The 110,960-nt window shown below is 39.9% G+C and overlaps 3 protein-coding genes and 1 long non-coding RNA gene across 12 annotated transcripts; 3 read left to right on the top strand and 1 right to left on the bottom strand.

Annotated features, from left to right (window-relative positions):
- The first annotated feature begins 1,019 nt into the window (after nt 1-1,019).
- On the top strand, nt 1,020-18,115 carry LOC109414482 (ubiquitin carboxyl-terminal hydrolase 38). Of its 3 annotated transcripts, XM_062851662.1 has the most exons (9): nt 1,020-1,292; nt 1,383-1,488; nt 3,250-3,376; nt 7,832-8,149; nt 8,229-8,437; nt 8,513-8,668; nt 8,742-8,891; nt 8,956-9,125; nt 16,707-18,115. In XM_062851662.1, exons 1-9 carry the CDS (start codon nt 1,186-1,188, stop codon nt 18,019-18,021), a joined length of 2,658 nt encoding a protein of 885 aa, XP_062707646.1. In that variant the 5' UTR covers nt 1,020-1,185; the 3' UTR covers nt 18,022-18,115. The 3 variants fall into 3 exon arrangements, with proteins under 3 accessions (XP_062707646.1, XP_019543871.2, XP_062707647.1); XM_019688326.3 differs by lacking the exon at nt 3,250-3,376 and having other exon boundaries at nt 1,135-1,292; XM_062851663.1 differs by lacking the exon at nt 1,383-1,488 and having other exon boundaries at nt 1,139-1,292.
- A 12,238-nt stretch (nt 18,116-30,353) lies between these two features.
- On the top strand, nt 30,354-43,083 carry LOC109414483 (uncharacterized). Of its 5 annotated transcripts, none has more exons than XM_062851682.1 (6): nt 30,354-30,467; nt 31,041-31,306; nt 38,083-38,139; nt 38,528-39,113; nt 40,772-41,036; nt 41,119-43,083. In XM_062851682.1, the coding sequence occupies exons 2-6, from the start codon at nt 31,228-31,230 to the stop codon at nt 41,272-41,274; spliced, it is 1,143 nt and encodes a 380-aa protein (XP_062707666.1). In that variant the 5' UTR covers nt 30,354-30,467; nt 31,041-31,227; the 3' UTR covers nt 41,275-43,083. The 5 variants fall into 5 exon arrangements, with proteins under 5 accessions (XP_062707666.1, XP_062707662.1, XP_062707664.1 ...); XM_062851678.1 differs by lacking the exon at nt 30,354-30,467 and adding an exon at nt 30,491-30,934; XM_062851680.1 differs by lacking the exon at nt 30,354-30,467 and adding an exon at nt 30,491-30,823.
- A 742-nt stretch (nt 43,084-43,825) lies between these two features.
- On the bottom strand, nt 43,826-45,420 carry LOC134288036 (uncharacterized). The gene is made up of 2 exons (XR_009997717.1): nt 44,970-45,420; nt 43,826-44,915 (listed from the first exon to the last, which is right to left on the bottom strand). It is a non-coding gene; the product is annotated as an uncharacterized LOC134288036 (long non-coding RNA).
- Nucleotides 45,421-49,799: 4,379 nt separating this feature from the next.
- Nucleotides 49,800-90,748, top strand: LOC109414485 (ras-specific guanine nucleotide-releasing factor RalGPS2). 3 transcript variants are annotated; one of them, XM_029872372.2, is made up of 10 exons: nt 49,800-49,988; nt 54,396-54,525; nt 54,595-54,815; nt 54,891-55,221; nt 55,280-55,505; nt 55,567-55,792; nt 79,129-79,380; nt 83,935-84,030; nt 89,989-90,321; nt 90,383-90,748. In XM_029872372.2, the coding sequence occupies exons 2-10, from the start codon at nt 54,466-54,468 to the stop codon at nt 90,633-90,635; spliced, it is 1,998 nt and encodes a 665-aa protein (XP_029728232.2). In that variant the 5' UTR covers nt 49,800-49,988; nt 54,396-54,465; the 3' UTR covers nt 90,636-90,748. The 3 variants fall into 3 exon arrangements, with proteins under 3 accessions (XP_029728232.2, XP_019543882.3, XP_029728233.2); XM_029872373.2 differs by lacking the exon at nt 49,800-49,988 and adding an exon at nt 50,053-50,076; XM_019688337.3 differs by lacking the exon at nt 83,935-84,030 and having other exon boundaries at nt 49,802-49,988.
- The last annotated feature ends 20,212 nt before the right edge of the window (nt 90,749-110,960 follow it).

Below are 110,960 nucleotides of genomic sequence, written 5' to 3' on the forward strand. Positions count from 1 at the left end.
ACTTGTAAAAATTTGGACAACATATTCGAAATCAGCGACCCCGAATTTAGTAAGTAAGGGTATTTTTAACACAAACGAACATTGATGACTGGCATGATCAATGTTACCCCAAATCCACAAAATCAAAAATTTGATTAAAAAGCTTATTTTAACATGATTTAAAGTTTCACAATACTTTTTCGGGTAGCTTAACACATACTCAGAGGGCCTGTACTTGTTTTAAAAATATAAATCATGTAACATTTGCTTTAACAAGAGAATTATTCAAGAAAGATCGAAAATTCTGATCAATGTTACCCCGGATTACGGTACACTTAAAAAAAAATTCGTAACAAATATTTAAATAACAATAAATATCATTGTTGCTTAGATCATGTTTGTATAATCAAATACAAAATCACTTGACATATTTTTTTAGGTTTCGTGATTTCGTTTTAAATTTGAGTACAGTAGATGTTTCGATTATCGAATGTTATCCGCTAAAACTTCAACGACTGACAGACGTGTTGGCAGAAGCTCTCAATGAATAACTGAGGAAGTACTTATATAGAAAACTAGCTGAAAAGAAGTTTTTAGCCAAGTGAGGACGTTACGACAAGAAAAAGATGAACAAAGATTTTTCTAATGTTTTCCAATAAATTAAAGGAATCTAGTAAATAGTAAACTACCATTGATAACAATACAAATACAATTAGTTTAATGGGGTCAATTGAACCGATGTTAAAATAAGCATGTAATAATATTTGTTGTTGTGTAAACAGATTTCATTGGGCATTTCAACTGACTGGAATCAAGTCACTAGCACTGTCTAAACCCATAGACACATCTCTGTTTGTTTTTGACAACATCGGTGGGGGAAAGAGGGAAAACAACCTAATTTTGGGTAACTAGTTTATTCGATATACTCAGCTTTGAGTAAAATCGACCCAAAAAATAGGCAGTTTGATTTCTCCGTGCACGGAGGCATTGAGCTTTTTTGCTCTGGCGTGTGAGCTTTTTTGCTCTTCAAAATTTTGCTGTACGCTTGATATGGCTGTCATACGAATGACAGTCAGCACAGCATCAGAGTTTCGTCAGCAACAGCGACAAACAAGGAAGAAGTGCACAAAAATTTCGGAATTTGTGCAATTTTATTTTGTTTTGTCGTGAAAATAGTGCCAAATCTTCAGAAAATGCCGTAAAAGCATGTTCCGATCGATCGCAGAGCTAATTGATACCAGTATCGAAGAGGGTTTTTTGTCCATTAACGCTGGGACAGCCTCAAATCGACAAAAATTGCAGCTAGGATTCAGGTGAGTAACTTTGATTTGTTGTGGAGCTCCATTCCCCTTATTAATTGTGTACTTTTTCGTTCGCTTTTCTTTACGATATAATTTTATTAGGTTGATTCTGTGTTTTGATGTATGTAAGAGTGAAGTTGAGCAATCTACACAGAATACATTGGAAAAAATTGGATGGGCCTTACTGGAAACGATCGAACCAAACACGGTAATATGAATTAGGATTATAGAGGTTAATCAATCACACTAATGGTAACTATGCTGAAGTACATAAATATTTTGTCCGGATCTAATGGCATCTACCGTGCGTGCCGTCTGGCATTGTAAATCTTTGAGCTTCAATGTCGATTTTTATAGGGTAAAAAGACCTACTAACAATCGTTATATTTCAGGACGGGGAAACACGACCCGAATAGAATTGAGATATAACAAATATGTAGGGTAAAACATATAACTTGGACGTGTATGTAATTTGGACATAGCACCGTACAATTCACAATCAGATTGGCCTAAAAATAATCAATGCAGAAGGTGCCGCTAAACCCCCTGAAAAAGAAGGGCAGATACATTAGGTATCTTCAATTTCCCGCAGAGAAATAAATTGTAAACACCATTTCTAATTCAAATCAACCGTTTTTTTAGTTTATTAGCGACAAACTAATTTCTGTATTATATTAAACTTCCATTCAGAGTTTGGAATTTTATCGCGAGCCACTGAACGGTCTATATTGTCTATCCGGTTGGAATCAAGACTGACATTCAATCAAAAATTGTCATTTTCTTGGTCCAACAACGGGAAGGATGCGCAATACTTTTGACATGATTCAAAAACGTCGCGAGATCGGTCGCGTCGCGACTTGATTGTGCGACGTCCGGTTTGGTGGCGGCCCGACAATATTCAGCTTGTGCTACACTCGCGAGTGTAGCAGTTCGTGAAGCAACTTGCTCGGGAACACTTCCCGAAATACTATGTACTCATTCTCGCGTCATATATCGCAATTCTTAGTACATTTTTGGCTCTTTAGGGTCCTAAAATCATCGGTTTTAGTAGAATAGCGTATTTTTATTTCTGTTGAAAAAAAAATCATGTTTTTTAGTCAAAAACAATTTTTGACAACTTTAGGCCGCTTGAGGGATTACTTAGCTTTAAGATACAGACTTCAAATTTTGACACGATCATTTTCTTAGCTAAAACAATAAGTTTCCAACAACGAACTTATTATAACATTCCCAATTTTTGCAAAATAAGGGACGGCCTATTCCTTAGGCTATCTTTCCCGGAATTCCCAAGTATATGTCGTGTTCAAAAACAAAAGAGTAAACTCCGGCAAGCAAACTTCCGAATCTTCCGCGCACATTGTTTACTTTTTGCGCCGACTAACTAACTCCCGGCAAATGCTTATTTAGCATTAGGTCTTTTCAAAAACATTTCTAAACTGTGGTCGTTTTTGTTGATTTAAAAATGATGGGATAATTGGGTTTTTTAATTTTTTGAAAAATGTAACGATTTTTCATTTTATACAAAAAAGTAACTTTTTCTGAGCCACTATGATTTTTTTCAGATTTTCAGAACTTTATTTTGATACCTAAAATTAATTCTGAAGAGATTTTTTTGCAATCACCTTTTGACAGCTGGACATCTCTTTGACAGCTCCGCCCAGTACAACATGCGGCGAGGGGTGATTCGACAAATCTCTCCATACAAACTTCAAAATGATTTTTAATTAGGTTCCCGGACACCAAATTTCATGAAAATGTAGATTTCGGCTCAGTTTTGCTTGCAGATTCAGAATATGGAATTATCTCAACACCGCTAAACAAGCCAATTGTACTTTTTTAAGCAGCTTTGTTGGATCCGTGCCTTTAAATTGTCTGAACTTTATAGATGTTTATTTTATAATTTAACCCCAGATTTAAAATAATAACATATATCGAAAACGATTGTATCTTTCATACTATTACTTTTCAGGTCAAGGAATTGATCAGTCCAAATATTGTACTGGATCTTATAACAAAAAATTACGGACCGGAAGTCAAAAACAACCAGACTGCACCGAAGTTACGTGTTTGGATTCTAGAGAAATATTTTAAAGCAAGTTAGTATAAACTTTTCAGTGTCATTGGCTTGGTCATTAATATTTGTGTGACAATTATTATATGAGCATTTATTGCGCATCAAGTTCACCACTGGACTGCGCACTTAATTTTCATCAGTGTAAACATGTATAAAAATGTGCGATTACAACAAATCGAGTTGGTGTTTTCAGCGCACTACTTCTTCGATCTACGGTGAATAAGTGCTCTGAAGACACATAGTTGATTTGATGCAATCGCGCATTTTTATTTGCGTTCTCGCACTTATGAAAACATACTTACTGCGATAGTCCAGTTGTGAACTAAATGTGCAATATTCATTTAACATTCCAATTAAGATTAGACATAATCATAATCAGTACTGGGTTTGCGGGTACCTTGATCACTTTCTTCCCGGTTCACCCATTATTCATTCTCCTTGATAAGCACGAGAAGGAGCGGGATAAAATAAGAAGCAAACACCCCCTCTTCCACTTTTCTTTTACTTGTTTTCATGGTAGTACACCATGAGACATGGTCATGGGCTGCAAAATCTCAATATTGCCAAAAATGCACATGTTACAATTATGCTTCCACCGGCAGTACAATCGAGAAAATCGCGTCCAAAGTTCGAGAAAAGTAAATTGTCTCAACTATGAAGTATAAGTGCTGAATCGTGTTCTAACATCTACCAATTTTCAATTTGAGCACTAATTTTTGTTTTAGAGCGATTTTAGTTCCATAGGATTTCCAATGAAACGTGACGCTTATGCGTCCACTTTTAAGAATGTTACAAATCGGCCTTGCATTTTTTCAACAATTTTCGGAACAAACTATTTATTTTTATTTCCCCATATGATAGTACCCCATGATACATGGTCATGGGCTGCAAAATCTCAATATTGCCAAAAATGCACATGGGACAATTATGCTTCCACCGGCAGTACAGGGGATGGCCAAAATGTTTGGGATAGCCACCTTTTTTTTCTCTCCCAAAAATATTCAACATGCTGTAACTTTTCATAGAGTGCATCAACAACTCTCAAATTTTGACTGTCAACCTATTATATGTATTACCATTTTCGCGAGAAAAATCCAAAACGTGTCAATCCATGATAACTTATTTAATGTTAAAAAAGTACCTATGTTTTAATAACTTGTAAAGCACTAATATATTGTTTATAAAGGTTTGAAATTTTATTCAATTCGGTTCACTGGTTTCTGAGATATGACAGTTCAAAAATAATCTGTCTGAAAATATTTTTTACGGAAATAATTCTAGCTTCACGAAAATCATGCCTAAGGGGGCGAAAATTTGAAAACCCAAAATTGGGGGACGAAAATACAAAAACGGGGGCGATTTTTAAATAGGTATATCAAAAGTATTTAAATACAAGTCCAGAATGTCAACTGAATCATTAAAACTCCCTGACATTTCAAGTTTTTTTGTTTCTAGGATTAAAATATGTGTGTTTCAAGATCCACTAAATTTTTAATTTTTTTATGTTTATGTGGTTTTTTTTGTCAAAATTCCATGAGAAAAAATAAGACTGATACACGAATTTCCGAAAGAATTCCTATGGTTCCTGGAGATCTTATAAAATATATATAAAAAAAATCTATGGCGAAAATTTATGATTGATTTTTATCCAAATTTTGAAAGGAAGATTTTCTTTACTTGATGAGAAAGTTTTGTTTTTAAATCATACGCGTTTTTTTTTTCATAGAATCAATCAAAAACATGAAGTTCATAAACAAGGTATTTAGAGTACATAGCTACAATTTTCTCGAGCACAAATCTACAGAAACGTCAAACGTATCTGACTGAAAATGTAACTTGATGCTTGCTTCCGCACAGTAAACATTGAGTCACATTTTTAACCAGATCCGTTTGACGTTTTTCTAAATTTGTGCACGAGAAAGTTTTAGCTGTGTACACCAAATATCTTGTCCTTAGGACGAATCTTAGAACACTTTTCGGATGAAAGTCGTCACACGTTGTTTGAAAATGTTTCAAAGAAATTTCCGGAAAGAATTTCAAACATTGCGTATTACTAGGAGCTGTTTTGAAAATTTTTCATAAATTCAGCGTTAAATTCCCTCAAAACCGATTAGTAAATTATGTACTTGATTAATTGAATTAATTATTTTATAATAAAAATGTATCTACACACTTAATTTTGATTACCGAGTTCGGTAATTTTTTGACGAGATTAAAACTGCTGAGCACCGAACTCGTTCAGCAAAAATGCATTGTTTACCTTTTCCATACGATTTTGACAGTTGTTTTACTGAGCCTCAGTAAAATCGATTACCGAAACTACCGAGATCGTACTGCTGTTATAATCTCGTCAAAAAAGTACCGAACAGGCAATTCAGAAATAAGTGTGTAATTCATACGAAGCTCGTTAATTCGAATCAAAGATGACTATATTTGAAAATACACCAATATATTCCTGAGTTGTACTTTTTGCATAAAAGATATTTTTGTAATTGTTTTTCAATTTCCCACCACTCTTATTTGAGGACGTGTGGCCAAAAATCTCTGGAGTTGAAGAACCGCAATTTAGAACACTGATAAAGCATCTGTTTGAAGATAACGAGTTTTCGTAAATGTTTACAGTCCAATCTGTTTTGCTCGATTTTGTTCAAGAATATATAGCACAAACACGATTTCAAAATGTATTGCAAAAATGCAATCAATCAATCAGACTCTATGAAAATGAGATCGATATTAATGTATATACATTAAATACCAGTTTTGCCTCAGTAGTGTCAAATAATGGAATTTCAAGTACTTCCGATAAGCAAGGTTTCAGCAATTTATCATAGAAAAAATAATTTTCACTTAGGGGGGCGAAAACGTTTATGTCACGCTCCAAGGAGGCGCTACCTCATAAAAGTTCAGGAAGCACTGGATTAACCAATCGGGCTCAAATGTGTACCAATGATGCACATATAATAGGTTGACATACAGTCAAATTTTGACAATTTTTGATGCACTCTATAAAAGTTACAGCATTTTGAACTTTTTTGTGAGAGAAAAAAAAAATGCCTATCCCAAACATTTTGGCCACCTCCTGTACGTAGACTCAATTTTGGCCACCTCAAAGCCCCTCTCCCTCCCCCTCGTAGACAAGACAATAAAGACAATTCACACCGTCTTCAGCCAGAGGCTGCACAGACTGAACACATTACTTACACTAGACAACGGACAACACAGAACACCCAGTGGCCCAGTGGTGAATTTTTCGTTTGACGAAAAGTTTCCACCGACTGGAACGGGAATCGAACCCACACTCCCTGGCTTACCATACGCCTAGACGACTGCCGCCGCTAACCGCACGGCCACGAAGCCACGAAGACTTTAGTTCATACAAAACTTTTCGACATTTGTATTGATCGTAGACTTTGGCTAGATTCCCCTCCCCCCTTTAAGTTTACGTAGTTTATGGACAGACCCTTATTCTAAATAATTATGATAATTATAGCTCTTTAGTTCATTAGGACACTATGTGAGCGAGTGGCAGATTGACTGCTGTGCTATTGCAAGTATAGAGTCTGAGAATAGTTTTTCCTACTACTATTGTACTTGCAGTTGAAACCCGGAATTTTCGACTAGCGAAGTTGGATTTTTCTCCAAATCCGTGCATCGGACTTAACTTCGGAAGTGGTGCGCTGTATAGCGGACCAGGTTTGCTATACAGCGCACCACTTCCGAAGTTAGGTTCGACGCACGGATTTGGAGAAAAATCCAACTTCGCTAGTCGAAAACTCCGATTTTCAACTAAATTGAGAATAGCATAATGCTGCTTTACCTTATACTTTTGATAGTATGTACCGTGACCGCGCCTGATTCCAATCAGCTCCTAATTCCGTTCACACGAATCAAAACACCGAGTATTTGCCGAAACTGTCGCAAATCTTTAGCAAATTGATTTTTGTAATTTTCAATAAGTATGTCCACGCCAGAATATAATCAAAAAGTTAAAGGGTTTCTTGTGTATTAATGTGAAAATACATTAAATGCCATTAATTATTCAATCGGCCGCCATTCTACTTTTTTTCTTTTGCGGACCTGTGAATTGCATCAATTTATACATTTAATTTATTTTCATTGAAATATTAACAAAATCAATCAAAATAGCACCAAAGCAGAACAAAGGCTACGCTCCACACAAATTTCGAAAATTTTGTATGGACAAAAGTCTACGAGAGGGAACGTTCAAAAACACCAAAAGCTTTCTCGTCCACTTCCTATAACTTCTAAGACTAATGATGATAAATAGCATCAGGGGAGACGACACAAGTTTTCATAACCCAAAAAAGTCGGAATATCCCACAAAAAGAAGGCATATCCACTGAAAAGACGACAAAGTTTTTTTTTGTGAAAACTAGTAATGCCCCCCCCCCCGCCCCCATAGCACATTATACATTCACATGTAATTAATATCATAAGTAATGAGTACTTTTTGTAGATCCAAATATGGCAGTCAAGTGTGTTGCAGAGGTACCCCACAATCAACCTAAATATGATATAAATCAAATGATCGAACGCATCGAAATGCTGCTAGCGAACCCGGAAGCTATTCGAGATGATATTGATGGGGTTAAAATGTTTTGCGAACAGATTGTTCTGTACCTTGCGCATGTTCCGTTAAGAAAAGACATCATAACCATGGAGCTGGAAAAGCTGCAACATTTCCTGCGGAAAGTATCCTACCATGTACCTAAACAGCATGCCGATGAAATCGTCGAGGTGTGTTTGAAAACTCTCTACAAGCATATGGTTTCTGGTAAGCTGAAAGAATATCTCATTTATTCTTCTTCCTGATGTAAATCAACCAAATTCTTCTGCTTTTTATTTGCTAATAGATGAAGAAACCTCCATGTATGCTTCCGTTGTATTGGACCTACTGGATAAGAAAGAATTAATTAAACAGGGCGTTCAGTGGATTCTCCAGCAGAACAATGATACGAAGGCTATCAAGAATGTATTCAAAACGTTAATGCACTGGTTAACGGCTCAAAATCAGGCAAACGACCTTGTTACGTGGATTTCTGAAATAATCACCGGGCTTCATGTATGTTTCATTAATTTAACTTGTATTCTAATAGTCCGTACAACGTTTTTTTTTTTTTTAATTTAACAACTGCAGGAACTTCAAAAACACGATGTGCTATTGGACCTGTCTTGTAGTTCTGTGAAATCGTGTTTTAACTATTTTCAAAAACATGGTTATCATGCGAGTATGTGTTCCATATTGTTCCATATAATGGTGACTGTTGAACACTCGCCTGATGTTTTCAACATGGTAAGCAATTGAATATTTTACATATAAGAAATGCTTGAGAAGCAGCCTTTACTTGCTTTTAATCCTTTTACAGATTCTTCCCAAGGCTCCTACAATATTGGCTGAATTGGGAAAGCTGAAGGAACAAAACGAGCCGGGAGATGACTGTCAGCAGCGATTTATTGTCATCCTTACAGGTTTGATGATACGTTTTCCGAATCCTGATTATCAATACAGGGAGCTGGTAAGCAAACCAATCATTACTTTGGTTGTGATTTTTTAATTATGCTTATCTTTCAAATCTACAGAAGGACTGTTTGAAGAAATACCCTCGGCCAACCAACTTCCGACATGCGTTCAACGGTAGCGAAATACCTAACTCCGTAATAGCCTCGGCCAATGCAAGGGTTGGACTTGTGAATCTGGGGAATACATGCTACATGAATAGTGTGCTACAAGCATTAGTGATGACGAAACAGTAAGTACATTTGATTATGTAATATGCGATTTATTAATAAATTCGGAGCTTTTCTCTAGTTTGTAAATTTTGATTCTGTAACATTTGCTTGAGAACCATTCGCTCAAATTCCAAGCGCCCGAAAAACGAAACATTTTCCTGTAAGACCATTCGCCCGCAAAAGATCAATAGCCCGAGAAAGTCGTCCTCTAGAATGATTCCATGCCATTTTTTTAGAACATGGTTTTCGTGGGCTTCGTGGCCGGGTGTCAGTCGTCTGGCCGTCTCATAGGCCTCGGAATGTAGGTTCGATTCTCGCTCTAGTTCACGGGTTCCCAACCGGTGGTCCGCGGCCCCCTGGGGGCCGTGAAGCCAGTCTAGGGGGGCCGGGATGTTACCAAAAAAATTGTTAAGTTTTTATTCTATTTTGTGCAAGTTATACCATTTCCAATTTTGTATACCAGCAGGGGGTGCTGCCACAATTTGAGGAACAAATTTTCAGTATAAAACGCCTTCAGAAAAAAAAAATTCGGCTGCGCCGCTATTTTTCAACTACGACTCAAATTGAATGTACATGACATCTTTTTTACGAAATGTTTGTGTCGAATAAAAAAAAATATTGATCGTCGAAAATCCCTCCAATAGTAAATTTCTGGCTACGTCACTGTACCCAAAAAAAACTAGGTTTCGTTCATTCAATTCATATTTTTTTTTCTAAAAAAAAATCCATTGGGCCGCAGATGTTTTGACAATTTTTATAGGGGGTCGCCACCTCAAAAAGGTTGGGAACCCCTGCTCTAGTCGGTGGCCCAACGGCATTTGGCCTAACGACCTATTCGGCCAAATGGCTCCTCCTCTCCTCTTCTTGGCGTAACGTCCTCACTGGGACAAAGCCTGCTTCTCAGCTTAGTGTTCTATGAGCACTTCCACAGTTATTAACTGACAGCTTCCTCTGCCAATGACCATTTTGCATGTGTATATCGTGTGACAGGCACGAAGATACTCTATGCCCAAGGAAGTCAAGGAAATTTCCTGTACGAAAAGATCCTGGACCGACCGGGAATCGAACCCGTCACCCTCAGCATGGTCATGCTGAATACCCATGCGTTTACCCGCCTCGGCTATATGGGCCAAATGGCGTTTATGATCAATGGGATGTTTTTGACATTCTGACTGCCGATATTTCCTTCCTTTGAGTGTAGAATTAGCATTTAAGTTAAAATACACACAAAAAAATCCGTCTTTTAATCATATGCTAGAGTTTTTGACCCCATTCCCGGCACTACAGGTAACCAAAATTGTGCATTGCCTAAATGCACAACAAAACGACCATTTTCGTCCACTTCTATATCTGAATCAAATACCTTATTGCTGGTTGAACTGGTTGTTAACAGTGATTGTTGTGAAGATTTTTTCCCGGAAAGTTTATTTTGAACCAGTTTACTGCACCTTCAGCGCTAATTTCCGGCACCAATGCCGAACTTCCAGCAATATCAAATGGGATATCACTTCGGCGCCCATCGTTGTGCTGACGAAGTGCACTCATCTGCGTGTAATAGTTGTTTTGAGCATTTGTGCGGCTTCAGGTAGCTTACTAGGGGAGACTGGGGAGACTTGATCCCTTTTTCTTAATTCACCTGAAACTTTAAGAAAAAACACAAAACTAGATCCGATTTCCATACAAAATGGCAGGTAAACATCTATCGCAAGTTAACATACAACAGAATGCCTTTAAATCATTGTGAATGTTTTCAAAACTGTGTTTTTGTTGGGAACTTCAGCGCAGTGGAAATTACCGACCCGGGATTCGTGATACGAGAAAGGTATTCAAACAACTCGGACTGCGTGTTTTAACAACTGTAGTCAACAAAGATCTAGTACGGACTAATAACAAACAAATATACATGAATACAATACATTAGCAATTATGCTTCGTCGTTTTTCTCATACGCATACTATTTCGTCACTACATAAACATCTGTCATCACAGGGGGTTGACTACTCTCATCTTTTACAAACTCGACCAGGGGGCTGACACTACTCTACTCCAACACTCCTCCTTAGTGCAGCCCACTGGACCTTACTGGTCTCCTACAACATCTAAAAACTTACTCCTCCTGAATTCAAGCCGACGCTCAAGAATCTCTTCTACCTTTATTGGTAATACAAACCACCGCTCTTCTTACCTACAGCAATCACATTCTCGCCTTCCATTATTCTACAATCGCTAGGTCCAAACACTACCGTATAACCTTCTTCTGCAATCCGGCTCACTGACAGCACATTTTTGGATAATCCAGGTACATACAAAAGATTCTTCAGTTTCACTTCAACTGGATCGCCATCTAGTCCAACTCCAACAATGATTCCTTGTCCATTTCCTTTAGCTTTCACCGTTTTTCCGTCCGCTAGCATGACCTCTTCAGCTTCTGGATTCCACCAACCGAGGCTCGCTGTCGAATTGGTCATATGCTTCGTACATCCGGTATCAAGGATCCACCTTTCAGCGATATCTGCATCTCTTCTGGTAGTCATACTGAAACACACTCCACGATTATCGCCGTTGCTATCCGAGTCCAGTTTCCGTACAGTTGTCGTTTTTGCTTGGTCCTGCTTTTTCAAATTAGCTTTCATCTCCTCCAATAAAACGGGGCAGTTCCTTTGAAAATGACCTTCACGCCCACAGTAATAACATTTTCTAACAAAACTTCTCGGTTTTTCACCCTGCACTGTGGACTTCATGACTTTCTCAGGAGCACTCTTCTCAACCCGGTCCTCGTTTCTTCTCCGCCAATCATCAAGAAGTTTTCCTTTAACGTACTCCAGTCTAAGGTCCTCCTCCGGACGTCCTTCCAAAGCGGTGACAAGCGGGTTGTATGACTCCGGTAAACTGGAAAGAAGAATCGCTACAACCAGATGATCCTTCAGCGCTTCTCCCAGCCTGGCCAGTCGGTGAACTAATTTCGTGGCCTCCACCAAATGATCCGACATGCTTCCACCTTCTTCCAGTCGCATCGAACAAAGTCGCCGCAGAACATGAATTTTGTTCGACAACGACCCTCGCTCATGGTAACTTTTGAGTTTCTCCCACATCTCCTTTGCCGTAGTCGCTTCCATAATGTGGATCAACTGGCTGTCTTCCAACGCCAATCCGATCACCGCACGAGCCTTCTCGTCTTTCCTGGTCCAAGCAGAAGTGACATCCGCCTGCTCTGGCTTGGGATCCTTCACCATCATCCACAGGTCTTCCCTCATCAGCATCAGCTCCATTCGGAACCGCCAGGTTGACCAGTTGTCATTATTCAACCGGTCGAATGTAACTTTTAATTCTGCCATTTCACAATATTATTTTGTATTCACAAATTCAACCTTTTGAACCACTGTGTAACGGTCTTCCAAAAATGCACTGTTCCTTTCCACACAAAAGCAATTTGAAGTCAACAACGTCCGTACAGTCTCACCACAAACTCACAGCGCTGATAGTCTACCACCACACCACAAAAATGTCCATATGATGGAAATAATGGAAACGTTTCGACTCATTTATCGGCGCAATCGCCGATCGCTCCTCCTCAATCACAAAAATACGCGCAGTTCACTTGTCCGTACACTTTTATTCCATCTCGTTGTTGGCCTATACCTTCTCACCAACGACACTTCTCCCGGCTTTCCCGCTACTGAACATTCGTGTGATTTCACCCGCCGGGGGAAAATTCAATTCAATTTACTCGAACGCAAATTAAACACCATTCACAGAATCTCTTCGATCGGACACTTGCATACACTTGTTACGGTTGAAATATGTATCATGGTAAAGCCGTGGTTTTGTTAATAAATGTAACGATTCGTGCACCGCGTGTAGAGCACCCCTGCAACGATCACCAGTTCCAGACATCAGTTACCAATGCCACACACCTCAGACGCAGACCAGTCGATGCATTCGGAGAATTCGACGACCGATCGGCGATCGGCAACGAGAGATTGTTCGGACAGCAAAAGCGTGATTGAAATGAATCCAGGCGGGAGGAGAGAGATATGAGATACGGTGGAGACCTCGGTGTAGACGTCGGCTCTCTGGCGCAAGCAGAATTCTCACCGTCTATCGTGAGAGGCTGCGGTTCGTTTGTCGGCGATCAGTGTGCGCTTCTTCAGTAGTTGTCAGCCCGGGAAGCAAGCCAGGTGTGCTCGGGCATGGAGTCCCCTCACTTGGAGCATGAGAAGTGGAGTACGGAGGAAACCCTCATCCCGATAGACAAAGAGCTCTGTGGACGAGATTTGGTGGCGTTCTCGACGACACCTAGGCGGCGTGCAGAAGGTCGTGGGCAGGAATGGAAACTCTGCTAGCCTCGTGGAGGCGAAGATGGTGCACGAATCGTGTTAGGGAAGATTGTGAAGGCGTTTTTTAGATCGAGAGCGGGCAGATGTAAAAGAAACAGAAAATGAATAAATGTATGAAAGGTGATGTTCGGTCTTCTGATTAGATGAAGAGAATGTGCAAAACCCAAAAATGTTACACACTTTCTCGCGAAATCTGAGCCCAAAACCTGTTGGGAACTTCAGCGCAGTGGAAATTACCGACCCGGGATTCGTGATACGAGAAAGGTATTCAAACAACTCGGACTGCGTGTTTTAACAACTGTAGTCAACAAAGATCTAGTACGGACTAATAACAAACAAATATACATGAATACAATACATTAGCAATTATGCTTCGTCGTTTTTCTCATACGCATACTATTTCGTCACTACATAAACATCTGTCATCACAGGGGGTTGACTACTCTCATCTTTTACAAACTCGACCAGGGGGCTGACACTACTCTACTCCAACAGTTTTTATGGAGGCATGTCTTATGATGTATTTTTCAAAAATGGGTGACACTTGATCCCCCTTTGAGCACATGGTTTATTTAAAGGGAAAATAATTCCAGAGTCTTCCTGTTCATTTTCTTTTCAAGTTGTCTTGTATTTTCGATTAATATGGAGTGTTTGAAATTGTAAGATTTCCTTAAATTTTTAAGGATATGCCGTATTTTCAAAATGGGGAGACTTGATCCCCCTTTTCTTGGTTTGTACTAAAGTAATAATTATCTGACACATTTTATTGTTAAATAGACTAGAATTCCAAGTAAATGGGGGCTTCCGAATAGAATTTTATTTTTCACATGTATAATGTGTGTGTAATCCTCGGAGGATCAAGTCTCCCCATGTCACAGTTGTGTATACTAAGCTGAATTAATAAAAATATGTTAACAACAGCCTTATTTGGATAAATAAGTCTGAAAGTATGTTATTCAAACTATGTGCTGTGAAATTTTGACACGATTTGGTTCAATTTTCACAAAGTTATTGAGATTTTTCGGCATCGCCTTAAAGATTTCTGAAGGACTGAAAACAAAGCATCAGCCGTTGAAAAATAATGCAGTGTACAATCAAAATCACTTGTAGCCAAAACATAGTCGTTTGTCCAGGAGTAGTTTTGGAAAAAATATGCTAGAAGAAAAATGTTTTTGATTCCGAGAAAATATGGGGGGAACAAGTCTCCCCAGGGATCAAGTCTCCTCAGTCTCCCCTACTATTACGGAAATGCTGCGGGAGATGATAAAGATGCAGCAGAGATGGAAAATATCCAGCAAATGATATTTTGATTTGTTTTGCTGTGAGGTGCCGGGAATTGACGCGGGTGCCCAAGTAGTTCGAAACCCTAAATGCTGCCTTGTGAAATATTTTACCCTGGATTTTTACTTGGATTTTTCTCCAAATCCGTGCGTCGGACCCAGGGGCGTACAATTTCGTTTCAATGATACACTTTCATGCAACATTTGAATGAGTCACTTCAAGTGTTTCATACATTTTTCTAATGACTCGGTCGTTAAAAAAAACTTTTCCACTCATCGTAGCACTCGGTAGTCTCCCACCCGGTCGCATTGCTTGTGCTTCACCCGTCAGAGCATTAGTGTCTCACTGGTGCGCGCTAGTCTCTCAATGGTTACGGGCGCCGGTTAATTGGATTTTAGTGGTCAAATTTGTTATCCTCTTTCATAAAACATAATTATCATTCTATTTGCGTGCACCACTATTTAAAAATGTGGTTTAAATAGTGTTTTTAGCATGTTGAAGTATTTCAATGACTCATAAATGAAACGAAAATCCAAGTGTATCATCCCATGCTTCATACACACTTGTTTCTGTAGCAGCAACGAACGAGTGTGTTGCTGGGTGAGAGATGAAGCATCACAGCAGTCCGTTCGCATGGGAAACGATTTGCTACAGTCGTCGTACGTCATGTTTTCCTTTCGAAATTGCACGACCCGACTCGGACCTAACTTTGGAAGTGGTGCGCTGTATAGCGAACCAGGTTTACTATACAGCGCACTACTTTCGAAGTTAGGTCCGACGCACGGATTTGGAGAAAAATCTAACTTCGCTAGTCGAAAACTCCGATTTTCAACTAAATTGAGAATACATATACAGGGTGTTAGGTTCGTGAGTGCAAACTTTTTAAAGGGTGATAGAGGACCATAAATGGTGAAAAGAAATTGTTCTACGCATACGGCCATGCCAAATCTCAACTGCTTCGTAGTTATTAAACATTCCATTTTTTGACTATTATTGCCTTAACTGGCTATAACTTGAAAATAGTCAATCTTATCGCAGTTTTTTTACAATTATTCCAAATATTATTGAATTTTCTATCAAATGGCATCTTTGAATCGATTGGTTTAGGTAAATAACTAAGTGTTTTAGAGCAAATAGTCCAAGAGTGATGTGTTTTAATCTGTTTTTGTCAATTATCTTTGAAAAATGCGTTATAAATTAAAATTCTTCCTTAGGCAAAATTGTGGCCCCTGTTCCACTCTACTATTCGTTCTTTGACACCAAACTTCTAACTTTTATCGTTTTCTTGCAATTTCGATTTAAAACAACAAAAATGCTGTAAACTAGTGTTATGGATAGAAAATTTCAGAACAAGCATTGATCAGTCGCTTTTCTGATTTTTGTCCGCCTGATATCTTATAGTACCATGGTCTTGCTGAATGAGCCATTTTACAAAGTGACAACAATGCTGATGATGATATTGATTTTCACGGGTTATTGGACGCTACCTCCTGTAAAAATTCATTCATAAAATCGTCTCGTAAAATGGACTATACCCGTGCGCTTTTCGCTTCAGCTATATCTTCTTTTTCTTTGTGGCTCTACGTACTCATTAAAACTTGGTCGGCCTAACTTCAACTTCGTATTCTTTTAGCACTTCCACAGTTATTGATTGGAGGGCTTTCTTTGCCTGCCATTGCATGAGTTCGTATATTATGAGGCAAGTACAATAACGCACTATGCCGAGGAAAACCTTACCCACAAGGCTAACTAGAGACCCCTTCGGCTGTATGGGCCCCATGACGTTTGTATGTGTAATCATAATCAACTACTACTCCTTATCATCGACTTTGAACTGACTTGCGCTTTCATCGCACCTCCTTTTAGGGGTGCAATAAAATTTATTTATTTATTTATTTAATATTAAATAATGTTGTAGAGTACCTTTATCTAAATTTATGTAGTAGTAATGGGAAACTTTTTTTCTCTTTATTCGTAAAATAGGTTCAGTCGTGAAATACTGCTGGCTAAAATCGACGCTCCGTTGTTTGATCAAATTCAAAAGTTATTAGCCCTGTTAATACACTCTCACCGTCAGGAACTCAATCCCCGAGCATTACTGGCCGCAGCTCGTCCTCCGGATTTCGTTCCCGGCTACCAACAGGATTCGTCCGAATTTTTGGGTTATCTGCTGGAAAAACTGCACGAACAGGAGAAACAATTGATTCGCGAGAAATGCGTCGAGAAACAAAGGCAGAACAAAAACCAGTGGACTGTATCGACTGAGCCACAATCTCAGTTGGTTAAATTGCCTTCAGAATGCTCGAATACGACGACAAGAGAACAAGGCAGTACGGACAGTGAAACCCCGGCTAATGCACAGGATGCGACTTTGAACGAAATTCAGCTTCCTCCAACGCTCATACAGAGAACGTTCGATGGCAAACTGTTCGTTACATACCAATGTGGAGTTTGCGACTCAAAAAGTACCAATCTCGATGCAATTCGATCATTTGAACTATCCTTCCCGGAATCTAATGGCATCAAGACGGAATACTCCGTGCAAAAGTTGCTCGATTTCTATTGTTCCTCAGAAAAGTTGATAGGCGATAATCAATATTACTGTGATAAGTGCAAGCAACTTTGCGATGGAGAGCGTTCCATAAAGATTACAAAATCGCCGAGAAATTTAATCCTTACGCTCAAGCATTTTCGATATGACTTGCACAGGCACACGAGGGCAAAACTAATGAACCAGGTGCTACACGATGAGACCATATCGCTATGGGTCACTCCAGAAGAAGGTCACCCTTTTACTGTACAGTACTCGTTGTACGCAGCAGTGGTTCATGCCGGAACTAGTATGGACTCCGGACACTATTACACTTACGCACAGGACGAGCCGGATCGCTGGTACAAGTTCAATGATAACTATGTAACCGGATGCACCGTGGATGAGTTGCACGCCCTATCTAGTCCCAATACACCGTATATTCTGTTCTATCAGATGTCCGCACCATCTACTGATTGCACGATGAGCTTATGCATAGACGAAGAAATGGAGCACAGCGCGTCAGCCAACCTGGCTTTGGTTTCTACTGACTCCGTTCCTGAATGTCAGCTTCCCCGGCTGGATGAACTTTCTCCCCGTTTGCGAGACTTAGTTCATGACCACAACCAATCGTACAAGGAGGAAACACGTACTACTACACAGAAACGCTTCGAAGTACTCCCCAGGAACCGCGACACAGACGATGACCCACCGCCGAATTCTTGCGGTAGTAATGCTATAAACTTCAATAGTCGATTCATCTTTTAACGTACTGTACGAAATGAGTGCTTAGAGGGTTCAAGTGTAAGCACTGATGTAATGCGAGATGTAAAATTAAAATGAATTAACGTTCAAGGATCAATAGTATCTCTGTTTGTTTCGAAAGAACTTTCCGGCTTTATGTGCCATTCTTGTATGTAGGAGAAATATTCACTTATATGTTGATGAGCTTGAAAGTGCAGACAAAAATACAGTTAAATAGAAGGTTTCATCTGGGTCTTGGTCATCCCAATACCTGACCCACAGAAGGATACTGGTTCGATAGAAGCAGAACCTGGCTGACTTAGCGAGCCATCCCAAACCAAGCAAGAAATTTTAACTTCAAACAAAAATGGCATGATCGATTAGAATGTACTTACATTTATTGTTGACGTTATCCTACTTATCCAAGAGTTGTTCTGTGGTGGCGTGGCAGTGTATCCCACGGCGGCAACACGACTTCCAGCCCTGTCCGGACTGTTAATCCTCGAGCAGTCGCGTCTCTGACCACCTGCAGCGACGCCACGCTCACGCTGTGTACCACAAGCGTGCATTTTTCATAGGGCGTGTGCTCAGTAGACGACGCGACCGCTCCCAGGTTAATGAGAAAAGACTATCGGCTCTCTAAAATAAAAACTCTCGTTTTTAGTAAACACTCATGCCGCACAGGGATTGTGTTGGAAACACAATTTTTTTAGAATTGCTCGTACGCTCACATTTTTGCAAAATATCAATTTTCTTCGGTATTTGAAGGTGGTTTATAAACCCAGCGAGGTTGCCATATCGAAATTATTGCAAAATACATGCTCATGTGAGTGCACGAGCTGATTAAAAAAATGTGTGTATTTATGTATCACATGCTCTGTGCGGCATGGATGTCTACTAAAAATGTGCAGGCCGAACACATTTTTTGAGTGTGGCCGTTTTTGCGTGGGCTCTTTACCGGCAACCCCGCTGCTTGGTACGCCAAAGTTAAACCATGTAAATAGTGTAAATAGAGTTTGAAATGTTAAGCCTGGTGTTTTAATTCCGGTTCTGGTTCCTTGGTTTAGTGGTCTATTCGGAAAGTCGTTGGTCCGCCTATGTCGAGAACTCTAAAATACAGTCCACTTGCGAACATAAATTTAGTTCAGTCGAACCGGATCGTGTGAAGTGAAGTGCCTTTCCGACTGTTCTGGAACCGGATGAAGAACCAGGAAGTGAATAAGTGAAGAAAATATCCGAAAAAGTCGGAAATCCATGGAAAAATTAAACGTTGTCGGTGTGAGCAAAATGGCCGCCGTCGAAGTACAGTGCTGGTGCGACGTCACCATTTTGTAAAGAAAATGTTAGTGCGCGGGCCCATTTTGGGAAAGTGCTGATGGTCTAGTGGTCCATCGAAGAAATTGATTGAAACGAGCAATTAAGTGCTCAATTTCCGGGGTTCGGAACCCTATCAAGTGAAGAAGGCTGTTGTGAAGCTTGTGTTTCGGTTCTACCACTGTGTCCGTTAGTAGAATCCGGTTGCGTGAGCATAGACTTGGCTGTGTTCCCAACCAACGTCGAGCTTTGGGCTTGATATGAAGTGGTGTCCACGGTGGCATGCCGGAAAAAAGTAATTTGCAGCAGCAGCAATCGGCGGCATCTGGAGCTAGTTCTGCACTTGGGCAGTCTACTCTGGATTCTTCCACACCGTTAAGCAAGAAGCAGAAGAAGAAGCTGAGGTTGAATGAAAAGTCGGCCACCATGGAAAACATCCAACGATGCGTCCGTAGCCGCGGCGCGGCTAAAGGTAAGCTCATTCGTATCCTTAATACTATTCGCCCAAATGAAGAGGAGGTGGTCCAGCTGACGGAAGCTGAGATCAAAGTCTACATGGCGAAGGTGGAAGCAGCCCATAAGGACTACGACGATGCTCACAACCAAATCGTGAACGAAGTTTCGGATGATGACTACGAGCAGCATGTGCAGCTGTACGAGGAGCTCGATATCCTTCACGACACCGTTTCTGTTGGAGGATTAGCTCAACAAGGTCAGAGCCACCGCGGCGGCCGCAGCAGCTGCCACAAATGTGACGCAACAAATTCAGCAAGCACCGGTTGTCATCCATCCACCGTGTTCAAGGATCTCGTGGATAAGGGTCCAAATCCGCCGGCAGTCAAGCTGTATCATCTGAACAAGGCTCTGGTCGGTAGTGCAGCCGGTCTCATCTATGCCAAAATGATCAACGAAGGCAACTACGCTCACGCGTGGCAAGAGATGTTCGAGAACACGCGTCACGCTATCGACTCTCATATTCATGGCCTTGTGAATCTCAAGCGCATGATGAAGAAGAGCCATTTGGAGCTGCGTAGTCTGGTCGACGAGTGTAGCAAGCATGTGGAAGGTCCCAAGTTCCTAGAGCAAGATTTCGATGGAGTAGGTGAGGATTTCGTGATCCGTCTACTGGCGGCAGCATTGCGCAACGACATACGCCATATGTGGGAGTCCACCATTAAGCACGGTGAGCTTCCCGATTACTACGAGATGCTGACGTTCCTAAAGGAGCAGACCTTCATCCTGGAGAGGGTCGAAGCCAGCAACCAGAAGTCATCCTCGGTTCCTGTTAAGTCCGTGTCTGCGCCCAACAAGTCTTCGGTGCAGAAAGCCCATGCAGTCGTTTCGTCAAGCGAGCAGGAAACAAAGTGATTTTTGCGGAAAGGCACACGCCAATCACCAGTGCGCTGATTTCAAAGCTTTTCCTGTTCCGCAAAGGTGCGAGAGCGTAACGTGTGCTTTAATGGACTACCCGCTTTGCGCTCAGCCACAGTTGATCAGCAGGAGTAAATCCATTTTATTTTGTACGGTGAAATGCATCTAAACTCAAATTACTTGAAATAGAAAGCTTTATGAACAGCCCTAATTAGTTTTTCTGTTTGAAAATTAAGGTACTAAATATGTATGGTAACGGCACAGACAAACAGACGTAACACTTCGAACATTTTCCGAATCAAATCATAGTCACGGAAACATGTTCGCCCAATGCTAAAAGGACTGAGTTTGGCCGACCATTAACTAGGTGGCGGTAGTGGGCAAACGTCAAACTCGAGCAAAAACGATGCGAGCGCCACGGGTGGTCAGTTGGCCAACTATCAAATTTTCAAATAGACCGTTAAATCGGTGTACGATGCAAAACATCAGAGTGTTACGTCTGTTTGTCTGTGGTAACGGCACAATAATCTTACGCTCCCAAATGCATCAAAACAAGCGATGAGTAGACTAAAAACGGTAGCATTCGCGGGACAGAATGTAACTAAATTTATGTATACCGCGTGTGCCAGTGAAACCTAACCTCCGAAATCCCCGAACACAATAAAAGTTGGCGACGAGGTTAAGTGGGAAAAAGCAGTGACGAGACGATCAAAAGTGTACCTGAACAGTGAAGACCGCGTGGCTCGTATAGTAACGGAGTGAGGTTAAGTGCTACCGTTTGTCCAGTGCGCGTGATTAATTGAATCAGCAGCCGGGGAGAGTCGATACAAAAGCGTATCTAGTTTTGAAGAGCACGTGTCGCGCAACGAAGTTTTTTTTACTATCGTTTGTTCAGTGCAGCTCGCCATGATGGCCGAAGAAGAACAGCCCAAACACGTGATGAGTGGATCGTCCGGTAACGCGAAGGTCGCGATGAATTTCGGTTCGTTTGAAAACTACGTCGCGGGTGATGACTTTGAAGTCTATGAAGAAAGAATGCTTCAGCATTTTCTTTTACATGACATTCCGGAAAATAGAAAAGTGGCGTTCCTTTTGACGCATCTTGGAATGGACACGTACGCCATTCTCAAGAAATTATTGCAACCGGTGAATCCAAGTACCAAAACATACGCGGAGTTAGTGGCAGCGCTGAAGAAACATTTCCGGCCGGATGAGAATAAGGTATCAGAGCGGTATAGGTTCCATCAAGCGAACCAAAAAGCGGGTCAGGTAGTGTCGGAATACGTGGTCGAATTGAAAGCTCCCGCGGAGAAATGTGAATTCGGTGATTTTTTAACTGAAGCGCTCCGAGATCGGTTCGTGTTCGGAATCTATGACAGCAGGCTTCGCACTCACCTGCTCAAGCAGAAAAATCTAACCTTCGACAAGGCAGTGGATGAAGCGCTTAATTGGGAATTAGCCGAGAAAGATAATAAAGTGCGGGAACACGTGTTCGGTGCGCACGTGGTGCGATCCGGTAAACAGAATCGGGGTCGTAGCAAAAGTCGTTCGAAGTTCGGAAACAGCAATGGCGGTCAGAAGAATCAATATGGCCGGCGCAAAGTGTGTGAAAAATGCGGTAGAGATCATGAATCGGGGAAGTGTCCAGCAAGAAACTGGAAGTGTTTCGCGTGTGGTAAGCAAGGTCATGGAGCAAATGTGTGTTATTCGAGAAGTGCAAGGCAGAATCGTAGTGGTAGCCAGGATTCGAGGAAGAACCAAACCGTAGGAACGGTTGGTGCTGGTGAAGATTTGGCGGCAGAAATCGCTAACCTTCGGATGCAGCTGAATTCGGTGAAGAACGATGCTCTATTAGTACGTAGCAAAGAAGCGACGGAAACGTTATTTGTGGATAACCGTCCGGTAGAATTCGAAATAGACAGTGGGGCATGTGCAACAGTGATCAGCGACAGTATGTATCGAAAGTGGTTCTCGAACCGACCGTTGTTCAGTGTAAACGATGATTTTTCAACTGTGACGGGACAAAATATCAAGGTGATCGGAGGATTTAGTGCAGATGTGTCCAGAAGTCAGCGTGGTCCGAGTGAGAGACTCGCGCTGGTGGTGATCGAAAGCAACAAGGGCTTCAGACCTCTTCTGGGGCGCACGTGGATGGACGTCCTCTGGCCAGGATGGAGGAGTAAGTTCAAGGAAAGTATCGTGAGTATGAACCGTGTTGAAAATACCCTCTTAGATTCGATTCGATTGAAATACCCCAATGTGATTTGTAACGATAACACTCCAATTTGCGATTTTGAAGCGGAGATTGTCATGGAAGATAACGTAACTCCGATTTTTCACGTTGCTTATTCACCCCCTTATCAGCAACGACCGGCTATTGAAGCTGAGTTGAATAGATTGTGTGAGGAGAATATTTTGAAGAAAGTCGCGTTTAGTAGATGGGCTTCTCCCATAGTTGTTGTACCCAAGTCCAATGGCAGCTTGAGACTGTGCATTGACTGCAAGGTGACCATAAACCCTCATTTGCGATCGGAATATTACCTGTTACCGAGAATCGACGACATTTTTGCCAATCTAGCAAATTGTAACTTTTTTTGCGTGATCGACCTACGAGGTGCGTATCAGCAGTTGAAAGTATCGGAAAACTCGCAGCAATACCTAACGATTAATACACACATAGGACTTTTTCAGTATGTTCGTTTGCCCTTCGGCGTGGCAACTGCTCCGTCGATCTTTCAAAGCATCATGGACCAGATTTTAGGAGACATTGAGGGATGTGTAACGTATTTGGATGACGCGTTGATAGGAGCAAGAACGTTAGGAGAGTGTAAGCAGATTTTGGACAGAGTGTTAGAGAGATTGAGTAGATTTAACGTGAAGATTAATACCGAAAAGAGCAAATTCTTTGTGACGTCAGTAGATTACCTGGGTCATACCGTTAGCCAGGACGGAATTCGTCCTAATCAGTCCAAAGTAACTGCAATAGTGAATGCGCCAGCTCCGAAGAATATCCAAGAATTACAGTCGTATCTGGGTCTGTTGAATTACTATTCCAAGTTCATTCCGAACATTTCTTCAGAGTTGAGAGTTCTGTACAGATTGCTTCGAAAAGATGTAGCGTTCATTTGGGACGGAGAATGCGAAAAGTGTTTTGCGAGGAGTAAGGAGTTAATTTTGAAAAATAATTTGTTGCAACTCTACGATCCTAATAAACCAATCGTGGTTGCAGCGGATGCCAGCCCTTATGGCGTAGGCGCTGTGTTGTCTCACATTGTAGATGGGGAAGAAAAACCTGTAATTTTTGCCTCGTGTACATTATCGCCTGCAGAGAAAAATTACTCGCAGCTGCATAGGGAAGCATTGGCTATCATATTTGCCGTAAAGCGTTTCCACAAATACATTTATGGACATCGCTTTAAGCTCGTTTCAGACTGTGAAGCGTTAAAGGAAATCTACCACCCTCGAAAAGGAACTTCAGTGATTTCGGCATCTAGGCTTCAACGTTGGGCAGTGATTTTGTCAATGTACGATTACGAGTGGGAGTATAGGCCAAGTAGGAATTTGGCACATGCAGATGCATTGTCCAGATTACCTGTGTCTGGTGGCACAGATATTGAGGAATTATCCATTAATCGGTTGGAACAATGTCCAGAATTACCGTTAAAAACTTGCGATGTAGCGGAATTTACAGCAAAAGATGACATTCTGTCTCAGGTGTATGACTTTGTTTTGTTCAGATGGCCTCGTGTAATCCCAGATCGGTTGAAGTACTACTATAATTTGCGAAATTCCCTGAGTTGCCAAGATAATTGCTTGTTCTATGGTGATCGATTAGTGATCCCTGCTAAGTTGCAGAATATTGTTCTTAGAATGCTACACACCAACCATGATGGTATAGTTAGAGGAAAGATGTTAGGAAGAGGATTATTTTGGTGGAAAGGTATGCAGCAGGATATTGAAGATCATTTCAAACAATGCGAAGTTTGTGATCAGAGAAGAAACGTTCCCAAGGAAAAAGTTACTTCTAAGTGGCCAGCCTGTAAACGCCCAATGGAGAGAATCCATATTGACTTTTTCGAATTTGAAGGCAAAATGGTGTTGTTGATAATTGATTCATTCACGAAATTCATTGAAGCAAAGGTGATGAACAGAACGAACGCAGAACAGGTTAATGAACGGTTAGAAGTTTTTTTCAAATTTGTAGGATTGCCAGAGCAAATTGTGTCCGATAATGGACCTCCGTTTTGTTCTCTTGAGTTTGTGCGATATTGGGAATCGCGAAATGTCAGGGTAACCAAATCTCCTGTGTATCACCCACAATCAAATGGGGCCGCTGAACGAGGTGTTCAGACGGTGAAAACCTTTTTGAAGAAAAGATTGTTGGAAAAACAGGATAAGAGAGATACGTTGTCTAGAAAGCTTAATGATATTCTAGCCAAGGATGGGAAAAAAATCATTAATTTATTGCGTATCCCTCACTCACATCCACGCACAATCTGATGCGAGTGTGCTTCTCCCCCAGCCAAGCAAAATATTTCCACTTTCATTGCCCATTCTTTCTAATCGCCGAGCACCGAACGACGCACGCAACGACGCACAGTGGAGCACCTAGTACATCAAAACTGATCAAAATTATTTTGACGCATTTTCGCAACCCAAATGCAACCCAAATTAGTAATGAAACGTATTTCATAGTTTTCGTATTTTTTTATTTCGTCATTAGGGTGACCAATTTTATGATTGTAAAATTCAAGATTTTTCGAAACTAATTTTTTTCAAAAAATCACAACTTTTGAACCAGTTGACCGATTTTAAACTTCTTTTTTTTTGCTTGAAAGCTGTTGAAATCTAGTTTTCAGCAAAAATACGTTCAGAGGGCCAAACAGTATTTTAAGGCAAATAATATCATATAATAATATCTAGATTGAGTTTAAATAAGGGCGAAAGTAACATGAGAGAGTTCTCTTCATCGACTCTCTCTTCTGCAAATTAAAGTGACGAGATGCAAACTCAATCGAACTTTTTTACACTTAGACGCTAGATTGCATCGCAACCTAGCGATTTATGACCAAAAAGTTCAACAATACTTGCAACTTGTCACTTTAATTTGAAGAAGAGAGAGTCGACGAAGAGAACTCTCTCATGTTACTTTCGCCCTTATTTAAACTCAATCTAGATATATTTATCACGATTTTTTTTCAAAGTGTTGCAACTTTCGAAATCAGAAACATCCGGAAGGTTTTCTTTCTGCATTTGAAAGAGGAACCATAGTTTTATCATACACTAAAAGCAGATTTTCCGGAAACAGCCGAAAAATCAACTTATTTCATTTTGAATATACGGTAAAGGATTCCATCAAATATTTTTTTCAATATTTTCATATATTATATGTAAATTCAACGTCAATTTGTTTGGGTTTCAAATTAACAGAATAACAACATTAACCTTCTTTAACAAACTGCATCGTTGAATTGATTGACTATCAATTTCATTCACTTTGTACGGTCAAAACTAGCACGCGCTGTGAGTCATGTCAAAGAAAACGGCTAAACTTCAGCTTCACTTAACCTCTTCTGATAAGCGTAAACAAAACATTTGGACACTGCTTAGCTGTCAAACGATTACACGATAACTACACTTAGCAAAAACACAACGGAAAACCCAATTACTTCATTTTGAGTTTTTCCACTTATGATCAGGTTTTGATGTGATTTACTCCAATGTGCGACGGCCGAATGAATCGCTACCGAATCTGAGTGCCGAAGGCGAACGAACCAAGATTGAACGAATGTTTGCGTTCTGAGTCGGGTGCGAGAGCATTCATATTGGAACGTTCATTTAACGTTCAGTGGAAGCATTCAGTACTGGGAATTGAATCAGTGAGTGCGTTTTGATTCAATCAGCTGAATGCCACTCGGTAGTTGAGAGAGCGAACGTTCTTATCGTATACATCGATGCAAGCTGATTCATTTTGCACTCTATTTGTTTCTCTCCTGATTCGCTTCGGTGGCGTCGGTGGCGAGCCGTTCATGTTGCGTTCGTTCCTAGTGCGCCGTGCTCTCACTCAGCATTGGGTTGTTGGCGTTCTTTTTGCTATTTTGCATCGCCGGCATTCGGGTGAGCGAATGAGTTTTCCCATGCTTGATTCTATAGCGTGGTATAACAGTACCCATTCCACCGACGAACCGACGTGACAGCTAGAACAAATAAATTCAAATTTGTTGTCCCCGACGCCATGATGAAAAATAGCCGAACACTATCGCCTCCTCTATAACGGTTCGCGTTGTTTTGATAGCATGACTCCAAACCCCTGTGTATTCATATAGGAAAAGGTTCGCGCCTGAGCTGATTTGACAGAAGCGTTCGCTCGCTTTGCTGGTCGACCGTTAAATTTAGGGGGGACACTTTTGAAACACCACTGTCACGTCGGTTCGTCGGTGCCCCTTCTACCGTTACAGAGAAATCGCCCAGTGAGATGCTCTTCAGGTTCAAGCCAAGAACGTTGTTGACAACCGTCAACCCGAAGGCACATTCGAGTGAGACGTTGGGAAACGGGATTAGTCGTAAGACAGTAACTTTTGATGAGACTAAAAATTCAAAAATTGTATTTGATGAAAAGAAGAAGATTGTAAAAAACGAGAATTGTAACTCCAACCAACAATTTAAAAAAGGGGAAAAGGTTATATACCGAAACCATTTTAAAGAGTTAGTAAGGTGGATTCCAGCGATCATTTTAGAGAGAATCGGTAAGTTTTTGTACAAAATTAAGTTGGTGGAGAACGGGAATATCAAAAATGTACATTGTAATCAGATTAGATATCCAAGCTCGTTTGTAAAAAACTAATATGTCTAAGATACCTGTACGATTACCAGGATCGGTAACAAGTAAGCGTAGGCGTAGCGAATCAGTAGGTGAATCGCCACCCAGGAAGGTTCAAATCGATATTAGGCGTAATCGAAGTGGATCAAATGATTCAATTTTCCTCAGACGATCAGTAAGAACTAGAAAGATACCAGAAAGATTTAGATTTGAAGATTATGAAAGGAAGTAGTCATAATTCAAAAAGGGGAAAGTTGTGTATCTAGATATGGTAATCTAGTTATAATGATCTAGACTATAACTGAGCGGTAACTCATTTCCGCCTTGAGATCTAGATTAGACCCAATCAGGCAACCCTAGTGAAATCATATAAATAGGGAGCCTCGGCATTGTGAAGGCCTCTTTTATCTATTGCTCTCCGAGCGAACAACATTGTAAGTACTGTATAGCGTGTAAGAATAAAAATGTTAAAACGTATACCGCGTGTGCCAGTGAAACCTAACCTCCGAAATCCCCGAACACAATAGTAAGCAAAAACAGCTTCAACCTAGGCTTCAACAGTAGGCACGTCTCAGCCTCTCAAGTAGGCACGCATGGTTTGTTGGTGCGCAAGCCACGCGCATTGAAAGCTCGCAATGATTGCAGTGGGAAGCCTCTCTTTTTGCTTCGTTTTATCTCTCTCGTTCAATCCGGTGGCTTGAACACGATGAGAGACACCGACGCCAAGCTGCATGCAAGTTCACCGCGCTTTTTAACGCAACACGGTGAGAGTGGCTCACACAGGGATATGTTGGTTTAGCAAAAATAATTCTGTAACAATTTAGTTGTAATCATAGAGCGTTTTAAGATTTTTTTTGACAAAAACATTACGACATTAAAATAATTAAACTATTTTCTGTTGAAATCCATTTTCTGCGAAAGCATTGTCATGTGTGATTTAAACTCAATCTTATGCAAATCATTTTTAGCGTCACACAAAAACACGCACAAGAGCCTCGCAGCACTAGACAGCGAACGTTGTTCAAATTCTCTCGTAGAACGGGTTGATCCCACACATAAGAACATGCGAGTTATTTCAGTGTGTTGGGGCGTTTATAATATGAGAGCTAGTTCAGCAGCAGAAGTTGAACAACTAAAAAACAAGCATGCTTCTCGGCCGCTTCACTGTGGGTGGCTGGGCAACTGCCTTCTAGTGGTCGGATGGGTGGTACGGTTTTCACTCGATTTTGTGATCCAATATAGATGCATAATGTATTAAATCTTGTAAAAAAATTTTTTTTTTCATAATTTTGTTTTAATTGGGATGGTAAAATGATTTATAATGGACTACCCGCTTGGCGCACACCCACAGTTGATCAGCAGGAGTAAATCAATTTTATTTTGTATGGTGAAAAGCATCTAAACTTGAATTACTTGATATAGAAAGCTTTTACTGAAAAAATATTTGGTAGGCTTAATAGTAGTCACCATTGTGCACAACCACTACCAAATATTTTTTCGAATAATGTATTCCACTTTGATAAATTTGCCTTTAGATGCTATTCGTCATACAATATTTTTGCGATTTACTTTTAGCGATTTTTCGCGCATAGAAGCTAGCGCCACATTGGTCGATGCGGAGAGTAGGAAAACAGCCGATGTAGTTAATTCATTATTTTGTTTCAAATCGAATACCTGTGCAATGAACAGGTTGAACACGCCGACGAGACGCCTCTGTTAGCGGGAAATATTAATTAATTACCTGCATCGGCTGTTTTCCTACTCTCCGCATTGACCAATGTGGCGCTAGCTTCTATGCGCGAAAAATCGCTAAAAGTAAATCGCAAAAATATTGTATGGCGAATAGCATCTAAAGGCAAATTTATCGAAGTGGAACACATTATTCGAAAAAATATTTGGTAGTGGTTGTGCACAATGGTGACCACTATTAAGCCTACCAAATATTTTTTCGGGAAAAGCTTTGTATTTCAAGTAATTCAAGTTTAGATGCATTTCGCCATACAAAATTAAATTGATTTACTCCTGCTGATCAACTGTGGCTGCGCGCAAAGCGGGTAGTCCATTCTATGGATTTTCAAACGCGAAAACTGCTTAGAAATAACAACAAATATTATTGTATTTTTATTGTAACAACGATTCGTTTGACGCCATTCAATTAATTGTATTTGTATTGTAAGAGCAATGAAAAAACATTAAGATATATTGTTTTCTTTTGAAAATTGCCCTAAAAATGTCTCATAAAAACACAATACATTCTATTGTTTTTCGCGAAAAAGTGTATGAAAATTTACTCAAAATTTTATGGTTAAGATACATAACAACCACCATTTTTTATTGTAAAAGTGCCATTTGCCATTCGCCGAATGGTATAGAACAATAGGGGTGATGGTGAGTATGCCGTGTAAATTACAATACGTTTAATGGTGAATATTTTTCGAAAAAATGGTGTTGTAACAATAAAATTTATTGTATTTTTATGATATTTTTTATCAGGGTAGGTATCAGTTATGAGGTATCAGGAATTGATTCTAATGTTATCCCAAAAGTTGTTGTAAAGTATGTAAATAATACTGGGTTACGGTTCCGTGTACATCGCCTTATTTTATTTACTTTTTTTCGGTTTCTCACAGCGCAAAACAAATGAATTTGGAATCGAATACAGGTAATTGAAATTAGGTGATATCATGGTACTTATCGTCGTCGATTAAAGTAAAAAAAAAAAAACAAAACGGACTGCACTGATGCGATCCATATGGTAACAATAGACATCGTTATACGCCCTTTACAATACAGTCATTTGGAAAACCACTATACTAACAACCTAGCAACGTTCCTGGTCCAGCTGACACCTTGTCCAGGACCAAATGCGCCGTCGCATCGCTTCTATTTCATGAATGATTTCCATTGAACGGGTGGCGAATCGAATTTCATTCATTAGTTTTGCACGCTTTGTGTTACTGTAAAAGTAAAGCATCGTGATAAGTAGTCAATTCTTGTGAAGAATTGTTTCTCACGTTTTTCAAATAAAAGCCAGTGTGCTTAAAGTTAAATAATATTCTAACCATGTTATGAACTAAACAGTGAAAACAATCAATATATTAGGAAAAATCGTAAAATGTGTATCTTTGGATTCCACTGTGAACAAAGCCAATACAGTGTCACAGTATGTATTTGTTTCCCAACATATTGAAATTGGCAAAGCAAGATAAAGTGCCAGTGCATTTCCATACGTTCAGTGAGCTACGTCGTTTCATAGTGGAAACCCATACTGGAAAATAATCCAGATGGAAGTGTTTGCCATTCATGAAAATTTGACCTGAAGTGCGATCAAACCATATGGAAAATTCTTGAATATCTCATTTTATATAATTCAACTAGAACAGTGCTAGAGCCATAAGATCACTGTGACCTTTCATGCTGGACTGTAGAAAAGTACGTCGTAGAATGTGTTGATGGCTCAATAATTATCGATTTTTCCACAATATGAAAACAGCTGCATAGCAATGCGGAAGCTTAACTTAGATTCATGTCTTTTTAGGTGTACATACAATTATAGAGTGTAATCTTCCAACATGAGAAGTTAATGTGAAAACTAGTGAAAAGTAAATTTTCCCCGCATAAAATTATGGTAGTAGCGATAAAATTGCTGCACGCGTGTTAATAGGAAGAAAAACGAAATAATTCAAAACCAACGACCCAGGTTTGCCAGTGTAAAGGCGATAACAATGTACAAACTAGCGTGTACAATATGCAGCATAATAATCACAGCTGGAACGGTAGCAGCCGAAAATGAATACTTTCCTGGTAAGTGTACGTACATTTATATTTCAGAAAATGCGTTCCATACGGTATGCGACAGTCATTGTTGTTCTACAAAACAAATTTATGTTCGCATAATGGAATACATTGGAGAAATGGAGGGTTCGATTCCCGATGCGATCCGGATTATATTTTTGATTTGATTTATTACACTTGCATAGCATCAATACATTAATTATTATTTAATTGCTTAAGGCGAAACTGGACGCATTTTCTCATTTTTTTGGTTTTCGATTTTTTTTTTATTAAAACGAAGCAACATTTTCAAAATCGGTTTTCATACACAGTTAGAGGAAGGATCGAGCTATCTCCTGGATTTTTTTCCAGGTGTAAAACTTTTACAAATTTTTCAAAAACCATATTTTTTTCAAAATTTTATTCAAAAATGGTTTCCTTTAAACTGAAAACATTTTCCACCTGAAAAAAATTTAGGAGATACCTTGGTCCTTCTGTGTACGAAAACCGATTTTGAAAATTTTGCTTCGTTATTTACTTGGTTATTTAATAAAAAAAAAAACAAAACCAAAAGATGAGGAAATGCTTCCAGTTTCGCCTTAAGTAGAGGACGCAGGCTGCAAGCTTTAGTGTGAAAATGCAATAAAGGATACAATTTTATACATTATCATATCTTTTGGTCTGTCTCAAGAGCAAACTTATGTGTCTCTGACAGATTTTGGGCCGCTGAATCCGAATCTGGGCTCAGATTTGCTCCAGCACGTCACAATTTTGAGCTATACCCCAATTTATAGGGCAAAATATGCGATTTTGGGCTTTTTTGACTGCCAGCCTGTAGTATGATTATTTAGTATCTAAGCTACTCTCAATGCTGAAGTAGGCCATGACTTAGGATTAACTTTGACAATTGACTTAAGACGATCATTCCCCAATAAACAGTGAAACTGAGAACACGTAGTTTTACTACAATTATCAGAAGTGGGATACGAAAAATGTTCTTGCGAAGTCAGTTACGGTCGGAAGTTGAAGCACCGGAGAATTTCGGAAGTGGTCTTCCTTCTCAAGATGCCAACAATCAATCCGAGACGATGAACGCTGGACCAAGCAATAGAAACAACGAAGCAAGAAATGGACGTGGTCGCATCGGCGGATCTGGAGATTTTGAAGACGTTGATCGAAGTCGTAATGTTGGAGAAAATCAAGCCACACATCGCACCGTTAAACTGGATGAACTGTCTACCTTTTTGCCGTTCTTTTCGGGATCGCCATCTGAAGACGTGAACTTTTTTATCAACACCGTGGAGCAAACAAGAAAAACATTCAATGTAGAAGATTAAGTGATGAAGTTATTGGTTTTCAAGCATCTGCAGAACAACGCGAAGGTTTGGTTATCGTCACAAGAGGATTTGTTCACGAAAAGTTATCTAGAAGTACTCAACCTTATCAAAACAACATTTTCCTTTAAAATCAGTACGTTTGAATTGAGAAGAAAACTGGAGTTACGAAAATGGACACCGGAAGAAACTTTTTTTGAATTTTTCGTTGCTAAAAGAAATCTTGCCATGCCGTTGAGAATAAATGAAGCTGAGCTTATAGACTACGTGATAGAAGGGATTCCTGATCGTCATTTGAAGAATCAGGCCAAAATGAGCAGATTTTCATCAACTTCAAGCCTACTCAAAGCATTCAAACGATTCAACTTCCAAAACAATTTTCTTCAAGCGCTCCTGTGTGTTACAATTGCCATTTACCAGGACACCTTGCAGCGAAGTGCCTGAAACCGAGAAACCATCTGAGTGGATCAACGAATAGCGGAGCTGCTTCCAAATGGAACCCTGACGATAGAAAGAAGTTCGGATTCGACAGGTCATCAAGGATCGCAGTGGTTGAAAATCAAGACACTGAGGACAGGACAAAGTGTGACGGAATGGTAGATATTCAGTTGACCGATTTCAAAATTAAGTTAAAAGCGTTGTTTTATACAGGAAGTCCAGTTTGTTTAATGCGCCTTGGTTTAGCAAAACGTGGGATAATTTATTCCTTTACTAGTCAAAAAACTTTCAAGGGCATTGGAGGAACTGAATTAAAAATTGTGGGTAGATTAGTTACTAATGTGAAAATTCAAAATTTGCTTTTCAGAATTAATTTTTTGGTGATTCCTGACTCGGCAATTCATTCTTACGACGTAATAATTGGAAGGGACGTTATTCTTGACCCTGGATTAAAAACTATTATAGAAGAGAGCCAAATTCGAGTATTCAAAAAAGACATAAGAAGTTGTACAAACGGAGCTGAAATAAAGGTAAAAAATTTAAATGTAATTTGTGAACTGGAAACTCTTGAGAATGTAGGTAAAATTGATAAAGATCATTTGTTAACATTGAATCAAATTTTGAACGCAAACTATTTCAATTTTCAACGGCCTAATTGTCCTGATGTAGATTATGAAATGAAAATAGTACTAAAAACTGCTGCACCATTTCATTTTAAGCCAAGAAGGTTATCACAAAACGATAAAATAAAGGTAAATAAGAAGGTTGATGAGCTACTCAAACTAGGAATTATTAAAGAAAGTGATTCTCCGTTTGCTAGTCCAATTGTAGTTATTCCTAAAAAAGATGATGATATTAGATTATGTGTAGATTATCGAAAATTGAACAAAGATACATACCGTGACCCTTTGCCATTAATAGAAGACACTTTTGATAAGCTTAAATACAAATCAGTTTACACAATTTTAGACTTGAAATCGGGTTTCCATCAAATTAAAATTGCTTCTGAGTGTACCAAATATACCTCTTTTGTTACTCCAAACGGACAATTTGAATATTTACGAGTTCCTTTTGGCCTTTGCAACGCACCTGCTGTTTTCCAAAGATTTATAAATAAAATTTTCAAACCATTAATTGACGAAGGAAAAATAGTTGTTTACATTGATGATATTTTGATTGCTTCCGAAACGATAGAAGAACATATCGAGACATTAAGAAGAGTTTTAGAGATTTTAAGCATGAATTTACTAGAACTGAACCTTGCCAAATGCAAATTCTGTTTCAATGAAATTGATTATTTAGGCTATACGATCAATCAATATGGAAGGAAACCGAGCCAAGCTCACATAGAATCAATCGATAAATTCCCATTGCCAAAACTACAAAAGATGTTCAAAGATTTTTGGGGTTGACCAGCTATTTTAGGAAATTTATTCGGAATTTTGCGTCAATTGCTAGTCCATTGTACAATTTATTGAAAAAAGATGCTGAATTTGTTTTTGATGAAAGGGAAATAAATGCTTTTACACTTTTGAAAGATCAACTAATGTCGGCTCCTGTTTTGGCAATTTATGACCCAAGAGCCGAAACACAGTTACATTGTGACGCAAGCTCTTATGGTTTCGGTGCAATTTTGTTACAAAAACAAAATAATGGAAATTATCATCCCGTAAGTTTCTTCAGTAAGAAAACTGATGAATATGAAAATAAGTTGCATAGCTTTGAATTGGAAACACTTGCTGTTATTCATTCCATTAACGATTTCATGTGTACTTGTCAGGTATTAAATTCAAAATTTTTACAGATTGCAATGCTTTGGCATAAACATTGGCTAAAAAAGAAATAAATCCAAAAATTACGTTGGGCGTTGTTTTTAGAAAATTGTAATTATAGTTTGGAATATAGAGATGGAGGGAAGATGCAACATGTTGATGCTTTGAGCAGATTATCAATGAGTGATGTAGACAAAAATGTAGAAAGATTCACTTTAAATCATAGTCAAGCGCAGAATATATGCCTATTAGACACAGAGGAAATAGAGAGAAACGTTATATTAGCATAAGAACAAGATGAGAAGATTAGAAATATAAAAATACTTTTAGAATCTAATACTTTTTCAAATTTTGAACTAGTAAATGGAATATTATTTAGAAAACATAACGGAAAGCTATTGCTTGTTGTACCCAAAACTATGATGGATAATATAATACGAATTTGTCATGATAAGCTAGGTCACATTGGAATAGAGAAAACAATGATAGAGGTGAAAAAATATTATTGGTTTTCAAGTATGAGAAAAATAGTTAAGAAATATATCAATAATTGCCTTAACTGCATATTTTACAGCCCATCTGACTCAAAAAAAGAAGGATTTCTTAAAAATATCAATAAAGGACAGATTCCATTTCATACAATTCATATAGACCATTATGGTCCGATTCAGCTGCAATCATCGAAATGTTTCAAGTACATTCTTGTAATTATAGATGCATTCACTAAATATGTTAAATTTTACCCAACTAAGACAACAAATTCTAAGGAAGTTCTTGATAATTTACTATTATACATCAATCACTACAGCAAACCGGTTAGAATCATTACTGATAGAGGGAGCTGTTTCACCTCTTTAAGTTTTAAGAAGTTTTGTGAGGACCGTTTAATTGAACATATTAAAACAGCATCATATACTCCAGAGGCAAACGGTCAAGCTGAAAGAGTGAATAGGACGCTCACCCCAATGTTAGCCAAGTTAATTAACGATACTGATCTTAAATGGGATATCTTACTACCAAATTTGGAATATGTTTATAATAACACTTATAATAGAGCTATTAAAAATTTTCCAAGTATATTACTATTCGGTACACACCAGAACAATTTAAATAATGAAAATAATAACATAGAAATATTTGTAAAAAATAGACAACTTCAATCGGAAAATCACAATCTTTTAGAAATTCGTACAAAAGCAAGAGATAATATTCTGAAACTTCAGGCTTATAATAAAGAAATGGTTGACAAAAAGCGAAAACCTGTTCAAAATTGCAAAGAAGGTGACTTCATTGTTCTAAAAACTTGCATAGAAAATAAATTATCTGAAAAGTTTAAAGGTCCATATATGATAAAGAAAATATTACCGAATGATCGATACCTTGTTACAGACATTGATGGGTTTCAAGTCGCAAACTTACCTTTCAGCTCAGTGTGTTCACCAAATAATATGAGAAAATGGCTCTCAGATTGCAATTCACTTTCTAATTATAACGTCGATGACGACATCGACGAGTCAGGATGACCGAATGTAGTATGATTATTTAGTATCTAAGCTACTCCCAATGCTGAAGTAGGCCATGACTTAGGATTAACAGCCATTAAGCATGGAAATATTTTTTTAAGCAGTCAAAAGGTAAATTGGTCAATTAACATCTAAATTAACGACCCATGTAAAATATTTAGTTTTACCAAATCGAATTTGATAGTTTTAAGCGATTTATGTGAACTACGATCATTATATTAATTTTAACTTAAAATTTGAAAAAGGAAAACCCTTTTGAGTGATTCTCTTTCGGAATCTTTCTCAAAGAGGCACAAATTCTATTTATCTCCTTCATATCAGTTTTATCATTTTTTTTTTCATACATTTTTTGCATGAAAAAAGTGATTTTTTTTGGAAAAAATCGTCCCCGTTTGGAAATTAAAAACATTTTTTAATATTCTCATCCGAAAGATTAAGGACACGACACATGAATAGCGAACACTCAAAAAAAATTCGTTTCCGCAATAGACGTAGTCACCGCATCGACGTTTTTGTAGACCATACTTCCGAGATAATCGAGTTTAAAATCTCAAGTATGCACTACGCTCCCGTAAGGGAGCGAGGCGCAAAACGCTATATCTTTGCCTTTACTGCTTGGATCTCTATGAAAATTTGACACAGCATTCTTAACCCTCTAATACCCAACCCCGCCTTTAGACGGGGTATAGTTTGAGCATTTTTGAAATTTTTGTTTCGTGGGCAATCAAAATTTTTATATTTTTGGCTGATATTTAGAACTGTTTTGTATATCTCAAAATGGTTTTTGGTGTATTTTAAATCGTATTTACATTTTTTAAAAATCATTGAAAAATTGATGTTTCAGTCACCTTCCAGAAGTCATTGGTTATTTTGTATTAAATCGCTACAATTAACATATTTTAATTTTTTCCAAATCATTCTATCCTAGTTTTATGGTTTAAGGGAATCGAATACACTCTTAAATTATTTTCCCTAAAATTACACGGAAAATAAAATTTTCTATGAAAAAAATTTAAAATAAAAATATTTCAACAATTCTGGAGCTCGATTTGAATAGGTCGTATGTGCTTTTGTCGATATAAAATTCGATCAGTTTATTTTAGTCATTGTAGCAATATGGAAGATATTTTGTAAACTTTTAATGATGGAACAGAAAGCCTGTGTTGTGAGGATTCTTCTGTATGTATCAACTTTGTTCAATTTCAACGGTTTTCGCTGTAATAAGCGAATCCAACTGATCGAATTTTTAATCGACAAAAGCACATACGACCTATTCAAATCGAGCTCCAGAATTATCATGAAATCTCAAAATGTTTTTATCTCAAAAAATCCGTACCCCTAATAGGCTTCCAGGAAAAATATAAAACTGCGAGGAAAAATTAGAAAATTAGAAAAATCAAAAACTGAAATTCACGAAATCGAGAATTAAAAAGAATCATCTTCCAAAACATGTTTAAATCGATTTTAGATGACGAAAAATGATATTTAGATCAAAATCAAAAATTTGGGTATTAGAGGGTTAAACACAATGTCGGAAGTTGCGTGCTGTAGAGTATCCGGTGTATTATACAGCGTGCCACTTCCGGCATTATGTTTAACGTACAGAAAAAGCAGGGGAAGTAAAAAAATGTCGCTAATTTGGTTTTGTATCGAAAACATAATACAAACTTTGTTTGTAGAGTCATTGAGTCTGTTCATACTGTAAACGTTGATCAATCGTCTTTTTATATTATTTACAGGTTTACGCAGAGCAAAGCCTAACCCAGTAGGACCATCACAGTGGGTGCCACCTAACGGTATGTTAATACCTATATCTTGATTTTTGTTTAGTTTATGGTTGAATCAAAACGGCAAAAGTCCGGTAAGATGCCAGACGTCTATTTCTTTCCAAGGTACTAAGAAGTGCTGCGTGCCTTGAAACAGACACGCCCTCACCAGCCTAATGACAATCACGCTACAAATTTTTTGGAAAGAAATCGGTGTATGGCACCCGCTATATATTTCCATATTCTTCATGTGGGAAGTGTCCTCGAAAAAAGTCAGCCAATATTTTTTATAAAAGATCTTCAAACATACCCAATTGCTCGAAATGTAATGAAGTTTTGCTTGCAAATTAACAACCTTAATTTTTCTACAGTGTTCAGCTATTTTATTTTTCAACCAAATATTCTCTATCATTTAAAGATGCTCGAGAAGCTCCTGAGTTTTTGAAAACTATAAACGAAATAATTGAGGAACGAGCCCGCCAGCGTTTTCTGGAGCACTGGCAACGACTTCAGCTGAATAGAAACATTCTGCAAAGAACTGAGTCAGCAGGTCCAGCATTTACCTATCAATCGTCACCACCAAAACATCCCGCAAACCCGAATGATCCGATCGATTTTGCCGTGGGTCCTAGCGATTCTCGTTTCTATGATCGTACAGTGAACATTGACACGGATAATGCGTACGCTAGCAACAATTTAGGCTCTGATCAAATGTCCGAACACGAGCTCATTATGAATCAAAATCCCAATAGAAACCTTCCGCCTTCGCCTCAGGACATTAAACCGAAGCTCCCGATCCATTTCAACCAACAATCTCTAGACAATAAACTGCGGCATAGGGAGCAGATATTCGATGAAAATTTGTTACCGCAACGCGTGAATGGAGTAATTCAAAGACCAGTGGAAATGGATGGTGCCGTAGCAATGTACATTGTAGCTTTGATTGGAGGCATTAGCGCTGCCGTTACGGTCGGCTTGATATCCGTTGGCATTGGATGGTATACGTAAGTATGATATGTAACAATAGACGAGTGCACCGATGAACTGTATTCATCGCGGTCCGAGAATTTTGACACTAGGACGGGGTCGCTTCCAATCAGAAGTGAAAGATTTCCAATCAGAATTGAACAATTCTAATTGGGAACGACCCCGCTGTAGTGTCAAAATTCTCGGACCGCGATGAATTCAGTTCATCGGTGCACTCGTCTATGGACTTATCCACCGATGAACCGAATTCATCGCGGTCCGAGAATTTTGACACGAGAGCGGGGTCTGTTCCAATCAGAATCGTCTAATTCTGATTGGAAACGGCCCCGCTCTAGTGTCAAAATTCTCGGACCGCGATGAATTCGGTTCATCGGTGGATAAGTTCATCGGTGCACTCGTCTATGGACTTATCCACCGATGAACCGAATTCATCGTGGTCCGAGAATTTTGACACGAGAGCGGGGTCTGTTCCAATCAGAATCGTCTAATTCTGATTGGAAACGGCCCCGCTCTAGTGTCAAAATTCTCGGACCGCGATGAATTCGGTTCATCGGTGGATAAGTCCAAATGCATGTTCTCTGCGAAGGTACTTGAAGGAGACTATATGTTATCGATCAAGTAGACCTGCAACAGTTACTGTGAGAATCCCTTATTCAATATTATCCTCGGAACGATCCACAGATCGTTGGGCGTCAAGAGAAACTAATCGATTAATTCTACAGTGCCGGACCCATTCAGGACACAAGATCTATCCAGCAATCCCAGGGTCGGTTAGCTACTGGCTAATCAATGGCACTTTCGCGATACAAAAACTAAAAACACGGAACGTTGGTATCGCTGCTGTTCGTTGATGGTGGTTCGGTGACCGACACAGCGACTCCTGTCAAGATGTGCGGCCGGATATCTCGCCGGATGGCAAGGCGACCGGGGCTGGTACTCGGCCGACGGGACCAGCAGTCGTTGCTAGGAGGGGGGTGGGGATTCAGGCGTCTTCCCTCTTAGGCGCAATCGGCCGGCCGAGGACTAGCCACCTTGGACGGCTGATAGGGGAAATCTCCTTTGCGTTTAGGGCCTTTGCCCAAGATAATCCTTGGAGGATGAAATCTTTAACGGTTAGGCGCTTGAGCCGTTCCCGGCTACTCGAGCCGAGTGTGTGCTGGACCAGTGATCTATTTTAGGTCCGACAAATGAGGTCCTTGTAGTAATGGAGTCGTCTTATAATGTTAACTTTAATGAAAATATACATTTAGATCGAAATAACATCAAATTAACTCTTTTCATAAAATGAGCTCGAAAAGAATGCTGTGTAACCATCTTGGCAACACGTTTTATAAAGGAAGTTTCGGCCGGCGCGTACGTATGTTTGGCCGGTCACGATGGTGGAACTACGGCGGAAGATAGCGGCAATTCTGCTGGCGCTCTGGTTAGTCCTGCCGGTCACGACACACTGCATCGTCCTTCGTTGCTTTGTGCAGGTCAGCAAAGTCGGTCTCGTCCATGATGGGCTCATAATCCGTTGAAATAGAAAAGTGATCATAATCCATACGGAATATAAACGCAATAGTTAATTCCATCCGAATCTAGTATACAACTACAAAAATTAAACTTTGTGCTATCCAAGTAATTACAAAAAGAAGAATTGAAAATAGAAATTCATACTGATGTTGTTTTACAGGCTCAACAAAAAGGCGAAAGCGGCCGCCGATGTAGACTATCCGGCATACGGTGTGACAGGTCCGAATAAGGATTCTTCGCCGACTGGCGACAGGAGGCTTGCTCAGAGTGCTCAAATGTACCATTATCAGCACCAGAAGCAGCAAATAATTGCTATGGAAAATCATAACAATATAGACAAAAATGGCATCCATTCTGATGCTGAAAGCGAAGATGACAATGAGGAAGGAGACTATACGGTCTATGAATGCCCTGGATTGGCACCGGTGAGTTTGTGAAACGGGATAATAAACTCAACATTCATTCAACAAAATGTAATTTAAATCATGTTCATCCTTATTTTTGCAGACTGGTGAAATGGAAGTGAAGAATCCACTATTTCTTGAAGACCCAACCATAACGCCTGGCACTAATCAAGTATCTATCGGAGCAACTACCACACCGACCAAAATTACAATAGACGAAAATTGTTCAGACGAGAAACAAGTTAATTCGAAAAAATAAATTCAGCATAACGGATTGCTTCCTGGCTTTTCGATGCCGTAGTATACTATGGTAAGGCCGGTACGCCGGTTGTGGTTCAGGATTTGGAACTCCCATGACAACCGGGATCTATTCTCTGTTGGTTGGAAGAATTAAATAGGCAGCATTCAATATAGATTACCATTTGTGCACAAAGTGCTGATCTGAGAAAGTTTACTGGTTGATTTTTTTTATAATTTTATGTTGTAAGAATAGCAAGTGATATGTTGGGTATTAGGTCGAGTAATGAGGGTACCTGCACAGCGAACGTTTATAACGGGTGCATTGAACGAAAGAGAAATCAACCAATAGGTGGATGTATAGAAATAAAAAAAAACTATCAAAATAAAGGTTTTGAAGGATTAGACTGCGCAAGATATGAGGAAAAAAATGTACAGTTTGAAGTGTTGTTCATAAAACAAAGATTTTCTATTTCGTTTTTTTTTTCAAAAATTCAGTGAAATTTCAAAAACATGACTCTTGCCAGCTGACCTCAACACTCGCTTCAATACCAGCCCTAGGACTGTTTGTTGCGAGAGACCAGCTATCTGTTTATGCTATTACGAATTTCACTGATTTATCTGAATTTTCGAGGTTCCATTTTACAAAAGTCGGCCAGGCATTTGTAAGGTACTCTATATACCTAACTTATATACACAACCAGGCAAAATTCCCATCAAATTGTCCGGGAATCCCTGCCAGCCAGTATGAGTCGGACGCTTGCGCTCCACTTTACAGAAATGTCATGCCATTTTGCTGTCAGAAAGAGAAAACGTAGCAGAAATGTTCGACATCGCTGATGTTCTTGTATTTAAAAGGCGAGAGAACATTTCTACCATGACACATCTAAGAAAGGGTAAAACATTTCTTTCTAGTGGAGATATCGGGTTAAGGTAGAGTAATCGTTGTACCTTACAAATGCATTACATTACTTGTTCTACTTAGGCTAACCAAGTGAAAATAATCAACAACGTGTTGAAACGCTTGTCACCGGGTTCAGTTCTACGCCGACAAGCAAGGTAGACATTCAAGTAGAATAAGACGCGCTTGCCTAGCAAATTATTAGCGGTGGTTCGATTCTCATCGGAGCACGTGGATTTCTTTTCCCAATTAAATTTGTACTTCGAACACGTGATTGTTTCTAGAGTACAGACGTACCGGATTCCGTACAAATTGATGAGTTCGTTCCTGCAAATTATTTTGATATTTTGGTACCGGTATCCAAATGTATCTCATGACACTCAGAAAACGCAGAAAGCGACAAATCAAAAAATGATACAAATTTTGATCTTTGTCAAAGAATATGCAGTAGCACAGTAAACTTAATTGTAATAAGTACATTATTTTCGGTTTAGCTAATGTAAATTATAAATGGAGCCGTTTCAAACTACACATTTATTTTCCTGTAGGATAAGCGTAAGTGCACACCAAAAATCGATTGAGGGTTTCAGCAAAATTTTGCTGAATTTTGCCGAGCTGAAGGTTTCAGTAAACATTTTGCTGAAATTCAGCAAAATTTTGCTGATTTGTTCAGTAAACTCTGCTGATCACCAGTAACGTTTTGCTGAAATTCAGCAAACTTTGCCGAAAGTTCAGCAAAACATTTTGCTGAACCCTTCAGCTCGGCAAAATTCAGCAAAATATTGCTGAAAGCGTTTGGTGTGTGGGTATAAGTAATAGCCTACTAGATAAAAGTAAAAAAAAAACATCCTTCCAAACAGTCAACGTGAACAAAAACAATAATGCTAACTGAATAAAACACAATGGATGCACTGAATGTATGTTCTGTGTTTGTTGGTCAAAAATATGATAGGGGCTGTCCATTAATTACGTAAGGGAGTTTTAGCGATTTTCTGACACCCCCTCCCCCCCTTGTAAGATTTTTTGTATGAAATCCCAAAAATTTTTGTATGGCACGTAAGATTTCTCAAACCCCCCCTCCCCCCACAAACCCTTACGTAATTAATGGACAGCCCCATACGATATATTTTTCACAGTCCTAGCTCTTCATATATTCGTATTGCATAATTTTCACCAGAAAATTTATAAAAAAGAGGCACATTATTCAAACATTACCTATTTTGGGCAACATTGATTAAAAAGTTTACAATTTTAATCCATCATAGATTTGTAAACTGGACAAATGAGTATTTTATTGTTATAATTATTTACCGCGTATTGAAATAAAAAAAAACAACAGAAACAAACACATGACAAATAGAAATAGAACTGTAACAGCATGCTTGATAAATGTTTATATAAAATAACAAAATAAGCATAAAAATATTTAAAAAATACGATCAATTGGCATGAATTCTCTTATATTTGTCAATCAATTATTCTATCGATACCATAAAACAGAAATTGGTAAGCGGATAATGTTCCATTATTTGCAAACTTTGCATCATCACCATTTTCGATCGCAAATAGAAGACGAAGGTATCAGTGTTCTCTGCAAGAAGGATTTGTCAATCGTCGTGTGTGACGTTTATCTTTCGACTTTTCTAAACCTTTTTAATGGTTTTATTATTCGATTATTAAACCGAAAACTAAAAAAAAATTGAATTTTATAGCAACCACCTGAGTGAATGCTTCTTAGCGTGCATCGAGCATTTTGACATTTGCGATAGGACTGCGGCGGTCGGAACCACCGCAACCCCGTTGGTTTTTTTTTTCTATTTTACCGCAATATTACACTCTTTGCCAAGACGCCAAATATTTGACCACTTTTGACAGATAAATTTTGGCAGGTTATTTGGCTCTGTTTTTCCCTATGAGCCATTTTACGAAACGATAACAATGTTGTTGATGATATTGATTTTCACGGGTTAGGACGCCACCTCCTGTCAAAACTTCATGCACAAAAAATGCTCCTAAAATGGACAATTCGTTTTTCGAGAGTGACAAATATTTTTGTTTGCCAGGTACACCTTGGTCACAGAGAACAGACGCTCGAACAAAAATACGTCAAAATCGTATGTAAAGGATTTAAGTGTACCTCAACGCCACCAACGGAGACTGCCCCACATATAAAGTCGAATTGACCCCACGATGGTAGTGTTCGTCGTTAAAATACACTAGCCCACAAAGCGACACGAGCGCCAAACGGCCAAAAACGGCGAGCACTGGAATCAAATATGACAACACAACAATGTAAGTGATGGGACGCTACACATACTCCGATATGACCGTTACAAAGTTTTACACAAGGCAGAAAGCGAAGATAGACGTCTGTTCTCTGTGCCTTGGTCAAAATTTAACTATCAAAAGTGGTCAAATTTTTGGCATTGGTCAAAGAGTGTAATAGCACCCTTATATGTGCGCCCAATATCATAACAGCAACATCATTCGCTTCGTATTTTGTCACCCAAAATTGGAAAGTACAAAAGGCCAAGCCTTGTTTTGCAATTTAAGTAAATGGCAATGTTTTCACTACGTTATGTATATCATGTATATGGGTGTAACTCCGGATCATGATGCTAATCAAATTTATCATTCACAACCAACTTTCATGACTGGCTGTATTTGCCTACAATGATCGTGAACATTGTATTCTCCGTCAGTTGAAACCCGAAATTTTCGACTAACGAAATTGTATTTTTCTCCAAATCCGTGCGTCGGACCTAACTTTGGAAGTGGTGCGCTGTATAGCGGGCCATGTTTACTATACAGCGCACCACTTCCGAAGCTAGATCTGACGCGTGGATTTGAAGAAAAAATTTACTTTGCTAGTCGAAAGCTCCGATTTTCAACTAAATTGAGAATAGTAAGCTACTAGGTTATAGTGATTTTGTTCGTAGAAATTATTGCTTTTTTCACTGAAAATTTTCCTTGCTTCGCTGAGCAACATGACATTTCCTTCCAGCGAAGGCTTACGCGATACAGGAAATCACTGAATTTCACACTAACACAGCAGAAAATCTGTCAACAAGACCTCAATACACATGCATTTTCAGCGAAAAGCTCTATTTGCGTGACAACAATCCACTCCCATGACTAACGGGCGACCGCCGTCAAATATCAGGATTGCCAACTGCCCGGCGACTGCTGTCAGTTTTCTTTGTCGCCGAATCTGGCGCTGGGTCTTCGGCGCGGAAACCCAAAGGTGGGAATAAAATTTTGGGGTTTGCGCGCAATATTATAGTTTTTTTTAATACATGCTAATATGATAGTTACCTATATTCTGAAATAGAAAAAAAACCGTAATACTTGTTTCATCCATATATAACACAAATCTATTCTGTTTTCTAAAATAATAAAATCCACTCATGTAGCTACAAAACCATATCAAATGTAGAGAATGTGAATAGAAAAGATGAAATATATTATATCTTCGTAAAAGTTTACTGTACTTATGTCATCTGTAATTTTGGGAAGTGTTTATTTCAAATTCACATATCACAAACCATTAAAAGAGATGATGTGGAGAAAAGGGTATTGGAAATAAAAACAGGCGAGACTTGTGTTTCCATTACCAAGCAATGACTGATATCGCTACCAGGTCAAACCTCTCCTTTATTTCATCTAGGTACAATGTTATTTACAATATTAGTTCTGTTCAACGACGTAGGTTGAACTTGCTCGAAGTTGCTGCATCCTTCTCTTACACGTTTGTTGACTAATGGGTAAGAGCAAGATGCAGCAACTTCGAGCAAGTTCAACCTGCGCCGTTGAACAGGACTACATATTATTTCCATCATATTTACCTCGTTGATACCTAGCTCCACTGAGCTGTATGATGCACCTCCAAGGATGTACCTACAATCAAACACTCCTCATCGCACACTCAGATCCGACGCGTCCCGAGCTCCACCTGGCCACTGTACTCCTCCAGCCTACCGAGCTCCTCCTTTGCAACCGAGCTACCAGACTCTTCCTGGCTCCAAGCAGATTCTGCTACCAGGCTCCTGGCTCCAAGCTACGCCTGCTTCTAAAGAGGCTATCAAGCTCCTCCTGGCTCAGAGCGTCTTCCATCCCGAGTGTCTTCTGCCATCCAGCACTAGCGCTCACGATCAGTCAGTACCCTCTGCCTGTTGGTTCCACCGCAGGTCCCATACGGTTATCAATCATCACCGAGTGTTGATCCCCTCACCGCCTCTTGGTGTCTCAACGGATATGGTCATCATGACATCTCATCGGGTATTGGCATACATACATTTATTTGTTCAACATCATTAAGACAAGACATAATCAACAATAGTACGCCACCCAAGTAACCACAGTGCTGAAGCCTTATTGCATGCAGATATACGGTGTATTTAGTGCAATCATTACTTTACATGCAAACTTGAGGTTGATTTAAAGTGGAAGTGGGCAATTATAGAATCAAATTAGGATTATACTGGTATAATCTTGAAGCAGTCGCATAATTGCCCATTTCCACTTTAAACCAACTTTAAGTTTGCATGTAAAGTAATGATTGCTCTAAGTACACCGTATATCTGCATGGAATAAGGCTTCAGCACCTTGGTTACTTGGGCACAATACTCGGTTTGTGGCTGCCGCTCTCCATCCTCGGTCGCGCCCAATGCTCGCCAAGTCACGCTCCACCTGGTCCGCCCATCGTGCTCTCTGCGCTCCACGCCTTCTTGTGCCAACCGGATCCGTTGCAAACACCAGCTTTGCAGGGTTGTTGTCCGGCATTCTTGCAACATGCCCTGCCCAACGTATCCTTCCGGCTTTGGTCACCTTCTGGATGCTGGGTTCGCCTTAAAGTGCAGCGAGATCGTGGTTCATCCTTCTCCGCCACACACCGTTCTCCTGCACACCGCCGAAGATCGTTCTTAGCACGCGTCGCTCGAAAACTCCGAGTGCTTGCAGGTCCTCCTCGAGCATGGTCCATGTCTCGTGCCCGTAGAGGATCACCGGTCTTATCAGCGTTTTGTACATGGTGCATTTGGTGCGTGGGTGAATCTTTTTCGACCGCAGTTTCTTCTGGAGCCCGTAGTAGGCCCGACTTCCGCTGATGATGCGCCTCCGAATTTCTCGGCTCACGTTGTTGTCAGCCGTCAGTAAGGATCCGAGGTAGACGAATTCCTCCACCACCTCGAAAGTATCCCCGTCTATCGTAACATTACTACCCAGACGGATCCGGTCGTTTTCGGTTCCGCCTACCAGCATGTACTTTGTTTTTGAGGCATTCACCACCAGTCCGACCTTTGCTGCTTCGCGTTTCAGGCAGGTGTACAGTTCTGCCACCGTTCCAAATATTCTAGCGATAATGTCCATGTCGTCCGCAAAGCACACAAATTGACCGGATTTTGTGAAAATCGTTCCCCGGCTGTTGAGCCCGGCTCGTCGCATCACACCTTCCAGCGCGATGTTGAAGAGTAGACATGAGAGTCCGTCACCTTGTCGCAGTCCCCGGCGAGATACGAATGAACTGGATAGTTCACCCGAAACCCTTACGCAGTTTTGCACACCGTCCATCGTTGCTTTAATCAGTCTAGTCAGCTTCCCAGGAAAGCCGTTTTCGTCCATGATTCTCCATAGCTCTGCGCGGACAATACTATCGTATGCCGCTTTGAAGTCGATGAACAGGTGGTGCGTTGGGACCTGGTATTCACGGCATTTCTGAAGGATTTGCCGTACGGTAAAGATCTGGTCCGTTGTCGACCGGCCGTCGATGAAGCCGGCTTGATAACTTCCCACGAACTCATTTGTTTTAGGTGACAGACGACGGAAGATGATCTGGGATAGCACTTTGTAGGCAGCATTCAAAATAGTGATCGCTCTGAAGTTCTCACATTCCAAATGGTCGCCTTTCTTGTGAATGGGGCAGATTACCCCTTCCTTCCACTCCTCCGGTAGCTGTTCGGTTTCCCAGATCCTGACTATCAGCCGATGCAGACAGGTGGCCAACTTTTCTGGGCCCATCTTGATGAGTTCAGCTGCGATACCATCCTTACCAGCTGCTTTGTTGGTTTTGAGCTGGTGAATGGGAGTTGGTTCATTTCCGTCCTCCGCTGCACTGGCGTCGTCGTTCCTTCCGTTGCCGTGGGCTCCCGTGCCTACGTTCTCCACGCCGTTTAGGTGCTGATCGAAGTGCTGCTTCCACCTTTCGATCACCTCACGTCCGTCCGTCAAGAGGCCTCCGTCTTTATCCCTGCATATTTCGGCTCACGGCACGAAGCCGTTGCGGGATGCGTTGAGCTTCTGATAGAACTTCCGTGTTTCTTGGGAACGGCACAGCAGTTCCATTTCTTCACACTCCGCTTCTTCCAGGCGGCGCTTTTTCTCCCGAAAGAGGCGGGTCTGCTGTTTCCGCTTCTGTTTATAACGTTCCACGTTCTGTCGAGTCCCTTGCTGCAGCATTACCGCCCTCGCTGCGTTCTTCTCCTCCAAAACCGTTCTGCACTCTTCGTCGAACCATTCGTTCCGTCGATTCCGTTCCACGTACCCGATGGTGCTCTCGGCTGCGTCGTTGATGGCTGCCTTCACTGTACTCCAGCAGTCCTCTAGAGGGGCCTCATCGAGCTCGCCCTCGTCTGGCAACGCGGCTTCGAGATTCTGCGCGTATGCTGAGGCAACATCCGGTTGCTTCAGTCGCTCTAGGTTGTACCACAGACAAACAGACGTCTCACTCTACTCACTTCTCATCGTTAACCTTTTTAACGGTTAGTTCAAATATTTTGTAGTTCGTAAACCGCTCGGTCATGGCGCTCGCATCGTTTTTGCTCCTGTTTGACGTTTGCTCACTACCGCCACCTACTGAGTGGTTTGCGTTACACAGCCTGGTTAGCATTGGGCGATTATTTTTACTCGACGATGATTTTTATCGCAATTTGTTCTAAGTGATACGTCTGTTTGTCTGTGGTTTTATTTTAACTTAAATGCTACACCATTGATTATACGTCGTTTTCAAAATTTGTTACTGAATGAGTCAAATGAAACATGATTAAGGTGAATATATAACGAAGCCACACTTCGAATTTTCAAAAGCACAAATCTGTAGAACCGAGGGTTGGTTTACGCTGAAAAGTTGATCGATTGGTCACCACCAGCAGGCCACCAATCGATCATCTTTTCAGCAAAATCCGTCTTTTGGTTTTTCAGATTTGTGCTCTTGTAAATTTGAGGTGTGGCTTCGTTATTCACCTTAATTTTAATACATTCAAATTTAATAATAATTATTTTTTCAGTTTCTCCGTGTAGGTAAAAGTGCATGTTGACTGTAGTGCAGACTCCAACCGATGATTGACAGTTCTCGACTGCAGTTCCGCAAAACTTGCACATCACTCTAAAAAATATAACACTTGATTTAATTGATAGATTCAAAATGAAGTTGACAATATATAGTTTGTAATATGTTCATATTTATTTATGTGGTCAACATATATTCATACTTTTCTTTTCTTACATCGGCAAAACTAATACTATCGTTCAATGATAAATTAATACCATAAACAATAATGTGAACAAATTTAGAAAGTTTCTGCATGCGTTGCCCAAAAAATGCATTCAACCATTTGTGTTACTTTTTTCAGAGTGTCTATGCAGTCGCCTTCAAGTTTTTGTCAGTCGCCTTTATTTACTTTCGAGCCTCAAAACATTTTTAATTGCGGTTTTGTATATTAGAAATAAAAATTGTTTTGCTAGTGAATATTTCGGTAATTATTGGTGATGAAATTAGAATACTTGCAGCGCAATGCAGTAATTTCAACGAGAGGCAGTTTTCTGATCGGCGCTTATTACAGGTGAAGTAAATACAGAAGTCTTATCGCACGATTTTGGTTTTTGGGTGGTGTTGCACTCGATGTATAATTGTCATCGTTTCATAAGTAGGTGGGTAATGGAATTATGAAGGAGAAAACAAGCTCATGAAAATTAGACTATAATGGATTATTGTTCAAAAAATTTGATTCAGTATTCAAAGAAGCGATTTTATTTCGATACATTTGTATTGCGTTCACAATTTACCGCATTTGAATTAAAATGATCCCAAGATCGAAGTCGCATTAAACTCAGAGATAGAAAATTTCCATTTGAGTTAATCTAATGAAATCAATGGATTTGATTTTTCGGGAATGACAATCGTGTAGTGTACCCGTCTTCTAAATTTTAGGCCTAAAAAGTCCAATTTGCTCTGGATCCAAAATAAAAACATTACAATGCTAACTGCTGGGAAAGAGGCGGTAAAATGCGCAGCATGCGAGAAATTCTTGGTCCAATAATTAATAAATAATAGAAATAACTACATAGACATATATAAGGTGTAAACAAAAATGAATCTGTACGTCATTTGGCATAATGGACATTTGGCTTGAAAAAGAGGGTCCATTTTTATTATGTCCATTATTGCGCATTTCGCCGTCGATTATCTCGCAAAAAAATTAATGTATAAATTCACTCAAAGATGGTCGCCAGTACATTATATCATGTTCGTGTTTTCTACAATAAGTGTGGAAATTGACCAGTGATTGAAGACACCGAAACAGTTGATTGCAACCGTGCGCGCGCACATCTATTAGCGTTTTTGTACAACTTTGCACGATATCTTTTCTTGCAATACAAACATGCCAAATGACCGTTATTCCAAGTGACGCTATGCTAATTATCCCGCTCCCACAAAAATATAAGAACGCTAGAACTTGTACATTGTACAAGCACAATATTACACTATACCCAGAAATTCGACAAAAATTCTCGTAAAAATTGTAAAAACCAAACGGAATGTTGGGTCTATCACCCTGATGGACTCGTTCGTTGAATAGAGGTAATAAACTATAGAGGAAGAATGTCGCTGGCGTCGCTGCCGAAACATCTTTTGCTGGCGGGGATAGGCAGGGACATAAGTGTCAAAGCCAAAAAGTATGCTGTTTGACAGATAGGTACCCGGCATGTTCACGAACGAGAACAAAGGGAACAGCAGCGACATTCGTCCTCTATAGTTTCTTAACTAGTCCTGTTCAACGACGCAGGTTCAACTTGCTCGAAGTTGCTGCATCCTGCTCTTACCCATTTGTCAACGAACGGGTAAGAGCGAGATGCAGCAATTTCGAGCAAGTTCAACCTACGTCGTTGAACAGGACTAATATTAATTTTGTTATCTAGTTTAACTCAAGACTTTCATTCCACTGCAAACCTCATTCCAATATAATTTTATAGAAAATAATATTATTTTATAGAAAATTGTGTTAAATGAGGTCAATTTATCAATCGTTGAAAATTGAAAATATATATATAAAATTACTGTTCACATATGGTATATTGTTTTTAATATCAGAAAAGTATGTGCCATGCTGCAGCAGCATGAGTAATAAGCATTCTGGCTAAATTTGAACTCAGTTGGAAAATTAGTTGTTGAGATATTGAAGTCTCAAGTGAGATTAGATTTTTTTAAATAAAATTCAATTGTAAACCAAAAATTTCATGAAAATATTGAATGCATCTAGTCGGAAGTACCAATAATGTGGTTTGAAATGCAGAAAACTGCTTCTTAATAGCATTGCTGGTTTGGTTACTGTGCGCTATTACAGGCACAGTGATCATAACAGTTTCGTTCTTTAAAGGTTCTTCCAAATAACAATGCAACCTAATGCAAATTTTGCATAACAATGATGTTGGAAATAAAAACTTAACATTCGATTATTATTAAATAAGGTGTACAATAACATAGGACTAACTTTGTTGAAAATAAATAATAACAAGATTCTCTAGAGTTGAAAATCTTAATCAGTGGAGCAAAAAGTATGCCTTTTTTTATTATGACCATCTTTATGGTTTAATTTTTTTATGAAAAATGCAATAAAAAGTATTTTTTCTTCTGTATCACTCAGAAAGCAATATTTTACTACTCTGGACAAATTTTTAGTTGAATCCGTTGTGCTATTGCAACACAGGACTCAAATAAATTTTTTTTAATAATTTCTATGAAAATTAGTCAACTCACTATATCAAGCTGGAGGCTGCTAGGTGCATTATTACTGACCAACTATTGAGCTTTACCTCTAGTAGAATAGTATAAGATCCCAACACATAAACTTCATGAAAATGTGCATGTTAAGTATGTGGAAAGTTATGTCGAATTTTGAGAAATGGGTTTTATTGATGTTTTACGAAAACCGCTTCAGTTACACAATAATGAACATTTTGCATAATGTTATATTTTTCCTACATTTGAGGATAGCTATAGAAAGTTATGCAAAAAACCTGATAATGATTTTATTGAAAAATAAAAAAGATATCGCAAGCAAGTTGTCCGTTTTATAAATTGAACAGTCCTTATGTTGGCATGAACGTCTGTTATCTGTGGTTTTGGATATGCCCTGAGTATTCGATGTCACAGCTGGTCTTAAATACCAAATTTCACTATCACGCGATCCACTGCAAAGTCTTGTGCACAACAATGACATTCGGTCAGCAGCATGATCGTATCGAATCTTGATTCACATTTACCGCAGTCCGTTATTGTCGTCGCGGTTGAAACCCGAAGTTTTCCCAAACACGACATTCGGTATTTCTCCAAATCCATACGTGAAACCTAACGTCGGAGGTAGTGCGCTGGGCAGCGGTTCTGGCCCTCTATCTAGCGCACTTTGCCCGACGTACGTCCGACGCACGGTTTAGGAGAAAATTCGATTTTCGCATCTCAAAAATTCCTATTTTCAACTGCACGAACAATATCTGCAGCTTCTTGGACAGCGCTAGTTTGCTCTCCTTCGCCAGATCCATCCGGTCGCAAACAGTGCCATGTCTTCTTGTTGGCGTAATGTCAACACTGGGACAAAGCCAGTTTCTTAGCTTCTATAATTCTATGAGCACTTCCATAGCTTTTTACTGAGAGCTTTCTCTGTCAATGACCATTTTAGGGGCCGTCCATTAATTACGTAAGGGTTTATGGAGGGAGGGGGGGTTTGAGAAATCTTACACGCCATACAAAAATATTTGGGCTTTCATACAAAAAATCTTACAAGGGGGGGTGGGGGTGTCGAAAAATCGTAAAAATTGCCTTACGTAATAAATGAACAGCCCCTTACTTATTTTGATGAAATTGATTTTGATGAAACAACGCCTTTGGGATGCTCTACCTACCTCGTTGATCGCATTCTTCCAGAGTTTTCATCAGCTCATCCAGTAATGTCCTTGTAGGGAATCGCGCCACTTGGGCGGTGGCTTCTATTTTCGTCTGTTTTCCACTATAACTCAGTCAAATTTGAACCAATGGACACAATTTTTGGAATGCAGTGAGATAGGTATAGTATCTACCCGTGTACAACATTTCAAGTCAATTGGTTCAAATTTGACTGAGTTATAGTGGAAAACAGACGAATATAGAAGCCACCGCCCAAGTAGCGCGATACCCTATGTATTGCATGAACTATCGAGGAATTTTGTTTGATCTGGAAAAAAATGAATTCTCTGGGAATTTCGTTGTCAATCAGGGAATTTATATTGGTTAGAATGTTTACTGGTAAATATGCTTGGTATCAAAATGTCCAGATAGGTTTACTAATGTTTTACAACCATAATTATTATTGAGCAGCTCCAAGACAATCGAGTTGAAAGTCAAAATAATAAATATAAGTAACAGTAAAGCTAGAGCAATTGAGACATATTCAAGAATATTCCGAAATGCATTTCTTTGCAGTTTTGCGAGTGTCAAAATTCCAGAGTTTCTGAGCGAATCTTAAATTTATAAAATAAAAATCAAAAAGGAAGAGGATTTTTGTCAGATTGCGTTAAAATCTATTCCGGCAAATCTCAGGGAATATGTGTGGGAATCTCCAACATGGATTTAGGCAAACATTTTTAGAAGAACTTCTGAATGAGCACGTGCAGGAATTGTGGTCTCCAGTTAGCCTAGTAGAAAATACTCAGGGTCGCCTATTCAGAAGAGAAATCAGAGTCAGACCGAAAAAATAGGTAGATAGAAGTATCGTGGAGAGAATAGTTGAGGGAATCGTTGGCAGGAATTAGAATATGTATCAAAATTGAAAATAATATCTATTATTTTTTCCTGGATTTTCATCATCATTTTATATTCAGCTCTTATATTAAATGTTCCAGTAAGAGTTTCTGGTATTGTTTTTAGATACGTTCCCTTGGGATGTATGTATTGATATTAATAAAATTGGTACTAATTTGTATCGTTTAATTTTCAGATACTTCCATTTCTGAGGAGTCGTCAATTTGGTATAACTACCAAACTGATTACCTTCTGCAGTAGTTGAAATGATGCGGTATTCAGAAATACCACGCGATCTTTCTTCAGATAGTCTACGATGCAGAGAGGTATGAATCTCTTACATAATTGTTTTCAAAGTTTTTATTAATTCTGTTTTCTCGACAATAAATTGTTAGTACTCCGAAGAAAACCTGTATTATGAAAACGTGCGAGACGAATCTCCGCAAAGCGACATTTCCACGAATAGTGGTCCTGGGCTTCCACTTATCGGCTCCTTAGACAGCAACCGTGCCATCAAAGATCAAACGAGTAAATGTCAATGTCATAAAAAGCATTCGATAGCTTCCGTAGGACCCATTGAATCCATAATAGATCGTAGCAGAGCGACAACGTATAGGTAAATGATTTAAATCATAAATAATTTAATTTAAAAAATAATGAAATAACTAAACTGCATGTTTTACACTTTCAGAAAATGTCCCACGCCAATAACCAACAAATCTCAAAGTCTCCCACCAAATGCCTCAATCGCCAATATCGACTCGATCATAATTAGCTGCTTACGAGTTTCGCCAGAGGAGTTAGCTAATCAGATAACGTTGCTAGATTATCCCGTTTTTGCTGCCATCGAACCGGATGAGCTGGCCAGTTGCGCCTGGAACAAAAAGAACAAAGCCGAGCTCTCACCAAATGTTGTGGCGTTTACGAAACGATTTAATCATACAATCTTTTGGACGGTTCAGGAAGTGCTTAATGGAATATCTGCCAAAGAAAGAGCTGAGATAATCACCCATTTTATCAAGGTAACTTGACCGGATTCATTTTCTAAAAATGACTCAATCTTCATTTCCGTTATTTTAGGTTGCTCGACATCTGCACGAACTGAACAACCTTCATTCCTTATTTGCTATAACATCCGCTTTGAAAAGTGCCAGTGTGTATCGGCTTGAGAAAAGTTGGACACATGTTTCAAAAAAGGATAAGCAGCAATTTGAGAGGTTGGCAGACATATTCCACGACGATAACAATTGGGCTACATTGAGAGAATACCTCGAGAGTCTCAAACTTCCTTGCATACCATACCTAGGCAAGCATAAACAAAACGTGACAATTATTATTCGCTATTAACTGCTATCTAACTGTTTTAGGCTTATTTTTGACTGATTTGGTTTACATAGACTTGGCCCATCCCCACAAGGGTGGCTTAGAACCAGAACAACGACGAATCAAAATGAACAACATTCTACGCGTGATATCGAACTATCAAGGATCAGACTATTCCTACATTCAACCGATACCAAAAACACTCAATTATCTTAATTCCGTCCGGTACATCGAGGAGTTGCAGAACATCTTTGAAGATGATCAATACAAGTAAGTTATGGTAGAGAATTAGGGTCTCCAGTTAGCCTAGTGGTTAGGGCTATGGATCGCCAATCCAGAGACGGCGGGTTCGATTCCCGTTTCGGTCGGAAAAATTTTCTCGACTCCCTGGGCATAGTGTATCATTGTACTTGCCTCGCCATATACAAATTCATGCAATGGCAGGCAAAGAAAGCCCTTCAATTAATAACTGTGGAAGTGCTCAAAGAACACTAAGTTGAAGCGAGGCAGGCCAAGTTCCAGTGGGGACGTCGAGCCATAAAGAAGAAGAAAAAAAAATCGCTTTAAGTACTGTTCCTTTGAATTCCACTAAGAATTTGCATCCTTTGACAGATACGTTTTTCGACCTCAACTGTAAGGTCGTCTTCAGTGTCTTGTACTTGACTCGACTCAGTCGAGTTATCGTGCCTACTTTGGACTCCGCAGAACTCTACGATCGAATAAAGTTCGCCGTAACACGAAGTTAACCATCTACAAAACGTTGATTAGACCGGTCGTCCTCTATGGGCACGAAACATGGACCCTACGTGCAGAGGACCAACGCGCCCTTGGAGTTTTCGAACGGAAGGTGTTGCGTACCATCTACGGCGGAGTGCAGATGGAAGACGGGACTTGGAGAAGGCGAATGAACCACGAGCTGCATCAGCTGCTGGGAGAACCAACCATCGTCCATACCGCGAAAATCGGGAGGCTACGGTGGGCGGGTCACGTCATCAGGATGTCGGATAGCAACCCGACTAAAATGGTTCTCGAGAGTCATCCGACCGGTACAAGAAGACGTGGAGCGCAGCGAGCTAGGTGGGTTGACCAAGTGGAGGACGATCTGCGGACCCTACGCAGAGTGCGGAACTGGAGACAAACAGCCATGGACCGAGTGGAATGGAGGCGGCTACTATGTACAGCAGAGGCCACCCCGGCCTTAGCCTGACCGACGACGACGAGTTATCGGCTGAAATGAACGAGCTGTTTTGCCCGCATCTCTTTTCTTGACTAACACAATCACACCGTCAACGAATTGCGTAGAGATGTTGGATCGGATGGCTTCGTTCAGAATCAAATTTAATTCTCGGTGAATCACATCAAAGGCGGCCATCAGGTAGAGCTTTTTGGAAGCCCGTCGGGTTCTGGAAATTTCTTCGACGTGCTGGTTCGTATCGCTGTGAGAATGTCTCTCGTCATGATATCATCCATGCAAGCTCTGTTTACGATACACATAGAACCTTACAAATGCCCGACGCGATTGCGGACCTGCGCCGTGCCTGCCTACGGGCTAGGCGGCGGATGCAGCGAGCACGATCAGAGGAAGAGCGAAACGAACGGCGGGTGGTGTTCGCCGCTGCAAAAGCCGCGCTCAAGATCGAGATAAGAGCAAGCAAAAAGGCCTGCTTTGAGGGTCTCTGTCAGAGTGCCAATACGAACCCGTGGGGTGACGCCTACAGGATCGTTATGGCCAAGACGAGAGGTGTGATGGCTCCTACAGAGCAATCTCCAGAGATGTTGGAGGGGATCATTGGAGGACTTTTTCCGCGTCATGATCCTAGTCCTTGGCCTTCTTTCGTAGGACAGCCGGGGACTGGGGCTGGCGATGAGGAGAGGGTCACCGATGTGGAACTTGCGGGGATAGCTAAGTCCCTTAGCGTAGGTAAGGCCCCAGGTCCGGACGGAGTTCCGAACCTGGCCTTAAAAGTAGCTATTGCAGAGGCTCCCGAGATGTTCAGGTCTGCTATGCAGAAATGCCTGGACGAGGGAGTTTTCCCAGAAGCTTGGAAGAGGCAGAGCCTGGTACTATTGCCAAAGGCGGGGAAACCACCCGGAGACCCGTCGGCATATAGACCAATATGCTTGATTGACACGGCGGGGAAGGTGCTCGAAAAGATCATCCTCAATAGAATGTTGCGGTTCACTGAGGGCGTAAATGGTCTTTCGAGTAACCAGTATGGCTTCCGGAAGGGGAGGTCCACCGTAGACGCTATCTTGTCGGTTACAAAAACCGCCGAGAAAGCACTCGAGCCTAAGAGGAGGGGAATTCGCTGCTGCGGGGTATTGACTCTGGATGTAAGGAATGCATTTAATAGCGCCAGTTGGGCTGCTATTGCCGATGCGCTCTTGCGTCTGGGGATACCGGAGTACTTGTACAAGATTCTCGGAAGCTACTTTCAGAATCGCGTACTAGTATACGACACGGAGGTGGGTCAGAAGTGCTTTCACATAACCTCAGGAGTCCCGCAAGGTTCCATCCTGGGTCCGGTGTTATGGAATGTCATGTACGACGAGGTGTTGAGGTTGGAGTACCCAGTGGGAGTGGTGATTGTCGGATTTGCCGACGATATTACGCTCGAAGTCTACGGTGAAACGATCGAGGAGGTGAAGTTGACTACCGACCACTCGATCAAGGTTGTGGAGGCGTGGATGCGGTCCAGAAAACTGGAGCTGGCTCACCACAAGACAGAGGTGACGGTTGTTAACAACATGCAGTCGGCGCAGCAGACGGAGATCAGTGTAGGAGAGTGCACTATCCTGTCGAAGCGCTCTGTCATGCACTTGGGCGTGATGATCGACGACAAGCTTCCCTTCGGTAGCCACGTCGATTATGCCTGTAAAAGAGCCTCCACAGCTATTGCGGCACTGTCCCGGATGATGTCCAATAGCTCAGCGGTGTACGCCAGTAAGCGCAAGCTTCTGGCTAGTGTTGCTACGTCCATACTTAGGTATGGCGGCCCGGCGTGGGGTACCGCGCTAAGTACTGAATGCTACCGACGGAAGCTGGAAAGTACTTACAGGCTCATGTGTCTGAGGGTTGCAAGCGCGTACCGTGTCACACGACGCTCTCTGTGTCATTACTGGTATGGTGCCTATCAGCATTCTTATCAGTTAGGACATGGAGTGCTTCGAAATGCGCGGCACAAGAGGCATACGCAAGACTGTCAGGATGGCCTCTATGGTCAAATGGCAGCGCGCGTGGGACAGTTCCACCAAAGGAAGGTGAACCTATAGGTTGATACCGAGGGTAGATAGTTGGATTAATAGGCGCCATGGGGAAGTTTCATTCCACCTGACACAGGTCCTTACAGGTCATGGTTGCTTCCGACAGTATCTACACCGTTTCGGGCATGCGGATTCTCCCGAATGCCCAGTGTGCAATGGTTTAGAGGAAACGGCGGAACACGTTTTGTTCGTGTACCCGCGTTTTCGCACAATTATTGACCGCATGCTTGGTCCAAGAATGTGTAGGGATGAGATTAGCTGGAATGCCGTTTCAACGGCTATCACCCATATCGTCTGGGAGCTACAGAGGAGGTGGCGCGTGGACTCGGAGAATGGCTAGTCCAGATGCAGTACAAGAGGTGGTCCAGGGGTTCGAAGTCGGCTTCGTAGGTCATACCGGTGCCCTGCGGTCGAGATCGACCCTTACAGCGATTAAGTGGCCGCGGAGAGGAAGTCCCGGTAGCGGTGCTGTCGTGGCGTCAGTCTACTGGGTTGGATCTGAGCCCGCGGTTGGAAAGGGGTCCCCGGCAAGGGTCGGGGTAGGTGAGACCCTGCTGTCTGCAACCTACGGATGCATCTGATAGGGCCTGAAGGGTAGTAATACCCTTCCTTTGCGGGCAGGTCAGATCGGGTTGCATGTGGGCATCAGTTCTTGATGTCCGCTCAGCAGTAGGGCGCGGGCGGGGTTGACCCTGCCCGCCTTCCGAGGACAAAGGGAGTGGCGAGGACCACTCGGGAAACTGGCTAAGCGCCAGCAGGCTACCGTGATGGACTCTCCAGAGCGAGTCATCGATGTTCGTTGCTGCTAGGCTACGGCAGCTAACCTTGAGGGTGCGATATGCACTAGCCCCTCTCTGAAGCAATACCTTCTTGGTGGTTCCGGAGAGACGTAGGGTTTGGCGACCATAGGAATGTGTTTTAGTGGGTCGAGGAGAGAGTAGTCCTGGCTTCTACCGGCATTGTAGAAGACGGCCTCAACCCCACACTACCCTAACCTTCCTGTTAGGGTGTCTGATGAGCAGATTTATCCCCCTATGGTTTAGAAGGAAAAGAAAATGCACAATATACAGACATCACTAATTGACGCAACACGACACAAAACATATATGTGCCCTGTTATCCAGATGGATAACTTCTTCCGATCACAGGATGACGAGGTTTCATTTATTGGTTTGGGTCCATCAGTCATCTTGGAATTGTATTTTAGTTGGCAGTATTCCTTTTAGTTCACAGTCGTTGTTACTGTGTTCATAGCTTCGTTTTGTCTAGGAAAACTAATCCTAATAGGGCATCCCGATTCGGGTTTCATCACTAGAGTTCTATATTCTTGACGTAAACAAGGGACCTGGAACTGACAATCTTCCTCCGTTATTCCTGAGAGAATGCGCCGAATCTCTACAAGCACCGTTGACAATAATCTTCAATAAATCGCTTCGCACCAGCACTTTTCCGGAGCTTTGGAAAACCGCTTCAGTTACTCCGATCTTCAAAGCAGGCGCCAGTCACACCGTTGAGAACTATCGTGGGGTTTCGATTCTATGCTGCCTCGCCAAAGTCTTCGAGGGATTGGTTCACAATATTCTGTATGCTGCATCCGAACCACTGATATCAGAATTCCAGCACGGATTCGTAAAGAAGCGGTCGACCACTACGAACCTCATGGCATTCACCAGCTTTCTCTCGTCGGAACTTGAAAAACGATGCCAGGTAGATGCCATATATTTTGACTTTTCCAAAGCGTTTGACAAAGTACCGCATGATCTTGCAATTGCAAAGCTCAAACACTTAGGGTTTCCTAGCTGGATAGCTGAATGGCTGCGATCATATCTGACGCAGCGAAAAGCGTTCGTCAACATCAATGGTACTCACTCTCGCACATATTCCATCGCATCTGGTGTGCCTCAGGGTAGCGTTCTGGGACCATTGATTTTCATTTTGTTTATAAATGACCTATGTTACCGACTTAAATCGCAAAAATTGCTCTACGCTGACGATTTAAAAATCTATAGGATCGTAACGTCTATGCTAGACTGCTGCGCACTCCAGGATGATGTTAACGAGCTGAACTTGTGGTGCACGGAAAATGGCATGGAATTAAATGTAAAAAAATGCAAGTCTGTTGTATTCTCACGCCGACAATCACGCATTGGATTCGACTATTTCGTCGGATCGGAGCTCTTGGAACGAGTTGACTCAATCCGTGATCTTGGAGTTATTATCGATAATAAGCTTCGGTTTGATGAACACATCTGCGTTACTACTGCGAAGGCGTTTGCAGCCCTAGGATTTGTTCGACGAAATACCAGATTCTTCAAGGACATCTATGCTCTCAAATCATTGTATTGTGCATTAGTTCGCAGCATCCTTGAATATGCAGTGTGCGTATGGTCCCCGCATCATGCAACGCAGATCATTCGGATAGAAAGGGTCCAGCGAAGCTTTATCCGTTACGCGCTTCGTTTATTGCCTTGGTCGAATCCTGCTAACTTGCCAGAGTATGCAGCCCGATGCAGACTCATCGCTCTGGAAACACTTGCTTCACGTCGCGATAACTTGCGGAGGCTTTTCATATATGATTTGTTAATCGGAAATTTAGACTGCTCATCGCTGCTGCAAAATATTTCGTTCTATGCACCACAGCGCCAGTTGCGAGAACGAAGTTTGATTTTTGTTCCCCGTCACCGTACTGCCTATGGATTCAATAACGCATTATCTACATGTTTTCGTTTGTTCAATAGTGTGAGTGATCTGTTCGATTTCAATGTTTCAAAAAATGTGTTTAAAAATAGAATTAAGATTTTAGCATAAGACAGTCTGTGGAATTAACTTTTAATTCGAGACGGTGAAATAAATAAATATAAATAAATAACTTGAAGTCTGGGCCTGGGAAGGGTTTACAGTACTTGACCCCTGCCTGAAATGGCCTGAAAGTTGACAATCAAAGGCCTTTTTTCCAGAACCCTATAAATCATAAATGTGCATTACATTTATGGGAATATAAACAAATTAAAATAAAACCGAAGACCACATTATCAAGAAGACTTGCAGCACTGCTGAAAATCGGGAGTCCCTGCTAGTGTGTGTAAATTTTCATACTCGCACTAATACACTCTTACACTTTTACACAAAGATACCACCTTAGCTCACCAGGCGGCGGTGCCGTCGGTGACGCTTGCCGTTAGTATGGAAAAATAAGAGAGTTGCATGTCTTCTTGATAAAGTAGTCTTCGATAAAACATACATCACAAAAAACAAACGAATAATAACTTTATAACATATTAAACAATTATTCGGTCTTATAATTGTAACAAATATTTATACCCGTAACATCCATTAGCTGAATGATAATATTCACGCGTTGCGATGTTTAGTTCTCTCTCGTTTGTCGGGTGAAGATCACTGCGTCCAGATTTTAGAACTATTGTGATATACCCTTTTGCTGTGAGGTACGCAAGTTATCCCAGTAACATGTTTGTCACTGAGATACCTTGGTTTCGACTGAACTCAAGACCATCTATTATTGATGAATAGAGATCCTGAGTTACAGTATGTGACTCACCCATTCTGACGAGACTAGCTTTATGAAGCCAACCACGTCCTTGGGAGATAAGATCCATATGTCAGCAAGCCCTAAAAAGGAGAACTTTGAACCTACGTTGGGTGAGTGCACTGCAATAGCAGAGGATGTGTTCCGATGTTTCCCTCTCCTCGGCAATTTGAGGTTTGGATTGCTCCAATCTTTTGTAGATGGTATCTGCAGGGGCAGTGTCCAGTTATTAGACCGGTGTAGATATTGAGATCCCTTTTGTTGAGACCTAATAGTTGTTGGGTTTTCTTGGGGTTTATCGTTACGAGCCTTTTGGATTGGCTCGTATGGGGAAGTGCATTCCAGTTTGATGTGATTTGACTGACCATATATTAAATAATTTTGTTCAGTTCCATTTTTACAGAGCAGTGTGAGAAGGGCTCAGGGCGGTGTTTAGTTATTACGATTTATTTTGTTGCGATGTAGTGTACATAAAGCAACCGTTGTCCAATATTATTCGCGACTGCGCTGCCTCCACTCGCATCTTTGCTGGGTTTCCTATTGGGTTTTTAAATTAAGAAAAATGTATTGATTTTTTGATTTTATACGAAAGTGCACCTTTTTCTGAGCAGCTATGATTTTTTTCAGATTTTTAGAACATCACTTTGGTACCCAAAATGAATTTCAAAGAGATTTTTTAAAACCACCTTTTGACAGCTGGGCAACTGTTTGACAGCTCTGCCCAGTACAAAATGCGACGAGGGGTGATTCGACAAATCAGGCCAAACATGTCTAAAGGTCCTATCTGCAGAAGAGAGGCTCTCTTTGGTTTCCCTCTCTTAAGTTAATATCTCAGCTGTTTATTTGTATTATGATTGTCTCCTTGCATTGAACGATGGTCAAAACAATCGTCTTTTGATTTGTACTGCAAAAATAGTTGAAAAGTGTACCATTACATTGCAATAATTGAAAGAGAAAGTATACAAAGAGAGCCTCTCAAATGCAGATAGGACCTACTGAAATGTTTGGCCTGAAATCGCTCCCATACAAACTTCAAACTGATTTTTAAAAAGGTTTTTTTTTTTTTATCTAGTTCATTTATTTGGGGCTCAATCGCGTATAACGCTTTACGGAGCCGAGGATCTTTCTTTGTACTTAATAGTATACATTATACAGAGTAATAACTTTTTAATGATATCTGTTAGTAATGGGTGGAAGCCAGGGTACTCGTGGCAGCTCGAGGTTAGAAGGTCACATTTTGAGGGATGGACAGGGTAAGGATTGGGTCAAAGGTTTCACTGCTGCTCATCCGGTGGTGAATCGCATCTTGCTAGCGTATTTGGTGCCTTGTGGTGTTGGTACCAACTTGTTCTGGGACTTGGTCTTCCGGATGGCCAGGAGCAGCTTGGTAACACAAAGAGGACAAAACAGAGAAAAAAAACTGGAGAAGAAAACACAAGCGAATTAAACTTTTATACCAGCAGAGCGAAAATACATCCCATGTATGTGACATCGCGGGTCCCCAACACATCTCTCACAAGAACAAAGGGTTGTCTAATCTCTTGCCCAGATTGACAGATTATTTAGAGAATTTTGCAATGGTCTTTGCAACATTTCTGCATGTGGGCCTTTTAGAGAAACCACAGCATCATCTGCAAGTTGTCTTAGCGTGCATTGTCCTTCCAAGCAACTATCAATGTCTTTCACGTAAAAATTATAAAGCAAGGGACTTAAACATGAGCCTTGGGGTAGGCCCATGTAACTAATTCTGGAAGTTGTCAGTTGTCCGAGATTGAAACTCATATGTTTTTCTGACAACAAATTATACAAGAAATTATTTAAAATTCCTGGAAGTCCACTATTGTGCAGTTTTTCTGACAATATTCCTATGGAAACTGAATCAAAAGCGCCCTTAATATCCAAGAAAACTGAAGCCAGTTGCTCCTTTTCCGCAAAGGCCAGTTGAATATCTGTTGAAAGCAACGCTAGACAATCGTTTGTTCCTTTGCCCTTGCGAAACCCGAACTGTGTATTTGAAAGCAAGTTATTCGATTCGACCCAATGGTCGAGTCGTGATAGGATCATTTTTTCCAACAATTTCCTTAAACATGATAACATAGCAATTGGACGGTATGAATTATGATCAGACGCTGGTTTACCAGGCTTTTGAATAGCTATTACTTTGACCTGTCTCCATTCATGCGGAACGATGTTGTTCTCCATGAATGAGTTGAACAGGTCCAGTAATCGTCTTTTCGCGATATCTGGGAGATTCTTTAGAAGATTGAACTTGATCATATCGCGTCCCGGAGCGGAATTGTTTGATGAAAGAAGAGCCATAGAAAGTTCCAGCATAGTGAATGGTCTGTCCAGAGAACCGTCTCTTGGGGATGTTTCCCAAGAAATCGGTTGTGCTGGGACTGAGTCTGGGCAGACCTTTTTCGCGAAGCTGAATATCCACCGGTTGGAGTATTCGTCACTCTCATTAGAAGAAGAGCGGTTTCGCATGTTGCGAGCCACTCTCCAAAGCGTTGTCATTGAAGTTTCTCTTGAGAGACCCTCAATGAAGTGTCGCCAATAACTACGCTTCTTCGCTTTCAGCAGGTTTCTCAACTGTCTTTCGAGCTTTGCGTACTCTTGATAAAGATCTGAGGTACCGTGCCTACGAAAAGTTTTGAAAGCATCCGATTTTTTAAGATACAACTGGGTGCAATCATCATCCCAGCCTAGTGTGGCTGGTCTTCTTTTGAAGGTTGCACTTGGAACACGTCGTTTTTGTGATTCTAATGCACTCTTATATATCAGTTCAGACAGGAATCGATACTCATCCAAAGGTGGGAGAGGATTGAATGATTCGATGCCAAAAGATACCGCTTCTGCATACTTTTGCCAATCGATATTCCTTGTGAGGTCAAAAGGAACCTGAATTGGATGGTCTGACCTTTCACTATTATGCTTTATTGTGGTTATAATGGGTAAGTGATCACTACCATGAGGATCCTCGATTACCTTCCACAAGCAATCGAATGATAGTGAACTTGACCCCAGTGATAGGTCTAGACGACTTTCTTTGCCGTCAGATGCAATACGTGTCACTTCACCTGTATTTAAAATGTTCAAATTGAAATCGTCGCACAAATCATAGAAAACGGCCGCTCTATTATCGTCATATGGTTCGCCCCACCCTGTACCATGCGCGTTCATATCACCCAGAATTAAAACTGGATGTGATAGTGCAGAAACCGCATTCCAAAGATGACGGCGGTTAATTGAAATTCTTGGAGGAATGTAAACGGAAGCTACGCAAAGTTCTTTACCCTTTACGTTTATTTGGCAAGCGACGATTTCTACGCCAGGATGAGTCGCGATTGGAATTCTATAAAATGAGTAAGTCTTTTTGATCCCCAAAAGAACTCCCCCATAATGGTCATCTCTATCCTGGCGTATTATGTTAAAATCGTGGAAGTTGAGTTCATCTTCAGAAGAAAGCCATGTTTCACAAAGGGCAAATATATCACAATCAGAGTTGTGAATCAAAAACTTAAACAGGTCTAATTTAGGTTTTAGACTATGACAGTTCCACTGTAGCACAGTGATCATATCTTGTACCTCACTTGATGAATTATCCATCGAAAGATATGATCGCAGCAAGGAGGGGCCATGATTGTGTCAGATTCCGAAGATATTCTTCTACTGTAGGTATAAACATATCAATAATGCCTCTAAATGTTTCTGGAAGGCTGAGGGCATCATATAAGCGATCCACGAGAACCCTAAAAGTAAACAGTCCTCGCTTGGGTCTAGGAGGCTTGCTTGAATTGCGAGGAACTTTGGTAGCTTTTTTCTTGCTACCTTGTCGATTATTTCTCTTAGAAGTGTATTTAACAGGCGGAGACGGGGGTGACAGGTTCTTGCTACAACATGGATCTGAAGCTAGAGGAACCTGATTCTTCGGAGTTTTTAAGTTTACCCCGTCCCCTTTGACATTAGGCAAACTTTTGAGGGAAGACTTCAAAAAGACCTTTCGGCGCAATCCCGGGGAAGATGATGACTTCCTTTTTCCAGGTGCGTGTACCTCCGAAAGAGATCCACCCTCATCAGTTTCGCCATCGTCCTGATCATCGGAAGACAACTCCTGATAGGGATTTTCAACTGGGACAGCTGATTCAGACACGGAATCTGGTGTTTTAAAAGATTTCACCATCTCCGCATAGGTCTGCTTGGAGCGCCTTATAATAGAGCGACTCTCATTTCGAATGCGTCTTTTGTAAGCCGGGCAAACTTGCAAGTCGTGTGGATCTCCGCCACAGTAGCTACATTTTACCGCTTCCTGTGTGCAAGAGTCCTCCAAATGAGCTTGGTTGCATTTGCCACAACGGGGCTTGTTGTCGCAAAAGCTATCACTGTGACCAAACTGCTTGCATTTGGTACAATTAAAAACCTTCGGCCTAAAAAGATGCACTGGGTAAAAACCACCATCAATTACAACAAATTCCGGGAGGACGGAACCTGGAAAAGTCACTCGAAAAAACGCTGAAGGCGAGTACACCTTTTTATTTCCTTCCATGGAAACCTTAGATAAGCGTTTACAGTCTAGGATAGCCACATCAGGAATTGACCTATTTTTGAATCGACCAAAGCCGGTCTTGATGTCCTCACATGTCAGCATTTCGTCGAGGATCTTCCCCTCCACCTCCACTTCTCGTGCTGGCACATAGACGGCGTATTCAACAGTAAACGCTTCGTGTTGAGCAATTTCATTTGCTGCTTTGTAGCTAGGTGCGGTAACACGCAGCTTGGATGCTTTCACTTGGTGAATAACGGTCCCAGGATACTTACGCGTCAGCTCTCGAGAAATCGAAAGCATATTCAATGGTTTGCATTTGCGCCGGAAATAGACAACCCAAGGTCCAGGCGAAGATGGCTGATAAAACCGCGTACGAGCAATGATATCATTAGGAGGCGTTTCGTCTCCAATCGAATCGTCCATGTGGAAACAAATTTATGGAAAATAACTCAAAAGTGCAAAAGAGGAAGAGAAAAACCCTAAAGTATTTACAGTGCACTTTCTTCCTTAGGACGACAACTGTTTGGTTTGTAAACCAAACAATGTTAATAATATATAGAAAAAAAAAATAAAGCAAAAAAAAAAAACTTGTACTAATAATATACGAATTCAATTCTTATGTTTATTTTAGCGCACCCTGTAGGATGCAAAAAAAAAACGATATTGAAAAAAAAAGAAAAAATAGCTAATAAAAAAAAAACAAAAAAAAATGGTCCGTTATTTACAGTTTGTACACCCTTACCCGTATACAGTAGTTTGGGAACCACTGTTATGGATGTCAAAAAAAAAAACACGTGGTCGAATGTGGACTGGGGATACAATAGACAAAAGCGATCAAAACAAATTGGGCGGACAAAAGAGTGTATCGAAAGAGTGATACTTATCTGACCGAAGCAGGTAGATATTTATCACAGGCAGGTCGATGGTAAAGCTGTCCGTCGCGTCTGCCTTCGCACCCGTCGCCGCCGTCCTCTTCGATGACGGAGGGGCTGATGATGGCGATAAAGATGACTTTCTTGGATGCGATGCTTCTTCTTTGATGTACGATGATGCAAGCACCTCGCTTCCCGGGTTGCGCTGGATACCACCTTGCGACACTACACTTCGCACAAGCAGGAAAACGTACGATATAAAAAACCTTCCGCACTTGCGGGGGAAAAAACTCCACTTATACGAGGTCTATCGCGTGGTGAGATACGGAGCACACGTCCGACTCGTCCGAATGCACAACTGGGAATGTTTTAAAAAGGTTCCCGAGCACCAAAATTCATGGAAATTTGGATTTCGGCTCAGTTTGGCATGGAGATTCAGAATATGGGAATATCTCAACATCGAAGTCAATTCATATGGGACTGTTATGCGAGTGAGGACAGTGCGTATCGGTCGTGTACTTAAGGACAAACTTCTTGAAATCCCGCTTTACCAGTGCATCAAAATTTCAAACGCACAAATCTCAAGAAGCAAGCTTCACACAACAAAGCATTTCATTATTATGTTCTTGCTCACTTGTAATAAGCTTAAAATAAGAAGATCAGGTACGCTGGTTTTGTTTACGAAGAGATTTGTGCCCTCGAAATCGTGAGTAGGTGCCGAAGTCGGCCATTGTGGCGGCCATTTTGGGATTCTTACAAGTCTGTCCTTAAGATACTACATAGGTACCATGCAGGGGTAAAAATATCAAACTTTGTTATTGCTTAATCTGAAAGTATACTAGCTGCAATACACATACACGTTACACTTTTCATAAAGCACTAGAACCAAAATTACAGCACAATGTAGTACGCACCCTCCATAGGGACAAGGCCAAGCACGAAACATTGAACGCGTTTATCTTTAATTTGTCTTTTTAAAAAAGTATAGCGGCAATCACGATATCTTAAAAACAAGTTGGCGGATTTTCAAATTTATTGTTTTAATTGTTCATATTTCCAATCTCGAGTTACTGAACAGTTCACTTCAACGAAAAAGTATGATTATTGCATAATAAAGAGTTCGATTTTTGTTTATTCTCACAAGGTATGTAACCCCTTAACAGCGAAAATTCTTGCGCCTCCCGCTGAAACCTGTTTTTATGGCTTTCTACTGAGCTGGTGTGGTAAAACAATGTAGTGTACCCCTATGCTCCGTTGCGAAAAAAGATTTTGATCTTTTCACAGTATTGTGTATTTAGTTCTAAATTGGGGTTTCCCGACTGTTTGTGAAACTGTTCAGAACATCATTGTTTCAAACATACAGGTTTTCCGAATATCAAACATTGACCATTATTCTGGTAATTATTTTTTTCATTTCATTTATTTCAACAATTTCTTTTGTAGCTATTGAATATACAGAGATTTTTATAATTATAAAATATAAATAATATTTAAAGCATTACAAGCAGAGCCGTAGCGTGGTCCCATGGCGCCCTTGGCAAGCATCCAGATCGGCGCCCCACGACAATTGAACATTGTTAATTTGTAAAAAAATGTGGTCAATCATTTTCATTCATTAACTTTATGAAAGTTTTCTTCTGAAGTTTAATCAAAATATTTCCCAAAAAAATGATAGACATTTTTCAGAGCTAGACAAATCATGGACATGGAGAAATACAAGGAAGAAATCCTGACGAAATCTCTAAATGAGTTTTTGTTCAAATCTCTGGGAAAAATCCTGCTGGAATCACTGAATGAAATTATGCTAGAATCTCTTCAGGAGTATCCGGAAGAATACCTGATGAAAACCCGGAAGACATTTCAGCAATTCTTGCAGGAATTCCTGAAGCAGTTCCTGAAGAAATGCCGAAAAAAATGCTTCTAAAAATGTGGAGAACCATTAGAAGAGTTTCTAAAAGAAGAATTTTTGAAGGAATCCCTGGAGGCTTTTCTAAAACAAATCTCTCATTGAAGGAATTCAAAAGAAACCTTTGGAGACATTTTGGATGAAATCAGTGGTAGATTTTTTAACGGGATTTCTGAAAAGAAAATCTAAAATAATTCTAAATTTATGGACTTTATGAGGATGAAAAGAAGAATTTATGAGGAAAAAGAGTAATTCTAGCAGAAATTTATGGAGCGATCTCTAATGAACATGGACTAATTTCGAAATAAATAAATGGAATTTTCTAAGCGATATCATAGTTTTTTTTCTAAAAAAAAAAGCTGTAGAATTTATAAAACAATCAATAGATGATTTTGAAATAAAAATCCTGGGGGTGTTTCTAGAGAAATTATCAGAGGCATCTGAGAAGAAATCGCTGAAGAGATTTTTTAACGAATCTCTGCAGAAGTTTGTAGAATCCATGGCACATTCTTAATCCTAATCCGTATTCTTGAAAGATAAATATTGCTGCAGGAATTTTTATAAGAATTTAAGAAGAAAATTTTTCTTTAGAAATTCATTGCAGATTTTGCAGGAGAAATCCAGGAATGGATAGTAAAATAAGTATTGAGAAATAGAAGTATTAATCCCAATTTTTGATGGAATATGTGGAGGAATTTCTGAAGGCATCCTTGAAGGAAATTTCTGAAGAAGTTCCGAGAATTAAAAAAAACTTTCTGAAAGCCTCCCTGGAGGAATTTCTAAGTAAATCATTTGATAATTTTCAAGAGAAATCTCCAGAAGAATTTTTGATTCGACTTTTTAAACAAATTCTTAAAGAAGAATCCGTAAGAAAAATATTTCAGGAGAAATTCTTTAAAAATTTCTCAAAAAAAAAATCCATAGAAAAAAATTGGTAAGAATTTTTAAAGGATTTTGTGAAATGAGTTCCGGTCTTCGGCAACATTCATCATTGAAATCTGAAGAATTCCATTCGGCTTTGACCCTATGATTTTATCCATATGGTAATGCTCTACAACGAAGAGAACCTTTTTCGAAAATTCTCCATAGTAATTCCCATATAAACCTATTTTGCTTTTGGGCCACCATTAAATCACCACCGAAATGGCTGAAAATTTGACAGGACTTTAGTTTTGCACCAAGGATTGTAATGAACATATGGGATCTTTGAAATTTTGACATGTTTAAAGTCTGAACTGCCCTAATGCCCTACACATACCCCTAGATGTAGTACACTAAAATTACCACAGTACACTACAATAAAAACTCCATTATGTATACCAGTTAGAGTTCAGTGGAGAATAAGGTGGAATATAGGGAAAAGAGGAGAAAAAGAAAGATGGTCTATTGAGCGATAGAGGGACTAGGGATCGTTGAAGGATTGATTAGGTCTACTTCCCACGAGGATTTCATTCAAAGCGGACGTTAAAATTGAAAGTTTTGGCACAGAAGAGTTAGAAGCGGAAAAGTTTATAAGAGGAAAGATTTTCCTAAGAAGTTGATTTGGAGAAACGATTAATATCGAGTCAGGTATGCTTGTTCCTGTGAAGACCAAAGGTTAGGTCTAAGCTATATTTTGTGTCTCTAGGACCCGTTAGGTTTTGGTCACCATACCACAAGTTTCCCGGATATTCTTCCGGTGTAAACCCCTGTCGATCCGCTAAGGCCTAGGGAAACAGGCCGGCGTTCGTGGAAGCCACTTTGACCAAAGCTAGCACAATCACCGAATCCCAGATCCGACGACCAGGTTCAGCAAAAGGGCTCAACCACGTGGAAGTGACCCCGTAACCGAGCATCTACGTGTGTCTGGTAGCTCAGCGAGTGGCCCTAGCCAAGCTCCCTAACGCTACATCCACCATCCAGAAAGATTCGGCATCTCCGTAGTTCCACCGGTCCACAGATCCTGAGAACCTCCAAGTGCTCCTGTAGACACCGGCCGGTCAGGTACAAATAGGTTAGGTACATCACACTACACACTCACCCACACAAAACTGTACTGGATAGGACAATATATGGTATAAATTGTAACCCACTAGTATTTTCATTACACCCCCACATATCCGAGGTCTGATTAGCCGACTAGGTTCCACTCCAGCCGACCTTGAGACCAGAGAGGTGCTCCAGATCGCGCTAGCCAGGAAAAGAGGTTGTTGTAGAACCCGGCCACACACGACGAGCCGTTACTCTGCCAAGCTTGCCGAGGTCTTTTGTCCTGGTAGCACGTGTGCTACCCTACCTACTAGTAACAATGTATGAACAGAAAGAGTATCATCTGAATATCTTCCATTAAAATTACTTTTGGTCAACATTGTAAAATATTTGAATGAATGCGACGAATCTTCTCGGAAGTAACCTCAAGACAATGTTTAGGAATTATCAGAAAGCAACATTCACTTAATGTCGAAACCATATTGATTTAGCTTTGTTTATTGAAAAAAAAACTAGAAAAGTTCTAAAAATAAAATACCTAGTAGATAAATTTCGTGGAAAATATTCAAAATAATTGAGTAAAATCTGAGTTTTTTTTAAGAAATCGGAATAACGTAAAAAACACATGATCAATTTTAGATACCTTAAACAGTGAAATCTTGATAGCATTAATCCTGTTTGCTATTAGCCTTAGGCCTTCTCGGCGCCCCTCTGAGGCTGGCGCCCTTGGCGGGGGCCAACCTGGCCAACAGCACGCTACCAGGGGTGGTAGATCCTACCCTCTACGCCCACCCAAACATGACCACCTGCGCGCCATCTGCTGTTGGTTCTAATTTGTAAACATCTTTTGTTTAGTTGTTTATAAACATCAACAATAGTAAAAACATTAGCGTTTTTCTCTTCCTTTCGATGCTGATGCTCAGGTTTTTAGATAATTATCGAAATGTCTTGAGTTGTAGTGTTAAATTATCCTCATATTAAAGCACAAGAACCGCTCTGGGAGTTTTCAATTTTCAACCGATTCCCGCACTCGAAACAAAACGAAAACAAAAACAAGCGGGAGTAGAGGCAAATATTTCATAATGGCAAAAACAAAACACTGATTTTTTTCGGAATAAAATTTTTCAATATAATCTAAAAAAAAGGTGTGGGATTATGCTTGAATCACATGCTGACTTGCTTTTAGCATGATAAAACGGTGTTAAAATCAATTTTGCGAACGAAAATAGATATTTTCTTGGTTGGCCGTTACGTCCTTCTAATGGTACTAAAATTGAATAGAGGGTAGGCGCAATTTGTTCCCAGTTGACAGCCAGCTTACTCCCCTGCACGCTACGGCTCTGATTACAAGAGGGCACTTTGTTGTTAAGTGAGCCGTGTTGCTAGTAGTTACTGTTTTTTTTTAAACCTCGTGTTGTTGGCGATCAAGAATAATTATTTTTCTTACTTTGGGTACTGTTTTTTTTTGTTTTTATTAACGTGTAGGTATTTTAACATTGAGCAAATTCTACACTTGTGTACTGTTTTTATTCCGAACATGGCATAGTGAAATGAAGTGTAAAGCGATAAATTGTGGGCGTAATTTGTTAAATAGTGTAGTTCTCATAAAAATTAGCAAAAATATCATAACATTTTTCCTTTTTTTTCATTTTCTGATACATGAATATTATCGCAAATTTCTTACCTTGGTATTTGGATACGTTGGATGGAAGTATGTCTAGGAAATGCAAGCGAGAAAAAATGGCTTATTTTTTAACTTATTCCTTGAAGCACAATTTGTTTAAAAAAAAGTCCACACAGAGAAAAAAATCTACTCAGGGGCTGAGTTGGTCTTACTCAGAATCGAAAAAACCTTTGTTTTCTTACTTAGTTTCCGTTAAAAGTAGGACAACCCATTGCCAATGGGTTGTCCCACTTTTAGCCGAAGCTGAGTAAGAAAACAAAGGATTTTTCGATTTAAGAAGGCCAACTCAATCATTGATTAGAAATTTTTCTCGGTGCACAAGTTTTGATTGATTTGCATTTAAATATTAAAGCATTGTCCAGTTAAAATCCGAGAGCAAAGTATAATTTATTGTGACACCCTCAATGATCATAATCATTTTTCTGAAGAGGCTCAAAAATCGTCACGAGCTGGAGATATACAGTGGTATCAAATATAGTATATTAAGACTTTACCTACTGTTCATTCAATCGCAGCTGTAGTAAATTAGTCTATTGTAGTACTGTGGTAGAGCATAGAGTTCTCACGCAGCGACTATCGGTTCGAATCCGATGGGCGGCAATTTTTTTTTGCTCAAGCCTACACGCAGAAAAGTATATATTAAATTCAAAAATAAACGACTTTGAAATATATAAAAAAAATAATCATTGATCCACGGCCTAAGTGCGATTTTCATTGAATCAATGACTTTTCAGTATTAGCTTCAAAGCACTTTTGTTTTTGTTTTTAAGTCGAGCTTTCGTTAGCCGGATCGTAAATTCAAAGTAAATAATATTTTATTCTAATATTTTATTTATTTGAAACAAATACATCGCTACTTTATTTCAAAAGCATTTTTTTTGAAACAATAAACACATATTTTAGAAATAAAGTTAAAATATATTTGTTTTAAAAATAATATTTTTTTCAAAAAGATCGTCAAATATTTAACCTGCTTGGACTGAATATGATCTAATAATTACTGAGGGCATGTGATCGTCATGCTCTCATTAATTATAAGATTATATTCAGTCCAAGCAGATAATCCAATAACAAATCAAAATACTTTTAGGAAACAATATTCACATTTCACATAATTCACATAATTACTTAATAGAATAGCCTTGATCTGTCTATCTGTCCTTCTGTCTGTCTATCTGTCTATCTGTCTATCGGGCTATCTGTCCTTCTGTCTGTTGGTAAATTTTGCAAACAAGTGCTTGGTATTGAGATAATGACCAGGGGTAGAGGGTTAGGGTAGAGGGTAGGGTAGAGGGCTAGGGTAGAGGGTAGGGTAGAGGGTAGGGTAGAGGGCAGGGTAGAGGGTAGGGTAGAGGGTTAGGGTAGAGGGTAGGGTAGAGGGCTAGAGTAAAGGGTTATGGTAGAGCGTAAGGTAGAGGGCTAGGGTAGAGTGTAGGGTAGATGGTTAGGGTAGAGGGTAGGGTAGAGGGTAGGGTAGAGGGTAGAGTAGAGGGTTAGGGTAGAGGGTAGGGTAGATGGTTATGGTAGAGGGTAGGGTAGATGGCTAAGGTAGAGGCAAATATAGTATATTAAGAATATGGCCCACTCTGGCGCAGAGTTGGCGAACGCATTTTACCGATAGCAGCGCCGCGGTTGACTCGCGGTCGAACCAATTTAATACCGCAAACCAGCAGGTGACTATGATTGTGAAGAAAATAGGATAAACAATGAAAATTTTGAACGAGCTCCAGACGTCATTTTCTTGGTGCTCCAAAGTGCCAAGTCCAAGTGTATGGGATGCATGAATGCAATTTAAATGCGGGAGTCAGTAATGTTCAGTTAAACATATTAACGAATTACGATTAGAATCGAGACTCGCTTGCATAAATCCCGAGCATGACCCGACCCAGGGTAAGCCACAAGTTTCTGGTGGGGACATCACCCATACCATATCGGGATAAGCAACTCCAGCTCATGTTCCACAGGGGATTGCGACAACTTTTTATAGGATATTGTAACATCAAGTTGTGAGTGGGGTCCTAGGTGGGGTCAGATATAAATGCGATATTTTCCTAATTCGCTTTGATGAAAATGCCAACACCAAAAGAAACAAAGCATCGGCGTAACCAGAACGATTCTCAACAGAGTAAAACCCACATCGCTACCGATATCTGTAACGGCCCTACTAATTAGATTTAGCAGGTATATCGAGAATAGTTAATATCAACACGGTTTAATGCTAATGTCGTAGTTATAGCGCAGATCGAATGTTGATGACCACCACGTGCGGAAGCTGTCCGGATCTCATTCCGTGCATTGACCGATGTCGGATTTAGAAAACTTAAGATAATCCCTGTACACACGGAAGAAAGTCAGGATTTACGCTCCTTTTCACGAAAATTGAATATTGATAACTTTGCTTTAGTTGCTGTAAATCTGGGCTACGTCAAACTACGACTCTCTCAACATTATATGACGTCTACAGCGCAGCAGAAAACCATAGCTACTTCGATTATTTTTGTTCAAATGGTTCGATTTCCCGTCGCAAGTAGCGCTGTCTTCGAACGAATCCGTTCGCCGATCGATAGTATGAGAAATGCAGAAGTGGGTTATCTTGTACTTAAAAATCTTTGGTGGTATCATCACGGATGTATATGGTGTTTATTAACGAAAAAACACTCAAATTTCACCTTTTCTGAATTTACTGAATTGCCCTTAATTTCGCAAGGAAGGAAAAATATTTGGCAAAATTTATTTGAAATCTATTTGAAATTGAGACAAATACGCCGAAGGGATGCTAAAATTTACTAATATTGACCAGATTTTTAAAGAGGTTTACACGGAAAAATGGAGAAAATATATTAAAAAATAAAATTAAATAATTTCAATGATATTTTCCTATGAAAGTACAATAAATTATCTTTGTTATGAGGACTTAACCTTTCCTGTTTGTATCTCTGAGAAAGTGATTTTCTCCGTCCGGTTTCTAAATATACAATGCCTTATTGGCAGCACTAGAGCATCGCCCGTATGAACTCTAACAAAAAAAAAGAAGGGCTCCCTGATAAAAATTTCCAATAATATCACCATAACTACTAAAACTAAACTATATATTTTCAACCACAATTTATATTGGATTTCTACTCAGTTTTCGTTAAAAAGAACAACCCCAACTTTTTGCTGAAACTAAGTAGGAAAACAAAAGATTTTCCGATTCCCGAGATGCGGAAAGGTGCCCGTTGATTAACAAAAGAGACGAAAAAGCTGTTGCTATGCAGGACAAAAGTTCCACTAACGCCGCATTGATGCCCAAAGATCGCATTGTTTTGAGCAGAAACTTATGGTCAACTCGATCGAAAGCGTGATCTTATGCGAGGTATGCACTTCAGACGGAATCGCTCAAGTAATTTTCGTTCAGTGCATTATTTTTCCGTGACCGGAATGGTCAAGAAATTTAACACAGCAAGCCCCATTTGATTTGACGTTTCGTTTCAGCTCCGTACTACACTGAACGAAAATCCCCGCCACAAATTGAATGAAAATTGCCTCATCCGAGCCCCATGCCTAAAATCAGATGATTTTTGGATTTTTGTCATTCAAGAGCTGATCTGACAGAATCAAAACAGACGGTAAGAAAATCATCCAAAGTGACCACTATAATCATACTATTCAGAATCAAAACAAATCTGTACATGGATGATTTTCATTCAAAACCCATTCAGTTTATCGGTTGAAATGAGAATGAAAATCCTTACGAAAGTATATAGACATTGTTCACTGCAGTCTACAATTTAAATTGATTTAAATTCTTAATTAAACAACTAATATTACAACCATCACAACAAGTTAGAAGAAATCTGATTTCAATTGAAGTCAATTTCGCTCGAACTCGTTGGCATGGTTTTAATATTAGTTGTTTGAAAAATAACAATAGAACAAACTTCGATGTATGTGAATTATTTTTTATTTGAATTTTATTGTTTTTATTATCAGAAATCTCATTTTATATTAATACACATTATAAATATATCACCATTCTGCATCACAGTCGAACACTTTTGCACGACGCATTTTTTTTCCGCGACCACTTCAACGTTGATTTTGCCATTATAAACTGTCAAAGGATGGCGCACCAACAGCAAAATGAAAAACAATCCAAAATTGAATTACTTTCAGAATGGGGAACATGCAGACAATTAGAATACAAAAAGTAAACAAGAATCCGTCATTTTTGTTCAGTAAATCATTCGATCGCGATTGTCATTCAGTTTTAGGAATCACCGAGTGAGCCCTGGGATTGAGCACACGATTGAATGACAATTCATATTTTAAGTTGTGGAGATTTTCATTCAGCGATTGAATGATTTTCGGTATGAAGCATAGAGGAAAATGCTTTCCGATGGTTTTTTGATGATAATCATTCACAACAAACCCCAAGCGAAAAATCATTCATTAATTGTGTCAATTTTAGTTTTATTACAGGATGATTTTGGTTCAATCGAAGGCAGTCAAATCATTCTGCTGAGAAATCATTTAAAATTCAGATTTTGCGGGTCTGTACCGCATTGAATGAAGAATCATTCATTGTACGGCGGGCGTTTTCGTTCAGTGTAGGATCCGGAATGAGCCATTTTACGAAGTGACAACAATGTTGATGATGATATTGGTTTTCACGGGTAATTGGACGCAACCTCCTGTCAAAATTCATTCATAAAATCGTCTCGTAAAATGGACTATAAAGCGACGCTTTATTATTTCTTGAGCGATTCCTTGCCTGAATTTTCCACGCATCGAGATAGGCCAAGAAATTTCTTGCGATCAGCGTACTACCCATTAATTAAATCCGATCAATTTTGCTGTTCTTCTGTTGGCCTTCAGATATGCGATTCTATCTTTCAAGGCGAGAGTAGCCTGGAAAATGTTTCTACCGGGGATGGAACATTTTGTTAACCCGTCAGTAGATTGTGCTGAGCTGATGCATCACATTTTCAAGCCGTTGGCGTTGTTTTAAAATTCAAGACAAGATTTTGTAGTCGAAATTGATTAAACTTATCGGCCGAAATGAACGAGCTGTTTCGCCCGCATCTCTTTTCTTGACTAACACAATCACCCCGTCAACGAATTGCGTAGAGATGTTGAATCGGATGGCTTCGTTCAGAACCAAATTTAATTCTCGGTGAATCACATCGAGATTATTAATTTCGCAAGAGAAATATTTGGCAAAATTTCTTTGAAATCCAAATAAGTCTGGTAGAGGGTCTCATGACACTAAAGAGATTACCCGATTGTGAGACAAATACGCCGAAGGGATGCTAAAATTTACTAACATTGACCAGATTTTTAAAGAGGTTTACACGGAAAAATGGAGAAAATATATTAAAAAATAAAATTAAATAATTTCAATGATATTTTCTTATGAAAGTACAATAAATTATCTTTGTTATGAGGACTTAACCTTTCCTGTTTGTATCTCTGAGAAAGCGATTTTCTCCGTCCGGTTTCTAAATATACAATGCCTTATTGGCAGCACTAGAGCATCGCCCGTATGAACTCTAACAAAAAAAAAAGAGGAGGGCTCCCTGATAAAAAATTCCAATAATATCACCATAACTACTAAAACTAAACTATATATTTTCAACCACAAATTATATTGGATTTCTACTCAGTTTTCGTTAAAAAGAACAACCCCTTAAGTTGTACAACTTTTTGCTGAAACTAAGTAGGAAAACATAAGATTTTCCGATTCCCGGGTGGGACCAACTCAGTGACCGAGTAGATTTTTTTTTTCGTAATTTCATCTTCGATTGAATAAAAAAGCCTAATCCTTATCTATATTTCAGAAAATCTCTGAAACTGGAACCTCTGCCGTCGTCGCCTTCGTCGTCGGCAATGAATGGTAAACACTCAAGCGCCAGGCAAACGAACTCTTCAATGTCGACTACCGACAATGGCCAGCATGGTCATCCATCGACGTTAGCCTCTCTAAATTTGTCGCCGGCAAAGTCAAGTTCCATGCGGTTCCCAACCGTAACACCGAACACGTCATCAGCAAAATTTATAGGCCACCGGAAGTGTCGGAGTTTGGGTACAAAGTAAGTATATGTTCACACCAGTTAAGCCCCTTATTGTTGTATACATAAACAGACACAAATCTCTAAGGATCTATAGAAAAGTCATTTGAACATTAATGATTTCAGAGTTCATCATATCTTCTTAATACGGTGTTCATAGATTGTCCAACCTTCACTTTTTGAACAACGATCGTAAACGTACCCATCATATATCCTCGAAGTGTAAAATTGGTAGACGTTCGCTCGGTGCAAATGCTTTAACTGCAATGCTTTTTAACTGAAAGTCCTTCAAATGTTACAAGTTTATGGTTATAGCACGACTATCTGTAAAAAATGAAACGTCAATAACGATTGCGATGTTTCTTGTATTTACTTTTGTTGCAGTGCGATTTTTTCGAATGCAATAGCCCATTTTACGAGCCGATTTTAAGCACTTTATGCGGTCCACAGACGACATCAATTGACATACACATTGATGGTTTGAAAAAAAAACACATCAATATATTGATGCACATATTGAGGAAATACAGAAAAGTTTGATCTCGCGTTACAATATTTCCTTTCTCAGTTCGATAACGGTAGCGGAGAGCAACCGAAGCGAAGCATGTTTTGTGCATGTCACCGTCATTTATTTCAATGAAATGAAAATCTGACAGGAGGTGGCGTCCTAACACGTGCACCAAACGCTTATAGCAAAGCAAAAACCAGCAGAATGATTTGCTGAATTTTCAACATTTTTTTTTGCTGGGATCCAGCACAACTTTGTGCCCTATCAGCAATTAGTATTGCTGAATGCATTCAGCATGGCAAAAACCAGCAAAATTTGATAGTTAGCTGTCAAAAATGTTTAGGGTGCACTTACTTACTTTACCGGTGGTCAGACTAAAGGGCTGTTTGCAGTTCAAAAGGAATTTTTCGGTCCATATTGGTGCATGGGAAATTCCTTGGCTGAATCGCCCAAGAAACCGTTTTTCCTCGATCGCAGTACTCTGTAGCGAAGAAATGACAATTCAAATGGCAGTCATTGTAGAAAGTTTCTGCCAGGAATCGGTCAAGAAATTTCTTGGGCGATTCCTTTTGAACACGATATTAGGCTTAAGGCCTGAGTGTCATCCGCTGTACGTAGAAGTCGGCTCTAGTCTACTCGGTCCATGGCTGTGTGTCTCCAGTTCTAAACTTTGCGAAAGGTCCGCAAATCGTACTCCACTTGATCAACCCACCTAGCTCGCTGCGCACCACGTCTTCTTGTACCGGTCGGATGACTCTCGAGAACCATTTTAGCCGGGTTGCTATCCGAAATCCTGATGACGTGACCCGCCCACTGTAGCCTCCCGATTTTCGCGGTGTGGACGATGGTTGATTCTCTGAGCAGCTGATGCAGCTCGTGGTTTATTCGCCTTCTCCAAGTCCCGTCTTCCATCTGCACTCCGCCCTAGATGATACGCAACACCTTTCGTTCGAAAACTTCGTTGGTCCTCTGCACGTAAGGTCCATGCTTCGTGCCCATAGAGGGCTACCAGTCTTTTTTTTCTTTCTAAACCATAGGGGGAAAATCTGCTCAACAGACACCCTAACAGGAAGGTTAGGGTAGTGTTAGGGTAGTGTGAGGTGATTTACTATTGTTACAACAATAGTAAAATCCAGGATTACTCTATCCTCGACCCACCAAAACACATTCCTATGGTCGCCAAACCCTTCGTCTCTCCGGAACCACCAAGAAGGCATTGCTTCAGAGAGGGGCTAGTGCACATCGCACCCTCAAGGTTAGCTGCGTAGCCTGCAGCAACGAACATCGATGACTCGCTTTGGAGAGTCCATCACGGTAGCATGCTGGCGCATAGCCAGTTTTCCGAGTGGTCCTCACCACTCCCTTTGTCCTCGGAAGGCGGGCGAGGTAAACCCCGCCCGCGTTCAACTGCTTGGCAGACATCAAGAACTGATGCCCACGTGCAACCCGATCTGACCTGCTGAAGGCAAGGGTATCACTACCCTCCAAGCCCTATCAGCTGCACCAGAAGGTTGCTGACAGCAGGGTCTCCACATGCCCCGACCGACGCCACGACAGCACCGCTACCGGGACTTCCTCTCCGCGGCCACTTAATTGCTGTAAGGGTCAATCTCGACCGCAGGGCACCGGTAAGACCTACGAAGCCGACTCCGAACCCCTGGACCACCTCTTGTACTGCATCTGAACTAGCCATTCTCCGAGTCCACGCGCCACCTCCTCTGTAGCTCCCAGACGATATGGGTGATAGCCGTTGAAACGGCGTTCCGGCCAAACTCATCCCTACACATCCTCTGGACCAAATTGTCCGGAGTTGTGTCCTCCCCGCATGTGGCAAGCATGCGGTCACGCATTGTGCGAAAACGCGGGCACACGAACAAAACGTGTTCCGCCGTTTTCTCTAAACCATTGCACACTGGGCATTCGGGAGAACCCGCATGTCCGAAACGGTGTAGATACTGTCGGAAGCAACCATGACCTGAAAGGACCTGTGTCAGGTGGAATGTAACTTCCCCATGGCCCCTATTAATCCAACTATCTACCCTCGGTATCAACCTATGGGTCCACCTTCCTTTGGTAGAACTACCCCACGCGCGCTGCCATTTGACCATAGAGGCCATCCTGGCAGTCCTGAGTATATCTCTTGTGCCGCGCATTTCGAGGTACTCCATGTCCTCACTGATAAGGATGCCGATAGGTACTATACCAGTAATGACGCAGAGAGCGTTGTGTGACACGGTGCGGTACGCACTCACAACCCTCAGGCACATAAGCCTGTAAGTACTTTTCAGCTTCCGTCGGTAGCATTTAGTACGTCTAGCGCAGTGCCTCACGCCGGGCCGCCATACCTAAGTATGGACGTAGCAACACTAGCCAGAAGCTTGCGCTTACTGGCGTAGAGCTATTGGACATCATCCGGGACAGTGTCGCAATAGCACTACCAGTCTAATAAGCGTTTTGTAGGTACCTAGTCAACTTCGTGTGATAGCAAACTTTGTCCGATCGTAAAATTCTGCGGAGTCCAAAGTAATCTCTGAATTTCTGCTGGTGTCGTTGGCGACGGTCACCAGTGAGCTCAAGTATTTACACGAATTATTCAACCGCCTCGATTTCATCACCGTCGATATAAATTCGGGGTGGCAGGCGCGGTGATTCTTCCCTGGAGCTCTTTGCCATCGTGTACTTTGTCTTCGACACATTAATGACTAATCCGATTTGCCTGGCTTCACTCCGTCGGATGTATGTTTCCGCGATCGTCTCAAATTTACAAGCTATTATATGAATATCATCATCATCAGCAAAACCAAGCAGCTGAACGGACTTCGTGAAAATCGTTTCACGCGTGTTTATCCCCGCTCTTTTTATGACACTTTCTAAGGCGATGTTAAACAGCAAGCACGAAAGACCATCATCTTGCCGTAACCCTCTGTGAGATTCGAAGGGACTCTAGAGTGTCCCTAATAGTTGAACTACGCACATCACTCGATCCATCGTCGGCTTGATCAATCGCATCAGTTTATCCGGGAATCCGTGTTCGTGCCTACTCTGACATAGCTGTTTTCGATCGGTTGTATCATACGCCGATTTCAAATCGATGAACAAGAACAAGTGATGTATGGGTACGTTGTATTCGCGACATTTCTGCAACACCTGGTGGATGGCGAACATCTGATGCGTTGTAGCGCGTTCATCCGTGAATCTAACCTGATATTGCTTCACGAACTCTCTTGCAGTCGGTGGTAGACGGCGGTATAAAATTTGAGAGTGTATCTTGTGGGCGCATAGTAGTGTGATCGCGCGATAGTTCCCGCAATCCAACTTGTCGCCCTTTTTGTAGATGGGGCACACGATACCTTCCATTCATTCCTCCGGTAATGCTTCCTCCTCCCAAATCTTGGTAATGACCCAGTGTAGTGCTCTCACTAGTGCTTCTTCAGCATATTTTGGAAGCCCGTTTGGTAGTTGATCTGCTCCAGCAGCTTTGTTGTTTTTCAATCGGCTAACCGCGTCTGTTCACCAAGGAAGTGCGGCTCAAACAGCGTCTGTTCTGGCATCCTGGCACGGCTGAGTAAGAAATGGTGAATCACGCCCAGCTAGCTACAAGGTGGTAGTCCCATCAGCGTGGTCGTGCCAGATTTGATTAGGACAGAACTGACACGATGGCCTTCCGACGAGACAGGAGTGTTAGCTTAGGCCCAATAAGTCACTCTTAAAAATCCATTTTTCTGTGTAGAAATAGGCACATATCACATAATTTATCATATTAATTTTGCTTCAATGTTAAATTATTGGTTGATAATGTCTTGATGGAAATATGTAATAATTGCAATAAAATAAATAAAAAAGAGCTGGTTGGACAATTGTACGGCACATCAAATACAAAATAAAATATTAGAAAAACGCTATTTAGGTATATATTGAAACACCATTCAATAAAAAGACCAATGTCGTCCAAACAATTATGCCTCATTCTTTTCTCACATCACGTAGTGTACTGCTCATTTTGTTAATTTATCTTGTATTTTTTTTACAATTGGTATCTACATTTCCCGTTACATTTTGCATACTAGATTTCGTAGCACAAGCTTGCCGCGAAATTTCCATAAACACTGTCATTGTACAACACTCATACCCAGTGGGTTGTCATCCGTTCGCTGCAAGTGTTGGTGAGTCATTTTGGTTTGTCACGTTTCTTTAAACACACAGAATAGAGAATTCTTTTGTAGAAGAAAAAAAAATTTATGTTCGGAGTGTTGTTAATTGGCTTATCAGTGATGTTTATTTGTTTTAGAATTTTTGAATTACTCGTAAACATTAAGCTGTTTGCATATAATAGCTGAACGGTTCAGTTTCAATGGGAATTTTTCTGCTCGGTACGTATGCTGCCCCCTCTCGCATACCAGTCATATTGACTTTTCATCACTTTTGAATTAACCTTAATAATAACCGTCATTTTCAACGTATTTTCAAAAACCATAATGAAAATTGCGGATTTTTATGCCAATGTGTGACGAAAACACCCAATCATGAGCGTCCTATATTGAAAGTACCCACATAACAGTCCCATTGTGGATTTCTGTACCCTGTAACACAAAACAATTTTGTGGTAAACATTATATTTTTTACAGCTATGCATTGAGATGCTAAGCAATCTGAGAAAGTTTCGAGATAATTATTCGAAATATTATTCAAAATAAGGCTATTTTTTCAAAGTTTTACATTAAAACGAATTTTCAAACTTCGAATGCCTTTTTCTCAATTTCTACTTTTAACAAATTGGACTGTTATGCGAGTGTGGCAGTATGGCAGGCGCTTACACAATAAACGGTCTATATGTGTTCTGTTCTCGCCAGGTAGCTTAGAAAAATGTCAGTCAAACATTGCGACAATTTCATAAAACAGAGATGCATAGCAAAGTTCCTGAGAGTTTTAAATCAATCGGCCCACGGCAACAAGTTTCCTTTTTATTCATTTTGCTGCATTTATTGGGGCAATGAGAGCGCAAGTCGGTCCAAAGCCGATGATAAATAACATTTTCATATGTGAAAGCTTTGTCAATGTGACTTTCCTATTAGGCAGTTCTCTCATTTCATGTTTGTCTTCAAAAGCTTGTCAAGCTTAGAAAATTAACGTTAATGAACAATGCATTACAAGGTTCTAATTTCCATAGAATGAGATCATTTATTCGCACTACAACACCATACGAGATAATATCACATTGGCTGATTGCGGTATCCGCATTCAGGGGACGCGTCCTGTGGATTTCGAAAGCCTCGGAGAATATTACAAACCTTCAATGGCATTCCCACATTGCCCATTCAAGGGTCTGACTGGGCCTATTATCCTCCCTCAATTTGTAGTATTGTCACCAACTCGGAATTATATTTTCCCGGCACATAGTGACCTCGACAAATGTCCGATATAATATGCAGCAGCATGATCAGTATAACTATATCAGATGACTTTACGATCTGAGTTTTACAGAACTGTTTGCCTTTGCTTGTACTACATTCAGCTATTCCAGGCATAACTGCAAAGTACATCGGCCACATGCCCGAAATCAAAGCTTCCTGAAAGATATATTCCAAGCCCAGGGACCACGGCAACAAGTTGCATGAAAAAAGTACATGCCTTGATAGCTTGTTGGCTACTCTTGTTGGCTTGTTGACATAACTCTACTACTGTCACAATGCTAATGTCCATATACGGTGGCTCCTCTGTTTACATGCGGTGAACCCTAGAAAAGTTTGCTTCATTGGTCCATTGCCTTCTTTAATGTCTGCGCAGATTTCCACCCGAATTTCGTTTGCGTTTGCAAGTAATGCTTAGTACGCAGACCGCAAGAAATGTCTTGGGCTATCTCGATGCGTGTAAAATTCTGTCAAGGAATCGCTCAAGAAATGAGCAAGCGTCGCTTTATTCCGGATCCGAGTACGGAGCTGAAACAGAACGTCAAATCAAATGGGGCTTGCTGTGTAAAATTCCTTGACTACTCCGGTCACGGAAAAATCATTCACTGAACGAAAATTAATTAAAGAGCTGTTTGCAGTTCAGAAGGAATTTCTCGGCCTACACAGTAAAACCGCTCAGCACTAAAATGTGTAAGCCCTACTCATAAGCGCATAATTTCCAGACCACACAAAAATGTGTTACAGTTACACATTCTCAAAAACAGCTCGTACACTCGTCTAGATGCGAAATGTCGATATTTTTTTTTGTTTTCCAAGGTCACTAGTAAACCTAGCTAGATTGCTGTACAATTTTTTTTTGCGAATTTAACGATTTTGCGGACACAGGAGCTGATTTTATGAATGTGCAAGGGTTACACATTTTTGGTGTAGTCTGGAAATTATGCACTTTAGTGCTGAGCGGCGTTAGCGTGTATCTAGATGCATGGGGAATTCCTTGCCTGAATCACTCAAGAAATCATTTTTCTTCGATCGCAGTACGCAGTTGCGAAAGAATGACAGCTCAAATGGCTGGCTCTGTAGAAAGTTTTCGCCAGGAATTGTTCAAGAAATTTCTTGAGTGATTCCTTTTAAACACGAAACCGGGCTTAATGGGTGGTACGCTGATCGCAAGAAATTTCTTGGCCTATCTCGATGCGTGAAAAATTCAGGCAAGGAATCGCTCAAGAAATAATAAAGCTTCGCTTTATTCCGGATCCTAGTACGGAGCTGAAACGGAACGTCAAATCAAATGGGGCTTGCTGTGTTAAATTTCTTGACCATTCCGGTCACGGAAATATAATGCACTGAACGAAAATTACTTGAGCGATTCCGTTTGTAGTGCATACCTCGCATAACACGGGACCTAAGGGAACGTTCATAAATTACGTCACGCTAAAATCGACCATTTTCAACCCCCCCTCCCCCCCTTTGTCACACTTTTTGTATGGGACCCCTGAACTTTTTGTATGGTTCGTCACACTTTGCTGAAGCCCCCCTCCCCACTCAAAGCGTGACGTAATTTATGGACGTTCCCTAAGGGTCTGTTCATAAACCTCGTAGACTTTTTGGGGGGAGGGGGGGTATTGTTGTATCTGGCCAAAATCTACGCCCCATACATTTTTTTTTTGTGTGTGGAGTGGACGTGGGAGTGGACCAAAGTCTACGAAGAGGGAGAGGTGGGGCATAGACTAATTTCAAGACCTCAATGTACCAAAGAAAACGATCAAATTTTCGGTGACCAGTCCGGTACCCAATAAATATTCATAACCGTGTATTTTTTTCCGTGTAAATTGCCTTTTGTGTAAATTTTATTTAGCGTGTTACACTGATCTGACAGCTCTGACAGTAAGGGACTAAACATAAATTACGTAAAGTGAGTACCGAGGATTGTTCACAATCTGCGAACTTGACTGCGGAAAAAATTGCGACCATGACGCCGCTGGGTGGGGTCTGAGATGGCAAAATTTTGATCTACGTGGTTTATGAACAGCCCCTAACCGCAAAGGCCCTTTAACGTTTGCATTAAAAAATGGACTTATTTCAAAGTGTGCTAGCAAAAAGTATAAGCAAAATATAAACAAGTTGATATTTTTGTTTGTAAACAGCATATAAGTAGAGTGACTGGAAGGGAGAGTGGCGTCATGTTCCCATTTTGACAGGTCTCCTGCTTGTTTGGAACAGGAATTTGTATGGATTTGACAGATGACCGCTGTTCCAATTTTGAAAGTTAAAGCCACTCTACATATAAGGTGACGAAGGGTATAGAGGTAATCACGTTCAAATGTATGCGTGCCTTTTTTGTAGATGTAGTTGTAAAACTGCGAGGAAAATATTTGCACTCTTGCCCCGGACGTTAGTTTTATCATTATTTACCCGTTTTACCCAATTCGATTGGGTAATACTTGCATATGCAATCTGAATAGCCTTTCAATCAGCGTGCACTTTTGTGTGAGGAAAAATTTGCGCTAGTGTTCGTGTGTTGAAATGTCACTTATCTCTATTATCGGCAGGCTTGTTCTCTTCGTCATGGGGGTTTTTGTGGGCCGAATTGTCTGAAATTTGGGCATATAACTCAGCTTGGTTGGGAAGGATTTGAGGCCAACTTTGAGACCAACAGGTTTCAAAAAACCCCCATGACGAAGAGATAAACTGCCGAAAATACGTAAGTTCCCCTATTGGTAATGCTAGAAAAATTGGTACAGGCACTTAAAGCCAGTTAGTGAGGATGTTGGTGACAGTAGATGAAAGAGATGAAAACAACCGTGCGGACATATTTTTCGATATTTTTTATCGTTTTGAGCAATTTTTCCATGAAAACTATTACATATTTAGTTGCGTATACTCCTCATTTCTCTTCTTCCTACTAACCAACCCTTCGAAATCATTGAGAAACTTGTAAGAAATAAAGATTCCATGTTACCCGAAGTGTAAAAAACAGCAAATTTCGACTTATAATTATGTCATGCTAATCGTCGTTGCAGATTCATGTCAAAATCATCAAAATCAGAATATCATCATCCCCATGATATTGGGTTTCTCATTAATGTTTAGACTACTGTGATAATTTGAGAATCCACTTAATCATCATTTCCAAGCGAAATTTCACACTAATCAAAGTTATTTTGTTTGCCTGACGTGCATCCGACGCCCCTGTCATGAACTCAACCAAACTTGTGCATGCCAGCCGCTGCGAAGTCGTGTGCGAAATTCAACTGTGATGATAATGAATTTCGGCCGAGTCTAAATGGGTGCAAATGTCGCAATATTTGTGAATGAACTAAGATATCCTCCGTAAACATTTGATACAATTGATGCAAAAGTTTAGCAAATTTTGAAGGAAATTTTGTTTCAGAAAGAAAATTATGATTTAACCGTATTTTCTTAATAGTGCTGCCCTACTTCAAAGCGCCATAATGTAACATGCTCACAATCATCCAAGTTTCCCATGTTTTTTTCATTAACCATGCATAGGTATATTCGTATAAATTTTTGAAAGATTTTATTTCAATAAAGCTTAGTGCTGAGTGCTTAGTGGAAAATCATTGGAAAAAAACACGGAATTTTTTAACACCGGTTCACATTTATTAGAATAACTTCACAATGAATGTATACATACATCGTTATGAAAATTGGAGTGGAAGTAGTAAACAAGTTTAGAACTCGGGGATTTTTTTCAAATGTGACACTCCAGTGTAAAAGAATTTCATGAAAAATTGGTGAAAAAAAGTCCATTTTTTAATGCAGCTGCAATTCCCCTTTTCACTTCAAGAGAGGCGTCATTGTCACATATCACAAGTGATCGAAGATAGGAGCATACAAATGTAAGAACAACTTCAAACACATCTCCATCAAACACTGCCTCAAGCACTAATTCCTCTAGGTCTGCCTCTAGGGCCTTCTAGCTCCAACAGGTCTTCCCCGTTTAACATAATGCCATTTGTCTTACAGTCGTGTAGCCTAATGTCGCTTACCATACAGTCGTGTGGCCTGATGTCGCTAAACCGTGTGGCATAACGGTCATTTTGAATAATATAATTTGGCTTGATAGTCGTTTGGCTTGCATGACGAACCATTGTGTCCTGCAAATGGGTATAGGTCATAAAATTCCCTGTACATTTCAGCTGAAAGTGCCATGTAAACATCTCATTGCGCTCATTGCTCATTTTTTTCGATTGAGGTGAAACTTCCAGAGATTTTCATTACCAAAGGGGCACAATACTGTTGGTGTTCCATAGAATAGGGAAGAAAAAGTTTGTCACCTGCTACACAAAATTGGGCCAGTCTAGTGCTCAGTTTTTGACTCGCTGAATATTCGCACAAATCGATATTCTGATATGCGATCAAATTCACAATCACTGATTTGCTAAAATGTTGCAGCATGTCTTGCTGTTACCTGGTGGTTTATTCTTAATGTTTGTCTGTGCAGCGCAAACTCTTGAATAACGCAATGCCCAACTTGTTGTCAGTATTTTGTTATGTATTTTTTACTTTGAAGGAATTTATTTCATATTTTTATCACATTCAATTACTTTGCAAACAGTTTGATTTTCAGCTTGATTCATTTCTTCAATAGATTCTATATTGTTTAACATGCAGCTTGCTATGAATATAGTGTAATGGGATCATTGGATCGATGTTATTGCGATACTTTATCTTCCATATTCTACCTTTCAGTATTTTCAACAAAATATCGTGTACTACAACCCAATGCTCTTCGAACACGATACACCGAACGGAATCGTTCGTGAAATCGCGTCATCTTTTGGATGATTCAGTACTGGAGGACAAGGTTTCAGCAGATACCACCTCGACTGGTAGCTCCGATGGGGTCATAGGGTTCGAAAGCGATGCCGAACTTGCTGCAGATATTCTAGGATTTCAAGGCTGTTTGCGGCGGAAAACTCTGATGAAACACCGGCGTAAACCCACTGTGTCATCGTGGCAACGGTACTGGGTCCAAATATGGGCCAATTCTCTAGTATACTTTGCACCCAAATCATTTAAAGGGTACGTCATCTGTTTCTAGAGGCACTGTTATCTTCAATTCAACTCTACATATCTATTCCAGAACTGAACGTTGTGATTACAAACGGGAACCATCAAAAATTTGTACCTTGGAAGGCTGGAACGTAGAAACGAAGGACGATACTCAAAGCGACACGTTCCAACTTGTGAACCATCAGCATGGGCACATCTATAAGTTCCGAACCGGCTCTTCAGATATTACTCTACTATGGCTTAGTGCTTTGAACAAAGTGATTTCTCAATTCGCAACGGATATTCCAAGCAAACCACCTGTTAATTTGATGTCTTTTGAATAGTGTAAACCTTTTGCATGTGATGGTGGGTCACTTGTAAAGAATTTATAGACTTTGATTGTTGTAACTTAGGCTCTCTAAAAATGGCAAAGAACAAAAAAAGCTTTACATTTTAATTTGATGTGTCCAAGTTATTTATCCGAAAGCATGCCCATCTTACACAAAAATCTTATTTGTTTTGCAATGTTTTTTTTAAATCTTAAACTAAATCATTTTCTAGTTTGTGCCATACTATCATCAAGCACGATAGTAGTTGTGCTGCCTTTCTATATGTATTCCTTAAACATAAACAAACAAACAAAAATAGCACGTCTATGTCTCGGTTCCTACAATGTAGTCATTTCGAGAATATCAATACATAATTTAAAACCAACTTAAACAGTAAACTACTCTACTACTTCCATGCAGGTTTGCCCGCACTAAGCGCATGAAAATTCTGCTCTTTGGATTTACACCATCAAGCCCATTATAAATTAGACATCTTTACTTCTTATCAAATAGAATGATGTTCAAGGGTCTGTTCCAATAGATTACCCGCAAGGAGTGCGTTCAATGTTGGTCAGCAGGAGTAAAATCATTTAATTTTGTATGGCGAAAAGCATTTGAACTCGAATTTCATGAAATGAAAAGCTTTTACCGAAAAAATATTTGGTAGGCACGAAACCGGTCATTGTGCACAACCGCTACCAAATATCTTTTCGAAATGTGTTCCACTTCGAGAAAATTGGCGAATTAAAATTAATTTTTACTCAAATTTGACAGTTCGACACCTAAACTCGACAGTTCACCTAAGGAAATAATTATCGAACTGTCTAGTTTTACCGTTGTGTCCAAAAAACTTTTTGCTTTTTTTCTATACCGTGTATTAATGTCGGCCACATAAGGGTTAAGTGAAAATTAATTTAAATTTTCGAATTAAAACAGACCCAAAATATCCTAAGGGTCTGTTCCAATTGGTTAATTAAAATTAATTTTTACTTAAATTTGACAGTTCGACACTTAAACTTGACTGTTCTCCTAAGGAAATAAATAATCAAACTGTCAAGTTTAAGAGAAATTAATTTTGAAATTGAAAGCAACAGACCCTAAACATCCTAAATGTCAATTCAAACTGTTAAAAAACTGCACTGCAACGCCGCACGGGCCGTTCAAAGTGAAATTCTCTGGAATGTTTTGACCCAGTTGAAAATCTCTTTGCACGCTCTATGTGGCACTGCGGTATGCAGTTTTTTGACAGTTCGAAATGACGTTTGGTATATTTTAATATTCTAATGTTTTTAATATTTTTAATTTTAATATTCTATTTGATAAGATGTAAAGATTCCTAATTTATGATGAGCTTGATTGTGTAAATCCAAAGAGCAGAATTTTCATGCGCTCAGTGGGACAAGCCTGCTTCCATGAATAATAAGGACACATATGCAAATGCCACGAAATCACACAATATTTTTTTTAGTTTTATTTGTTTACCATAAGTTTGATGAGCGCTGCAAGCCAGCAGGGAAGATCTTCTCATCGTTGAACCATTCTGAATAGCCGTCGTGAGTATCACAAAACACTAATATTACTTTTCCTCTTCTTTCACGTACCTCAACTTTAACAATGCAGTATATCGAGCATTGATTTCCGGCAAAGCATCACAACATGGGGCCAGGATAGGCCCAAAACTGGAGTAATTACTGTAGTAAGCTACGACTCTGTATCAGGATTCGAAGTAGGTTATGCTAGGATATGAGACAATGGATTACTGCACGAATTTATTCTGGCCTGCTTACTCTCACACGAAATTTGACGTTTGAGCGGTGTCGGCACCGCTAAAATGTCAAATTTTCTGTGAGAGTAAGCAGTTGGTAAGCAGGCCAGTACAAATTCGTGCAGTGGACCCTGGGACCATAAATGATCATTCTGTATTAAGCTATCACCAAGATAAGTCGTCTTATTTGGAGTTCTACATTGGCAGCGAGGTAAAACCGTACTGGAAGATTTGTCGAGTTCGCACTCGAAGAAAAGAAGGAACGATAGCGGTTGTGAAGTTTAGTGAAGTCAAGTAGAAATGTGCCGAATGCGGAGTAAAAGAAGTTGGAAGAAACCGGAACCGGAAAAGCCAGCTGTACAAGTGCAGTCCGTCCTAGTCAAGGTCAAGTGAAGATCCAAGTCCGAGTCTGGTTCGATCGTCGTTGAATTCGTTACGGAATCCAAGTTTCTGGAAGTTGCTACCGTCTGGTTTCATCATGTCCATGGTAACTAACAAATTTGTTTATTTCTCTTGGAGATGAGTTGTTTTTTTTTTTTCTTTAGTTCAATTTAATTCGCGAAAAAGGAATTTATTCAATCGCTTTTACCATTGTGTTTGTGAAACGTACCTAAATGAAGGGATTTGTAAAATTCAGGCCATTTAGGGAGATGAATGTTGGGAACTAAGATTCCAGGCCATTCATCTGGAAGCCCACTAATGTGAGGCAATTAGGCAATGTTTCAGGCCATTTAGAGAGTCAAATGAAGGGAACCATCATTCCAGGCCATTTCACTAATCCGAAGTCGGATAAAGTAAAGCGAAGGGAATTATAGTCTAGACCGCTAATTTTGAGCATGCCCAATGAGCCTCTGCACGAATCTGGCGTACTGCTCACTCCCACAGAAAACTTGAAAACAGTTCGCACAGTAAAAGTCAAATGTGACTTTTACTGTGCGCGCTGTTTTCAAATTTTCTGTGGGAGTGAGCAGGACAGGGCAAAATCGTGCAGAGGCTCATTGCTATACCGTTGGAAGACATTATCGCATCTACAAGTCAGAATATTGAATTGAATGAGCTTATGCAATGGATTTCGTACCCTATCAGAAGATGGCCCAAAACGTTACATAGATACAAGACGATTGGACATGATTTATCAACAGATGGGAAACTAGTACTGAAAAATGATAGAATAGTTATACCGTGCCATGCCCTAATACCGTGTGCCTCCTAATACCGTGTATTTGACAAAAAACTCAAATATTTTACTAAGTGTATTATTTTTTTAACTAAGTAACTAATTCAATCATTAGCATAATAAACCTTCTTAAGTTAGGCGTAATAAATTTGGCACATATTTACAAAAACAAGCAATTAAAAATATTCACAAAATGTGAGTGCGAAGTACCAATACACGGTATTAGGGCATGGTTCCTTTTGTGTTTCAAATACCGTGTTTCGGCTAAAACTGCAAGCTGAAAATATTATTGATACTTTTTTACTTTATGAATCAATTGTACAAACCTCTAGGCAACGTTTAACGCACAGATTCTTTTAAGTATGAACTTAGTATGATTGATATAGTGATGATTCAAAGGACCACCAATGTACGCGGGTCACATACACGGTATTAGGCACAATGCTATGTTTTACCATTTTATTTTTAACAATGGTTTAAACATTTGGAATATTATTAATTATATTTATTATACATAATACACAGAATAACCAATAATATAGCGTTTGAAAAATCAAGAAACACGGATAATTGATTTTTACAGGGCTCTTTGAAGTGAAGAGCATCCTTAAGGTCACGGTATTAGGGCATGGCACGGTACCTAGACTTTTGCAAGGAAAGGTTCTACAGCTTGCTCATGAGCCACATCTAGGATGTGAATCAATGAAGAGACGTTTAATGCAAAAAGTTTGGTGGAGTCGTATGGATTTGATGGTTCAAGATTACGTGAAGCGATGTGCAGGCTGTTTGCTAGTATCTGAAGCGAATACCGAACCTATGACCAGAACACCTCTACCAAAAGGACCTTGGCGGAAATTAGCTTTGAATTTTACAGAAGTTACAAATGGAATCCATCTCTTAGTAGTCGCGGACTATTTTTCAAGATACCCAGAAATTGAAATCATGACTTCAACAACGGCAAAAATGACTATTTTCAAACTTCGAACTATTTTCTCGAGATTTGGATTTCCTGAGGAAATTGTATGTGACAACGGGTCACCATTTGCTTCTGTTGAATTTACTCAGTTTTGCAAAGTGAGTGGTATCAAAATCTCGCATTCAATATCATACGCACCATTCCAGAACGGTTTGGTCGAACGACATAATAGGACATTATTAAAAACTGTTAAAGTAAGCATTGCAATGGGGAGGAATTGGAAAGATGATCTGCAGGTAAAATGGTCTTACATGTTTTTTTAAATCATTTAATATTTGAAGCAAACATTTTTTTCTTTTTTTCAGGATTTTCTTCTAGCTTATCGTAATACACCTCATTCAACAACAAACGTTACCCCAGCAAAGCTGTTATTGGGAAGAAATCTTCGAGATAAAATTCCAATGATCCGTATATCCGAACATTCAAACCCCGAGAACAGAGTACGACAATCTGACAAAACAAAGAAAGAAAAAGGAAAGGAGTATAGAGATTCGAAAAGAAGAGCAAGAGAATCACACATTGACGTTGGAGATCATGTAGTCGTGAAAAATTTGTTGAAGCGAAACAAGTTAGAAACAAACTTCAACCCAAAACCTCATGTTGTCGTTAAGAAGAATGAAGCCCGGATTACTTTGAAGAACTTATTAACTGGAGTTGAATTCGATCGCCACGTGAATCATGCAAAGCTTTTAATTTCTAGTAACCCGGTCAATACCCGTAGCGACTCGCCAGATGATGTCCTCGATAGTTGTGAAGAAAATCGTCCTTGTGAAGTCGACAATGGAATCGTTGGCCGAGATAAAACCCGAATGCAGAGACGTAAACGTAAACCAGAATATTTGAATGATTATGAAATTAACAAGCTAAGCAAACGAGAAATGAATTTGTTGCAACTCGGCACTATAAAATTACATTTTATACTTGCCGTTTCCATAAGGTAACAGCCTACTTTTCCGTACGATACCAAACAATTGCATTATGGTTCATAATGCAACTCATTTCGGTTGCATTATGAATCATAATGCAATTGTTTGATTGACAACCTCGGTCAAACCTGTGTTTCCACAGCTAGAGCTTGAAAAACTGTGACGGTTATAGCACGGCTTGCTTGATTCAAATTTTGTGTCTAGCACGATGGAGCATGTGGTCGTTCCCACTAAACCACCTGCATAGTGCTTGATATTGATGGAAACGATCACATTCTTGTGAAAATTTGTCTTTCATTGCAAAAAAAATTGTATGCAACTCGTTACAAAACTCGATTTTTACAGCACTCGTCGTATTTATAAATGTACAACTCGTGCTGTAAAAATCATCATTTTGCAACTCGTTACATAAATAACTAATAATAGTTGAATAATTGTTAAATAAAACTTAAACTAAAAATAAATAAACAGGAGGAGAGATGTAGTAAGCTACGACTCTGTATCAGGATTCGAAGTAGGTTATGCTAGGATATGAGACAATAAATGATCATTCTGAATTAAGCTACCACCAAGATAAGTCGTCTTATTTGGAGTTCTACAATTACTAACACTAGAACAATTACGCAAGTATCACATATAAAATGTTTACTAATTACTTTTAAAATCAGCTAAAAGGTAAATAACGACGACTATATAACCATATAATTTTTAACGCATTCGATCCACAGCTCAATGCACCAATTTAATCTTCCACCTTTCCCAATTTCTTGGGCCACGCAAAACCAATGCCGCCTATTCCCAAATCCTACAGTGTTTCATGGACGAACAAAAATTCTTTTAGTCTGCACATACATAGTTCTCAAAATTGTTCTACTATTTGAACAATATTTTCAATCTTAATATTTTCAAATGTGGTCGTTTTCCTAATATGTTTAGAATGCATCCATTGATACTTAGTAATGCTTTCTTTCATTAAAAATTAAAATCAAACAAATAACTAATGTTGGAAACGAAAGTCCAGAATTTAATATTGATGATAGTTTTAAAGTGTGATCAATCCATACTGAGACGCATTTTCTGAAACCAATGTAGCTTGACATGACGAAAACTAATTACTTCTTTGACAAGCTGTGTTTTACATCTATAGAAAATAAGGACTAATACTCTATTCCACGGGTTCCCAACCGGTGGTCCGCGGCCCCCTGGGGGGCCGTGAAGCTTGTCTAGGGGGGCCGCGATGTTACCAAAAAACATGTTAAATTTTTATTCTGGTTTGAACAAATTATACCAATTTTTATTTTTGTATATCGCCACCCCAAAAGTCACAATTTGAGAAACAAATTTTCAGTGTAAAACGCCTTCAGAAGAAAAAATTTTCGGCTGCGCCGCTATTTTTCAGCTACGACTCAAATTGAATGTTCAAGAAGTAATTTTAACGAATAGTGAGTGTGGAATAAAAAAAGTATCATTGATCGTCGAAAATCCCTCCCACAGTATATTTCTGGCTACGCCACTGTACCCAAAAAACTTGGATTCGTTCATTTAATTTTTTTTTCTAAAAAATTTCATTGGGCCGCAGATGTTTTGACAATTCTTAAAGGGGGTCGCCACCTCAAAAAGGTTGGGAACCCCTGCTCTATTCTCTATACTCGTGGACGAAAGACGACTTTTTATCGTGGAAACAGTTTAAAAACGCGTATCTTCAAAAATCAAAATGATAAACATAACAACTATTTAACACTCCACCTCGCATTCCACTTTGCCTTACCCAAGAGTACTGAATGGCATAACGTAACAAATATCGAACAAAATAAGATAATGCAAAAAGCGTGGGCATTATGATTCCTTGCGTAATTTGATGCTGTTTGAGCAAAACTTTGGGTAACTGTGTTGTTGTTTTCTCCATTTTTTTGAAACTGAAACAGCAAAGTTTTCCAAAGTTTTGCTCAAACAGCATTAAATTAGGCAAGGAATCAAAATACCCACGCTTTTTGCATCATTTTATTTCAGAAACGGCGAATTTACAGTCATTACTACAAATCTAGTACTTCACTGATTGCGTCCTATTGTGTGTCTAAGCACGACCTAGATAAATCCTGATAAATGACTACTTAAAGACTGGCTGACCAATTGGCTTCTTTAGCGGTGTTGAGATAATTCCATATTCTGAATCTGCATGCCAAACTGAGCCGAAATCCAAATTTTCATGAATTTTGGTGCCCGGGAACCTATTTTAAAATCAATTTGAAGTTTGTATGGGAGCGATTTGTCGAATCACCCCTCGTCGCATTTTGTACTGGGCGGAGCTGTCAAGCAGTTGCTCAGCTGTCAAAAGGTGATTTCGAAAAATCTCTTCGAAATCGATTTTAGGTACCAAAACAAAGTTCTAAAAATCTGAAAAAAATCATAGTGGCTCAGAAAAAGGTGCTCTTTCGTATAAAATCAAAAAATCAATACATTTTTTCTTAATTTAAAAACCCAATTGAAAAAAATTCAATCTCCTGCCGTAACTTTCTGAGTAGGTTTGCAACAGTGTCTTAACCCCTAGGTCTTAACCCTTATGTGGCCGACAGGGTACCCGGGTACCCAGCGCCCATTTAAAAAGCACGATGTAGAAAAAAGCAAAAAAAAATGTCGGACACATAACGGTTAATGGATGTCAGTATCTGCGTACGTCTGGTAAACTACTTCTGAACGAATACGTTTTCTGTTCTATGGTTCTATCTTCAGGTCTAGTGTAGAGACTTCGACACTATTCAGTGCAGTTAGAAACCTAGCAAAAAAATTAGAGGTGCTTGTTTTGTGATCACACACTAAGGGGCCTTAACCTTCGCTTACCCAACGTCTATTTCGGATGATTTTCGAATCTTGAATCAGCTATGAAAAAGGGATTTCCCAACCGATTTTTTTGAAGTTAATTGCATTCGCTCCAGGTTTGTCCAAATTGTCAAGGACTACGATACGGAACCGGTTCACCCATCCGTTCCGGAGTTATTCCAGATTCCGTTGGGGTCATGACCGGCCGAAAAATGACACATTAATGCATTTTACTCTGAATCTATAGTTATTTTGGATATTTGCACATATTATACGCCAGGAATACAGAAACTATATAACTGCAAGGAACCATTGACTTGAAATGACAAAATCAAGCAGTCTCATGAACCGGATATGTCCCGGGTGCCCCCAGGGATGTGGCCAAAGTGGCCATTCTAGCATCATTGTCAGAATCATTCATGCGGCACCGCAAACTTCATGATTTGTCGAAACATGAAGGAAAATAGTCCTTCCACGCTCCTAAGACCCCTCGGGAACGGCCTGGCCATACCCGGAATGCTCCGGGTGCCCTCTGGGATGTGACCAAAGTGGCCATTTCCACAATGTTATCAAAATCAACCGTGCGACACCTCAAACTTCATCATTTGTTGAAACCTAAAGGAAAATAGCCCTTCTAGGCCCTTATGGTCCCTTGGGACCGGTCTGGCCATACCCGGAATGTTCCGGATGCCCTCAGGGAAGTGGTCATTTCTCAAACATAGTCAAAATCAGCCGTGTGACACCTCAAACTTCATGATTTGTCGAAACATGGAGGATAATAGTCCTTTTGGGATCCCATGACCCCTTAGAGTGGTTCTGGCCACACCCGAAATATTCCGGATGTCTCCAGGAGAGTGGCTATTTCCGCAACGTTGGTCAAATCAATCGTGCGGCACCTCAAGCTTCATGATTTGTCAAAACGTGAAGGAAAATAATCCTTTCAAGCTGTTATGACCCCTCTGGAACGGCCTGGCCATACCCGGAATGTTCCGGGTGCCCCCTGGGATGTGATAAAATTGTGGCCATTTCTGCAACGTTGGTCAAATCAATCATGCGGCACCTCAAACTTCATGATTTGTCAAAACGTGAAGGAAAATAGTCCTTCTAAGCTCTTATGACCCTTCGGGAATGACCTGGCCATACCTGGAGTGTTCCGGGTGCCCAGGGTGTGACAAAAGTGACTATTTCCACAACGTTGTCAAAATCAACCGTGCGATACCTCTAACTTCATGATTTGTTGAAACATAAAGGAAAATAGTCCTTCTAGGCCCTTATGGACACTTTGGACCGGTATGGCCATACCCGGAATGTTCCGGATGCCCTCAGGGAAGTGGTCATTTCTCAAACATTGTCAAAATCAGCCGTGTGACACCTCAAACTTCATGATTTGTCGGAACATGAGTGATTACAGTCTCTTTAGGTTTGCATGATCCCTTAGAGTGGTTTTGGCCACGACAGAAATGTTCCGGATGCCTCCAGGAAAGTGGCCAAAATTGCCATTTCCACAACGTTGGTGAAATCAATCGTGAGGCACTTCAAATTTCATGATTTGTCGAAACATAAAAGAACATAGCGAGTCTTGATCCCTTGATTGTTAGAAATGTCCTGTATGCCCCGTGAGGAAATGGTCGAGGATAACATTATTAGGGCTTGTCCATAAACTACGTAGACTTGGAAGGGACGTGGGGGATCTGGCCAAAGTCTACGGTCCATACAAATTTCGAAAATTTTGTATGGGCGAAAGTCTACGCTCCCCATCGTAGGGGGATCTGAGATTGCCAAAATTGAGTCTACGTAGTGGACAGCGCCTTACCACAACGTGTCGAAATCAATCTTGAGACATCTCAAAGCGCATGATGCTATGAGAATAATCATCCTGAAGACCTTAGACTATTTGACGCTTAGACTTTAGACGTCAAAGCCGAATGTGGTTCTGGTTTGTAATAAGTTGAAAGGTGGTGTCGCATGTAAACGCAGAATCGAAAGTATATTTTCTGTTCACAGCAGCCAACCCTAATTAGGGTAATTTTTCAATCGTTGCACGGCTTAAGGTGAAGATATGACGAAGCCACACCTCGAATTTTCAAGAGCACAAATCTGAAGAACCGAATGTCATTTTGCGCTGAAAAGTTGATCGATTGGTCACCACCAGCAGGTAACCAATCGATCAACTTTTCAGCGCAAACCGACATTCCGTTCTTCAGATTTGTGCTTTTGAAAAATCGAGGTGTGGCTTCGTTATATATTCACCTTAAAACTCACCTATTGTTGCACACTCCATGTTATTCTTATGAGGTGTGCAATAATTAGCGAATTTTTAGCTGTGCATCAATTGGAAAATTACCCTACTACCGCAACGATAAAACCAGAAAACGTAAATTTCTGAACTGGCTTGCAAAGAAGTTGGCCCTTGGACACGCAAAACAACGATAAAAACCTTTCGGTTTGTCGTTTTATGTGTTCGAGTAACGATAACGTGTCCAATTGTTATATAGCGCATTTAGTTCACTTATATCTCAATATAATTCATCTTATATCTCAATTTCACGATTCATGCTCTCAACATTGTAATCATCACCATTTTTGTGAATCCTTCGAAGCATATTCTACGCAACCAGATTGATCCCGAATGCTGGTTACTCTCAATCTTCTTTATTCTATTTAATTTTTCGAAAAAAAAAACTACAGCACTGTAAAGATGGCATCTCGAACATTTCGGGTTAAGTTTCAAATATTTGAAGTTCTCCAGAATGACTTCATCGCTTCATCGAATTATGAAGTTAGATAACATGATAACATTGTTGAAATGGCGAATTTGGTTACCTCTCTGACAGCCATGGTAGGTATGACCGTTCAGAAGGAGCATGGGGGCCTGGAAGTACTATTTTCCTTCACGTTTCGGAAAATCTTGAAGTTCGAGGTGTAGTACGATTGATTTGACCAAAGTTGTGGGAGTGAGGACGCCCAAAACATTTCGGGTGTATCCAGGACCTCATGGGAACCTAGAAGGATAGTTTTCCTTCATGTTTCGACAAATCATGAAATTTGAGGTGTCGTACGGCTGATTTTGACAATATTTCTGAAATGACTACTTCCCTGCGGCGTTCCGGAATAGTTCGTGTGTGGCCAGACCGATCCCAAGGGGCCATAAGGGCCTAGATGAACTATTTTCCTTCATGTTGCAACAAATCATAAAGTTAGAGGTGCGCACGATTGATTTGATCAACTTTGTAGAAATGGTAATTTTGACAACTTCTCTGCCTGGGGGCATCCGGAACATGGCCATAAGGGCCAAGAATGAGTATTTTTTATGCTTAAACATCATGAAGTTTGAGGTGTCGCATGGTTGATTTTGACAATGTTGTGGAAATTGCCACTTTTGTCACATTCCTGAGGGGACCCGGAATATTCTGGGTATGTCCAGGTCGTTCCCGAGAGGTCATAAGAGCCTAGAAGGACCCTCCATGTTTCGACAAATCATGAAATTTGAGGTGCTCACGATTGATTTCAACAACGTTGTGTAAATGGTCATTTTGACCACTTTCCTGGAGGCACCAGAACATTTCTGGTGTGACCAGAATCACTCTAAGGGGTCATGGGAACCTAAAAGGACTGTTATCCTTCATGTTTCGACAAATCATGAAGTTTGAGGTGTCACAAGGCTGATTTTGACAATGTTTGAGAAATGACCACTTTCCTGAGGGCATCCGGAACTTTCCGGGTATGGCCAGACCGGTCCCAAGGGACCATAAGGGCCTAGAAGGACTGTTTTCCTTTATGTTTCAACAAATCATGAAATTAGAGGTGTCGCACGGCTGAATTTGGTAACATTGTGGAAATGGTCACTTTTGTCACATCCCAGGGGGGCACCCGTAACATTCCGGGTATGGCCAGGCCGTTCCAGAGGGGTCATAAGAGCTTTGAAGGGTTATTTTTTTTCACGTTTTGACAAATCATAAAGTTTGAGGTGCCGCACGATTGACTTGACCAACGTTGCGGAAATGGCCAATTTGGCCACTCTCCTGAGGACACCGGAATATTTCGGATGTGGCCAGAACCACTCTAAGGGGTCATGGGAGCCGAAAAGGACTATTATCCTTCATGTTGCGACAAATCATGAAGTTTGAGGTGTCACACGGCTGATTTTGACTATGTTTGAGAAATGACCACTTCTCTGAGGGCATCCGGAACATTCCGGGTATGGCCAGACCGGTCCCAAGGGGGCTATTTTCCTTTAGGTTCCAAATTAGAAGTGTCGCACGGTTGATTTTGATAACATTGTGGAAATGGCCACTTTGGTCACATCCCAGAGGGCACCCGGAGCATTCCGGGTATGGCCAGGCCGTTCCCGAGGGGTCTTAGGAGCGTGGAAGGACTATTTTCCTTCATGTTTCGACAAATCATGAAGTTTGCGGTGCCGCATGAATGATTCTGACAATGATGCTAGAATGGCCACTTTGGCCACATCCCTGGGGGCACCCGGGACATATCCGGTTCATGAGACTGCTTGATTTTGTCATTTCAAGTCAATGGTTTCTTGCAGTTATATAGTTTCTGTATTCCTGGCGTATAATATGTGCAAATATCCAAAATAACTATAGATTCAGAGTAAAATGCATTAATGTGTCATTTTCCGGCCGGTCATGACCCCAACGGAATCTGGAATAACTCCGGAACGGATGGGTGAACCGGTTCCGTATCGTAGTCCTTGACAATTTGGACAAATAGACGTTGGGTACGCGAAGGTTAAGCTAGAAATGATCGAAAGCTTTTGGTACTTATATAATCTGCCGGTGGAAGCATAATTGTCACATGTGCATTTTTGGCAATATTGAGATTTTACAGCCCATGACCATGTCTCATGGTGTACTACCATATAGGCAGAGCCGTAGCGTGCGGTTGGCCAGGTTGGCCCCCGCCAAGGGCGCCAGCCTCAGAGGGGCGCCGAAAAGGCCTAAGACTAGAAGAAAATAGAATGATGATATTTTATTTTATAGATTTTGAGTATTTCTTCGCATATTATTGCTAGGTTTCCTTCAGAAAATCTTTCAAAAAGTCTTTCAGAAATTCTTCTAGGGATTTCTTTTGAAAATTCTCAAGCAATTCCTCCAGAAATTCTCACAGAAACTCAAAACAGAAAATCAAAACGTCTTCTGAAGATTTTTCTCGAATTTTTTCGAAGGATACCTGTAGAAACTCCTCTAGGGAGACATTCAGAAGTTATCTAGTAATTTGTCCAGAAATTGGTTAAATGTTTTCTTCTAATATTTTTCTAAGGATTTTATTTGATAAACTTCCATAGTTTCCTTAAAAAAATCTTTCAAAAAATCTTTCGTGGAGAATTTAGAAATTTCTTTCAAGATACCTTTAGAAATTTCTCCACAGGTTCTATAAATTTTCTGGGGGCTTAAGCTTCTATTTCTCCATGCTTCTATTTCACATTTTTTACCTATAGAAAATTCTTTAGAGATTCCTTTAGAAATCCCACCCAGGATTTTTTCAGAAATGTCTCTGAGAAGAAATCTTCCATATCGTTTAGAAAATTTACCATTGATTTCTTCCAAAACTATTCCATGTTCACTAAAGATTTCTCCATAAATTTCTGCTGGAGTCCCTCTATCAAACCATGAGTTTTCCATAAACTCCTCCAGAAAATCATGAACTTGGATTTTTTTTTTTTTTTTTCATAAATTTCCCCAGGTATTCCATTAGAAAATCCGGCATTGATTTCATCCACAATTTCTCTAAAGGTTTTTTTAAAGCCTTGGATTTCTTCAGAAATTCCTCCATGGATTTCTTCGTAAAACCTTCTGGGGATTTTTAGAATATCCTCCAGAAAATCCTTAAGTTTTTTTTTAACAGGAATTAATTCAAAAAATCTTTCAAAAATATTTCCAGTGGGTCTCCACAAATTCTTACAGGCAATTTTTCGCAGACTGGTTTAGGATTTCCAGGAATTGAATATTCTTGCTGAAATGTTTCCCGGGTTTTCATCAGGTATTCCTCCGAATATTCTTGCAGGAACTCCTCCAGAGTTTCAGAAGTTCATTCAGTGATTCCAGCAGGAATTCTTCTGGAGATTCCAACAAAAAACTTATAAAAAGAGTAGTTCTACAGGAATTTTTCCCGGCATTCTTCCATGCCCATGGTGCGTCTAATGATTACTAAAAAATCACTTTTTTCTGGGAAATATTTTGATTAAACTTCAGAGGAAGCCATTGGTAAATTTATTTGGTAAAGCAAATTTAAATATAAATAACAATTAAAAAGGTCATTTCAAACTCCTGAAGAAATGATACACTACTGAAAAATACTCTAAGAAAAAAGAAAAATTCGGGGAAAATCTGTTTCTTCGAAACACCAAAATCAAACCTTTAAAAAAAAGAGCACCTTTTTCTGAGCCACTGTGGTTTTCTCAGATTTTTAGAACTTTATTTTGATACCTAAAAACAAATTCAGACATTTTTTGAAATCACCTTTTGATAGCTGGGCTCCGCCCCTTACAAAATGCAACGAGGGGTGATTCGACAAATCGAGCCCATACAAACTTCGAACTGATTTTTTAATAGGTTCCCGGGCACCAAAATTCATGAAAATTTGGATTTCGGCTCAGTTTGACATGCAGATTCAGGAGTCATCTCAACACCGCTAAAGAAGCCAATTGTCGTGGGGCGTCAATCTGAATGCTTGCCAAGGGCGCCATGGGACCACGCTACGGCTCTGCATATAGGCAAATAAAAATGTGTAGTTTGTTCCGAAAATTGTTGAAAAAATGCAACGCCGATTTGTCACATTCTGAAAAGTGGACGCATAAGTGTCACGTTTCATTGGAAATCCTATGAAATTTTAAAATAGCTCTAAAACAAAAATTAGTGCTCAAATTCAAAATTTGTTGATGTTAGAACACGATTCGGCATTAATGCCACATAGTTGAGACAATTTACTTTTTCGAACTTTGGACGCGATTTTCTCGATTGTCTGTTTTTACACATGTGACATTTATGCGTCCACGGGCAGTAATGCGCTGAAGACACCAACGTGATTCGTTGAAATCGCACGCTTCTATTCACAGGGTGTCTACTACCTGGAAAAACCTGGAATTATCAGAGAATTTCATTTATTCTGAACTAGACCTACATGAATTTCGCAAAGAATTTATGGTAAAACATATATGTAGAACCATTGCTTGCATTTCTTGAATAACATTTTTCAGGGAGTTGATTTAATAGATTTTCAAAGGTAGTTGGCGACCGAAGCTGTGAAGAAATGTCTAGCAGTTCCTTAATGGATTTATTTTGAAATAAAGCTGAAATGCTTTGATATTTTTTTAGGATCCTCGAAAATTTCTAGAACGAAATTCTACGAATGGCTGTTATCAGTTTTGTACCTTTTAATTCCGCCCGAATTGCTTGTCCTTTGACAGATACGCGTATTTCGACTACCACTTGTAATCTTCCTCAGTGTCAGTTATCATCAGTGATCGGACAGCGGCACGCGTGTAAATCAAAGGGGAACCGCTGTCCGATCACTTTTGCACATTTTGAACGAATTGCCATGCCCACACCCTAGCCCAGACCTGTAAACGAAAACATTTTGTACTTGGTCATTTTGTATGTTAATCGGCGTTTGTCCGATCAATTATGCACAACAGTGTATATACATGTAGAAAAAAATGCCAGAACCGTACAAACATATTTTTGAAAAATCTTGCATATAGGTTACAATAGCCAAATAACTTACTAAGGCCAAAACTGATTAACATAGTAAATATATGGTTTTTGTCCTTTCTACACGATAATCATGAGTCCCAAGTACTTAGGAGCTAATTTATTCGACTGATTAGGGGATATTAGACAAAGTTTATCTAGATGATTTTCTTATCCATTTTTTAATCGGTTCAATATATTTTGGCATTGAACAAAAGATACAATATTCTAGAACATGTAAGCTATATTTTAAGCATTCCATACAAGAATCTAGGAGGTGTCTTAGTCAATGATGCTACTTGGGAACCAATCCACTTGATGCCAAATTCCCAATATTTCCAAGAATGACCAAAAGGCATAATCACACAAAATATATATTAATAAGAGTAAGAAGGGTTCTGTTCACCATAGGTGGATTAAATCGGGTTTTTGTTATTATATCCGCTTGTTATCTTGCACGAGCTTTTAACCAGTCTAAGGGAAATTATTTTACAATAAATACCTAATGCATCCTTTGGCCTCATATAAAGTGAATACTAGCAGGTTATTGCTTTCAATAAAATTATAAATAACAAATAACAAATAAACAGGAATTCTATAAAAACTAACAATATGTTAAACGAAAGCTTTGAATCTATACATTGTGAGAGATTTAGGTTGCAATAGCCAAATTAACTAGCTTATATCTCTGTACAATTTCTCCAACTGTTCTGCAAAACTAATCGGTAATTATCTGAGCCAGCGGAGTCATTGCAATGGGGAGCTGTCTGAATTTAGACCAACTATTTCCGGTGTACTCCAAGGGTCCGTTCTTGAACCAATCCTTTTTACACTCTTTATAAACAATCTCCCAACTGTTTTGGATTTTTGTTCTGTTCATATTTTTGCAGATAATGTGCAAATTTATATTTGTACTGATGGAAACATTGATTTGAGGTTTGTGAGTATTCGCATGAGTCATGATCTCCGAAAACTTATGAAATGGTCCAAAGAAAAACTTCTTCCGATTAATCCCGATAAAACTAAAGCGATGTTAATATCCAAGCTAAGAAATACCCCACTACCACCTCAACTCCTAATTGATGGTGTTGAAGTTCAATTCATCGATTGAATAAATAATTTGAGTGTTATCTTTAAAAATAACTTAGATTGGGATGCTCATATTAATATGCAATGCTCCAAAATCTACAGATCATTAAAAACATTAAATTTAAGGACTAGACACTGCAATTCTGCCACTAAACTGAAACTTTTTAAATTTTTAATTCTGCCTCATTTTCTGCACGGTGATTTCATTTTCACAAATGCGTTGGCTGGATCAATGGATAGGCTAAGAAATGCGTTGAATGCCTGTGTTCGTTATGTTTACAACCTCTCTCGTTTTTCACACGTGTCTCTCTTGCAGAAAAACCTTTTAGGATGCTCTTTTGTTAATTTTTATAGATAAAGATCATGCGTAAGACTATTCAGATTAATTAAAACATCTTCCCCTGCTTATCTTTTTGAAAAGCTGGTACCATTGAGAAGAACAAGAACAAAAAGTTATCGAGTACCTTAACATAGTTCTTCATACTACAGCCAAACTTTATTTGTAAGGGGCATTGTTAGCTGGAATAACTTACCGACATCAATAAAGGAAATAAGTTCATTTCCGTGCTTCAAGAGGGATCTCCTGCAGCACTTGCAGTAGTCATGTTCATACAGTTATAGAGAACAAATAGATATTAGAAATTAAGAACTGTTTTCTGAGTTAAACATCATGTTGTAACGTTAAAAAAGATGATGTCTTAAGTTACATGAATTGAAGAGATAAATAAGTAAATAAGTAATACCAACACTGAATAATATAGTAGATAAATCATTTTTGTCCTGAGTGTAGAATTAGCATTTAAGTTAAAATACACATAAATAAGAATTAAAAAAAAATAAAAAAAAATGTCCTTTTTACATCATAACCATGAATATGTACCAAGTACTTCGGAGCTAATTTATTCGACTGATCTAATTCTAAGCTGATTCCAATATCTTTTATACAAAGTGTATCTCGATGATTTTCTTATGCATTTGTTAATCGATTCAAGATCTTTTGGCAGTTAACAAAAGATACAATATTCCAGAATATGTAAGCTATTGTAGCTTAAGTATTGTATACAAGATTCTAGGAGTTGCCTGGCATTTCTGGTAGTTTAGTCTGTGGTACATGATACTATTTTGGAAACCAATCCACTAGATGCCAAATCCACATTATTTTATGGAATGACCAAAAGGCACAATCACACAAAATAAATATGTTAAGGGGCATCTCCTCACTTTTTGGTTTTTGATTTTTTATTAAATAACGAAGCAATATTTTCAAAATCGGTTTTCGTACACATGTAGAGGATGGATCAAGGTATCTTCTGATTTTTTTTTCGTAGTGGAAAAACGTTTTCGTTTTCAGAAACCATTTTTGAACAAAATTTCACAAAAAAATGGTTTTTGAAAAAAAATGGAAAATTTTGTCAACACGAAAAAAATTCAAAGATACATTGATCCATTGATCAAGGGCCCATATAGCCGAGGCGGTAAACGCACGGGTATTCAGCATGACTATGCTGAGGGTGACGAGTTCGATTCCCGGTCGGTCCAGGATCTTTTCGTAAAGGAAATTTCCTTGACTTCCTTGGGCATAGAGTATCTTCGTGCCTGCCACACGATATACGCATGCAAAATGGTCATTGGCAGAGGAAGCTCTCAGTTAATAACTGCGGAAGTGCTCATAGAACACTAAGCTGAGAAGCAGGCTTTGTCCCAGTGAGGACGTTACGCCAAGAAGATGAGAGAGAGGAGGACATTGATCCATACTCTACATGTGTACGAAAACCGATTTTGAAAATATTGCTTCGTCATTTTTTAAAAAATCAAAAACTGAAAAAATGGGGAAATGCTTCCAGTTTCGCCTTAGATGCGAATAATACAATAATAATTTTAATACGTGTAAGAAGGGATCTGTTCACCATAGGTGGATTAAATCGGTTTTTTAGGATATTTCCAGAGTGATTTTATTTTTATTTAGGTTAGAAATTAGGGCATTAATTTAAAGACAAACGTAATAAAATCCCGCTTCAACAGTGCATCAAAACTTCAGACGCACAAATCTCAAAAAGCAAGCTTCAAACAACAGTGCATTTTATTATTCTGTTCTTGCTCACTTATAATTAGCCTAAAACAAGAAGATCAGGTTCTCTGGTTTTGTTTAATCAGGTTCTCTTATTTATTGTTTAATATTATTAAATTAAATTATATTTATATTTATATTTATATAATATTAAATTTATTGTTTAATATTATTAAATTTGTGCGCTAGAAAACGTGAGTAGGTGCCAAAGTCGGCCATTGTGGCGGCCATTTTGGGAATCTAACAAGTCTGTCCTTAAATACATTGCCCATCTTGTGAAACCCAACAACCAAGAAGAATTGTTAATGAGCCATTTTACGAGACGTTTCGGATCAGCTGATCGCTCATTTCATGAATGAAAATTTGACAGGAGGTTGCGCCCAAGCCCGTGAGTGTTAATATCAATATCAACACTGTTGTCGTTTCGTAAAATAGACTATAGATGACAAATGGAGTATCATATCGTTAAGGACAAGGTTAAGGAACCCTAGCGACATCCGGTGTGTCAAGCTGGGGTAATGTGTTTTGGTAATAAGGATTCATGGTACAAAGTCCTTGTTACTGGTGACAGTTTCTAAATTTGCATTTATTTAGCCTTGCTGACAGTTAAAGACTCGGACTTTGCCCACCCGAGATTACACTTGATGTTAGGAAAACAAACATACTTTACGTATCCAATTGCGTACTATCCTATGAAGGACTGTTAAGTTCAAGTTAATTCAAGGACTCACGTGAATTTGACAGACCCTTGCAAAAAGCCCCAAAAAAGTTTTCTTTGTTGTCCTGGTACTAAACTAGAAGCAAGACATGGATGGGGCTAGAGCTCCGATGCATGGATAAATATCAGTACCACCGTTTTATTTTTCTCATAAATCAAGCCAATTGTGTTTGAATAGGGGCGCACTTTCACTGGGATTTAAATTTCTATGAAAACGGTACCTTTTCATTGTATTCGATTTCTTGGAACTCTGAGGTAACAATACAAAAACTGTACAGAAATCGATGCTTCATTGCCTCTAAATGGCAATGGAGTAGTACGACATACACTAAATACTAAGGATACGGGTAATGCCACAAAAGATCTAGATGCTGGTCGCAGTGGCTCACCCGAACAGAAAAAAAGGACCAGGTTGGTAGAGTACAAAGATGGCCGCCTTCATTTTACTCTGATTTTCTCGACACACATTTTAAGATGCATCATATAGATTGAACTGAAAATGCTACTTGTTGTTTGCTTTCCCGCAATGAACATCGAGTAGCATTTTCAGAGCAGTTTTTTATGCATCTCCTGATTTGGTACCGCGTAAAAAAACCGCGTAAAAAAACCGCGTAAAAAACCGCGTTATTTCAAAAAACGTCGCAAAAAAACCGAGCTATTTGAAAAACCGTCGTAAAAAACCGCGTTATTTCTTTTTACGACGGGTTTTGAAATAACGCGGTTTTTTTTAGGACTTCTTCTTCTTCTTTATGGCTCTACGTCCCCACTGAGACTTGGCCTGCCTCTCTTCAACTTAGTGTTCTTTGAGCACTTGCACAGTTTTTAATTGGAGGGCCTTCTTTGCCAGCCATTGCATAAATTAGTATATATTGTGTGGCAAGAACAATGATATACTATGCCCAGGGAGTCGAGAAATTTTTCCCGACCGGAACAGGAATCGAACCCGCCGTCTCCGGATTGGCGATCCATAGCCTTAACCACTAGGCTAACTGGAGACCCCTAGGATCCCTAGGACGGACCGCGTAGAAAAAACTTCAGTGTATACACTTTACATGGGCGCAGACTGAAAAGTGTCTAATTTTACCTGACATTTTGAAA

The sequence above is a fragment of the Aedes albopictus genome, chromosome 2, assembly GCF_035046485.1.
Source record: "Aedes albopictus strain Foshan chromosome 2, AalbF5, whole genome shotgun sequence".
Lineage (NCBI taxonomy): Eukaryota > Metazoa > Arthropoda > Insecta > Diptera > Culicidae > Aedes > Aedes albopictus.

Bases quoted from the DNA above. Each gene is read 5' to 3' on its own strand.
- LOC109414485 (XM_029872372.2), top strand. From the start codon at position 54,466: ATGATGCGGTATTCAGAAATACCACGCGATCTTTCTTCAGATAGTCTA. The intron at 55,793-79,128 runs GTAAGTTATGGT...TCTATATTTCAG, and splicing joins TTTGAAGATGATCAATACAA to AAAATCTCTGAAACTGGAAC. The intron at 90,322-90,382 runs GTACGTCATCTG...TATCTATTCCAG, and splicing joins GCACCCAAATCATTTAAAGG to AACTGAACGTTGTGATTACA.
- LOC109414482 (XM_062851662.1), top strand. From the start codon at position 1,186: ATGTTCCGATCGATCGCAGAGCTAATTGATACCAGTATCGAAGAGGGT. The intron at 8,150-8,228 runs GTAAGCTGAAAG...ATTTGCTAATAG, and splicing joins CTACAAGCATATGGTTTCTG to ATGAAGAAACCTCCATGTAT. The intron at 8,669-8,741 runs GTAAGCAATTGA...ATCCTTTTACAG, and splicing joins CGCCTGATGTTTTCAACATG to ATTCTTCCCAAGGCTCCTAC.
- LOC109414483 (XM_062851682.1), top strand. From the start codon at position 31,228: ATGTACAAACTAGCGTGTACAATATGCAGCATAATAATCACAGCTGGA. The intron at 38,140-38,527 runs GTATGTTAATAC...TATCATTTAAAG, and splicing joins ACAGTGGGTGCCACCTAACG to ATGCTCGAGAAGCTCCTGAG. The intron at 39,114-40,771 runs GTAAGTATGATA...GTTGTTTTACAG, and splicing joins GTTGGCATTGGATGGTATAC to GCTCAACAAAAAGGCGAAAG.